This window comes from Oryza sativa, chromosome 6 (genome assembly GCF_034140825.1).
Source record: "Oryza sativa Japonica Group chromosome 6, ASM3414082v1".
NCBI lineage: Eukaryota > Viridiplantae > Streptophyta > Magnoliopsida > Poales > Poaceae > Oryza > Oryza sativa.
This window is the reverse complement of record NC_089040.1, coordinates 30,590,125-30,712,020: the sequence shown is the minus strand read 5'-3', so window position 1 is coordinate 30,712,020 and position 121,896 is coordinate 30,590,125. Positions and strand designations below refer to the sequence as shown.

The following is a 121,896-nucleotide window of genomic DNA, read 5'->3' as shown; positions in this document are numbered from 1 at the left end:
ATTTTGGAGTATCCCATAAAGGATAATCATTCAGATCAGAAGCTATTCATATGAGCTGCACTTGGTCTATATAACCCGAAAGATTTATTACTCGGGAATATGTTACATGCGTCATCCTTTAAAGGGTGTCGAAGGCATATTTTTTGGCCTAGGCCTAATATGTCTGCAGCCCATATTTTCAGGTGTAGCCTGTCACGTTTTTTAGGGACTTAGGCATCTTTTTGCTTAGGCAAAAGTGCGCGTGATTATGTGCCCAATACCTTAAAATCCTTTTATACCGCAGTTATTCAACTTTTTAGGAGTTGGTACAATGCAATTTAAAAGGTGCCAAACAGTAATGCTTTATATGGCTCCCCGCTGACTTTTTTATATAAGTCAAGGCGCTGTTTGGGTTCATAAAGCAATTGATTGGATACAATATCATTGCGTTTTGCCACGTAAGTGTGCACTTTTATTGACCAATATTATGGTTTAGGCTGATTATATATTTTGGTCATTTTCCAGGCGGTTGGTAAATCCTTTATGAGTTTATTTACTCGGATTTTATACCACATATGCCATATATTTCCAGGTGTGGTGGAACCATGTGTCTTCTAGGGACTTAAGCACATCTGTTAAAGCAATGTGCGTATGGCGTATGCCCAATACTTTGAAAATTTCTTTATTCACAACATACAAGCTTCTTTATAGTTGTTTTGCTATGTGAATTTTCAATGATATAGCCAACTTTAGGTTACACTCATCATATTTTACAAAGCGGTTGGTATATCACTCGGATCATGTTATTCAGGGATTCACACCGCATATGCTACATATTAATATCAAGTCACTTGGTTGACTATAATTATCAAAGCCACTCGGTTGGTTGGATTATTTTTTCCTTAACTATATGCTTGGTTTGTTCAATTAACCACATAGTCGGGGGCTACACCTATTAGGTGCATCTAGTCGATGCACCTGACTTTATTTTTCAGCCCTCCACAGTCTTCAGATTTGGTAAAAGTACTCGGGAGACCATGGCAAAGATGATTGAAGCACTCGGCTTTGGAGTAATCTAGTTCGAGAGAAGATTATCTTTTCGACTGTGAAGGTCTCAGGGGCTACTGTGGAGATTATGGGTACCCCATACCCACACGGCATGGTTATCCGACTAGTTATAGGGGATAACTTATATTTATGGAATATGTAACAGTTCATGACTTGGGTATTACGTTTCCTTGTATATTACAGAACGGCCTAAAGTCCTAGTTTGGTAATATTGTAAAGTAGATTTAGGAAACTGATACCGTGTTGGTTAAGGTTTTTATCTTGTAATCCTGCCTCCCATCCTATATAAGGTGGGCAGGAGGCCCTCTAGGGGGCATGAGACAACCTGATCGTCAGATAAATAAACACCCGGTGGATTCAAATCCCCAAACAGGAGTAGGGTATTACCTCTCATTGAGAGGGCCTGAACCTGTCTAAATCCCTGTATCTGCATCCATCCACTTTTAGGTCTCGTACGCTACCCCCTTTTCATATTACCGAAAATTTGTTTCGACACGTTGGGGAGGTGGTTGTGATGTTGGCGCCGCCGTCATCTGGGTCGCTGCCGCCAACTAATCGGACACCACTGCCGAGCGCCTCTTCACCGAGCTTGTCGTCCTCCCGCTGGCTCAGGCACATGCATCGGCGCACTTGCACCCTAGCCCCCCGAGGGCGCCGGTGGCATTGTAGCTCCGACCACGCCAATCGAGGCCGTCACGAACAGCGACGGCGCAGCCGCCGCCGCTCCCCGCGCGAGAAAGGGAGAGGTGAGGAACATTGTGCACATCTGCGCGTAAACCCCTTCCTGGTGGTGGCCACGACCACCAGCTCGTAGAAGGAGAGCTCGGTGCGAACCTCTCGGGGATGGCGGTGAGCGAGTGCGCGCATGCGATAGCAAAGGAGGCGGCACTGCCACGGGTTGACATAGAGGAAGAAGATAATATTAGGATGACATGTGGGTCCTAGTTGCTGATTCAGCTAGTCAATCACGGTCAATGTGCCACGTCAGCTGAAACCACCTTCCAAACCACTCGAGGAGTCTATTTGCACCGGTTTTGGGAGATTCAGGAGGCGTTTTACCCAGTTTTTTGCGGCTGAGGGATGCGATTCGACCAAGTGCAAGAGATGAGGGAGGTCGGATGGACTTATTCCCATACATAATGGCCCGTCAGAGTGCATGGGCCGGAATTTCGAGCCTACCAAACAAGCCCAGAAGTATCAACAGGCCTTCCTGGATTTGTACCTCATGGCACAGCTCGTAAACACCACAAGATTGAGGCAACCGAGCCCAGCCATCATCCAGAAGAAGCGATCAGGTGCCCCTCGTTGAGGTCGTCGGGGATCCACCCCGGCCGGCCGCCGGTCGCCGTCGCCCACGACACGGCCGTCACGACGAGCGAGCTCAGGTACTCCCCCGCCGCGACGGAGATGAACCCGAGCGCCGTGCACACCGTCTTCATGGCCGGCGGCGCCTGGCTGTAGAAGAAGTCCAGCTGCCCCACGGTGGCGAGCAGCTCGCCGACGCCCACCAGCACGTACTGCGGCGCCTGCCACAGGATGCTCGTCGGCTCCATCCCGGCGTGCGCCGCGCGGGCGCGCCTCGTCTCGACCAGCGCCGCCGCGGCCATGGCGAGCGCGGCCATGGCGAGGCCGCCGCCGATCCTGAGAAGGTCGGAGATGCCCTTCTCTCTCCCCGTCAGCCTCCTCGCCGCCGGCACGAACGCGCGGTCGTACAGCGGGATCAACACGATCGTGGTGATGATCTGGAAGGTGGCCAGGGATGCCGGCGGGACGTGGAAGGAGCCGACGCGCGTGTCCATCGCCATGCCCTGCTCGACGAACGTCGAATTGGCCTGCGCCGTCGCGGTGTAGTAGAAGGCGACGCACGCCCACAGGGGCAGCATCCTGACGAGAATCTTGAGCTCCTCCACCTGCGTCACCACGCAAAGCCTCCATGGATTGCGCGGCGCGGCGCCCTCCGCCTCCTCGTCCGACGCCGTCACGACGGCGGCCTTGTCGAAGAATCTGATCGAGCAGTTGCATCTCAAGAATTAGCCAATTACATTACACCTACAGCATCACAAACACCAGATGCAACGAGAGACATGAACTGACCGGAGATCGGCGGTGTGCTCGATCCTCTGAACTCCCTTCATGGAGGAGGCATCCTCCGATAGGTCGTAGAGAAGGGCCATGTCGGCCGGCGGCGCGACGTTGAACTTGCGGACGGCGGCGACGACGACCTGGCAGACTCTGGTGAGCGGGCTACCGCGGGTTGTCTGAAACCTGTACGCCCGAGACGCGGCGACAAGGCAGGAGAGCCCGACGGCGAGGACCATCGCCGGAATCCCCAACCCCAATGCCCACCCGTAGTGGTCTTGCACCCACACCATGGCGGTGGTGGATATCACGGACGCGCAGTTCATGGTGAAGATGTACCAGTTGAAGTAGGAGCCCTTGCTGATGCGCTCCGACGTGTCGCCGTCGTCGAACTGGTCGGCGCCGAAGGACATCAGGCACGGCCGGAGACCACCCACCCCAAATGCGATCATGTACAGGCCAAGAAACAGGATGATCACTTGAGCTGAAGCCATGGACGACGTGTCCTTGATCAGCAGCGGCAGAAGCGCCGACAGAGCCGCCATGAGCATGCCCTGCACCACAGATTAGGTACGTACAGCCATGAAGCTGATTGGATTTGCATTCATGGCAGCACACAGTGGGGAAAGTGATTTCATCCCTCCAGGAAATATCCCTCGTTTCATCCATGCCAACTAATTAGTCATAAAAAAATTAAAAAAAATGGACAACATAAATTAATATAAAATATAAAATTAAATGACAACATAAATTAACATAAATTAATATTAATATAAAATTAAATGTTCTCTCAAGGGATAAAAATCCACATCCCACACAGTGACTGATTACTTGCCATCAGCCATAAATTCACGGCAGGAAGGACACAGTGACTAATTCTAATTAAGGCTGTGTTTAGATTGGTATAAAGTTTAGATTTTGGTTGAAATTGAAGACGACGTGACTGAAAAAAATTGTGTGTATGAAAAATTTAATGTGATGGAAAGTTAGAAGTTTGAAAAAAAAAATTTGGAACTAAACACAACCCGGATCGAATGAAATGGAGGGGACTAACAGCGACGCCGATGCAGCAGCTGACGACCATGGTGCGGTACCTTCCCCAGTAGGAATCGGCGGCGACGGCTCCGGCCAGCGGCGTGAGGAAGCAGGTGGCCTGCCACGTCGACACGTTGTTGGCGGCGGCGACGTTGCTCTGGTGCAGCTCGGCGGTGAGGTAGGTGACGAGGTTGAACGTGATGCCGTAGTAGGCCAGGCAGTAGCAGAACTCGGTGCCTATCCACAATCACAAAGCAAGCAGAATAAGCATCTCTCCTCAGTGTTGTCATAGCTCAGATAACCACATCAACAAAGAAGTTCCTCATTTATTTTTTTTTTCATTTTTTTCTTTTTTGGAACAAGAACACACAAAGTGAGAGACACATTAATCATCAAAAAATTGGCAAGTAAAAAAGGTTAGGAAATAATTAATAGAGCTGCAGGGATATCTAATGAAGTTTATTACCAAGAATCGGGCGGCATGCCATCCATCCGCCTGTGCGATGCTTCAGCGCCGGGTTGCCATCGACGCCAAGAGACCCATCAGTGGTGTATGCTTCTTCAACCTGCAGCAACCAAAATCCCCAGCCTAGTTAGCACTGAACGTATCCATGAGCGGCTGCTTCAAATTAACTAGGAGTAGCTAGTTCAGGCAAGGCTCAATCAATATTTTTCTGCAGGGAAACTGATGAGAAATTAAACAAACTGCATCGTGGAAATCGGCATAAGGCTAGCAGTAAGGAGATTATGAACAGCGATTAATTAATTACCTCGGGTTGTAGCAGCGCCACTGCGTGTTCCTGCTGCTCAGTGTCCGTGGACGCCATTGCCGGAGCCGGTCGAGAGCTCGAGGACAAACTGTACAAGCTAATCAAGACCTCGAGAGGATATACAGGACAACCTTATCCCGTACCAACTCTATCAGAGACCCAAAAGGAAAATAAAGCGAATAAAGATTAGTATACAAGTTAATTTAGATACGAAGGAGTATATTATTAATTACCTCGGCATGCATAATTAATTGTGGTTTCTGCGACATTGAAGCCTCGGAAATTATTGTTGCTGGCTGTACTAGCGTCTATTTCTTGAACAAGACTGAGAAATCCCTTGTTCCTTTTGATTTCTTTAGTCAGTAGTGTCACTATCCGCACCGATTTATTCTTGGACGTTTCCTTTTGTTTCTTGTATGCGAGAAGCAGATATTTCTGACCTACACAGTGCCGTGATACTACCTCCGTTCCCTTGTCCTTAGCGTTGACCCGTGTGGTTTCATTTCTATCAACCACTAAAAACATCTAAATTTTATCGTGTAATTTGATAGATGCAAGTAGTATATAAACTTATATTAAGCATATAAGGTACTTCGATGACTTTAAATATGAAACTGTTGCTAATGAATGGTTAAAATTTGTATATGAATGGTATCTGGTGACAATGGATGGACGGCCGATGTTGCATGCAGTTGCTAAGTTGCAGTTACTACTGCAACTGCACCTGATCCGAATTACACTATGGGTTCGTCTAGTTGCCTGTTACTTTTTGTCACACTGAAATATATTCTGGTGACTAACTTAGATAGTTTGGCTCTATATGGTTATAACAAGATTATCTTCCAACAAAATAAATCTCATACATCAATAACTTGGAAATTTTTGCTAAGATTTTCTTGAACTTGCTAAGGTGTGGTGAAAGTATTTCAGGCGTGGCAATGATGTTAAGCACACAACCTTTGACAAGTTTGGTAAGGGCCTGTTTAGTTCACGAGAAATTTTTTAGCGTGTCACATCGGATACACGGTCACACATTGAAGTATTAAACGTAGACTAATAACAAAAAAAATTACATATTCTACAAATTTATTAAGCCTAATTAATTCGTCGTTAGCAAATGTTTACTGTAGCATCACATTGTCAAATCATGACGCTATTAGGCTTAAGAGATTCATCTCGCAATTTACACGTAAACTGTGTAATTTTTTTTTCATATTTAATACTCCATGCATAATTGTGACAGGTGAAAAATTTTTATTTGGAACTAAACAGGACCTAACTTTCATTGGTAAATGGTAATGATAGCAACCCATGTGCTGTGACTAAGGCCGTGTTTAGTTCCAAAATAATTCTTCAAACTTCTAACTTTTTTATCACATCAAAACTTTTCTACACACATGAACTTTCAATTTTTCCATCACATCGATCCAATTTCAACCAAACTTTCAATTTTGGTGTGAACAAAAACACAGCCTAAACTGAATATGCCTAGATGTAACACCTTATCTCTTTGACTTCTTTTCCGATGACATTGATTTGGATGTGATATTTGGCTTGGCTTTTCTTTTTCCTTTTTTTTATTGTGAACTGTTAGTTTCTTTTTGGCTGGAACTAACAGTTCAGATTATATGATTGCGTTGAGAGCTTCTTTAAAACACAATAATATAGAAAGCATAGCAATAAAATGAATATATAAGGTTGGCATATCACGGCTTATTAAACCCAACAGGAACAAAACCACATTATTTGTATAAAATAACTGTTTGGTGTCTCATAAGAAAAGTAACGAAAACTTAATTCAAAAATATATGTTACATTGATTTCCTATTGAGATAATTTAGAGAGGAAATCCATTGAAATTTTGGCTAAACCTTTTGCTAGAAACACTCCAAAATATAGAGGAAATTTTCCTGTCCTACGAATTCCTTTGAAGCAATCATATCATCCAAAGGCTCTCAAATGTTTTTTTTAACATGTAATTCCTCTATAAGATATTTCTTTGATTGGTCAAGCAAGCTAGAAGAATGGGGTGGTCATCTATTTCATATATATACGCAGGTAATTTTCAGGGCAACCCATTGGCTCCGGTCTTAGGCACAACTACAAAAGTGTGAGGAAGATAGTGAGCTTTTAAAGGCTACATGCCGTATTCTTAAGACAACCGTTATGCAACTTTTTATCAATTTTGGACGGAGGTTCACAAACAGAATTCAATAATTGTGTACTCTTAATCTTGGGTTGGCAGTCTTTAGTTTGTTTTTTCTTGATGGTTGGTTTCGTCTTTTAAGTTTCTTTGAACTTCACTCATTTTAAGTGTGAGGTTGTAATAATTGGCTGTAGCTTTTTGAGCAAAGGCCGGGATACTCTATTTCATTATCTAAAAAAAAATAAGAATGTGGTGGTAGATATGGCCACAATTGAATAGGTGGCGGCAAAGGTGGTGGTGTTTGTAACGCTCCGCTTTTCGCGAGACGTTAAAAACTAATTCGACAAAATCTTATATGCGAAAATTTAGTTCTTTGTGTGAGAGTCTAAGTTGTGCCAAGGATCTCAATTTAATCCCGTTGTTCCTCCTCATCGAAATCAAAATCCTCCACCTCAAAAATTCCTCTTCCGATTCGAGTCTCCGAAATCAAATTCCGAAAGTCAATCCCTTCCCTTGAATCCTCTCCAAATAATTGTTCCCATTCCCGAAAGTATCAAACTCCCACTTTGTTTCCTTACTCGTCTCCTTGAACCCTTGTGTACAAGTATCAAATTTAGATTCAAATCCCCTTTTTTGAATCCCGTTGGCGACTCCTCCCTCTCATCCAAATCCCAATTCCGGAAGTCAATCTCTCCCTTCCTTGAACTCGTTGCCAAATCCTTCTCTCGATTTCGAGAGGATCGATCCTCATCCGAATCATTTCCTTGACCTCACCTTATGCTCCCAAGAACAAATACCCAAGTATTCCTTTTGAATATTTTCCATGACTTCTCCTTGAGTTTCCCTTGATACATCCCTAAACCCTTGAGTTCGAATATCAAATTTGAATTTGAATCCACTCCTAATCAGTCTTCTCTACAAAAGTCTATTTTACCTCCCTCGGGTGTTGTGGGCCGTATTCCCCCTCAGCCCACCTCCCTCCCTCAACCGTTTCTCCTCCCTCAGCCTCGCACGTGCGTTGCACGTGCCAAGCCGAGCCGAGCTCTCTCTGTTTCTCCTTCTCTCTCGGCTCTCTCTCTCTCTCTCTTTCTTTCTCTCTGTTTCTCTCTCTCCCTCGTCGAACTCCCTCTCCCCGGCGTCGATTTCCCGTCGTCGCTGTTTGAATCCGGCCGCGCCCTCACGTCCGCGCGCGCGCGCTCGCGCGTGGCCGACCGCCCGGTCGCCGCCGCGTCGGCCCTGCCGCGCCTGCCGCGCCTGCGCCGCCCGGCCCCGCTGCCCTGCCGCGCTGCACCACGCAGCCGCACGGCCCCGCGCGCATGCCCGAGCCGCTCCACGCGCGTCCTGCCAAAACCCGGAGGCCGAGCTCTCCCTCTCCCTCCTACTCCTTTCCCGAATCGGCTTGGAGCGAGCCTCTCTTTTTCCCCCTTCTTTTTCCCTTTCCCCGACCACCGCCGGCGTCATCACCTGTCGCCGCCTTTGCTGCACGCGTCGATGACCGCCAGCTCGCTCTCCTTGACCGCCAATGTCGGTTCTTCCTCTCTAAATCGACATTGCCATCTATTAAACCAAGCCGCCCCATCTCCCTCTCGTTCATTCCCTCGCCACCACCGTGCCCTTGCCGCCTTGCTACCGCCGTCCTCGCCTCCCTCCTCCATTGCGCGTGCTGGTGAATCCGGCGTGTGCGCGAGGAGCTGACGCGGGACTCCAGGCGCCGTCTCCTTCCCCTTCCCCGGCCCGAGGCCGGAGAACTCGCTCCCGCGTCGGCGGCCGCTCGTCACAGCGTCCGTCTCGGCTCGGTAGTGCCTCTCCCGTTCTCCCTCCTCGCTCCCTCTCCTCTCCTTAGCTCTGGGCAGTAGTGCGAGTAGCCTTCCAGTAGTAAGCTGGCGCCGCCCCGACCGCCGCCGCTGCTCGCCGTAGGCTCGCCGCCGTCGCCGCCCAAACTCGGTAGTAGCCGCTCGTCGTCGGCCTTCCTCGGTGTAGCTCCACCCAATCCGACTCTAGAAATGAACTCAGGAGGTCGCGTAGATGCTCAAGTCCCTAGGAATCGAGCTCTCGTCGCATCGTCGTCGTTTCCCTCTTTTGCCGCCGCCGGCAAGCGTCGCCGCGATTCGTCGTCGCCGGCCTCCCTCCGGCGAATCCGATCCGGTGGCTCACTCCCTCTCGTCCGTCCTATCGTTCAAATGTACTCCCTCTCTCTCGAATCGTCGCGACGAGCTCCGGTGAACTCGGCCGCCGTCCGCCGTCCATCTCGGGCGCCTCCTCCTCCTCCTCCCCTTTCGCCCCTGCCCGCGTGGCCGACCACGTGGCAGCAACCTCAGCCCCGGGCCCGCTTGACCGGGTCAAGCACCTAGTCAGCCGCCCCCACCGCCCTTTCTTCTGTGCGCGCGGTCCACGGAGAGCCCTTAGGCTGCGCATGGGCCCTCCACCTCTTGGTCCACCCGCGTGCCGCGCCGTGAGCCGCGACCGTAAAACCCTAGCGCCCCGCGCCGCATGAACCCTTCCCCGTGTGCCGAGTCGCTGACTCGTGGGCCCGTCCCGGGACCCGGCACGATGGATCCGGTCCACCCGGACCCATCCCCCTCTCTCTTCCTGCGCGCCCCGCCCGCTTGGGCCGCGCCTTGCCCGGCCATGGGCCGCCTCCTCGCGCCCGCGCCCGGCCCATTGGCTCGACCACGCCGCGCTTATCCCTTGGGCCGTACCCGAGCCGCCAAAGGAAGTCTAAATCTCATCCCTCCTTCCTTTTCTTATCCAAAGGGATTAATAAATCCTTTTCCCTTTTTCATAAATCAATTCCTTATTCCCAAAATTCCGTAAATCATTTCCTTGGTCCCGCACGTCAGTGACGGTCAATAATATTCTTGAGAATATTATTTCTATAAATTTCATAAATCAATTTCCCCTTGTTCCACAAATATCTTCCTTTGCCCAGAAATTCCAATTAAACTTCCAAAATTCATATCTCTCAATCCGTAGCTCTGATTGACTCCGTTTTACTTCCAGTATTTCCATAAAATTGAGATCTATTTAATGGCACTACTAATTAGTCTAAATAGGATCTTTCTTTTGGTCTTTGTTTAGGTTTTCGATTGTTTGCGTATAGTTGCGGTTACCGGATTTCCGTCGATCGCGGGTTTTCTTGAAGATTCGTGAAGCTTCGTGAAGACCTTGAGCAAGGCAAGTCACCCTTTGATCAATTGCTCCTATAATTGAAAAATCAATATTATTTTGTTTGCAACTTGCATTATTAGAATCACTCCTATAACATGCTTGGCCTCGGTTTGCATGTCAAACCGACGGACCTACCTAGTAGTCGCACTAATTCCTGTAGGCTGTACTACCCTAATTCCTTGTCGCTCCACCCTTGTGGTACCTCGGTATCCGTGCTCTCTGAGCGTGTATACCAAATATCCCACATACACCGTTGATTGTCGAAAATTTGGGAAATGGGTTTGAGAAGCCTTGAAAACCCGACATGTGGCGTCGGTGGGTTTGAAAATAAAATGAGCTGCGAAAACTCGCGATGCGGGGGTTGTGCCTACGTGGCACTGTCCCGTATTCGCATATAAGGACCGATTCCTGTAGGAAACTCATCGAACATAATCAAAGTGCAACCACAAGGTGGAATGGGACACCCTGGCTAAGTAACTAGTCGGTTCAGGGAAACCTCGCATGCCAATAGTTGGGAAAGCCGGGGCGGGGTCGGTTGGAGCCAAACCGGGTTCCTGGTAAGGCAAGGAAGAGAAGCTTGCCAGATTACCGATCGAGATGGTTGGAGTTTGATTTGTGAAAACTAAAATGACCTATATTTATGTGATGATTTGATCCTTCTATGTGGCATGAGGTATCCCTGGGTCGGCTTGGGAAAGGCTTTGTTGCGAGCCTCCGATACCGACGGGTGTTCGGAATAAGTTCGTATCTTGTGGGTAAAGTGTGCCCCTCTGCAGAGGATTAACTAACTGTTCGAACAGCCGTGCCCACGGTCATGGGCGGATGTGAGGTGGTTCCCGTTTCATAGATTTGTTTGCCTGTGCTTTGTGAAAAGTTGTTGTGGTGTGGGAATCGTAACCAGAATCAGCCTACGTGGCAGATGGATGACCTGAGTGGTCAGAAACGAATCTGTGTGGTTCGGGATGTCTGCGGGCATCATAGACTAGGCTTCCCGAGTGGAAGCGGATTGCTTTGCTGCTGGGCAGCTGGACTCTGGGAGTCCGAGAAAATGAGAAAGGCTTTGGGAGCCGATTAATCAAGTGAAATGACTCTGGGAGCCGAGAGGTAATGATCTGACCCGGGAGGTCGGTACATTACCAATTGAGTTGTTGAAAAGCATCTCTTAAGTCGATTTGAGACGCGAGTCTCTTTTCAGCCCAAACTTAACAAGAAGTGAATCACTTAGTGATTTCAAAATGATTTCAAACAAAGGATTTGCAAATCAACCTTGCCTCTCTTCCAAGCTTGCATTAAACTCCTAAATTCCCATGACTTGCTGAGTACGAAAGTACTCACCCTTGCTCTATATAAATATATATAGTTCCTTCGCTCTGAAGCTGAAGATGAAGTGAAGTGAAGATTAGGGTTTCGTCCTGGTTCCCAGCCGTCACCTGTGGTGTTGGGTGTTAGTCCGTTGGCTCCGCTGCTACTGCTGTTGTTGGTGTTTCCTCGTCCGTGTCGTCGGTTGCATTCTCGGGCTGTTCTGAGCTGCAACCTAAGTTAAGGTAAATAAGTCCTCTATTTATTTTAAGGATTTGCGATGATTCATATTTGTCACCGTGGGTACCAGCACTATGTCCTGGGACTGGTACCGAGATCGCGGTTTCGTAGGAAGCGGTTCGCGCCGTTATTCCTACGACACGCTTCTATTAGGTGCCGTTGTACGGCGGTGCCGGATTGGGGTGTGACAGTTTTGGTGGGAGCAGGAGTAGAGGTGAAGAGAAGGGTGGTGGCGGGGGAGATTATGCCAAGTCAAATGGTGAATACACAATAATGAAAACAAAAGTGATGGTGTTGGGGGTACGGTTAGCAAAACCACGCGGTTATTACATACAGTAACCTTTTCCATTCTTGAAACCACAATAATCCTCGTACCGGGATAACCACTGCATGGGGCAGGATTACAACTTTAGAAGCCTCCCAAACAAGCCCTCAAAACTTAACAATCCTTCCTTGATTTGTACCTCATGGCGCAGCTCGTGAACGCCACCAGATTGAGGCAGCCGAGTCCGGCCATCATCCAGAAGAAGCGATCAAGGTGCCCCTCGTTGAGGTCGTCGGGGATCCACCCCGGCCGGCCTCCGGTCGCCGTCGCCCACGACACGGCGGTCAGGACGAGCGAGCTCAGGTATACCCCTGCCGCGACGGCGAGGAAACCAAGCGCCATGCACACCGTCTTCATGGCGGGCGGCGCCTGGCTGTAGAAGAAGTCCAGCTGCCCGGCGGAGGCGAGCATCTCGCCCACGCCCATCACCGCGTACTGCGGCACCTGCCACACGATGCTCGTCTTCTCCATTCCCATCCGCGCAGCGCGGGCGCGCTTCGTCTCGACCAGCGCCGCGGCGGCCATGGCGAGCACGGCCATGGTGAGCCCGGCGCCGATCCTCAGCAGGTCGGGAATGCCCTTCTCCCTCCCGGCGAGCCTCCTCGCCGCCGGCACGAACGCGCGGTCGTACAGCGGGATCAGTGCCATGGAGGTGAGCAACTCGAAGGTTGCCAGCGAGGCCGGCGGGACGCGGAGGGAGCCGACGCGGGCGTCCATCGCCATGCCCTGCTCGACGGACATCGAATTGACCTGCGCCGTCCCGGTGTAGAAGAAGGCAATGCTCGCCCACAGAGGCAGCATCCTGACGAGAATCTTGAGCTCTTCGACCTGCGTCAAGCTGCAAAGCCTCCACGGATCGCCCGCCGCCTCCTCATCCGACGCCGTCACGACGGCGGCCTTGTCGAAGAATCTGATCATGGCAGATGCATCTTGAGAATTAGTACTATCGGTTTATCGGTTTATAAGATGTTTTGACTTTTGTTAAAATTAAACTGTTTTAATTTTAACTAAGTTTATAGACAAATATAGTAATATTTACATTCTAAATTAGTTTTATTAAATTAATAATTAAATAAACTTTTATAATAAATTTATTTTGTGTCAAAATATTACTATTTTTTTCTATAAACTTTGTTAAATTTGAAGTAGTTTGACTTTAACCAAAATCAAAAACATTTTATAACCTGAAACTAAGGGAGTAGCTACAAATTCACCAACAGCAACTCACTGGAGATCATCGGTGTGTTTGATCCTCTTAACTCTTTCCATGGAGCAGTCGTCCTCCGGCACCTCGTAGAGAAGGGCGACGTCGGCCGGCGGCGCGACGTTGAACTTGCGGACGGCGGCGACGACGACCTGGCAGACTCTTGTGAAAGGGCTCCCACGGTTTCGCTGAAACCTGTACGCCGGCGTCGCGGCGACCAGGAAGGACAGCCCGACGGCGAGAACCATCGCCGGAATCGCTAAGCCCAGGGCCCACCCGTAGTGGTCCTGCAACCACACCATGGCGGTGGTGGATATCACGGAGGCGCAGTTCATGGTGAATAGGTACCAGTTGAAGTAGGAGCCCTTGCTATTGCGCTCCGATGGGTCGCCGGCGTCGAACTGGTCGGCGCCGAAGGACATCAGGCACGGCCGGAGCCCGCCCACCCCGAAAGCGATCATGTACAGGCCGAGAAACAAGACGAATTCTTGAGCTGAAGCCATGGCCAGAGTCGAAATGTTCTTGATCAGCAGCGGCAGAAGCGCTGAGAGAGACGCCATGAGCAAGCCCTGCACAGAGCAAAAGACCAAACTTGAGGTCCCGAGCTGAATTCATGGAGTAGGTTTTAAATTCTCAAGGGGATGTGGACTGGTTGTTTTAATGTCACTCAAATAGTTATAAAAAAAATAAATATTAAAAAAACGTATTAATATGTGATATATCATTCTACAAATATGCAAGTTAAAATTTAATTTCTACATGTCACAACTAAAAAAAAATACTGAATATACGTTAACTAGCTGTAATTCAATTTTTTTCCGTTGCAATATATAAAAGTTAAATTTGCATTTATATGTTTGTGTAATGATACATCACATATTAATACTCTTTTTAATTTTTTTTTCCATAATCATTTGATATACAACCAACAAGTGAATATCCCCTCAACAGTATACAGTTACTGATTGTAGTGGGAATTGGTTGTGACTAACAGCGACGCCGATGCAGCAGCCGACCACCATGGTGTGGTACTTTCCCCAGTAGGAATCGGCGACGATGGCTCCGGCCAACGGCGTGAGGAAGCAGGTGGCCTGCCACGTGGACACGTTCTTGGCGGCGGCGACATTGCTCTGATGCAGCTCGGTGGTGAGGTAGGTGACGAGGTTGATCGTCATCCCGAAGTAGGCCAGGCATTGGCAGAACTCGGTGCCTATATATCCAAAAGCACTCAGATAATCACATGAACAAGAAATTAAGCACCTTTTTCAAACAGAAAACATCACAAAACACACTAAATTAAATTACCAAGAATCGAGCGGCATGCTCTCCATCCACCAGTGCGATGCTTCAGCGCCGGGTTGCCATCGATGTCAAGAGACCCATCCGTTGTGTATACTTCTTCTTCTGCTACCTGCAACCCCAGCCAAGTTGAATTCAGGCAAGGCTGCAATGAAATTTCAGGCAAATTGCATAGTAAAAATAGACATGGCATCGGCATTGAGTAACAGCGAGACCTTGGGGTCAAGCAGCGCCACTGCGTGTTCTTGCTGCTCCGTGGAGGCCATGGCGAGAACCGATGGAGAGATCGCAAACTAAGCTATTAGCACCAGGTGCGCGACCTGATTGGTATACTGGTCTACTTATCCAACAACTCTACCAGAACCCACAAAATGGGAAAACAACAATAGTTTAGGTGTGGAGACTGATTACAGTGATATGATATGCAGATATGGTATATGATTGCTCTTGCGACATTGACGCCTTGGCATTTTTTTTCTGGTTGTATCGTCGATTTCTCAAACAATGACGAGATCAGCAAGATCATTATTCTTGTACTTTCGTCTTTGGAATATATTGTAGGTCGTAACAATATGCGTCTCGATCTCATTTCTTTCGATTTCTTTAATCATAAGAATCACGATCCACACCAGTGTAGTGGAGGACCTGAGTCATGTATTGAACTTTCTCATTTATTCCTGTACGCCACGTGCAGACATATGTATATTTCTGTCCTAACTACCACTGACATGACATCATCTATTGGGTTAATTTGATTAATGCTATTATAAATGTGCCAAATTAGAAAATAATATTAATATTCGCTATATCGGCTGGGTATCACTTGAATTTTTTAAAAGTGTAATCATATCATCGCAATCACGTTTTTTATCATCAGATAGACCAAAATGACCCCCCACATATGGAACCCGTGTATCAGTTTCATCCTCTTCAACCCTCCCCTTTCATTTTACTTCTTCGTCCCCCCCCCCCCCGACCCTCTCTCTCTCTCTCTCTCAAGCTGCATCCGAGCGGAGCGGAATTAGAACGTTGAAGGCCAATGGGCGGAAAGGTTGGGGAGGGTGACGCTGCGCACGGTGTCATTGGGACATGTGGACACTCTTTGGGAGCTTTTGCACTGCTTGCAGGACGGCTACAGCATGCGCCGCTCTATTTGTGAAAGGGCATGTAGCCTATTGGTTGCAGTGACCTGAGTAGCACCCAAAGTCCTGAGTTCAAATCTTCATATGAGCGAATTGGGTTATTTGAGAGCTAAGTTCCTTGTTTGATAGGCTAAGTTCCTAACTTAAAAAGACTGTATATATCCGATTGGATGTAGAGGCTGGATAAAAATACCCTTCTCTTAAAAAAATGTGCCGCTCCATGCTCGACGGGTGCCACCTCCTCATCCATCTAAGCCAACGCCCGCGAGCTCGTCACTGGCAAGCCGGCCACTTCCCATCGGCACTCGTGTGCCCTCAGTGACGTCGGCGGCCACACTGCGACCATGGCTGGTAGCGAGCCACCAACCAGTTCCTTATTGTCTGGTTCGCGCCGTGCCCGCTCGCTCGCAGCAGGCATCACCACCGCGAACGCCGCCATCGCCGCAGGGAGTGCTGCCTCCATGGAGGACCAGTCCGGCGGCTTGCTGTTGTGCTCGCATGGCTGTGCGGGCTCTTGGAGACACGGCGCTGCTTGATCTTGACCTGCGAGATAGACGCGACACTCCTTCCTTCTCGAGCCAACGGCGAGCTCGAGCAGGCTATAGGGGCGGGAGGTCTTGGGAGCCACCGCTATCGACGTTGTTGTCGACCCCCTCCTATCCGCAACATTGTCGAGCCATATCGGGATCTTGTTGGCGAGCAGAGAGAAGAAAATAGAAGAGGGAGGAGAGAAGAAAAAGGTCGTGACAGAAAACGTGACGGAGATTGCATGATTCTAATTTTATAATTAGTGGCATCCAACCAATATCATAAATAGTAATGGTATTTTTTTTGATTTAGTATATTTGCAATGGCATGGATCAAATTAACCCCATTGCACCGTGTAGCAAATGGAGAAAAAACACCAAAGCCCTAGCAGCAGGTGGACGTGGTTTTTCTGCACCTAGGGCCTCTGCCGTCCGATCGATTAAGCGATTCGTGATGTATTTCCCAGGTTTCAATATACAGCATGTAGGTATCGTGTACGTCCGAATCTTAAGGCGCATCCAGCGGTAATGAGCCTAGGTGCAGCAGCAGGTCTCCCAAACAAGCCCAGAAACATCAACAAGCCTTCCTGGTTTTGTACTTCATGGCGCAGCTCATAAACGCTGCAAGATTGAGGCAGCCAAGTCCGGCCATCATCCAGAAGAAGCGATCAAGGTGGCCCTCGTTGAGGTCGTCGGGGATCCACCCCGGCCGCCCGCCGGTCGCCGTCGCCCACGACACGGCCGTCACGATGATGGAGCTCAGGTAGTCCCCCGCCGCGATGGCGCCGAGCGCGAGCGCCGCGCACACCGTCTTCATGGCGGGCGGCGCCTGGCTGTAGAAGAAGTCCAGCTGCCCGATGGAGGTGAGCAGCTCGCCGACGCCCACCAGCACGAACTGCGGCACCTGCCACATGATGCTCGTCTTCTCCATCGCCGTCTGCCACGCGCGGACGCGCTTCGTCTCGACCAGCGCCGCGGCGGCCATGGCGAGCACGACCATGGCGAGGCCGCCGCCGATCCTCACCAGCTCGGAGATGCCCTTCTCCCTGCCAGTGAGCCTCCTGACCGCCGGCACGAACGCGCGGTCGTATAGCGGGATCAGCGTGATGGTGGTTAGCATTTGGAAGGTGAGCAGCGAGGCCGGCGGGACGCGGAGGGAGCCGACGCGGGCGTCCATCGCCATGCCCTGCTCGACGAACGTCGAGTTGACCTGCGCCGTCCCGGTGTAGAAGAAGGTAATGCACGCCCACAGGGGCAGCATCCTGACGAAGATCTTGAGCTCCTCCACCTGCGTCACCACGCAAAGCCTCCATGGATTGCGCGGCGCGGCGCCCGCCGCCTCCTCATCCGAAGCCGTCACGACGGCGGCCTTGTCGAAGAATCTGAGATCAGTGGTGTGTTCGATCCTCTCAACTACTTTCATGGAGGAGGCGTCGTCCGGTAGCTCGTAGAGAAGGGACATGTCGTCCGGCGGCGCGACGTTGAACTTGCAGACGGCGGCGACGACGACCTGGCACACTCTGGTGAGCGGGCTACCGCGGGTTGTCTGAAACCTGTACGCCCGCGACGCGGCGACCAGGCAGGAGAGCCCAACGGCGAGGACCATCGCCGGAATGGCCAAGCCCAGTGCCCACCCGTAGTGGTCTTGCACCCACACCATGCCAGAGGTGGATATCACGGAGCCGCAGTTCATGGTGAAGATGTACCAGTTGAAGTAGGAGCCCTTGCTGATAAGCTCCGACGGGTCGCCGGCGTCGAACTGGTCGGCGCCGAAGGATATCAGGCATGGCCGGAGCCCGCCCACCCCGAAAGCGATCATGTACAGGCCAAGAAACAAGATGATCTCCATGGACAGTGTTGATGAGCTCTCGATCAGCTGCGGCAGAAGCGCCGACAGAGACGCCATGAGCATCCCCTGCACGAACGAAGCAGAGAGAAACCAAACTTTGAGCTGAATTCATGGCGGGACGCAATGATTCGATTGAATTGGGGATCGAGTCATCACTAACAGCGACGGCGACGCAGCAGCCGACGACCATGGTACGATACCTTCCCCAGTAGGAATCGGCGACGACGGCGCCAGCCAGCGGCGTGAGGAAGCAGGTGGCCTGCCACGTGGACACGTTCTTGGCGGCGGCGACATTGCTCTGGTGCAGCACGGTGGTGAGGTAGGTGACGAGGTTGTACATGATGCCGTAGTAGGCCAGGCAGTAACAGAATTCAGTACCTATCAGAAACAGAATAAGCATCGCCTCAGTGGACGAATCAAAGAAATAAATTCTTCTTTGTTGAAACAAGAACATTAATCATCAACAAATCAGCAACTAATTAAGCATACCAAGAATCGAGCGGCATGCCCTCCATCCACCGGTGCGATGCTTCAGCGCCGGATTGCCATCGATGTCGAGTGACCCATCTGTGGTGTATGCTTCTTCAACCTGCAGCAACGAGAATCCCCAGCCAAAGTTAGCACTGAACTTGTTCAAGCAAGTCCCAATCCATTCAGCCATGCAGAAAACTGAAGTGCACAGTGAAAATCGACATAAGAATTGCTGAGGTGTTCAGGAAGAGCGAGACCTTGGGTTGGAGCAGCGCCACTGCGTGTTCTTGCTGCTCGCTGGAGGCCATGGCGAAAATCCGGTCGATTGAGAGCTCGTGAACTAGATGATAGCACAGCCACCGAGTCGAGATATGGGTCTACTCTATCACTCAATCAGAAACCACAAAAAGAGAGAAAAGGAAAGATTCGTTCTACTAATTTAGGTGTGGATATTAGATTACTCTGGTGTGGTATGGTACCATTCAAATTGCGCTTTTCTGACGTTGACGCTTCGGCATTTTGTTAGTCGTTGTAGCGTCAATTTCTCCAACAATGACAATTGACGGTAAGATCAAGTAGACCATTTTTTGTTCATTCTACTAGCTGTTGCTTATATAATATCCCTTATTCCTTTTGATTTATTAATCATAGTTTTTTTTTAAGGACGGATGTAGTACTACTCCCTCTAGTTCTATAATAATTGATGTTTTGGACAAAGTTGAGGTCAAACTTTTATAACTTTGACCATCAATAACTTTAAAAATATTTAGTTTAAAGAAACTAGGACAACATATATAGATTTGTCTTTCAAAGCACTATAATAAAAGTAAACATGCATTTATTTATTTTGTATATTATAATAGGAAAATAAGGTCAAAAATATATTTTGTAGACCGTGCCATTGTCCAAAACGTCAATTAAAATGAAACCGGAGGGAGTACTAGTCTACTACAGTATAGTGGAGAGCTTGTGCTGTACTGAGGCCCCTGTTTAGTTCCCACGCAAAAACTTCTCACACTGTCATATTGAATGTTTGGACACATGCATAGAGTATTAAATATAGACAAAATAAACTAATTACACAGATTGCGTGTAAATTGCGAGACGAATCTTTTAAGCCTAATTGCTTTATGATTCGACAATGTGGTGCTACAGTAAATATTTGCTACTGACGGATTAATTAGGTTTAATAAATTCGTCTCGCGATTTACGTGCGGAATCTATAATTTGTTTTGTTATTAGACTACGTTTAATACTTCAAATGTGTATCTATCCGATATTGAATATTTTCCTCTACTCTTGGATGTGACATGCAAATATTTCAGTCCCAAAGTGACCCGTGACATCATGTTCTTGACTTTTGCTCAGTGCAGCAAATTGAGAAAAAAAAAACTGCACAAATTGCCAACCATACTACTCCTATACGTGATGTAAGAGTACTAGCTAGCACCTCATCTCTTTGGGTTTTTTCCTCCTTTTTTGTGGCCGGGCCCTTTTTTACATTGTTTTTGGGATTTTTTTAGCCACTAGTTTTAAAAGTTCAGATTTTATTATTACACTAACCGTGCCAACAAAATAAAGCCAAAATCAGGTGTAAAAAGCGGTAGAAAAGCGTGTGACCGAGACGGTGAGGGCAGTACGTATGCACATTGTTGTTGGTTTATTAGGGTCTCCTCTCGGGCATGACTAATAACAATGTGCGACCTCGAATCTGATCTCGGGTAGAAGTTTAGGCCATTCCCAACCCAATAATTAGAATGGTGTTCATAGCATTAAATAAGCTGTCATATATGATGAAAAATGATGTGACAAATGAATAAATGAGGAAAGAGAAGAAAACCATGAGTCTTGCATGAGACATGGTTTCTACACAACATCCAAGACATCATGTGAAATAAGTAGCATTAAATTTAAGTATAGAATAATGGTGTTTGTATTGGAAGAATGGAGTCTAGTAGTAGTTTTTCGATGATGTGAAGTTTATGAACACTATGTGTAGTGTTTTGGGTTAGGAATGGCCTTAGGTAGGTTCTTTCCGGATCCGGCTTCTCTGACTTTGGACGGAAAAAGCATAGAAGAATAGTAAAGTGTGCCTGGTGCTACAGTTAAAAACAGTAATTTGTAGTGATTTACTGTAGCAACAAGGGAAAAGCTGTGAAATTACAGTTCACGGTTACTATTCATCGGACTACTGTAGCGATGGATCTCGTCCGTTTGCTGTGGATCCGACGACTAAAAATTCTTCCGAAGTTACAGCACTGTAGCTCTGTGACTTTACATGTGTCCAGTCAGAGGATCCAAATCCATTCTTTCCTAAAGCTAAACTGAATAAAACATCGAAGCACCTTGTTACTGGTTTTTTTTTCAAGTTTTTAGTATATTGTGTTTTGATTTTATTTATCCGTTAGTTTTAAGAGTTGAGATTTTATGATTACGCTGAGTGCGGCAGCAAAACGAGGCCCATCAGGTGTTAAAAGGCGGTACAAAGAGCGTGTGAAACAGTGAGTGGTGTCATTGGTTTGCTGTTTTGTTTTTTCAGTTTTCGGCACATGATTTCGGGATATTTTTGCTCATAGTTTAAGAATTGAGGTTTTATGATTACGTTGTGTGCGACAATAAAACAAGACCTATCAGTTGTAATAGGCAGTAGAAAATCGTGTGAGACAGTAAGTGCAGTAAATCCATTCTATACGATCAATAAAGTATAAATTCTATAATATAACACTGACAAAGCTCAAAGCTCAGTTCTTTAATATATAATCGAACAACTTGTTTTTTATTTATATACCATTGCCGCCAACCGTTAATCAAACACCGTTAAGAGGAAGAAAATATTCATTTTACCCCTACGGTATCATGCGTGCTTATAGATTTAATTGGTCATGATCCATTATATTTTTTTATTAATGAAAATTATAAGTCATTTATCTTTTTATTATCCAAAATTATTTGATGTGACATGGCATTGTGCAAAATAGTGATGATATATGGGGAAGAAAATGGTTGCTCAAGGTCGATTTCGCATCAAGTTGGGACCTGTTCTTTCAAATTTCAATCACGGTTGATCTGATCCGGAGCGGTCGGTGGTGCTGGATCCGATCGATCTTCGGTTTGCAGAATCGAGCACGTGCTTTAATTTCTTTATCTCCTTGTGTGTTTTGGTTAATTAGCCGTGTGGATCCTTTCATGTCAGTGTAGATTTTAGTTCCTTTTCAAATGATGCTGTGTGTGGCCAATAATCCATGCAAAAAGTACTACTAGACGAGGTTCATTGGATTGAGATTGTGAGAGTTGTGCTATTTCTTTTGCACATCGTAATTTCTGAAAATGAGATTAGTCAAAGAAAAGAGAGAGATAGAGAGAGAGATGATGTTGCCTGTCTTCACAAAAAAAAACACCTGGATGTTTTTGGTGGTGCATGTATGCAAATGAACACCTTGTGTATGTCAGACATGTGCGTATCTTTTTTTTTTTTGCGAGGGAAGGGAGAAATATATTACTCAGCCAGCATCGTCATTGACGAGCTGTAAAATATGGTTACAATTGTTCTCTAACCAGATTTCAGAGATATGCTCGCAACGAGCTTTATTAGCTAGCCAGTGACTAATGCGATTTTGCGAGCGCTGAGCCTTGTTAAGCTTGATCTCCCTATTCCCTTGGACCAGGTCCTTAATCTCCCTGACGATAAACGCCTCCGTCGACATCACCTTCTCCGTGCTCTGAATCAATAACATTGCCTCCAGACAATCGGTCTCCAGGACAATGGGGAGGAGGGTGTACTGAAGCCCCAGAATCAGTCCCTCTCTACACGCTTGAAGTTCAGCTTCTAGAGCGCTATTACAGCGCTCCAAGTGGCGACTAGAGGCAAAAAAGGCCCTCCCTGTGCAGTCACGCATTACCAAGCCAATACCCCCAATTCCATTCCGGCTATCATACGAACCATCAATGTTAACCTTCATCCACCCTCTTATCGGTTTCTCCCACCTACAGACCCCATCATTTTTCATCCGCGGCTGAGCTTCAGGGAGAATTGGGGACGTATTAATCACATGCTTCCCTTTCACAAGATCAATGTGGGGATGTTGCTTTATCACTAACAGCGAGTTGACATAGCTTTCCAAAAACCTTCTAGACACCTCGGTTGGTGGCGCCGGTTTATCATGAACTATTTCATTTCTTACGAACCAGTTACGCCAGAGCACCATAAGGAGCATTCGATGAAGGTGAGCCTGATTCATGTCTAAAAGATCAAACATCCTGTGTTTAAGACCCGCTGAATTACCCTTTGTCGGTTACATGGGATCAGGAGTATCATGACTAGAGGTTTGAGGCAGACACAATCGCACACGTGGCCTGGTACCCCCGAGGGACGTCGGGCCCGAGGGTGATGTGTTCGCCCTCCTCTTAGTCCCCCCGAGGGGGTCGGGCCGCACCCCCCTCGGCCCCGAGGGCCGAGGCGCCCCGACCCCTCGTGGGTTTTTGCTCCGCATGTATGGGTTAGGTGAGCACAGTGGGGCTCACCTAACCACATTTATTGCGGTTGGGCTGAGCGTGTCACGCCGTATGTAACGCAGTGCAGTGCACTCGTTTATCCGGTCTGTGACCAGTCTCAGACCGGTCAGATCGCGGGTTAGGTGGCGACAGGCGATCTGACGCACGCCTCGCCCCATCCCGTCAGGACGAGGGCTTCTAGGCGCTCGTCCCCAGCTGGAGCTAGCGTGTTACCTCCCAGAGATGGCACGTTAGTCCTGGTCAGATATATGCCAGGCTTCATCCTAACCATTACAGGCAAGATGTTGTGTGAAGAAGGGCGAGCATGTAGATTGCTAAGCTGACACGTGGTGGACAAGAATGACCGACGTGACTGGTCTGATACCGGTCATGTCGTCAGCAGACAGCCACGATTCCACGTCGCGCCTGCTTCCGGCGGAAGTGGAGGTAGGTATGGGCCGTCCCATCAGAAGGTCATTCGGACGGCAACCATACAAGTCTCCGTCTGTTTATGAAAAGGTGGGGTAAGTCCCCACAAAAAAGAGAGAAATGGTGCATGTGGTATCCCCTTAAGATATAAAAGGAGGACCTTGCCCACTGAGATGGGGACTGGACTTTTCCAGATTAGAAACCCAGAACAAGGGAGAGGCTGGCTGATACTTTGTAGCTCCTTCATACACAGATCTCCCAAAACACAGGAGTAGGGTATTACGCTTCTCAGCGGCCTGAACCTGTATACATCGCCCGTGTCTTGTGTGTTTCCTGTCTCGCGAGCCTTCCACATACAGAGAGCTTAGAATCTCTCCCTGAGTCCCCGGCCGAACCGGCAAAGGGGGGCCTGCGCGGTCTCCCGGTGAGGAGCCCCACGCTCCGTCACCCTTGCCGGGCGAAGAACAGTGTAGACCCTCCATAGACTTGAACAGTGCCCTGGAATGCGGACACCACAGCAAGGCATGTGTTGTATCTTCACTATCCACTCCACAAATAGTACAGGTATCAGAGCTCGCCATCATCCTCTTCTTCTTATTCACCATGGTAGCCAAACAGTCGGAAGCTGCTTTCCATGCGAAAACCCTGACTTTGTTGGGCACATTACACTTCCAAATGTTGTCCCAGGCCTTCTTCATACTCACACCCGAGGAACTCGAACTCTCTTCTTCCTGGGCCAACTGCTCAGCGAGCTTGTATGCACTTCTTACAGAGAATCTACCATTCTTATCCGGGTGCCATGCAACAAAATCCTCCTCCTGACGAGATGACGGCCTGATTTGTAGAATCTTTTCCACATCTATTGGTAGGAAGATACTTTCTAACCTGTTCACATCCCAGCTTCCATCCTCTCGCATAAGTTCAGACACCCATCTAAGCCTGCAATTATTCCTCAGCGTGATAGGCCTTCTTGAGAGGTCCCTCGGAACCCACGGATCTCTCCAAATACGGACCGAGCATCCATTGCCAATTCTCCAGATGATACCTTTCTTAAGCAGATCAAGTCCATGCTCGATTCCTCTCCATCTCGGGGATGCATTGCCACTGAATGGAGTATCCGTCAACGAGCCGTTAGGGAAATATTTCGCCTTTAGCACCCTTGCACACAAACTGTCTGGATTGTCCAAAAGACGCCAGGCCTGCCGGGCCAAAAGTGCTTGGTTAAAGAGTCTATAGTCTTTGAAACCAAGACCACCGTATCCTTTCGATCTTGTGATCCTATCCCAGGCCTTCCAGTTTGTTTTCCTCACTCCTTTATCAGCTCCCCACCAGAAATTGCGTGTTAGCCACGTTAAATCATCACATACAGAGTCCGGGAGTTTGAATACCCCCATCACGTATACTGGGATGGCCTGTATGACTGCTTTTATCAACACCTCCTTGCCCCCACTGGAGGGGAAACTGTCGCCCCATTGTAACAACCTTTTCCAGATTCTATCTTGCAGGGACTGAAACTTGCCTTTACACACTCTGCCCTCCGGGGTCGGGAAGCCTAAATATTTGTCCTCAAAACTATTGTTTGCAACCTGAAGAGAGGCCTTTATCGCCTCCTGGACATCCGTTGGAGTGGCCTCTCCAAACATAATGGAACATTTAGAAGGGTTGATAAGCTGTCCTGTACTTGATTCATAGCTGCTCAACACCTCTTTAATAACATCCGCTTCTTCCGTTTTTGCCTTAATAAACAGCAAGGTATCATCAGCAAATAGTAAGTGTGATATGCCTGGGGCACGGCGACACACATGCACGGGGGAAATTGCACCCTTCATCACTTTCTCCTTCAGTAACAGAGATAAGCCGTCTGCAACAAACAAGAACAGGAACGGAGACAGTGGATCGCCCTGACGGAGTCCACGAGAGGGAGCAAATGTTTCGAGCAAGGTTCAATTGAATTTGATTGCATATCTCACCGTGGTTATACACTCCATAATCCAATGAGTCCACCGATAAGCGAAACCCAGTCTATACATTGACTGCTCCAAGAACTTCCAGTCAACTCGATCATAAGCCTTCGACAAATCCAATTTATAAGCACATGCAGCTTTCTCCTGCCTTCTATTTTTCTGGATGAAGTGAAAACATTCAAAGGCAGACATGTGCGTATATAGGACCATATTGGGCCATCAAAAATTAAGTAGCGATTTCTAATCATTATATTTTTTAAATAAATAAATTCCATTTAAGGTATAACAATTTGGTAGGTGAATATACTCTAATAGGAACACCTAAAGGGGCGTCCCTGTCATTTCCTTATCTTACCGACTCTGGCAGTATTCATGGGCCTACTTGGGCCGTGGCCCTTAATTAAGCCAGTGCGTCTATTAGAACCAAACTTCAAATGACCTACCCGGATTTTGCGACCTTCACCGACATGACTTTGTTGCCGCTATGGCTTTGCCATTTACACGAGCCAATACGTTCGTGGTTTTGACATGTGTATAGCTTCGGCGTTTTGTGACTCCTTGCTGCGTTTGAGGCGCTTCTCTTTTAGTGGTCCTTTGCCACCTCACAGCTCTTCACCACTTCTATAGTTCTGTGGCTTCACCATCCTTCAACTGTCCTAATGGAAGGCCTAATACTCTGTCTCCAAATATCACATACCAAATTAGCTTATGACAATTTTATACGTATTACCGCAAGAATCCGCGGGTAGCCCGGTTTGCAGGGCTGGACCCAAGCCTCGAGTCACCTGGGCCATGCCCCGAGGCTTAATATTGCGGGTCCATTAAAATGTATTTCCTCCGTTTCCCAATATAAGTATTTCTCACATACATATTGATATTAATGAATCTAGATAGATATAAATGTCTAGATTTATTAATATCAATATAAATGTGAAAAATGCTAGAATAATTTACATTGTAAAACGGAGGGAGCGGATTTTTTTTCCACCATGTGATTACCATGCAAAGCCTAACTCTCTGTTGGCTGATCCGGGTCTTGGGCCAGTTAGCATCAAGTTCTTCGGCCCATCAATGTGCATCGGCCAGGATTTGTGCCTCCCGAAAACAAGCCCTGAAATATCAACAAGCCTTCCTTGATTTGTTGTACCTCTTGGCACAACACGTAAACGCCAGAAGATCGAGGCAACCGAGGCCGGCCATCATCCAGAAGAAGCGATCAAGGTGCCCCTCGTTGAGATCATCGGGGATCCACCCCGGCCGGCCGCCGCTCGCCGTCGCCCACGACACGGCCGTCACGATGACGGAGCTCAGGTAGTCGCCCGCCGCGACGGCGAGGAGCCCGAGCGCCGTGCACACCGTCTTCATGGCGGGCGGCGCCTGGCTGTAGAAGAAGTCCAGCTGCCCGATGGTGGCGAGCAGCTCGCCGGCGCCCACCAGCACGAACTGCGGCGCCTGCCACAGTATGCTCGCCGTCGTCCGCGCCGCGCTGGCGCGCTTCGTCTCGACCGTCGCCGCGGCGGCCATGGCGAGGCCGACCGTGGCGAGGCCGCCGCCGATCCTGAGAAGGTCGGAGATGCCCTTCTCCCTCCCGGTGTGCTTCCTGGCGGCGGGCACGAACACGCGGTCGTACAGCGGGATCAGCACGATGGTGGTGAGCATTTGGAAGGCGGCCAGCGACGCTGGCGGGACGCGGAGGGCGCCGACGTGCGCGTCCATCGGCATGCCCTGCTCGACGAACGTCGACTTGGTCTGCGCCGTCCCGGTGTAGAAGAAGGCGATGCACGCCCACACGGGCAGCATCCTGACTAGAATCTTGAGCTCCTCCACCTGCGTCACCACGCAAAGCCTCCATGGATTGCGCGGCGCCTCCTCATCCGACGCCGTCACGACGGCGGCCTTGTCGAAGAATCTGATCATGGCAGATACATCTCAAGAATTCGGGAGCTGAAAATTAACCAACACGGCACATCGACATAGAAAAGAAACTAACTCGAGATCCGTGGTGTGTTCGATCCTCTCAACTCCCTTCATGGAGGATGCGTCATCCGGTAGCTCGTAGAGAAGGGCCATGTCGCCCGGCGCCGCGACGTTGAACTTGCGGACGGCGGCGACGGCGACCTGGCAGACTCTGGTGAGCGGGCTACCGCGGGTTGTCTGAAACCTGTACGTCCGCGACGCGGCGACAAGGCAGGAGAGCCCGACGGCGAGGACCATCGCCGGAATCCCCAATCCCAATGCCCACCCGTAGTGGCCTTGCACCCACACCAAGCCGGTGGCGGATATCACGGCGGCGCAGTTCATGGTGAATACGTACCAGTTGAATAATGACGCCTTGCTCGCGCGCTCCGATGTGTCGCCGGCGTCGAACTGGTCGGCGCCAAAAGACATCAGGCACGGCTGCAGCCCGGCCGCCCACCCCGAAAGCGATCATGTACAGGCCAAGAAACAAGACGAACTCTTGAGCTGAAGGCATGGACAGTGTTGATGAGCTCTCGATCAGCTGCGGCAGCAGCGCCGAGAGAGACGCCATGAGCATCCCCTGCACGAACGAAGCAGAGAGTGACCAAACCTCAAACCTGAGCTGAATTCATGGCGGGATGCAGTGACTGATTGAAGTGGGGGGATCTTAGCAAACTGACAGCGACGCCGACGCAGCAGGCGACGACCATGGTGCGGTACCTCCCCCAGTAGGAATCCGCGACGACGGCGCCGGCCAGCGGCGTGAGGAAGCAGGTGGCCTTCCAGATCGACACGTTCTTGGCGGCGGCGACATTGCTCTGATGCAGCTGGGTTGTGAGGTAGGTGACGAGGTTGTACATGATGCCATTGTTGGCAAGGCAGTAGCAGAACTCGGCTCCTATCCACAGCAAGCACAATTAATAAGCATATATCGCCTCAGTGGAGACATTAACCAGGAACAAATTGGCAAGAAGAAAAGTTTTAATCAGTAATTAAGTGATTAATTCTATACCTAGAATCGAGCGGCATGCTCTCCATCCACCAGTGCGATGCTTCAGCGCCGGGTTGCCATCGATGTCAAGTGACCCATCCGAGGTGTATGCTTCTTCTACCTGCAGCAACCAAAATCCACAGCCATGTTAACACTGAGCACTAAACTAATTCGGGAGCAAAGCTCAGTAACTCAGTCCATGGCAGTAAACTGAAGAGGGAAACATATTGGATAGCGGAAAATTGACATGAACACAGACCTCGGGTTGGAGCAGCGGTGCTGCGTGTTCTTGCTGCTCGGTGGAGGCCATGGCGAATTGGCGAGCAAGCAGCACCAGGGAAACGAGCGAATATGTCCCACAGCTCTATCAGAATTCAGAGACCACAAAAAGGAACAGAAAAAAAAAAGGATACGATTCGTTCTGGCCGGAAACAAGATCCTAGAAGTGTGGAGATTACTGTGTCATGCATAATTGATCCTGCTTTTTGCGACGTTGACGCTTCGCCATTTGGGTGGTTTGTTTGTACCGCCTATTTCTCTACGAGGCGAAAATCAACAAGATAATTAATTGTTCATGTACTGTTTCTTTTACTACCTTAACTAGTTAAGTCCTAAAATATAAGTATTTTTTACTCTGACATAATATCCGATATGCTATTTTGATCAACAATATATTACGATAGTTTGTTTAATAATAAATATAGTAATATCAATTTTATATGATTAATCTTTTTTTACTATTAATAGTCAAAGTTGAAAATGTTTGACTTATGACTGTGTACTAAATATGTTTATATTTTAGGACGGAGGCCGTTGACCCTTTTGATTTCTTCAAAATCCACACCGCTAGTGGAGGAACTGAGCTATGAACTTATTTTTCAATATAAAACTTTAGTATCTATAAGTATTTTATGGATAATCACAAAATAATTATTTTCTTTTACTCTTGGATGCGACGTGCGGATATTTTTGTCCTGGGCTTCTTCCCTTGATGATCGGCGTAACGTAATATATTGATATTAGTATCGCCTCGATCGCTTTGGTATTTCTATTTTTTTTTGCTGGTCTCTTTTGGATGACCACATGAGTCATGAGTCATGACCATGACTTTGATGCGTCATTTGGTTTGCTTTTCCTTGTTTTCTGAATTTTTTTGAACTCTTGGTTTTAAGAATTGAGATTGCGCGAATGTGCCATAGATATGACTTACGAGACAATAGATGTGTTTGTACTCCAAAGATGCTGTTAGGAAATTATGTTTTTCACAATTCCATATGCAAGTTCTTTTTTTCGGATTTATTTGTTGTTATGACTCTATAATGCGATGGCATTGAATGTCCTCATGTGCTTCACGTTGAAACCGAGTTGCCATCTCAGCTGCGACCTTTGTCTTATCAAAAGACAGGAACTAACAGCCATCGTGCGAGCTACTCTGCGTTGGTTAGTCAGGTTCCCAATCCATATCTCTCGTTTTTCACACGCACGTTTTTCAAACTGCTAAACGGTGTGCTTTTTATAAAAAATTATATACAAAAGTTACTTAAAAAAAATCATATTGATCCATTTTTAGAAAAAAAACTAATACTTAATTAATCACGCGTTAATGTACTGCTCCGTTTTTCGTGCGTAGGGCATTAGTTCCCAGCTGAGGGAGACGAACACATCTTTAGTACTTTCTTTTTTAGTGAATTGCATATTGGGTCATCATTTCTTACCAAACTTTCACTTTAGACCGCCCCTTATCCTATGTTTTCACTTTGGGCTAGCTGGAGTATTTCCTATTGTTGCATTTTACACCACCTTCTCCATCTCTTTCACCGTGTCTTCAAACTCCGGTCTATCAATTACAGTGCATATGTATGGGGTCGTCCAAGCTTCGGTTTGCTCATGGAGCATAGTAGCAGCAGGGCTTGGCAAGCTAGCTACCCCTTTGTCTGCTCAGTGCTTGAGTAGAGGAAGCAAGGCAAGGTAAAAGGCTCTTGACTCTTGGTGGTAAACGGCGATGAAGGCACTGTAAATCAAGGTGTCAGTAAAATTCCTCTTTCGTTGCTTTCAATTATTTTCTTACTTGATTTATTTACCATGTCCATTTCGAGTTCTCTCCGCAAATTCCCACCCTGTGATTCATTGATGAGCTTGAGCACATCACGGCTGCAAGGGCATAAATCAAGCTTGCTGCACAAGCTTTACGGCTTTACCTCCACTTTCACCTGTCCTCCAGCATATACATCAAACTGATTTAAGCTTGACTTGGCCACCAGGGACGGGGAGTCTGGAGGAGGAGAGAGGAGATTGAGACAATGGCATGTGCCCCTCTAGTCCAAATTAAAATTTTTGGTAATAATACTTGGTCTTAAGTGAAAATATGTACTAATACTTGGTTCATTGTGAAACTTAGGCAAGAAAACCTAGCCCAACATGTAAGTCACTCTTGTTTTTTTTTTCCATTTAAGCTACTACACATAGAGAAATTATCTTTCTAGACCAGCCCAAGATAGGCCGACCAAATTTATTTAAGATTAAGGGTCATGTACAAATATATAAGCTTTTCAACTCCAATAAGAAACTATCGAAATAAATGTGCTTTCAGTAATGACTTACACGCTTCTTTTTCTTGGACTACATAAGTACCGGAATGATACAATACTCTTTGACTAATCAGCACCTAAAACATCCCTTAGAATCTAATAAGGCATGTCTCAACAAACTGTGGCTTTATTTTTTAAACTAGTGCCATGCCTACGCGTTACAACAAAACTAAAATTCTGTGGGTAATTTTTTTTCTATCAGGTTTTTCGGTTAATTTTTATGTCAAAACACAGGAGTACGAGGGTGGTGGAGGACGACAACAACTCTGCTCTGAAAAAGAAAAGAAAAGAAACTGCAGCTTCTTCTTTTCGTAAAACATAAAAGAAAAGAGAAAAAAGAAAAAGCAAAGGAAAGAAAGCTGCAGTGACGCCGACCACTACACCGTGCCTCATCTCGACCGTCCATCTGTACACTACAACGGTCTCCAACCGTCGGATGCTCCCCTTTCGTTGTCACCTCCCTCCCCATTGTCTCCCTCCTCACTCTATCCCATCTCTTCCCCGTTCCCACTTCGCCGGAGCACCACCGCGGCCACGGCGCGCGACGCGAGCACCCACCCCGCCGCCGCCGGCGGCTGACCAACTTCCTCCTCGCCGCCTCCCAATCATCTCGAGGTAACTGAATCCCCCGACCTGTCTCTCTCTGTTATCTGATGCCCATTTCCGCTCCAGTTGGGATCGGCTCTTCCGAATCTCAAATCACGGTTGATCTGATCCGGTGTGTCGTGGTGGATCCGTTCGTCGGTGCGTAGAATTGAGAACGTGCTTCGTTGATTTCCTGATGTGTTTTGGTTCGCCGTGTGGATCCTGTTGTCCGAATGGTGTTTTCGGCACAGATTTTAGTTCATTTCATATGCTTTGGTGCTGCCAAGTACAGTACTTAGTGTAGTTGTTTGCCTGAATATTGGATGAGGAGTTGAGGACAGGTTATGGTATACTAGTACTTGGGAGTTGGGACTTGGGAGAGGTGAATAACAGTAGTCCTTCAATAAGTTACAGATAAGAGCTCGTACAGATAAGAGTTATACTAAGGGCCCGTTTAGTTCACCAAAATTTTTTCCCAAAAACATCACATCGATTCTTTGGACATATGCATGAAGCATTAAATATAGATAAAAAGAAAAACTAATTACACAGTTATGGGGGAAATCGCGAGACGAATCTTTTAAGCCTAATTAGTCCGTGATTAGCTATAAGTGCTACAGTAACCCACATGTGCTAATGACGGCTTAATTAGTCTCGAAATATTCGTCTCGCGGTTTCCAGGCAAGTTCTGAAATTAGTTTTTTCATTCGTGTCCGAAAACCCCTTCCGACCTCCGGTCAAACGTCCGATGTGACACCCAAAAATTTCCTTTTCCCCAACTAAACACACCCTAATTCTTTGCACATCGATGTCTCTGATTATAAAATAAAACAAAAGGACAAAAACAATGATGTTGTTGCTTGTCTTCTAAAAAAACATGTGCGTGTTTGTTGTTTTGTGTGGATCCATATGACCACCAGGTGTATGCCAGCCACATCTCACATGGGACCATATTGGGCTATCTCGTAGTGATTTACTATCATAATATAGGTTGTTTTAGGTACGAATATATGATTCTTTAGTCATATTGGCATTTTATTTCATACCATTCTGATTGACAAAACTACTTGCATCTATTCACCATGTCGTAGCTCATAACTATACGGATTGTAATTTCAATTTTGCAATCATTATTGACCTATTGTGTCTAAAAATATTATGAATTGAGAAATATATCCTTCCAGAAATAAACCTTGTTATGATTTATGAATTCTAGGCTGGTATGTGAACTAAGATTGACAGTTGCTGCAAAAGACTTGAACCTTCACTAACCTAGCTGAACCACTTTTATATTGCAGTTGAGTTATAATTGTAGTTGGTCTTAGTTTGCAAGTTACTTTCTGTGATGATCATAAGTTCAAGCGACTCTTAGTTTAATGACTCTACCTTGTAAGTCAAGGAGATATATTTTGTGCTCACAATTTGTACCAAACATGATATCTTAGTTATTCATTATTCCGTCTTTTTTTTTACCTGTGGCCCTGCCTATATGTTGAAGCTGACAAGTAGAAAACAAAAGGCTGGTTTGTTTGTTCCCTTTAGCTTGTTTGTTTCTACCCTTTTGGGGTTTGTGTTTGTACTGCTTTTAATTTTCTTTTTCATTAATGAAATGATATGCAACCCTCCAGTATATTGGAGAGGAAAAAAACAAAAGTTACTTACTCTTCTTAGTTTTATAAGTTAGTATCTGCAGTTCTGCACACTAAATAGTACTCCTAATGGCAAGTATTTATTTCACCTTGTTTATCTGCCTTGTTTTGAGTAAATGATCTCTTATGTCAATGATACTTTGGCTCTCATGATCACACAGATTTTAACTGAACTCCTCTCTTGAACTTCACGAGTTTTTGTTCAACAAAGAACAATGGAAGGCCGGTCCCAGTTGAATCCAGATGCCAGTCCTTTCATACCTTCCTCACTAAGTCTTTTCACATACAATGATTCTAAGAGACAAGCAGGTGAAACTGAAACTGAAATAAATTACAAATCTCCGGGATTTTTGCATGAACTGAATTGGACTAAACATTTATGCAGAGTCATCCTCGATGAACGATCCTTCTGCTAGAGCTTGCCGTCCTTCCATGTGCGAGGAAAATGATATGGATCCACTTGCTTTGACCAAATCTGTCCTTTTAATGTTCCCGAATATCTCTGAGGAATTCATTGATGAGTTACTCCAGGCAAATGAATTTGACATATGTCTCACGGTTGATATGCTTCATGAGCTGAATTCACAAAATATGCTTCATGGTGATGCCATAATGGGCTTCCCAACATTCCCAGATGTGAAGAAATTTCACGGCAACCTAGTATGCATATTTCTCTTCTTCTTTTTTTTTTCTTTATCCTTTTTCCTTTCACAATCTGTACAATACAACTGCTTGCTATTTTCTTTCCCGTTACAATAGTTCATACATATGCCGTGCTTCACAAGGGTGAAGGCAACTTCTCTAAAAAAAAGGGTGAAGGCAAAGCTTACACTGTTTGTGCCCTCTGAACAAAGTAATTGGGCAGCATTGATTACAACTTCTCTTATATTTCGGTTTATCACTGCAGGGCCTACCTGATGGTGATTTGTCTGAAAGCAACAGCAGTCTTGATCAATCTCTTCAGAAGGGTATGTCACTGACGACTTCTGGTGCGAAATCTGCCTCGGCAATGATTCCAGATAACATTTCTCTTCATGATAAACTGGTATACAAAAAAAATCTGTATTTGTGATTTTTTTTTTGGGTATGACAACATAAAAAAGCAATATCTGCAATGCAATTAACCTCATAAAAGCCTGGAATTCTTGCTTACAAACTTTCCCTGATTGGCTTATTTACTGCAGGGTGTACAGAAAGACGATAAGCCAGCAATTGCTTCTACCACAAATTAATCTGCAATGCATCCTGCTGTAGATTCTGTATTCTTTTACTGCTAGTTTGGGTGCCTGACTGAAAGTAGTGCAAAGTGCAGACAGTGCAAAACTGCAAACAATGATTGTCTTCTTAATCCATGTTTGAAGGACTACTTGGTTTTCTGGGTTTGAGCTTTTGAAAGTGTGCATCGCAGTTTCAGTTTGCTTGTTAGTTGTTACCGAGAGTTGTATAGGTCTTTTGATGTATTCGTCAGTCACTATTATGTACTCTGAACCCAGTGGATTGTGCAGCAGCGGCAGCTCTCGTGTACCCCCTGCGAGTGCTACCTATGGTTGTCAAATTTACCACAGAATTAGCAGTCACACTTGTTAATTACATTTCTAGTATGAATGTTAGCAGCCAGCCATGCGATAGATTGTTGAATTTGCTGAACTCTTTTCTTTTATGTGTAACACAAAGCAACATAACAACAAGATTCCCATTGAAGAGATAGCAAGCATAGCAGAACTTCATTCATATAGCCCCATACATACGTGACAGTGAACTGAAACATGCACACAATGATCATGGCTGCCTAGCTAGCGGCAACCACGTTTATTTACTAGCAGTAGCAGTAGCAAAACTGCACAAGCATTAGTACTAGTAGAGTAGTAGCAGCAGTTTAATTTAGCAGTTGGCCTTGACGTTGCACGCCTTGACGGCGCGCTGCGCGCTGGGGCTCGTGACGTAGCTGCGGTAGGATGGGTCGCGCGCGTACTGGCACAGGCACGGCTGCTGCGCCCGCAGCTGCACGCAGCAGCCGGGCGACGGCGCCGCGCCCAGCATGATCGCGCTCATGCACGGCGACAGCGCCGACGGGTTGCACCCCGCCGCATCCGCCGCGCCCGCCGCAAGCAACAGCGCCACCGCGTACGCCGCCGCCGCGCCGCCCTTGCGGTTGATGCCCGCCATTGTATGATGTGTTGCTCGACTTGGCTCTTGGTTTTGCTAGCTTGTGATGGAGATCGATGGAGAGAGCGGGATGGTGTGTGACTGTGTGTCAGTGTGCGTGTGATGGGATCGGCTGCTTCGCGCGGCGCGCGGGTATTTGTAGCGTGCAGTGGATGGGCGAATCATGGGCGGCGATTGGCGCCGTGGCATGGCCATGCCGGGTACGTGCATGCACCGTATACCAGGACGGCAGGGACGCATGCGCGGTGGTCGGCAGGCGTCGTCTTAGTGAAATGTTTGACGTGACAAAACACAATAAGTATGTGTATGTCTTGTTTGACACAACTCTGATCCCAGATTCACGATAAATTTTGAAGTTTGTATGTTAAATTATAGTGGTTTAAAGTTTTAAATTTTATCTCGAAACAAAATGATTTATCCAAATATTATCAATGTAATTATAGATCTAGATCCATAGATTTGTGGAATTAGGAATACTCAATTCTAAGAAATCTTAGATCCGGAGCTATGCCAAGCAAGGCCATACGTCTGGTGGCTCGGCTTAGTTTTATTTTGTTGTTTACACATAGGCCCGAAGATGAAGATTAAGTACGAGCACGCAAATGAGAAAACTATTAACAAATTATTAATTGAGTTTTAATTATTTTAAATTTAAAAAAATATTTAATATTTTTAAAAAACTTATATATAATTTTTTTCACAAAATGTACTATTTAACAATTTTTAAAAAATGTGATAACAGAAATCGAAGTAAAAACTGTATCTTAATCAGATTCAAATGGCCCTAAAGCTGCACTGTTACACTTACACTATACTACTGTAGGATTATTAGGCCGTATGTACCTTCACCTGCAATGCTTCCTACCAAAATCGGCCTGTCACGGTGAGACGGCCCATAAAACCAACGTGGATTGAATCCTATATGGGCCGTCCAAGCGGCGTAACAGAGCGTCACAAGCGCGAGCGCACGCAGAGCCCGCGGAGTGGCCGCGACATGCCGCCGGCGCCATGGCCGACGCCGCGCACCGTCCGGCAAGCCGCCGAGCTCCACGCCCACCTCACCACCTCCGGCCGCCTCCTCCACCCGCCATCCGCCCACCACCTCCTCAACTCCCTCGTCAACTGCCTGCCCCCATCCGATCCCCTCCACCTCCGCTACGCCCTCCACCTGTTCGACCGAATGCCCGCCTCCACCTTCCTCTTCGACACCGCCCTCCGCGCCTGCTTCCGTGCCGGGACCTCGTCCGGAGACCCGGACATCCCCTTCGTCCTCTTCCGCCGGATGCGCCGCGCGGCCGTCCGACCAGACGGGTTCACGTTCCACTTCCTTTTCAAGTGCTCCTCCTCCTCCCGCCCCCGCGCCCTCCTGTGCACGATGCTGCACGCCGCCTGCCTGCGGACCATGCTACCGTCTGCCGCGCCGTTCGTCGCGAATTCTCTCATCCATATGTACACTGAGCTTGGGCTTGCTGGCGATGTTCGACGGGCTTTTGACGAGATCCCTGTGAAGGACGCGGTTTCCTGGACAATGGTGATCAGTGGGCTGGCCAAAATGGGCATGCTTTCTGATGCGCGGCTCCTTCTGGCTCAGGCTCCAGTGAGGGATGTGATCTCGTGGACAAGTTTGATTGCTGCCTATTCTCGTGCTGATCGGGCCAAAGAGGCTGTTGATTGCTTCAAGAACATGCTTTCTGAAGGCATTGCACCGGATGATGTTACTGTTATTGGCGTGCTCTCAGCATGCTCACAGCTCAAGGATTTGGAGCTGGGCTGTTCACTGCACTTGCTTGTTAAGGAGAAGGGGATGTCGATGAGTGAAAATCTTGTCGTTGCGCTCATTGACATGTATGCGAAGTGTGGTGACTTTGGTCATGCACGAGAGGTTTTTGATGCTGTGGGTAGAGGCCGAAGACCTCAGTCATGGAATGCTATAATTGATGGATACTGCAAGCATGGCCATGTTGATGTTGCACGGTCTCTGTTTGATCAAATGGAGGTCCGTGATATCATCACATTCAACTCAATGATCACTGGGTACATCCACAGCGGCCAGCTTAGAGAGGCGTTGCTATTGTTCATGAATATGAGGAGACATGATCTGCGTGTTGACAACTTTACGGTGGTGAGCCTTCTATCTGCTTGTGCAAGCTTAGGTGCATTACCACAGGGCAGGGCATTACATGCTTGCATTGAGCTGAGGCTGGTGGAAACAGACATATACATTGGTACTGCACTGCTGGACATGTACATGAAATGTGGGAGGGTCAATGAGGCAACCATTGTTTTCCAACGTATGGGCAAGAGAGATGTTCACGCTTGGACTGCTATGATCGCAGGTCTCGCATTCAATGGGATGGGTAAGGCTGGTCTGGAATATTTCTACCAGATGAGGTGTGACGGCTTCCAGCCTAATCCAGTTAGCTACATTGCTGTTTTGACTGCATGCAGCCACTCATGTCTATTGAACGAAGGCCGCCTGTACTTTGATGAGATGAGAATCTTGTACAACATACATCCTCAGATTGAGCACTATGGCTGCATGATTGATTTGCTGGGACGCAGTGGGCTTTTGGATGAAGCAATGGATCTTGTTAAGACCATGCCCATGCAACCGAATTCTGTCATATGGGCATCCATCTTGAGTGCTTGCAGAGTCCATAAACGCATAGACTTAGCTCAATGTGCCGCTGAGCATCTTCTGAAGATAGAACCTGACGAGGATGCTGTCTATGTCCAGTTATATAACATATGCATAGACTCTAGAAAATGGGAAGATGCGTCAAAGATAAGGATGTTGATGGAAGAAAGGCAAGTTAAGAAAACTGCAGGTTATAGTTCTGTTACTGTGGCTGGGCAGGTGCACAAGTTTGTAGTTAGTGACAAATCACATCCACGGATATTGGAGATCATCGCAATGCTAGAGGAGATCTCACACAGGTTAAAGTCAGCAGGCTATTCGCCGATTACATCACAGGTAACAGTGGATGTCGATGAGGAAGAGAAAGAACAGACACTGCTAGCACACAGTGAGAAGCTAGCCATTGCTTTTGGCCTCGTTAGTCTAGCACCAAACTTGCCGGTTCATATCATAAAGAATCTCAGGGTATGTGAGGACTGCCACTCTGCAATCAAGTTGATCTCCAGGCTTTGGAACCGGGAAATCATAGTCAGAGACCGGAGTAGGTTCCACCACTTCAGAGAGGGGGCATGTTCTTGCAACGATTTTTGGTAAATACCATTTTATAGTACTCCATGTTTTTGGTGAAAAAGCTGAGGTTTAGGAACATTGTAAACTGGAGTTGTTCGCATTAGTTTGGAATTGCACTTGAATTTCTGATCAACAAAGGTACTCTTTCTTCTCCTTAATTACACTCTGGTTGTCATGTTGATACTCTGTTACCAGTAATATGCGTTTTCAGGAAAAAGAGGTCAGCTGTGTGCCTGTGTCACTGAAAGCATCACAGCAGTGCTGCTCTCAGTTCAATCCCCAGGGTTGGTAGTTGATGGGCTTTGTGGGCTTTTTGGATGGGCCAGCCAACTATCTTCAGGCCTTTAGGGGCAGACGACGGAAAGCAAAAGCAGCCAGACAGAAGGGTCGTCTTCCTCCTGCCGCCCAGCCGCCGTGATGCTCCTGTGCTCGTACGCCCAATCCCGTCGTCCCCGGCTCCCTTCTCACTGAGGTAAAAATCCAATCTTGCCGGCTCACCCCCCTCCGCCTAAAAGGAGGAGCAGTTCGTTCTTCTGTTTCCCAAGTTGGATTGCGCTTTTCTTTTGTTTTATTTTTTCCCCTGATGTCTTCTGTATGTGGGATACTCAGGATGATGCAGAGATGCCAAACGAAAGAGATCCGTTCCGACGACGGTTGGTGATGGCGGCGGCAGTGATGAAGCCACCGAGTTGATAAATGATGCGGTTCTTCGTAAGGAATACTACTGCTGTTTCTCTTCACTGGGGGAACTCGCTGTTAGCTGATGGAAACTGGAAGTATGGAACAGTGTCACCTGCTCCGGAAATTCTTCTGAACTGGCCTTCTCCCCTTCGCATTCCTCTTTGTTTGACCCATCATAGTCTGTGGAAAGATCGTCTGTGACCATGGCTGTCCGAGACGTCGCGTCCTTGAACCGTATGATCACAGGCTTCATCAGGGACGGCCTTGCTGATCGGGCCCGTGCTGTCTACAGGTGGATGGTCGCTTCAGGCATCAGGGAGACCCCTCATACCTTCTCTACAATCCTGGGAGTGTGCAGCACTTACGAGGCACTGCAACTCCATGGCCGGGTGCTGGCCCTAGGCTTGTGTTGCAATCCATTTGTTGGATCTGCGCTTGTTAATCACTATATGCATGTCGAATCACCACATGCTGCCCTCTCATTGTTCCGGGAACTGCCGCTGCAGAACACAGCCATGTGCAATGTGGTACTGCGTGGCTTGGGCAACCTGAAGCTGACTGAAGAACTTATCTGCTGCTTTCTTGATATGAGACGGCAGTATTTGGAGCTGAATGGCTTATCCTATTGTTATGCCATGAAAGGGTGCTATCAAAATGGTGAATGGCTAGAACAAGGCAGGCAACTCCATGGAGTTGTTCTCAAGGCTGGGTGGATTCCATCCAACATTTTCCTGTCAAATTCTCTTGTAGATCTTTACTCTGCAATTGGAGATTCAGTGGACACAGTGAAGGCACTGAATGATATCCTGTCTGAGGATGTCATCTCATGGAACTCCATTTTATCAATGTACGCTGACAGAGGACATATGAAGGAAGCAGTTTATTACTTGAAACAGATGCTTTGGCATGGCAAGATGCCTTCAGTTCGCTCATTTGTTTCGCTCCTTGCTTTGTCTGGCAAAACGGGGGACTGGCAACTCGGAGTTCAGATACATGGCATTGTTCATAAGCTTGGATTCAGTTGTAGTAGTGTGCATGTTCAGACTACGCTCATTGATATGTATGGGAAGTGTTGCTGTTTTGATCATTCATTAGCAATATTCAATGAAATTCCAAGTATTGCACTGGAGTGCTGCAATTCGCTGATCACATCATCGCTTGGCTGCAACATGTTTGATGCTGCTTTAGAGATATTGCATTGTATGATTGTAGAGGGAGTGACACCTGATGATGTGACTTTCTCTGCAACTATGAAAGCCATATCTTTGTCAGCTTCACCAAGTTTAACCAGTTGTCAAATGCTACATTCTTGTCTTGTTAAATTGGGATTTGAAATGGACATGGCTGTGTGCTCCTCCTTGATCACTGCTTATGCCTGCGCTGGTCAACTGAGCAGTTCACACTTGATATTTGAAGGATTGTTGGATCCAAATGTGATATGCTTCACTGCTATAATATCTGCCTGTGCTCGATATGGAGATGGAGCACGAGCAATGGAGCTATTCGATCAGATGGTTTCTAGTGGCCTGAAGCCTGACAATGTTACCTTTCTGTGTGCAATTGCAGGATGTGATCAGGCAGGAATGTTTGAAGAAGGACGGCTGGTGATTGAACTCATGAGAGCTAGCCGTGAGCTGGATCCTGATGAAAGACATTTTGCTTGTATGGTCAACCTTCTCAGTCGAGATGGTTTTGTGAAGGAAGCAATGGAAATGATGGAACAGTCCCCATTGAGACACTACACCAAGGCATGGAGCTCACTTCTTCAGAGCTGCAAAGCACATGGTGAAAATGTGCTGGGAAAGAGAGCTGCCAACATGCTGATAGATGTAGGGAGAAAAGATCCAGCCACCACTTTGCAGGTATCAAATTTTTTCAATGATATTGGGGACAGAGAAACTGCTTTAAGGATTAAAGAGATGACAAATGTGAAGGAAGTGAAGAAGAGCGGTCACAGCTTAATTGAGGTCAGTCACCGAGCTTAGCACTTGGAATTAAAACCATATCGGCACCATGGATTATCTACTAGTTTGAGATAAACATTTGCACCGCATAAGAAGGTTCTCTTGCCATCCAAAAAAGGCAGCGAGGATCAGATCCTCACACCACATTGCATCGCTTGTTACTCTGTTTTTGTGGTAAAAGATGTTCGTGGCAAGGTGCCTTTTCTATTTGGTTGGGCCTGGAATCAATGGTTAAATCGTGTAACTGCCATTGCACGTTATGAGCACATCTGCCAAGTGAACCTCTGACTGTTCTGACAGGTCTGAAATTATTTTCTATGCTTATTAATACAATCCAAACAGGCTTTTATCAGATTTCCGTTGGTATTGATTCAGCTGTCTCCCTGATCATTGCAGGAGACTATTTTGCTGCATATGGTGGTGGAGGCTGACTACTGTTTTGAGCACAAGCACTAAGTCTAAAACCGCGGAGTGCAGGCCAGTGGATGAAGTGAGCACTGGCGTTGGATGGGGTTGTGTCAAATGGTGACAGGATGGCCGGTTAGCAACCTAGCTGGAAAGTGCCTCCACTTCTCACTTTCTTTCCCTTTTCTTGTGCCCCCTTGCAATTTCTTATGCATCAGTCAGTAAGTTCATATGTGTATATTTGTATATCTTTTTCTCCTATTGCTAATTGCATCCAATCATTGAGCACACTTTCAGTTAAGGCACTTTTTATGGCCTAATTGGACTGAATCGACTGCAATTTATTAATTCTGTGCAGAAAGCTTCTCCATCACTTGCAGGCAGTATAAAAAAAGGGTTCCCATAGAACTGGTGCAGAAGTGTTTCTGGTGCCCCAGATTCCAGAACGGACAGAGCCGTGGATTAGGAATCCTCTCCTCTTCCCCACTCCCACTTCAGCCCACCACCACTTCCACTTCCCCTTCCCCTTCCTTTTCCCTACTCTTCTCCCTTGCATCTCGAGCTGGTGGCTGGCTACTCCGCTCCTCTCCCCGCTCCTCCCCTTCGTGATCTCCTCACTGCCGGAGTTTTCTCTCTTCTCCGCCTCGCTGCAAGGGAGAGCTGAAATTATCTCGCGGGGAAGACCAGGGCAGGTATGATCCGTGAACTGGGCCTGAATCTTGTGTTGTTGTTGGCTGATGCTAGCACTGCTTCTTGCGGATTTTTCAGGGGAAAGGTTCAGGAGGGGATTAGGGCAGGAGGAGTGGAGAAAGCGCCGGCGACATGTCAGGAGCGGACGTCGACAAGGTCTGTCGTTAGGACATACAGCTGATCGTCAGTAGTAGTTCAGTGCCTTGTTTGGTTCATGTAGAACGCTTGTTGATTCTTGTTGGGTTTTGCTACTGAATTCGTTGGTTCTTGGCCTCTTCGCAGAGGATACAGTGCCACTCAAGTTTGATTTGCGTGCTTATAGTGACAGTGCCATTCTAGGGTTTGTGATCACCTGCCAATTAGTTAGTAGGGTAGGGATAATCTCGGATTGTGATACCTAGTAGGGTTCTAATTACTTGTTCAGCCTGCAATGCATGCAAGCACACAAGGTCCGTGTTATGGATATTCTTTGCATTCGTTTATGCTGAATCATGCTTAGAAACTACCTTTGGATAACACACAGTTTATTTTATGTGTAGCATGCTTGAACAATTAATACATATTCAATTGAGCTGATGGATAACTCTTGTTGCTAACTTTTGTTCCAGGTCCAGAATCTTATCCATTGCTGCCTTCAGCTATACATGGACAAGAAAGAAGTTGTTGATGCCCTTTCCCGTGAGGCAAAAATAGAACCTAGTGTTACACAGCATGGTAGTGCTCTTACCTTGTATGCCAAAAGTTTCATTTAGCTTACTTGCAAGTTGGTCTTAGGTTTCAGAACTGGCTAGTAACAGCGCAGGTCATGCATAGTTGGATGGGTTGCTATCTTGTTACAATTATGATTGTGGAATTGTGACATATGCTGGTTCACTCAACACAAATATGGTTTAGGTAAAAAACCATGTCATCAATTTTGCAATAAACACTGTTATATGCTGCCTAAATATTCTTTTTTCCGTCCCCTCTACGAACCTACTTTATGTTTCAGGAGGGCTCTGTCAAACAGAAAGGGAACATAACTAGGAAACTGTTTATGTTTATCTTGATTTGCGCCCTTTTATTATTGTTAGATCATTTTTGTTGTTAACATCTGGTTGATTTTCTTTTTGTAGGCTGTTGTTAACATCTGGTTGATTTTCTTTTTGCTCTTTCCAGTTTGGCAGAAACTCGAGGAGAATAATCGTGAGTTTTTCAAAGCATACTATTTGAGGTTGATGCTTAAGAACCAAATAACAGCCTTCAACAAACTTCTTGAGGACCAGTTAAGGATTATAAATAAAGAATATCATCCAGGGCCTTCTTCTATGCCTCTTCCCAATGGTTCCAACTCAAACCTATGTAAGGCATTTTTTTCAGACTTAAGCTTCTAGCAATGACTGATATGAGCATAACTGGAGTAGTAATGCAATACCCCATTGTTTAAGTGAGTGTATAATGGTGAACAAATAATTAGTTCTTTGGGAGCCTGAAGAATTTAATGTTTCTGAAAATGATCTTTTCCAAGTGTAAGCTCAGGAAGTTTGTGTTTATTAGGTGAGCACAACACGGTTGCTCAAGAGAAAGATATTTGCTTGCCTTTACTTTCCATTCTTTATTTTCTTTGTTTGCAGGGCTAGGCATTTAGTTGAGTACAGACTGTCCTCTTACGGGGTTGTTTCATTTTAATATGGCCTTCTGTTTTCCTTGTTTCAGTGAAGCAAAATCCATGCTTTTTATCAGAGTCTACTCCGATGCCTGCAATGCCAGATGATGTAATGTGCAATGGAAATTCCAGTGGCATAGTAGATCGCACACAATCCAGCGATCAATTAATTTATGCTGGTAAAGACATTCAGGGCCTTCATAGTAGCATGGATGCTTCCAATTTGCTTCCAGTGCAGAATGCTAATTCTGTGCTGTTTGGTGTGGAAAATGGGACGACTATTAAGACGGAATCAGGCTATTCGAGCAATGGTAATTTTGGTTTCTGCGGGAATGCTTTCCTGGAATCATGCCAGTCAATAGGTGATGCATCTGGTGGATCCTTTAGCAGTTCAGAGTTGAATGGGCAACCTCTGGATGATTCAATTTTGGATATTGAATCATCATCGTTTGGCTTCTTGAGTCAGCTTCCCCGAAATTTTTTTTCAGACCTACCAGAGGATTTCAGTCAAAGCACAGGTACATTCTAATGACAATATTGATTTATTTTGCTTTCTGATTTGAGTACCATTTTTCATTCCTCATACTTTTGTTTGCTCTCCACATTTACTTATCTTGCAGAAATATTAGACAATTATGGCAAGTCACCGTTCCTCCCTTCTGAGCAAAATAACTTTTCAGATTCTACAGGTGGTGAACACACAGGTAATCATTCTTCCCAACCCTCTTTTTCCTGTTCACAGTTAGCCATAACAATAGTGCATACCACCACCTTATGCTTGTGTGGTAGTACTTTATCAATCAAAGAATATGATGTTTTCTTGTATGGCTGATCTTTGCAATGGCATTCACCTTGTGTTTGCAGGTTGAGCAGCCATCGGTCATCTGTACATACATGTTTGGGCAGGGAAATTTATTAGCCTTTTCTTCGTTAGTTCCAGTATTCTAATTCGACAAGTTTGGATGAGTTGTATCTCCAGAGCATGTAAGGGGATCTGTCTTCCCATATGCTTGCTGATGGTATTGTAGGTGTGCCTTACAATGATGCGGTTTTGTAAGATAACCATTAGTAGCGGTGGTGCTGAATCCGCAGTCTATGGGTTACATATTCTTCTCTGGCATGTACTAAAATTGATATTTTTATTAAGTCAAGTGAATGCTGAAATTGGAGTTCGCTTGTCCCACTGCTGTCAGTACGCATGGGCCTTATTGTTTGTAAGGACTGCTGCTTGGGCCACAGTGGGGGGTAAATTGTGGTCTAGTGGGTTGTGGTCTGCGGCTCTTTTTTTTTTTCGGGCGTTCCATTTCTCCAAGTTATTAGAATGGTGTGAAGTGAGCGTATCTTAATTAGTTAAATTTTTTGTGATAGAACCAATCAACCTGGGTTTAAATCCTAGATTTGATACGGGTGTTAGCATTTATGGCTCTTTATTCTTTTGGTGGTAGGCGACGTACCCGTCGACAGCGAAGTGTCTGTGGTGACTTTGTTAATCTCAAGATATGCCGGTTCAGTCTTTCGGATGTGCTCATAAGGATTGTGTGTGCGCAATATGTATACGTTGTGAACGTCTACGGTACCGTGTTTCTAAAAAAAAGAAAAAGAGTTATTAGAATGGTAAGGCTCGGTTGGACTACCGATTTGGTCACGGCGCTCCCCCTGGCTTTTCAGGGAGATAGCAGTTTTTCTTTCACTTATTACAGTGGGACATCGCACAATGGGAGTGGTTTGAACGGACGAAACATCCTTTCTAAATGATAGGGATACACACTTTTATTATGAGAATTGCGACAAATTTACGATGGTCTCTACTTGTATCAATGAAAAATTGACAATACATCACCTGAGGTTAGTTTGTTATCTAAATTTCATTGATTCAGCCCTTGTTTTTGGGTTCTACATCATTGACGCATGCAGCCACCAGTGCGTTTCAATTTTAAAGTGCGTTAGAAAATCGATGATAGATCTCCCCTTCCAGCCACAGATAACTCAAAGAAGGGACAACTAGTAAATCATCCTGTATGTAGCCTGTTTCTAGCTTGCAACCAAGTGGGAAAATTATGCTACTGAATTATATGCATATTCTATGGTGATAAACACCCGGTGATGCACATTGACAAAGTTTTAAGCACATTGGTACACCCGGTGCAGCGCTTTAAGCACATTGGTTATAAACACGGCCGTTGACACGCCAGAACAAAATATATATGACTTGGCCCGTTGTCAACGCCCGCTCCAGACAATTAACAAAAGAAAGCTCCTGAAATTGTCAGACCAACTATATATGCGCAAGGAATGCAATACCATAGGCTATTGAAAGCGAGATTCAATTTTCCGGAACTCAATTTGTGTTTAATTATTATTATTTTTAATATTTTGATCGATATAATATTCAAAATAATAATAATTAAACACAAATTGTTTGAATTTAACCAATATTTGTTCAGATTATAACTTATTTGGTCCGAATGTTCGTTTATATCGGTCCCCCGATAGAAATGTGCAAACCGATATAGAATTAATAAAGAAAAATACCACTTCAAAAGGTGACGATCTTCTTCATCAATCTACATCCACTAGGGACCAACGAATCGTCCAGCTGATGCAAAACTCCACTCCATCGTTTAGTTTAGTCGCCACTTCTCACTGGCATTAATTTGATAGAAATTTTATCGTCCAGCACCGTCGCGAGGTACCGCGTGGTACCAAGGTTGTACCAAATCGCAGCCGCTGGTTTTTAAACAGATCTAACGATCAGGAATGCATGGTACCGCGCGGTACCAAATTTCTCCTTTGCGCGGTACCGCCTGAAATCGTTGGGTAGAAGGGTAGCGATGTCTTTTCACAATATCCGGATCGATGAGTGCTGTAGTGTTGCCCTAACGAATTGGTCCCAATCTGCATCGCAGAGACTTATCCGCCGGTAAACCTAGTACTGCGCCGCCGCCTGCAGCACTGACCTCCCCGCCGTCGTCGCGAGCGCCGTGGCTTCCGGCCGCCGTCGCCGCGAGCGACTGCGCCGCGCGCGCCTAGCCCGCTCACGGCTAATTAGTAATGCAGGAGCGCCGGCGAGACACGAGGATAAACTGTCGTCGCTGCCACCGCCAGCAATAACCTCCCCGCCGTCGTCGCGAGCGCCGCGGCTTCCAGTACTGGCGGCGCCGCCATCGCAGCGAGCGAAGAAATTTGGGCAGGCGACGGGTCGGGGCGATTCTGAAGGCGGCTAGGGTTTGCTTCTCGCGACTGATTTGGGGGAGAGGTAGAGCGTGTGGTGCGCCGGCGCCTCACTTCTTGCCAGTTCCAATCCTACCCCCGTAAAATCAACGGCTGGATGGGTTTTGGTACCACGCGGTACAATACGCAGGACGGGAGCACTGCTCTTAATTTGATCATTCAACAAGAACGGTCACAGTACTATCAAGTATCGACTAATCAAGCACGTGGGGAAGCAACGATGATGCAGTGGTATAATCGTAGGTACATGACTTCACATATCAAAGTTCAAATCCTGGTATCCATAAATATTAGGCATATGCATATAAGTTTTCAACAGGATTTTTGTGAGAACAGTAATGTGCCTGTTTTCTTACCTGCTCTGATTCTCCTTGGCACTGCTCCCAGACAGCTACAACTATCCTTCCTATTTTTTTTTTCAAATCTGGGCTTGTCTTCACTTGGTCAAGGGATTTACTTTGTTTTGGGTTGATGAATTCAAACCTACAACCCTTGCTTTTCTAGATCCGGATATCTCCATTTTCGTAACCAGTTTGTCTTCTATCTCCACCCTCGAATCGAATCAACTCGATATCTCCATTTTCATAACCAGTTTGTTTTCTATCTCCACCCATGAATCGAATCAACTCGATAATCCGTAGTTGGAAGTCCCTCCAAACATTTTTTGAAAAACAAATTACGAGTATGTTATGGATTGAACACGGGACCTTAGTATTTGACTATAAGTGCATCTCTCTCCTACTATATATAGAGGAGTTACGTAGCTAGTTTAGCTTAATTAGCATCCAGCAGAGCACCTACACTGCATGCAGGGCAAACTAAATTAATAATCAATCATCAACCTCCCATGGCCATGCCGCTCTTCCTCGGCCTAGCTGTGCTTACTCTGCTGCTCGCGACGGCAGCGGCGGCGCTGCCGCCGCCGGGGTGCCCGAGGACATGCGGCGGCGTCGCCGTCGAGTACCCGTTCGGCATCGGGCCAAACTGCTCGCTGTCCGACGGCTTCAGCCTCGACTGCGTCCGCGACACCCCGCAGCTCCGCCTCGGCCCCGTGAAGCAGCAGCAGACGGTGAGGGTGCTCGGCGTCGACCTGCTCCACGGCAAGATCCGGACGACGAACGCCATCGCGTCGCAGTGCCTGGACGCGCGCACGGGCAAGCTGGTCAACACCTCGTGGGAGGGGCTCAACGCGGCGGCGCTGCCGTACCGCTTCTCCGACGAGGACAACCGGTTCTTCGCCGTCGGCTGCAGCGGGGTCGTCCTCCTGCAAGGCACGGCGGCCGGAGCCGACGACCGGGTGGTGATCGGCTGCATCTCGACATGCTTCGGCAACGCGAGCATCAGGACCGGCTCCTGCTCCAACATCGGGTGCTGCGAGACGGCCATCCCCAAGGGGCTCAACTCCTACCTGCTCGCCATGGAAAGGATGCCCGGCGGCTCGCCGGTGAACCGCTGCTTCTACGCCACGCTGATGGAGGCGGCCAGCTTCAGCTTCGAGGCGGCGGACGCGGCGGCGGACGGGTTCTACCGGAAGAGCAGCAACGGCACGGTTCCCGTGGTGCTCAGCTTCGTGGTGGGCAGCGAGACGTGCAAGGAGGCTCAGACGAGCGACACCTACGCGTGCCTCAGCGATCACAGCGTCTGCGTCGACGGTGCCCCAGGCTACGTGTGCAACTGCTCGCAGGGGTACACCGGTAACCCCTACCTCCCCAACGGATGCGTAGGTACGTACTTCCTGTTTTTTAATAGATAATGCTAATAACTTACAAAAATACATAAGATATAAATCATTATGTTTAAAGTACAATTAGTGATAAAACAACTTACAACAAAATAAATTATAATTACATCCGTTGAGTAACCCCTACCTCCCCAACGGATGCATAGGTACGTACGTATATACGGAAGTGGATCTTCTCTTGAAGAACCGTATCCTATAAACACAATGTTTTTCGTGTATATATTGTATACACTACTCCCTCCGTCCCGAAAAGGAGGTCGTTTTAGCGTTGAAGCAATGTCTCACAAAGAGTGTCGCTGAGAGCCTGTCTTCGTAGTTCAGACCTACTCTACCACAACTCAACTAGTCTGAAATTCTGCCACACCACTCACCGCTCTCTCACCCCAAACCAGCATACATGAATGTATAGTACTAGTAACGATAGAAGTATAGGACAGTACATGTTATTTTTGCAATGTCTTGGTACTCTCACCAGAAGCCAGAACGTCAAGTTTAAAGGGACAGAGAGAGTAGCTAATAAATATGATTGAATATTTTAGAAAAATTATACATCTATCCTCGAATTCATCATACATATAAAAAGAAAAAATACAAAATTTTAACAAGCGTATATGGTCTTATAACTGTTATTTTTTACGACTAAAATAGAATGAATTTAAGGTTAATATTTTACATGTAGGTATAGTACTGTTGAAAATATATAGATCGCGAACATGTCTAGGACATGAATGGTCTCTCTCCGTACACCTCGGTTATCCAAACGTACTAGATCCAACAGCTCGCGCAATTGATAAAGATTATAGGTTTCAGAATTTTGCTTGTCTTAAAATATAAGGGCAAAATCCAATTTCTTCGCATGCAGATATCGATGAATGCGGTCCAGGAAAACATGGATGTCCGGATGGAATGATTTGCACAAACTTCCCCGGCGGATACAATTGCTCGTGTCCGGAAGGGGAGTACAAGAGCAACAAAAATGGAGTATTGATCTGCGAGTCAGACCAGAAACGGTCTTCCCTCCCGGTCTCCGTGATCATAGTTATCGGTATGTAATAATTTTCACACCCTTCAATATCTTATACTTTCCATAATTTTTAACGTTTTAAATAAAATTGAAGTGAAACTTCTTTAACTTTGAATATCAATAACTTTAAAAACAATATAACAACATATATATTGTTTATAATTTTCTAAAGTACTATAATAAAAATAAAAAATATTTATTTATCTATTATGTTATAATAAAAATATAGTCAAAGATATATTTTGGAGACCTTATCAATATCTAAAACGTCAAAAATTATGGAACCGGAGTAAGTATCTCCTCTAATTTACGACCAAAATGATACTATCAATGATACTCTATCCTTTTTAGCTTTGTTATAAGTCAAACTTCCTTAAATTTGATCGTATTTAATACACTTACTATTTTTTAGTTTGACGCCATTGACTTTTAGACACACATTTACCATTTGTCTTATTTAAAATTTTATATAAATATGTAAAAATATAACTCATGCTAATGATAAATAAATCACAATAAAATAAATGATAATTAAAAAATCTTTTTAATAATAGGAATGACCAAACTTATATCCTAAAGTCAATGAGAAAACGGAGAAGTATACACGCATATAGCAATATTTTAAAGACAAAACAAATATATTATAAAAATATATTTAATAGTGTATTTAGTAAAAAAAAATTGGACTTTTTAGATGCTACTAACTTTTTTTTATCACTTAGGACAAATCAAAAACGTTTTTTATCGTAAAAACCAAAAGCATATTAAATTCTAGAACGAAGGGAGGAAAATTATTTTCCAGCCATGCATTAGAGTTTTCCTTTCCCTTGATCTATCAATTAATCAACTGAACTTCCACAAGTCATGGACTAAACATGCACAATCATTTTCCTTTATACTGATAAAAGTAAACACATTGCTTCAGTTTGCAATTTTTTTTCTATTTGTTGGATTTACAGTACTTAATTTAATTATTATTGTGACGCCGATCGTAATCACATTATAAACAGGCGTTAGCGGTGGCGTCGTCATCGCCGTGATAGCCATCTTGATCACATACCTGATGCGCCAGCGGCGAGCGCTCGCCGACGTCAAGCGCAAGTACTTCGAGCGGCACGGCGGCCTGCTTCTCTACGACGAGCTGAGCACAAGGCCGGGCAACACCTTCACCATCTACATGGAGGAGCAGCTCGAGCAAGCGACCAACGGCTTCGACGACGGCAACATCCTCGGCCGCGGCGGCCACGCCACCGTCTACATGGGCATCGTGCCCGCCGGCGGCGACGGCCTCGTCGTCGCCATCAAGCGGTGCAAGGTGATGGACGAGACGAACAAGAAGGAGTTCGGCAAGGAGATGCTGATCCTCTCCCAGGTCAACCACAAGAACATCGTCAAGCTACTCGGCTGCTGCCTCGAGGTCGACGTCCCCATGCTGGTCTACGAGTTCGTCCCCAATGGCACCTTGTACCACCTCATCCATGGCGGCGGCGGCGGCGGCGGCGACGGCGGAGTCATCTCGTTCGCCACTCGCCTCCGGATCGCGCACGAGTCGGCGGAGTCGCTCGCGTACCTGCACTCGTTCGCGTCGCCGCCGATCCTCCACGGCGACGTCAAATCCTCCAACATCCTCCTCGACGAGAGCTTCATGGCGAAGGTGTCCGACTTCGGCGCCTCCATCCTGGCGCCCACCGACGAGGCCCAGATGGTGACCATGGTGCAGGGGACGTGCGGCTACCTCGACCCGGAGTACATGCGGACATGCCAGCTCACGGAGAAGAGCGACGTGTACAGCTTCGGCGTCGTGCTGCTCGAGCTCCTCACCGGCAAGAAGCCGCTCTGCCTCGACGGGCCGGAGGAGGAGCGGAGCTTGTCGGCGAGGTTCGTGGCGGCCATGGGGGAGAGGAAGGTGGGCGAGATGCTGGACGAGCAGGTGAAGCGCGAGGCGAGCGGCGAGTCGCTGGAGGAGATCACGCGGCTGGCTCTCGAGTGCCTGCAGATGTGCGGCGCCGACAGGCCGGCGATGAAGGAGGTCGCCGAGAGGCTGGGTGGACTGCGGAAGCTGCATCAGCATCCATGGACGCAGGACGCCGTCGAGCTCGAGGAGGCGAGGTGCTTGCTCCACGGCTCGCCGGAGTATCAGCTTTCAGCTAGGTACACCACTGGTAGTAGATAGTGGATACTAAACTCGATCAAACATATGGAAGTGTATGGAGGGACGAGGGCAGGGGATTCTAAACTCTTGTTGTTTGTATATCATCTAAATGATTATGAATTTTTTAAAAATATTTTATAAGATAAATTAATAAGTGATATACCACTCTACAAAACGTGCGAGCTGAAATTCAACTTTTACACCTATATTTATCCATTATATAAGATAAATATCCACTAAACTTTCAAATTATATTTCCTGCTCTTTTATATTTTTTAAAATGAAATTTCTGGAGGAGGTTGCATTAATTCCTGAAAAAAAAAACTCGATTTAATTATTTTTGCTTGAATTCCTCAAAATTTTGTTTCTCCCATGGATTATTGTGTCATTGAAAATTTCACGGTGGTCATACCTCAGTTTCTGTTTTTCTCAAAAAAAAAACTCAGTTTCTGATATGAAATTCATATTGCACTGGTGTAAATTAAGAATATGAACAGACATGTCAATTGCTTGCAAACGAAAGCTATATAGACATGAAAACAAAGAAACTTTGCTAAATTTTCTTCTGCATTGCAAAGAATCTCGTGATATACGAAATGATGCAATTTACTTCCCACGGAGAGAGAGAAAAAACAGAGCCATGGCTATTATCACATATTCTGTCTGAACTGAAGATTCAGTTACAATACCCTCTTCGAAGATTCACAGCAGCCGAATCCATATCTTCAAATTCTTTTTCTTGGACAAAACATTCTTACTGGTATTGACGCATTATATATAGACCATTGCTTCAAGGAAATGCTACTCCGATCATGTACTTGTCAGGCGATTCAGATTCAATTGGCGTCAGAAATTTAGAATCCTTTGAGCTGACCACTCAAACCGGCTGAAGCTATCCATTTCTCCAGCGTTGTGGCTGACGACACAAACGCCGACTTGGATGAATCAACATCACTCTTGTTCACTGCAACAAGATGATACATACATGCAGTGTTTCAGATTCAGATTGGCATAACAGAAAAATCACTGAGAGAATCTTCCTTTTTTAGACAGAAAAGGGTAAGTTCAGATTCTAGAGAACAGAAGAAGAACAAGAGCCAGTGTACCAGATGTAATCAAGGAGGCCAAGGAGGAATTGAAGCTATCGACCATGTTCTTCTCCTCTGGGCTAGAGCTAAACTGTTGCATGCAAACAGTGGTTCTGAATCAGATGAAATAAACTACACAACTTGACAAGGAAATATCAAATAATATTCAGAAGAAACTGAGTCCAGGATGGAGAAATGGAACCTTGGTGAAAGCTACATTGATGTTCTGAACCCACTGAGCGTCAGAGTTTGGGCCTAGGACACTGCTTGCAGCAGGGAGGTCATTCTTGTCAATGGCTTGCCCTACCTTGCTCAGCTTGTAGATGAGATCCTGCAAGTACCCTGTGGCTTGTAATTAAAACTAGAGTGCAATTAACAAGCACAAGAGAGATTAATCGATAATCATTGAAGAAATTAGCTAGATGAAATTGCTCTGATGTATGATGAGCCGACCTGTCTCGGTGCCAGAGGAGCTGATGACGCCCTGCTTCTGGAGCCGCTTCTTCCTGTCCTCCTTGACGCGCTCCAGGAGCTCGATGTCGTCGTCGGCCTCCAGGACCGCGGCCCGCGCTTCACCGGCGCCGGAGAGGGAGGCAGCGACGGCGGCGAGCAGGCAGGACGCCATGCCGCTGCGTCTCCCGACGACGACGGCGCGCCGTTCTTGGTGGCATTGGCTACTGACCGCCGCCGCCGCCACCGCTCTGAACGAAATCGGTTTCTTGGCCCTGGCTGCAGAAAGACTATGCTGCTGCAGCTGCACCGGCGCCTCCTGCGCCGCCGCGGCCGCCGACTTGGCCGCCGCGCCGCATCCGGCGAGCGCCCACGCTTCGGTAGCGATGGCCACCACCATCGGGCGATCGATTCGAGAGAATTTTTCAGCAGCAGCAGCAGATAGCAGAGGAGGAGGAGAAGGGTGTGAGCGTGGCAGTTCAGCCTGGTTAGACTGGAGCAAAGCTCTCCTTATCCTCACAATCTTGGTGCAACCGTCGCAGCCACACACGAGTTAGCCATGGACACCATCAGCGTTCGACATTTGAAAAGAACAAAAATAAAAATTACGGGAAACGAAGTTTGTAAATTTTGAAGTTAGAATTGAACTTAATTCCTGATAAATTTAAATTTCGTAGAAATAAATTTGGGTGAAATTTAAACTCAATTTAGTTTGTTTTTTGTTGGCCCTATTTAAACTTACTCTTTTATTTCTTGCCATTTATACATGGATGAAGCAATTATCCATAGGAGAACACATAATGTGATGTATTTCAAGAAGAAAGAAATTGAGAAAAAAAAAACTAAATTTCAAACTCTAGACACATGTACACGTAACACGCCATATGATGAACTCACTTTAGTGATTTGGTAGGTACATTTGCCTTCCGTTATGAACCCCCAGATGTGCACGTTTCCAAACAGTTAGGACAAGTACTTAGCCACATAAATCTCATTTATCAATTGATTAGAAAATCAATCAAAGCCTTTAGTTTCAGGTGTACAATATCTCCTCCAAAGAATCAGTTTGTACAATATAATCCTTGTCATTAGCTGTTGATGAATCATGCACATGATTACACTAGCCTTATAATATTGGCTAGGCAAATAGGCAGGCAGCACCTAAGGGAAGGCAAAACAGAACCATCACCAGAACCAGCTTGTGCGGCTATCAACAGCTTTGACTGTGGTGGCTACAAGAGGCATATGCCCATACATGGCAGAAAATGTATTGAGACATTTTGATCTCTGTAAATCATGGCCTTTCAAACTGCTAATGCCGCTTGATCCAATCTCGAATATCCTTCCTGCAGTAACATCACGAAAGGGAACTTCAGTATGGCCTCCTGACAACAATAGCAGCAGGCTAAATAGCAAATCATCTTATACTCTTATTTTATTGATCTTCGTTGTTGGTTTGTCACATGAATTTAGACAGTGCTTCCACATGGTTCTTGCTGATTCAAGGTAATACAGAAGGTATCACAAAAACTGACAAGCATATAAAAGGATAGCAAAGTTTCAGACAACTACATTGATTTGCTGCTGCTCATACTCCAAGAGGAAATTCTCCAATACTGGGAAGAAATGCAAAGTGTCGTTGCATGATGTGTGACTAATTGAACTAAATAGGGGTCTGCAAGTTTCTCGATCTGAAAATGATTTCATTGCTGCACAAGGATGATTACTGACCTTGAACCCATATTGGTGGAGATCCAGTTACATTTGCCACAAGAAAGGACATTGCAATATCCTCGCAATTCCTATCAATAATCAGTTAAAATGGTAAGACTTACTAGTATACTACACAAATGACCATCAGATTATTCAGATAGCATAATAATACCCGCAGCTGAAGAAACTTTCTGAAGAAATGTTGCGGTAGTAACTAGTAAGATATGAATCTCACCTGTTTTCATTCACATAATCACGAATAGACGGAAGCATGCGAATGGTATACAGATCCAAGTACTGCCTGTGGAAAAAACTTGCTTTGGAGAGAACCATGCTATAAGTCCCTGTCCACCAAACTGACCACCAGCTTCCATATCTGTATTCCTTTGCATTACTTCCCTGCAGAAGCAGACACTCCAATTGGCATAACTAACTTCCTCAATAAAATTCAGCAATTACACCAAGAAGTAGCCACCCATGTGTAGTCATCCTCAATTAGTATACGTATCATGTGGTCTTTCAAAAATAAATTAATGTGCAGATTACTTATGATGCACCAAAAATTCAGCGAGATATTACTCATGATGCACCAAAACATTCAGAAATGTTCGTCAGTGTGCAGTGCATTTGTGCATACCGGGTCAGCAAGCCAGTGCATCCGGGGCACGAAGCCCACCATGGCAGAGGGCGCGCTCTGCCACACGGCGAAGGCGAACCGCAGCGTGGAGCACGGCACGATGAGGTCGTCGTCGACGGAGAAGACGGCGTCGGTGGTGAGCCCCTGGATGGGCCTGAACCTGTTGTTGAGGCTGTCCTCCGCGTTGATCACGAACCGCACCCCCGCGCCGCCGCCGTCGCTGCAGTTGAGGACGCTCCCGCGGAGCTCCTCGGTTGGCTCCTCCGGCTCGCTCCAGACGACGTGGACGGCGTCGACGCCGCCGCAGCCGGAGTAGTGCGCGACGGATCTCCTGAGGAGGTCGTAGCGCTTCCACGTGTTGATCACCACCGCGTATCCCGCGCCGCCGCCGCCGCCAACGCCGCTGAGGAGGAGGAGGAGACATTGGAGCGGGTTTATCGGCGAGAGAGCAATTAGTGGAGGGAGCAAGGGGGAGCGTGCGCTCACCGTGGCGAGGCGGCGTAGGCGGCGGCGGAGGAGAGGTCGGGGCGGTGGAGGGTGAGGGCGAGGGCGAAGGTGGTGGTGACGGCGGCGACGGCGAGCAGGCAGGCGGTGAATCTGCCGGGGGCGACGTGTGGTGGGTGGCGGAGGGGGAGGTACCCGCGGCGGCCGCCGGAGCCGTACCACCTCCTGTCCGCCACCGCCGCCGCCGCCTGCAGCAGCAGCAGCTTGGGCATCATCCCCAGCACCAGCAAATCACAGCTCCAATGGCGGAAGCGGAGGCGGAGGATGGCCACGCCCACGCGCGCGCTCTGCTCTCCTCTGCTCGGAGTCAATACGCTTCCCTCTCAACACGTCATGAGCTGGGGCCGTGGTGGATGGGAGTGGGATCTCGCCAGCTTCTGGGGTTTCCTTTCAAAGCCCCGCAGAGCACGGCAGAAGAGAAGAGGAGAAGCTTCTCGCGAAGCTGGTGGCGCTGTCGGCGGCGGCGATGGAGGCGGCGGCGGCGGCGGTGGGAGATGCGGATGCGGCGGTGAACTCCACGGCTCCAAGTGCTTTATTCGCCGTCACTCTGGTTGGCAAGTCTAGTGTGAGCTCTTTGCTCCATTTTTAATTCCTCTTTTTTCTTTTTACGCACACGATTTCCATCTTTATTTTTGTTTTCTCGTTTTTTTACACGCTTGTTTTTCAAACTAATAACGATACATCATTTTTAAAAATAAATTCTATAAAATATTTTTTTTCTAAACAAGACTGTTTCTTTACATTTTTTTTAAAAAAATAAGACTTAATAAATTATATGTGATCCATGCTTCATTTTGTGTTAGATGGAAGGATGTCTAGTTCTAGAAGGAAATGAGAATTAGTAGTACCTTCCTTTTCCGTAGTGTTATTACTATTAGTGACTGAAAAAACTGTTCACGTCCTATAGTTTCTGATGACACGCTGCAATCAATTCAGTTCAGTACTTTGATGATCACTTGGCTGCAAAATTCTGCCACCGACGTTGACACGCTCTGGCTTTTCTTTTCTCCACTTAATGGCATCCTTTTCGGATTGGATGAATTTCGAAGAGATTATGCGAGAATTGAACAAAGTCCGATAAAATTACTGCACTCTAAGATGAGCCTTTTCGTAATTCATAAATGTTGAGTTCAACTTATAGATTGTGTTTAGTTCACACCAAAATTGGAAGTTTGGTTGAAATTGAAACGATTTGACGGAAAAGTTGAAAGTTTATGTATGTAGTAAAGTTTTGATGTGATGGAAAAGTTGGAAGTTTGAAGAATTATTTTGGAACTAAACACGGCAATATATATTAAGGTGGAAATACTGCGAAGTAGTATGGCCAAAAAAAGGTGGTAGCTTCAAACTCGAGACTGCTTGCAACGGCCTAATGCAAGGGACAGATTCAGGAGACCATCCTCAGTTCTCACATGGTCACATGCAAGCCCACATTGAATAGTAAGGCAGTTTGAATTACATGGACACCATCAGTCAGGGATAATCTGTTGTTATTCAGTCTTCTCTCTGCTCTGGATGCTTTCCTCCGTAATTCAGACGTGTAACACGCTTATAATCAAGTAGTAGTACAATACAAATCTACTCGTTTCCGTGCTAAGCAGATTAATCAAAGACATCAAGTACAATACGAATCTATGATCTGGGTGCCTGTAGTTGACACTTGACAGCGACGCCGAATCCACATGCCGCGACTGTGAAGTCGCATACATGTTGTAATTTGTAAGCATTATGCAGATTCCACAAGATGCAGAATAATACAAAAATATTGAAGCAGAACTAAACAAGGTCAGGCACGATGTGCATCCATAATATTGGTATTCTAGTCATCCATGCATTCATAGAAGTTCAGACATCTGGCATCCAGAAAAAGAATTCGTGCCTTTTCTAAATAAAAATAACAGGTAGTACATTTTTGGTTGATATAACAACCACATGAAGCTGAAGTTTCAGTTCATCTCTTGTGTAATCTGTGGAACAACAATGCCATACAATTTGCAAATTCCACAGGGTTGGCAGTTACAAGAACACAAACAGCGATCCAGAGTGTAGTTCAGGAGTCGAGGGATAATTTGCTGATATCTGCTCCAATGCCATGGCTGGCGACCTTTTTCATCTCCAGTGCGGTTTTGTAAGGTGGAGCAATTGGAGGCTGGACTGGATCCAAGCTCTGGTAGGATCCTCCCTCTGTGCTTGTTAGTGGGTAAGAACGATCCGAATCGTAACCACTGAGGTCACCGCAAGCCAGAAATGGGATGTAGACCTTGTTTGGTCCCTCTAACCATCCACTTCTGCAGTCTGCACATGACAAAATTGAATGAGGCATCCTGTATCATGTGTTGGGTTGGCATTTCACAAATGGCATTTTGAGTTTTGTGCCATTACCTAAATCATCAGCCCCAGAAGGAGTCCCCACTTTCTCTAGCAGGTGATATAAATCTTTTTCCTTAAATCCTTCGGGAGGCGAATAATTCTCACAAACTGCAAACGCCTCTGTTTGATATGTGGAAAGGTGATTATGGAAACTCTCAAACATTTTCCAGGAACCAGGAAATAAGAATCACGAAGATAAAAAGTAAGTGAAACATCTGTTTACTATGAATGACTCATTTGGCATGCAGTTAACTTTATATAAAACCATAGTGTAGACTTGACTGAAGAATTTACGAAAAATACGTAGTAAGCAGATGTATCAATTGAAATTCCCCTTTAAAGAGACAGACTTACCGATGCTTGAGTTCCGGCTACTTTTGGGCTTTGCAAAGGTAACTTGTGAGAAGAATAGTTTCAGCTGCATAAAGCACTGAGAGTAAGAAATACAACATTTTTCACAATATCACCTCAAGCATGCATCTATGTACCTAACTCAGCCCATAAACTAAATGCCATTCTTATTCTTCAGGCCTTCAAGTATTACTAACAGCACTGCAACAGTACCAATAAGAGGCAAGCACTGGCAGGAATAGTCCGATAATATAACCTGAATAGCCTATGGTCATCAATTAAGTACATCCTGATTGCTATACTGCTTCAGAGATCGAAAGTTGCGGAACAATGCAACGATAATACATGAACACGACAGATAAGGAACACAGACGCTGATGATGCATATATCTTTGTCAGTCAAGATTCAGAAACAGAAGTAGAAAGCTAAAACAGAAGCTATGATCACCTGGCAATACAACAGACTTGTATCTTTTCCACGGAAAATCTTCGCAACAAATTTCCCACCAACTTTAAGTACGTGAGTCACAATTGTCAATGCCTAAACACAACACAAAAGAGTACATCAGCCAGATATATAAGCTACCCAACCAACTAAAAATAAAATAAGGCAAAATATAACCAAAACAAGCACAAAAAGAAATAAGCAACAGATTCTCTAGAGGTCAGTTAAAGAAAGTCAAACCTCAACATAAACAACAGGAAAACCATCATACAAAAGTTAAAACAGGTTTAATTGAGACAGTATCTTGTGTACATTGCAAATAGTTGCTGAAAAAGAACTCTGATCTTAATTGAATATACAAAGGCAATGAATTGAACTAACCGCCAGTATAAGCTGGGACTGAACAAACTCGTCCATATCATGAAGGCCGGTAACTGTAATAACCCAAAGCACATAATAAGCATGAAACATACATGTAGTCTAATGCCATAAATAAATGGGATGCAAGTAAGGGACATCACTATCTTACCATCAGGAGCACCATCGCAGACAACCAAATCTGCTTTGCATCCATCAAAATGCCTAATAACCTAGTAACAAAATTATATCAGTTGCAGCAAGACAAACCATGGGAGAAAATACAGCAAGCCAAATCCATATGAGAAAAGTACCACTTCTGCTGTTCGAGCATTAGTGATGTCCCCTTGAACTTGTATAACGCCTTCTATCGGAGCCATTGGTTGCAAATCAATGGCAACAATAAGAGGAAGGTCACCTTCTCTAGTATAATCCCCCATAAACAACGAGGCAAAATAATCAGATGCTAAGAACATAACCCTGCTGGAACAGACAGTGCCGCGCTGAAACTAGTACTTACTTGCAATCAGGAGATTGTTTTGCTGGAACATACAGGTTCCGACTCAAAACCTGCAATTGTGAATAGAGATATCAGCAAGAACTACCAAACCAACAAACATAGCTATATGTGGGGGCAAATGGGCACAGGGAATACCTGACTCCAGCTTCCGGGAGCAGCGCACAGATCAACAACACGCTTCACTCCTGCAATTTTTTTTGCATCTCTTAGTCAGTTCGTAAATGTTCATTCATGGAAGCCAGTGGCAGAAAGGGTTAGCAATTAGTAGCAATTAAGCGGGTGAGGTGAGACCGTGGAAGATGTTGAACTCCTGGTCGATCTGCAGAAGCTTGAAGGCGCTACGAGCTCTCCACCCCTCCTCCTTCGCCTTGCGGTAGTAGATGTCCTGAACAACCGGCGGCAAGCTAGCCCAATCACACACACGGCGATGGAGAAGAAGCAGCGAAGTAAAGCGGCCGCGGCCGGGGGACGATGGGGAGCAAGAGGTAGTAGCGTACGTACCCTCTTGTCTTTGGAGGCCTTACCCATGGTGACGAGTACGAGCCGGATCCCGGTGAGAAGGACGGAAGGAGGCGGCGATGGCCGGCGGCTGCGGCGGCGGCGGCGGCGGCGAGTCGTCCTCGGTGGGTTGAGATGGCGGCGACGGAGGAGGAAGAGGAACGCGCGAGGAGGAAGAGCAGATGTTGGGTTGGGTTGGGTTGGGTCGCTGGTGATGGGCTAGTATTGGGCTCATATTTTCAGGCCCAATACCATCTCTTTTTCCAACCTTATCGCCTTTGCGATTTTTGTATTCGAAATGGTTTTTATTTTGTACAACGCACGGATATGGCCAAGTTGGTAAAGCGTAGTTATCTCTTTACTTCTTGACGAAGAATGAGATCTTGTGTAGTTGTGTGAGGTAATCAGGTAATGTCTAGCTAATAAGTTTATCGGTACACAAGCTTAAGTATTAGATTTAGTATCCATAGTTGTATTTACATCTAACTTCCTTTTAATAACATTATCAATTTCATGATATACTGAGCACAGTTTAATTTATGGGAGGTGCTGAAATAGAGCGTACGTGAGAAGAAATGACTACACCTATAATAACTTCATCAATCTTATATAGACGTGTAATCTTAAAATATACCAATATATTTTATATGAAAGTGCTTATATGAATAATAAGATGTGTGCTTGTAGACAAGTATATGTCGGTGTGAATACGGTTGTACATAGTTATATTGTGTTTTAAACAAGATTATTAAATGATTTGTTTTTTTTAAAAGACACAATTTGATCTGGTTATTTTGCACAAAAATACAAAATTTCGTCTACTGGGTTGATCAGTATCGGCCCTATTCTTTTTTCCAACTAGAGTTGGATAAAGATTAAGATTTTCGTGTCACGCTTTTCAAACTGCTAAACGGTGTGTTTCGTGTGAAAGTTTTCTATATGAAAATTACTTTAAAATATTATAATAACATATTTTTTAACTTTGTAATAATTAAAACTTAATCAATCATACGTTAATACCACATCGTTTTACGTAGAAAACTTAATTTCATATTCCGGAGAAAAAGAACACCACCATCGTATGCTTTTGCGCGTATTTCAGCTGGTGATCAATGCACTACTTATAGAGGGGGGTTACGGAAAACCCGTGCCGCCAACTCGTTGCCCTCTCTCGCGTCGCCGCTTTGCGAACCCCCCGATTCGAAAACCAACTCCTTGCGCCCCTAGACCCTAGCCCCTCCCCTCCCCGTGCTCTCGCCCTCGTCTCCTCCTCACGAGTCGCGAGTCGCCTCCGCCGATCGCCGTCCCGCGAGCACCGGTGCCGGCGTCCCGCTGATTCCGCCGCATCCGTCGTCGCCGGTGAGCGCCCGTACGCCGTAATCCTCTTTTTTTTTCTTTTTCTCATTCCTCTTTATCCACGCCTTAACCTGGATGCTAATAACGACATTTTTGTTCCCGACGATTTAGGGTTTAGCTAAACCCCCAATTTAGTGCTTAACTAAACCCCCATACCCCCATAATTTAGGGTTCGATCCTGTGTTTGGCAGCTGATGATGGTGATAAGTTGATGCGTTGATGGGTATAAGATGAAGCAGGGGCAAGGGGCTCACCTCTCTGGGCAGAGGATAGGCCATCATCCTACTGCGCAGATGAATCCGGGCGATGGCGATGGCAATGGGCGGCATCAGGTCGCTTCAGGTCATGCTAGTGCGGATCCTGAGTTAATGAACTTGCGTATACGCATGACCAACAGGTTGTAAGCTCTCTCATGTTGCCCATCTCCCCGCGCAGTAAATCATGCTTCTTAATTGTTCCAAATGCGCATCGGGCTAGCGGAAAAAACTGCTTATTAGAATGTGTGTTAAAAACGTTTTCAATTTAACAATTGTAGGATTTGGGAGTTACTTTCAAGGGAACCTAAGCTTCAAACAAGGCCTAGAAAACTGGTGTCAGACTTGGCAAAACGGTTTGAGGCAGTTATATACAAGAAGAATCCAAATAAGGTAATCCAGATTTCTTTTACTTATTTTTTTTATCAAAGGGCCTTACCCAGTTAGCCCTCAATTTCCATTAATAGAAATGAGACTAGAATACAGAGGTAGCAAAAGAGTCTTAAGAAGTCTTCAGACGCCAAAGAAACAAAAGGAAAAACAGAACTAGCTACCTAAGTCTGTCTGCAGCAAAATAAAGAAAGAAAAAGGGATAAAAGGAGAAAACAAAAAGATCCCCTCAGGGACCTCCTGTAGCCTTCATCATTTTTCCTGGTCTATCTGGGGTAGTGATCTTCAGTTGAACTCCAGCCTTCGCCACGTCAATCTCCATCCAAACTGAGACTGAAAAACTTCACTTGTGGTTTGCCTTAGGAGCTGAACTCCCCACCGCAATCTTCTTTGGCTTTCCTCCGAAGTCTGCAAGATTGCCCAGTTCAACATCCAATTGCAAGCAGTGTGTAAGATCTCAGTAGGGTCATATGGTAATACATTTTTAAAACAAGCTTTATTTCTTGTCTTCCAAATTGCCCTGAGAACTGCTGCAATCCCCACCACCAGTAAACCCCCTGTTTCCTTATCCCCTTTTTTTGTCCATTTCCCCACGGACCCCACCACTTGTTGCAAATTATTCACTGGTTTTAAGCCAAAAGCACACACTACTGCATTCCAGGTGAATATAGCCATAGGGCAATCAAAAAAGAGATGTTGTAAAGTTTCTTTCAAATCTCAAACCTAAGAAAGTAGGGAAGGCTATTTATAAGCACGGTAGTTTAGACTTGAAGTGTGTACCTCTTTTTTTTTTTCGTGTGTGTGGCCGTGGAGGGTTTGGTGAAGAAGCGTGTATCTCATTCAGCTAGAAATGCACAGGAGCATTTTACAAGTTTTTAGAAGGGTCAAGGGTTGAAGGTTGATTTCTTTTGCTTACAGTTGTTTAATCTCTTTGCTTGGTGAGTGGACATGTAGGTTTGGGGAGTTTGAGAGCAAACTCCCTCCTTTTTAATAGCTGGGATGGGTGAGAGCAAACTCCCTCCTTTTTAATACTTAGGATGGGTGCAAATTGGGAGGGAATTCCCCCCTTTAAATGTAGATAGGTGATTCCGAGCCATCCATCACAATTTGAAATCCAATCTCTAACTCTTATCACTCATACCAAAATAAGTTTGGGATTGAGAATAAAAAAAATCAAACTCCCATGATTAATTACACCACCAACTCCTTTTCTAAACCCCTGACTCTCTTCCCCCAAGCTGCAAAACAGCCCCTTAGGTCCAGAAATTTTTCAATAAATTCCAAAATCTAAGAATCTAGAGAATATTATTTTATTTCTAAGCAGGTCAATCTAGGCTTGTAGTGTGTATGTGACATGTAGAACTTTTTACCATTTAGGCTGTGTTCGGCAGCCTGGTTGGCAACCCATATCTTGCAGACGGAAAACGGAGCAGTCCATTAGCGCGTGATTAATTAAGTATTAGCTTTTTTTAAAAAATGGATTAATATGATTTTTTAAGCAACTTTCATATAGAAACTTTTGGCAAAAAACGCATCGTTTAGCACTTTGAAAAGCGTGCGCGCGGAGCACGAGGGAGTTGTGTTGGGAACCCATGGTGCCGAACTAAGCCTTAATGTGACATGGTTGATATGAACTGCAAGAAAGAATAACTATGCTGATCACAGATTTTAATACATGGTTATTTACAGCCCAATCATGTTTACAAAAGACATCCGAAGCCCTAGAAAGCTTTCAAATTTTCTGGTGCCTGGAGTAGGCTGGTGGATACCACAAGCATGAATCCTTTCCATCAGACTTATCATGGAGACATCATCCTCTAATTTTTGCTCCACGAATCTAAATTATTTAAATTCAAAAATTACTGAGTGCACTTATAGGGACATAGATTCCCGACTTACCATAAATATGATTTATAAAAATGACCCCATGCATCCAGTTATGTGGAAGTTGAATGTCTAATCAAATGTTTTGGGGTTACAAAATAAAGGTGCACTAAAATGCCTTTCACAGTTTCTTTTTTGGAAAATGGGCTATACACAATGAAAACATCACTCCTTCCTACAATTATAAAACTTCATTGCTTTTATGTCTAATTTGGTTTTGGTGTGTGCTGAAAAAAAAATTAAATTAAGCAATTATAAAGCTTCCATTTTCTTTCGTAACAGCTCTTACTCGTACTGTACCAATATTTTTGCTATTGAATTACTCTTTTCCCTTACCAACCTATCTATTTTGATCAGGCTGCCTACTATAGTATATTGAATGGAGAAATCTTTCCACATCTACAACATGCTCTTAGTACCCATATGGCTCAACATCAGCAAGGTCAACAAATGCTGCAGCAATTAACATCTTCTTCCAGTTATGGCACAACAATTCCAATACCTGATGTGGTTCAGAATGCAAGTGGAAATACTAGAGCGCTCTATGAGATGGACAACACAAGTGGTAACTCGAATATATGTACTTGGCTTATGTTTGCAGATATTATTTGCTCATCTCATCTTTGATTTTTTAAATTTTTGCCCTAAACCTTGTCTTTGAACATTTGTCTATTCTTGTACTTAACATACGCCGCTTGCAGGTCCCATGTCTAACGGACACCACCACTTCTCCGCCAATTTCCCACTACATTCCACCACTAAGGGTGCCTCATTAGAGATGAGTGCAGTGAGCATGCAAGAAGGGAAGATAACCCATATGATCCCGACACCAGGATCTAGCAATCAACAAAGTTTACCTGGCAATTTTCATTATTCAACTGGAACTGGATACTTGAATGGGAAATCAAACGTCATGGCACAAATGCAGGAGCAGCAGGCGCCATTTGCTAGTAAAATTAATTGCTGTCCAGTGCAGCGTGATCTTGGTGGCTATGCTGGTTCTGGGGTACATTCTGACATACTGAACAATTCATCCCCGTATGGTGTATCGGAAGCACATATGATTGATGGTATGGGGTTACATAGGTCAAATGTGCAGGTCATAAACAGAACTGTGGTACCAGAAACATTCATTAACCCATCTCCTTATGGAATTTCCCCCAATAAACCTTTGCAGCGACATGTCAATCCTTCTACACGGAGTACACCAAGTAAGATTTCCATATATGTGTATGCACCCCCTCTTTGGTTCCATTATTTCTTATCAGTTGTCCCACCATAAAGTGGAAAGTTAATCAGAGCAAGTAGTGACTCTCGGCAACATTATTTTCTGAGATAGTTTTCTTTAAGATGACACGCCTAATGTACAAGTCAAGAATTAATTTGGTGGAATTCATTCAAAGATGGTTGAGAAGTACTAACCATGTCACCTGAAAGGAAAATATCTTAGAAAATAATGTGTTAGCCTGCTATTCAAATCACAAATGCTTGCAGCATGTGGAGTTGCGGACATGTCTTGAGAAGGAACAAAGTGTATCAGACACAAAAGTACAAAACATGCTTTTCAAATGGAGTGTGCCCTGCATTTATCATCATCAACAAAACCACCTTGTATATGCCATCAGGGGGAAGCCAAAGATGGTTGGGGCCTGGGGGAGGGGTTGCCACTAAATATACAGCGCACGTGCGCAGTTGGTATTATAGCTTAGGTAGGGGATTATCCAATGGAGGGTGGGATGTGTGGCTGTATGTGACAAGAATTTTAATATATTTTTATTCCATAATTCCAATCCCCCAAGAGGGACAGAGGATGTGATTTCTCTCTACCCTTTGATTCCACTTTCCCTTGGAAAAGGAGGTGTAGGAGAGCACTCGTTGTTCTCTAAGGCCTGAGACCATAAGACTTTAGGCGTCTCTGATCGTCAAGCCCTATAGGGAAGTAGGTGGTAACAGCGGGGGCCTATAGGTAATGGAACAGCTTCCAACTGTTGGATACCCCCATTATATATTCTTTAGATATTTGTAGTTTAGTAATCGGAGCAGATGATAGACCAGAGCAGACCAGAGAACGAACCTTAGATGGTAGAGGACAATAGAGGATAACAAGCCAGAAAAGTTTAAGGGCCTTTTTCCAGTGCCGAGGAGAGCCCGTCCTAGTGTCTTGCAGTTTAAGCTATCTAGTTCTAAATGATTAGTGTATAAAATAATTATTTGGAATAGAGGATAAATTATGTAAGCATGAGATTATAAGAAATCTACTTTTGAGAACTCTTTATGTAGCAAAATCATATTTGAAATATTATCAAATTGTATACAATAGGCACATGACAAATATACAAATTATTCAAAAAAAAATTGCTCTTCTGTTCTAGAAAGCATTACAATTCCTGTAATCCTTATTGCTTGTTTGGTAGGCAGGGAGACTTATGGTCCCTCTGTTTCCCGTCCCCTTTCCTTTTTTTTCCTCTCTTTTTGTTGGCCGGGCCATGCATTTACCCTTTACTTCTCTTAATACAAAGATGCGCGCCTTGTGTATTCCCCAAAAAATAGGCAGGGAGACTGAATCCCTATGGAGAACTGCACATACATTTGACTTGTTAATGTTTAGTCCGGAGTTCATTTGTGCTTTGCATGATTTAACTTGAGATTTGTTACTATCTTGGTTTTTGTCTCTTTGATTAGAAAAGTAGTACTCACTGTAGGTAGGCTTTTCAAAACAGTGAATTATGTTGTTTCTTTTTACAGCTCCTGCAGATATAGCTGCCTCTACAAGTTTTAATGGCACCGGTTCTTCTGCCTTATCAACTACGAGTTATCTAGATATGACTACTGTAAATTCGCTGCCTAAATCAAGAATGGATTCTGGGTTGATTATGAGTCAGCCAACCATCCAGTCCTTTCAAACAGAGTATTATATACAAACTGAAGGATTGGATCTGCAAGAAAAGATTTCTCTTGAACAGCTGCATCAGCAGGTGAATCAGCTGCATCTTATTCAGCCTCATTCCCAGTATGCGCAGAACCAATGTAGCTTAAAGCTCCAGCAGCAAAATTCACTGCATCATCTTGTTATGTCGAGGGGAAATGTATTGACGCAATGCCATCTTGGTTCTGATCATGCTGAGAAACTATTGGACAAGAGAAATCAATTGCACAGTGAACTGGTGTCTTCACAAATAAACGAGCATGTTGGCCTGACAAATCTCCAGGGCCATTATGAGCAAACACAATATCATGATAATTACAAAAAGGGCCAAATGTCTGCCAGTTCTCAGAACCTTGGTATCCCAGCCCCTCATGATTTGTTGCCTCCACAACAGCAATTCGATGATGGTTCATACCGTCTGAGTTGTTTCTTGAAAGAAACATACACTAAACCATTGCAACCACATTGTAAATCAAAACCAATGAAAGAAGTGATCATGACTAGTTTGCTGAGTGGAAAGATCCAGGATGGTTTTTGTCAGAAAAAAATGGCACGAGATAGAGAACATCATCCTATTATATCTGGTTGGCACAGTGCTGGCTGCGCTGCGACTTCATTTGGATCTGAAGAAGTCATGGAAAACACTAAACAATACCATGCCCAGGCACGTTGGTTACTATTTTTGTTCCATGCAAAATCATGTACATCTCCTCCAGGAAGTTGTAAATCTTCATATTGTGATCGTGTACGGGAGTTAGTGGTTCATTTGACGGACTGTCAAATAAAGGACTGTTCATATCGACACTGTAGGGAGTCAAAGATGGTATCTGATCACTATAAGAATTGTATTAACGAGCATTGTCATGTTTGCTGCAAAGCAAAAGAAATGTTGCGTCGCTCTTCTGAACTGGCACATAAACAGAATCCTGCTGAACCTATACTTATTACTCAGCACAATATGAATCAAAGAAGTGCCGATAGGGTACATGGTGATAGAATGGACATTGACCAGGCAGTTGAAACCTTTGATGACCAACCACCAGCAGCAAAGCGTCCAAAGTTGCAGCTTGTGTCTCCCGATGCATCTGAGAATGTCCCTGTCTGTCAAAAAAACCCAGGGTTTATGTTGCAGGAAGCCCATCCTAGACAGCTTGATCAGAACAAAAAGATGGTCCCTGATCAAGAGGTAGACGTGGGGCTTGATATCCGACATCCACAAGTTACTTTAGTCAGCTGTCATGGTAGTGATGAGAAAATTGGTGCTGCGCAAAATACTGTTATTCCTGGTGCTTTAAACAAGATACATTGTCATGTCCAGCAAGAAACTGTTGTGGCTGATAAAGAGAGTGTGACTGTTGTTGATGTTAAGAAAAAAACAGGCTCTGTGGATGTCACGATCTCCAAAACTGGGAAACCAAAGGTAAAAGGTGTTTCACTCATGGAATTGTTTACTCCAGAACAAATACATGAACACATCAACAGTCTAAGGCAGTGGATTGGTCAGGTATGCTTCTTGACCTGGACAAAATCTCTAGTATGTTGCAGTATCTTTCTGCGAGGTTGTTTATGTTTCCATAAATTTAAGACGATGAAAAGATGCAGCTTACTGCTGATTTACATAAGTCATAACACTACATTCATACCTTACAGACTTTCTCGCAGTTTTGTGCAATCCTTTTATTCAATATTCAATGTAGGAAATTGAATTTGAATTTAAAGCTTCATCTGGTTTAAAAATTTCTGGTCTGATGTGGAAATTATTGCCTTGCACCATGACCAGTACAGCAAACCATAGTGTATGCATATCTGATGTGCCTGGTGTTTTGCTTAATTTATTGTTTGGATTCATGTTTTAATGCTAGTACAGCAAAGCATAGTGTATGCATATGCAACAAGATGGATTTATGGTGCTGTGAAGCATAAGCTTTATACCTGATTCTATAATTTGACAGAGTAAGGCTAAAAGCTGAAAAGAATCAAGTGATAGGATATTCTGAAAGTGAGAGCTTATGCCAGCTTTGCAAAGTTGAAAACCTTACGTTTGAACCTCGACCAATATATTGTTCTCCTTGTGGTGCTCGGATAAAACAAAATGCATCATATTATACTGGGTCTACTGCTATGGGTCGCCTTTTTTTCTGTATCTCGTGTTACAATGCATCTCTGGGCAACACAATTGAGGTGGAGCTTATTAAACTCTCAAAAGCAGATCTTGAGAAAAAGAGAAACAGTGACGAACCAGAGGAAGGGGTAAGCACTTTCTCCTTCTGTTAGGCTGTAGAGTATTTTATCTATACTGATTCTTGCATACTGATTTGTTCCTATTGATTGGATCTACAGTGGGTTCAGTGTGACAAATGTGAATGCTGGCAACATCAGATCTGTGCACTTTTCAATGCCAGAAGAAATGATGTTGAAGAAGCAGAATACACTTGCTTCAAATGTTATATTGAGGAGTTTAAACGTGGTTTGCGCATGCCTTTACCAGAGAGTGTTGTTCGTGGTGCCAAAGATCTGCCAAGGACCCTGCTTAGCGATCATATAGAAGAACGACTTTTTAAACGACTCAGGGAGGAGAGACAGGAACGGGCAAATAAGTTAAAGACAAGTTTGGATGAGGTTAGTGTGACTATAATTTGTTCCGGTTCCCATAGGCTTTATTGTAAGGTTTGCAAGAGGCCCAGTGATACATATTTGCTAGTAGTATTTAATTTAATTTTTTTTGCTGGGTCGGCGAAGGAGCTGACCAAATTTCATTAAGATTGAAAGGGAGTAAATATGTATTTAATTTAATTTCTATGTATGAATTATTGCTGCTGTCTTGTTTGTCCTTCAATGGCAGTCTATCCTGTAAATTTAGCATATGACACTAATATTCTCAACAAAATATTGTATTCCTTATTTTCTTATCTACAAATAGATATTCCTTATTTACTCCTAATTTTCCCACCATGTTAGGTTCCTGGAGCAGATGGACTTGTGGTCAGAGTTGTTTCATCAGTGGACAAGAAACTGGAAGTTAAACCACATTTTTTCAAGATTTTGCAAGAGGACAATTATCCAGCTGAGTTCCCTTACAAGTCTAAGGTGAGAAAGTGGTCTGATCATTTGAAATATGTGATCGCCTCTTGATGTTAGTAGTTCTAAGAAATTCTTTCCGTAATGAAAGTTTTATTAAATAAATCAAGAAAATAAAATCCTAATTCTCTTTAACATTTCCAAATATTTTGCAGGCTATTCTTTTATTTCAGAAAATAGAAGGTGTGGAAGTATGCTTATTTGGCATGTATGTCCAAGAATATGGTGCAGAATGCAAATTCCCAAACCAACGTCGGGTTTATCTGTCATATCTTGATTCTGTTAAATACTTTAGACCAGATATAGAAACAGTGTCCGGGCAGGCCTTAAGGACATATGTGTACCATGAAATTCTGGTAATTCGCTATGCCTATTGAGTTCTCTTCAATACTTTCTTGTTTAGATTTGTCAAGAAGAGGGGAATAGTTTCCTAATCAATCACTCGACTAATAATTTCTCGTTTTGATAATTTCTTTTGTCTCTAATACTAGTTTTTTTTCTGGATACAGATAGGTTATCTTGAGTACTATAAGCAGCGTGGATTCACCAGTTGTTATATATGGGCTTGCCCTCCTGTTAAAGGTGAAGATTACATTTTGTATTGCCATCCAGAGATTCAGAAGACACCAAAGTCTGATAAACTGCGTCAGTGGTAAGACCATAGATTGGCATCTATGTTGTTATCCTTGTTAATAGTGTGGCTGCATTTGTGGGGTAATGCTCTGCCCTTGGCAGCAAAAAAATGGTTTCTGATGAATGAATCAGGAACTGGGGCTTTGTCCCTGTAATTCTAAAAACAATTAATGTGCTGCATTTAATAGATTAATGAATACCATATTTTCCATCTGCAGCTCTTGCCTCATATACGATTAATATTCCTTTACACACAGGTACTTATCTATGCTTCAAAAGGCTATTAAGGAGAACATTGTTGTCGAGTTGACAAATCTCTATGATCAATTTTTTGTCACTGCAAAAGAATGCAAGATAAAAGTATCTGCAGCTCGCTTGCCATATTTTGATGGAGATTATTGGCCAGGAGCTGCAGAAGATATTATCAACCAACTTCAACTAGAGGGTGATGGTAAGCTGCTGAAGAAGGGGAGAGTAAATAAAATTATCACAAAACGAGCTTTAAAAGCTGCCGGCCACACTGATCTAAGTGGGAATGCTTCAAAAGAGGCTATGCTGATGCAAAAAGTAATATTCTTTTTCATGCAGTATATGTACTTACGCCATTGAGTTTTTTTTTTTTTTGCGAGGTTATGCCATTGAGTTTTGTTGTAGTTCTATTATATGTTATTCATAGTCATCATCTTGATTCTATGCAGCTTGGAGAAATCATTTGCCCAATTAAGGATGATCTCATCATGGTCCATTTGCAGTATTCGTGCAGTCACTGTTGTACCTTTATGGTGTCTGGAAGACGCTGGGTCTGCAATGAATGCAAAAGTTTTTATATTTGTGACAGGTACATTAAATTATTTCATTGTATGGTACTTTTGATATGATAGATTCGAAATTCAGTACTTTTTGTTTGATAAATGTGCATGATCACGGATCTATTTGTCACTATATGTAGACTTTAGCCAAATAAGTCGCAAGTGATAAGAATATTTTCATTTTCTTTTCCTTACCCTGTGATATGGAAGGAATTGTGGTATGGTGGTTTGTAAAAATGTGTTTTGTTGGTTATCTAATCAGTACACAACATTATAAGTTGGCATGTGGTGAACTGGTTTTGGGTTCTATCGTTGTTTGAATCTTGTCAGAGCCTATAGCTAGGTTAATAGTTGCTACTGTAGACACCCGAGGAGTCCTTGTGACGCATACATATAATACTGTCTCTGGATAATACGAGGTACATTCAAGCCTGCTGACTGAACATGGTGTTGTTTTGTGGAAGTGGGGGACTTATGGAAGATACTCCACTAAATCAACTTATCTAGGCTATGGATTAGTTCCCTGGGAGATCATCCAGCATGGAGATTCTGTGTGGCACTTCATTGAAAATAGTAGTACTTCACTTGGCTGGCAGTCCATCGTAGCCAACAGATCAAACAAGTCGAGACAGTATTAAATTGATCACATACTGGTCGAATGCCCACAAGTACAGAGGATGATGCCAGCCGGTGCAAGTCAGGTACCACACTGCTTCCTATCCAATCAGGAAAGGTTCCATCATTGGTGTTACAGAAGTAGGGAGAAGATAAGCTAATTCAACGTGCTGAGGCTATGCTACCATTGTGATACTGGTGGCATGGATGATTTGGAAGGAAAGGAACAATTACCCTTTTAATCAAGAGAGCAATATATCGTCTCAGTTAGCAAGGAAGCTTAGGTTATAGGCTCCTATCCTGGTAGTCTAGAAGACTAGAATAGGCGGATAGATGGTGGTCAGTGGTCAGAAACATGTGTTGTGAGACTAGAAGTTAATTTATCACCTACTGCATGGGGACATGGGGTTGTTTTTTTTAGAGAAGTGCATGGGTTGTTTGTTATATCCAAACTCTCTGCCTTTCAATTCAAGGCTTAATAATGCACATGCCTTTTGCATATTCCTTAAAAACAATTGCTACTGTTGCTTTTGAACTGATGAGTTTGTTGTTGCAGGTGTTATAATGCAGAGCAGCGGCTTGAGGAGAAGGAGAGGCACCCAAGTAATAGTAAATGTTTGCATATACTCCACCCAGTAAGTAATGGATAGCATTCAAGTTTTAATTCATAGATATCAGTAAAGCAACAGGGTAAATAATCACCAAATCTCTTTTATTTCATATCATTGCTTAGGTTGAAATTGTTGGGGTCTCTGAAGATACCAAGGACAGAGATATTATCTTAGAAAATGAGATCTTTGACACCAGACAGGCATTCCTGAGTTTTTGTCAAGGGTATCATTATCAATATGACACCCTCCGCCGTGCAAAGCATTCCACCATGATGATGCTATACCACCTTCATAATCCAACTGGACCAGCTTTTGTTGCCACATGTAATGTCTGCAATTGCGATATTGAAAATGGTCAAGGGTGGTATTGTAAAGATTGCCCAGACTTTGATATGTGTGCTTCATGTTACCAAAAACATGAGGTGCCAATCATCATCACAAGTTAACAAACCATCCATCATCTGCAGAATGTAATGTTCAAAACAAGGGAGCTTGGCAGAAGCACGTTCAGCAGGTGATTTCTATTTTCTGAGCAAATTGAATGTCAGAAAGGTTTATTTACACATTTTCGTTATCTGCATTGCAGTTCGACCATTGTAGGAATGGGTTGTTGATATTCAGTCACAGCTCTACACTTTTGTTTTGACTGTAGTCTAGATGCTATTGCCGTACTCTTTAACCGCTCCATTTTCTCTTCAAAATCGTGCTTGTACACTTTTAGTGCTATAGTGCCACACACCTAGGAAATAGTGAGGTATATGCATTTTTTTTGTTTGCTCGACAGTTGCAATATATGCCTTGCCTGTGCTTACTGCAAGTTATTGTTCTTATGGGACAGAATTGGTGCTGAGGTTTTGATTTATATTTAACTATATATGAGCTAAGGTTTACCAATAATTTTTCCAGTTAACTTTTTGTGTGGAAAAGGACTATTTATTGTTTTGGGCTAATCCATTTTCTATATTGAGTCCATGAAGGAAGTGGTCTTAAATTTATTATGTTCTTTTCTTGGTCCTGCAGGTGCGTGTATGGCTTGAACTTGCACTGCATGCATCATCATGTCATGTTCGTAATTGCCAATACCCTAACTGCCGAAAACTTAAGGGACTCTTTCATCATGGGGCGCAGTGCAAGATACGACTAACTAAAGGTTGTAAACAATGTGCGAGAATGTGGTATATAATTCGACTCCACTCCCAATCTTGCAGACAATCAGATTGTGCTGTGCCAAGATGCCGGTAGGCCTTCCCCTCCCACCCCTTCTGCATATCTGCGTGTTCAATCCGATGCCATTACAATAGCCTTGGCTAATATTGAGTCGTGTAATTTTGCGTTGCTTGGGCACAGGGATTTTAAAAGTTTCGAAAGGAAACAGAACCAGCTGTCCGAGTCTAGGAGGATGGCTTCTGTAAATGAGAGGGTAAGGCAAAGAGTTGCAGAAGTAACTCGCCATGAATGAAGGAATAAAATTACACAAGCAGAGAATCACTAACACCAAAGTGCTTTGTCATTCGGGTGAGATGACTCAATTTACCCATTTAGTCATTTTCTAGCCATGGTATTTTTGGTGCGCCTGACTGGAACTCTGGAAGTGACAATAGGTGCATGCATTGTAGCTGGTAATTGCTCGCTGAGTGTTACTGCGAGAGCCTGCTTTGGAAATGTATATATATAGGAAAGAAACAGGGATAATCAGCCATTCCATTTGTTAATTACAGCCCCTACGTACTCTAAATCCCTGTAGAGTGAATCGTTTATTATTCTTCAATTATAGTATCAATGTACAGTCAAATGTTGCCTCTTTTCTGCAGTCTGATTCCTGATGTTTCTTTTGTACTTGTCACTATACACCCAATCCCAGCAAGCTTCCATGCCTTATCTGTTAGGTAATGGAGATGCCTGAAGAATATGATAGTTACTCCCTCCGTCTCATGATATAATGGATTTTGACACTATTTAATCACTCGTCTTATTCAAAATAATTGTGTAAATATAAAAAACAAAAAGTTACGCTCAAAGTATTTTGGATAATAAAGTAAGTCACAAAAAAGTAAATAATTATTCTAATTTTTTTTAATAAGACGAGTGGTCAAACAGTACAAGAAAAACTTAAAATCCCTTATATTATTGGACAGAGGGAACAGAGGGAGTATTTCCTTGTCCGAATGCATGGAAGTGATCAAGTGAACTAGAGGCAGAGGAGCAGCATAGAATTTCCGAGGTGAGATTCATCCAGATTCCTGGACGGCCAGCTCATTTCCACGACATCCATTTCCTTTCGTCCATATGCTGATATCCAAAGTCACTCGCGCCCTATTCTTGTTGTCCAAACAAATTTGCCAACAAAAAAAGAAATCGGTAATATCCGAAACTGACAGCATTAGTTACTACCAAAATTTCATTTATGTTTGCGTGTTTAGCTTGCTGCCAAGTTTCTTACTGTCTTGGTTTCAAAATATAAACATTTCTGATTATGTATTATGACAAGTGCATAGCTAAAAATAATTATATTTTAAAACAGATAAGGTACGCATTACGCTAGCAAAAAATTTTTAGACATATCAAAATTTGATGGCAAAACAGGTAAATTCAAACGAATTTTGTTAGCGTTGCCAAAATTCCAACCAGCTGGCAGCCACGAGATTAGGAGAAGAGTAGCACACGAAAAGAAAAGAACACAGAGGCGCGCAGTGAACCCAGAATCGCCACGTCCACGCCTCGCTCGCGTTTTATCCGTTTCGAACTGCTCGTGTCGCGCCGCGCGCGGCGTGGGCGCCCCCGCGCCCCACCACTCGTGACGCCGACGTACGCTTTGCTCTCTCTCTGTGTCTCTGGCGCCGCGGGGCCCAGCGAACTCGCAACCGCAGCCACAACCGGAGCCCCATCACGGCAGCCACTCAGACGTCCTCCCCGCTTTATCACCGCGCCCGCGCGCGCCCGCGTCGTCGCCCAGTGCAATCTCGCAACCAATTTTCCACCGCCGCAGCAGCATCCATCCATGGCCGCCGCCATCGTGGCCGCGCGGGCGCCTCCGGGCGGCGGCGGCGCCGCAGCCGTCATCGCGTACCACCACTGCGCGTCCCCCTCGCGGGCGCTCCCGCTGGCGGCCGGCCCGTCCGCGGGAGGAGGGGTGGTGGTGGGGAGGAGATACCACCACCACGGCGGCGCGTGCTGCTTCGCCGCAAAGCCCACGCAGGTGGCCGCCGAGGTGGATCAGGGAGGGGCGGCCGAGCCGGGTGTCGCTTCCGCCAATGCTGCGGTGGAGGCGAAGCCGCGTAAGAAGGCGCGATCCCGGCGAGGAAGGAAGGGGAAAAGGTCGTCGTCGTCGGAGACCAGGACGACGGCGGTGCTCGAGGAGGAGGAGGAGGTGGAGGTGAAGGAGAAGAAGACGGAGGAGGATGGAGAGGAGGGGAAGAGGAAGGAGAAGGCGGCGGGGCTTGACCTGGACGAGGTGATGGCGGTGAGCCCCGTGGGGCTAGGGCGGCGGTCGCGGCAGATATTCGACGAGGTGTGGCGCAAGTTCTCGCGGCTGGGGCAGATGTCGAGCGCGTCGTCGACGGCGCTGGCGGAGGAGGAGCAGGCCGTGCTCATCCGCGGCGGACCCATGTGCGAGTTCACCGTCCCCGGCGCGCAGGACACCACCGTCCTCGTCGTCGGCGCCACCAGCCGCATCGGCCGCATCGTCGTCCGCAAGCTCATGCTCCGCGGGTACAATGTCAAGGTCAGCTATATCTAATCTATACTCCCCTGCTAATTATACTAGTTCCAGTTCAAATAATATATCTGAACTGATCTGATCTTACTGACAAATGAACATTCCAAGGGACTGGTTGAGAGTGTGATTTAAGAATTTAACATGATCTGTGATGTTTCATATCATCAATGTCTCTGTCTAGAATCCAGATTGTTTCCTTCCATGTATGCAACTTCAAAACTGTTGCTATACTGAAAAGTGATAATTGATGGCTTTGAACTATAGTTCCTGATATCTTCATCTAGTTGGTTCTAGATATGTGTGTGCATTTAGTTGTCTGCTTCATCCCCATTTGCTGAATTCTCCAGGATTTAAGGTCTGTGTTGAATATGACAAAGTATGCAACGTGTAATATGCATACGTACTCGGTACTCCCTAACAATGAACATGGAGAAACAAAGAGTGATCAATAGCAAAATTGGAAAACATTTCGATGTTGGAAATGGACAGTGAACAGTAATGTTTCTGAAAATTTGCAAATTATTTACAGATGGTGGTTATCTGATCTGTTCGTACCATGGTTTTAACATTATAACAGGCTTTAGTTAGAAGGAATGATGCTGAAGTGATAGATATGCTCCCAAGGTCGGTGGATATTGTTGTCGGTGATGTTGGTGATCCTTCAACTGTCAAATCGGCTGTATCAGGTTGCAGCAAGATAATCTATTGCGCAACTGCACGCTCAACTATTACTGGAGACCTAAATAGGGTTGATAATCAAGGAGTAAGGAATGTTAGTAAGGCTTTCCAGGTATTCCTTATGACCTCAATTTATCATCTTACCGGTAGTAATGTTATTGATTTTGAGAGTATTCTTGCCTCATTGAAAATTTCTTTAACTCAGCTCTGCATTACGCTGCAGGATTACTACAATGAATTGGCTCAGCTTAGGGCTGGTAAAAGCAGCAAGAGCAAACTCCTGATAGCAAAATTTAAATCTCCCAAGTCTCTGAATGGTTGGGAGGTGGACCAGGGATCTTATTTTCCAAACACATTTGCTTCTAGGTTTGATGAAGGTATCGATGCATCATTTGACTTTTCAGAGGCTGGTCAAGCTGTTTTCTCAGGTATCACCTTCTGCTATGTAGATTTAGGACTTTCTTCTCTGCAAATGCACTAAGTTTGAGTTGCCTACACGTGCTGATTTCATTTCCATGTCAATTCTTACGAAACAACCTTTAATCAGGATTTGTTTTCACAAGAGGTGGATATGTTGAGATATCAAAAAGGCTATCTCTTCCTTTGGGATCTACTCTAGACAGGTATGATAAGATTTGTATATTTTACTAAGAAGATTCTTTGATTTTATTTTCGTATATTATACATCAGACTGAAAACTTTGGCATGTTATTCTTTCACTGTATACAAAGGTATGATGGCTTACTTTTTTCGGTGGGAGGAAATGGAAGATCATATGTTGTTATTCTTGAGACTGGTCCGCTGGCTGACACCTCCCAGAGCAAGAAGTACTTTGCTCGGATGACTACAAAAGTAGGATTTTGTAGGGTAAGTTGTGTTCAATAACCAAGCTGTATGATCAGATGCTTGTGCTTCCATCTAAGAAATCAAAGAATTCAGGAATTGACCATTTCTTTTGCCTTCTCTGTTTTTCTGCAGGTGAGGGTACCATTTTCAGCTTTTCGGCCAGTAAACCCTCAAGATCCTCCCCTAGACCCTTTTCTTGTGCATACACTAACAATTAGGTTTGAACCCAAAAGACAGGTTAGTACAATACAATGAATTTATTTGAAATGTTACCTTAAGGTAATAAATGTAGAGATGATTAAACATGAAATTGGTGGCTCAGCTTTTAATGTATTCTGCAGAGACCTGGTGATGGATCTCAAAGTGCTACTGACCCCAGAAATTTTGAGCTTATATTGGAATACATCAAAGCTTTGCCTGTAAGTTGTTCCTAGTTTGATTGTCTGTGGCATGCTTCGCTACTTTCATTTCCTTCCCTGTTTAATTCTTGTTGTGTCCAACTCTTCTTTTAATTTAAATACCTTCAACATTCCCACTGATTATTTTGGTAGGAAACATGACCTCTTTTTTTTTGTCAGAATTGAAAAGGCAATTCAATTAGGTTATAAAAGCATCTCTTTATTTCTTTTGCAGACTGGTCAAGAATTTTTGTCAGAATTGAGAAGGCAATTCAATTAGGTTATGTTTAAAAAGCATCTCTTTATTTCTTTTGCAGACTGGTCAAGAAACAGACTTCATTCTGGTCTCATGCTCAGGTTCTGGGATTGAACCTAACAGAAGAGAACAAGTCCTCAAAGCAAAAAAGGTTTTAATTTTAATAACCATTTAAAATGCTTACACTTCTCTAATTCAAATGTTCATCAAATTATTAAGGACCTTTGAACATTTCTAGGCTGGAGAGGATGCATTGAGAAGGTCAGGCCTTGGATACACAATAGTACGCCCTGGTCCACTGCAGGTATGGTGTATTGATAGACCTCCTGACAGAAATGCTTCACTTTGAGCTCATAAGTTTACATTCTGCTTTCAGATTATTTATTAAGCTAATAGCACTCCACTTCCATTCTATGTTCAATAATCATTAGAACATAATGTGTTAGTAGAAGATATTAATTAGAGATCAGTATTTGCAGACTGCTGTATACATATCATTAAAACCAGTTGCATCATGATCACTCAACCTTTTTTTTCCAGGAAGAACCTGGTGGTCAGCGTGCATTGATCTTTGATCAAGGGAACAGAATCTCGCAGGTGAACCTTCATAAACTATAGGAGTCTGCTTTTCCCATAATATGTTGATAGCATCATACATAAATAACTGATCTTTCTTGTAATATAGGGTATCAGTTGCGCCGATGTAGCAGATATTTGTGTCAAAGCATTGCATGATTCCACTGCTAGGAACAAAAGTTTTGATGTAAGCAACTTTCTTCCACTTTCTTCTGTATAGGATGATCAGTGTTGCAATACTAACTTGTTATTCCCTACTCACTTAGGTATGCTACGAGTATGTAGCTAAGCAAGGGAATGAGCTATATGAACTTGTGAGTATTTCTGAATCCACAACTGATGGAACTCTTAAATCTTAATCTCCTTTCTCCAATTGAGAGTTGCACCCCCAATTCTAATTTATTTTGTACTGAATGTTTCTGCAGGTGGCCCATTTACCAGATAAAGCTAACAACTATCTTACACCGGCATTATCTGTTCTAGAGAAGAACACCTGACTGATATGTCTCTGAGACTCAGATATTTGCCAAAATCAAAATGTGTATACTTTTCAACTTGTAAAGCATATGTTTTTTTCCCCATAGAAGCCGTGTGGAGTTCACATGATATGCCACTTTGGCCCTTTTTGTAAAGATGATCAACAGATTGACTTCAGGAAACAATTTCGATGGCTGTAATGATATATTCTTCCGTTCCTACTTCTTTTCCTTTGAGAGGGTAAACTTGCACATATTTTAACCAATAAAATGGGACCAAGTAGGTGGAGGAAAAAAGAAAGGACAAAATTTGAAGCAAAGAAAACAGCTGTTTCTAGAAGCAGTGTTTCTTTACATATAATCTGTTTACAGGTCACCTTGATTCCTTGGAAGATCCAAATTAACCACAGTAAGTTCAGCAATCAAACCTGACCCACTCCTACTGTAAGCTAAAAAAATATTTAACCAATTCCATAATCTCATCACTCCTGCAACTGCCAGATCCTACCAACCCAACCACACACTGATTTTCTTCTCCTCATCTGTTCAGTTTCTGTTTCAGTTTGTCTGTTGTTCACTGCTTAAATGCTCTGAGTTTTCATGGGTAATGGGTAAGAAAAGAGTAGTACTAGTTGATACTGGATTTACTGGTCAGCTGTTCCATTCTTTCCCATCAGCTTATAAGCCGCTCCCAAATTTTAAATTTTAATTTTAGAGTTGATTTTGGAGTTTTTCATTATATTTTATTTTCAGCATTGGGCCTATAAATTTCTAAGATATGTACATAAAAATTTTACATATAAAATATTTTTGGATTGCTAATAACTGTTTATCTGCTGTAAAAATTGGTTATGTAGCAGGTGGAGTATGAATCTGTGACTCTGAACTGAAGAGGGGTATACAAAGACAAGAGAAGAGGGGGGGAAGATGGAGACAGAGAAACGCAAGCCTCTAGTCTGCTAAGGTGGGCGTCGCCATCGGGAGAACTCAGGCCACAAGAATTCCTCCTCTCCGAAAACTCTCCCCTCTCTCTGCTGCTGTGGCCGCATCATCTCCTCCTCATCTTCTTCTCCACAGCCTCCAGGTACGTGTGCCACGGTCGCCACCTCATCTCATCTTCTTCTTCTTCTTCTCCAAGATTTGCAAGAAAAGAACCCGTCAAGCTCAATTCAATCTCTAGTCAATCCCGAATTGGCGAACTTCAAAATTTCAAAGCCGAACTCAATCCAATCTTCCCCTTGTGCTCTTTCCAAGATCAATTTTTGCTCCAATTGTAGAGTGGAAATTGACCATGTCTGCGGAATCCGTTTTGGTTGGTGTGGACGTTGCAGCTAGGCCATGGCGTCCACCGTCTCCTTCTCCCCGGCCAACGTGCAGATGCTCCAGGGCAGGAGCTGCCACGGCCACGCGGCGTTCGGGGGCTGCTCCGCCGTGCCAAGAACCGGGCCAAGGATGCGTTCCGTGGCCGTGAGGGTCAGCAGCGAGCAGGAGGCGGCGCCGGCGGTCAGGGCGCCGTCGGGGAGGACCATCGAGGAGTGCGAGGCCGACGCCGTGGCCGGGAGATTCCCGGCTCCCCCGCCGTTGGTCAGACCCAAGGCTCCCGAAGGAACACCTCAGATCAGGCCTCTTGTAAGCCCCCCAATGGATGGATTTGCAATGTCGTTTGTGGTTTGTGGTATGATTTCAGAGGACTGAATTTTGGACCTGTTTGATGTGTGTTCAGGACTTGACAAAGCGCCCTCGTCGCAACCGCAGGTCGCCTGCTCTTAGGGCCGCATTCCAGGAGACCACCATCTCACCTGCCAATTTGGTGCTCCCGCTGTTCATCCATGAAGGTGTGTGATTAAATCCACTGACATGAATGGTGAACACACACAATTAGATTTTGATAGATTGAGCTCGTTTTGTGATGATCTGCAGGGGAAGATGATGCTCCTATTGGAGCTATGCCTGGGTGCTATAGGCTTGGTTGGAGGCATGGGCTTCTTGATGAGGTATTCAGAGTGCTGGGAATTATCTAAAAAAAAAATGTTTATCACTTGTCATGCATTTAGATTTTTAGTGATTCTGTTGAAGATAATCCATGTGCATTTTCATATTGCTTGGATCAATAGTGTTAAGCTCTTAAGTAGCTACCAGTCTTCAGGCTTGATGTAATGTGTTCCATATGATAACTTGCAGGTCTACAAGTCTCGTGATGTTGGTGTTAACAGTTTTGTGCTGTTTCCAAAAGTTCCTGATGCATTGAAGGTATTTCAACGAATATAATTCATTTTCTGTTTCATGTGTATTAATATCTTGAGTTGACTTAATACTCTTTGTTCCTTCAGTCTCAATCTGGAGATGAGGCATACAATGATAATGGTTTGGTTCCACGGACTATTCGCCTGCTCAAGGATAAATTCCCTGACATTGTAAGTAACATGTCCCTCATTGAATTTGAATGTATAAGTCTATATTGTGGCCTTTACTTTAATTGCTATCATCTTTGCTGCTAATAATATGTCTGATTTAGGTTGTCTACACGGATGTTGCTCTGGACCCTTATTCATCTGATGGTCATGATGGCATTGTCAGGGAAGATGGTAAGGAAAATGGTCACCTTTTGACCTTGCACTGCTTTTAGAGCGAGAAACATATGGCATGTTTTTATCCACTGCTTGTGTTTTGATGATAGCATGGGGAATATGTTGGTTACTCTGAAAAACGCTGATATTCAAGAATAATCAAGATATCTCCATGCATATAAATATATAATAATGACGGTTTCTACAACTGGTATTAAACTGGATATAACCAGCTAGTCTAGGTTTTGTGTAATAAACTGGTCGGTTTTGGCCACTCCACAATGAAACTAGGTGTCCCTCCTTTTTTCTACAAAATGTTGCAAACGATGCATCTCCATACCCAGTTACCCACACTAACCTTTTCTTTCAAGGCCCTATATACCTGAAGATCAGTTGCCAGCTGTAATTGGCTAGTTGATTCACAATTTCTCCTCTTCAGTAATCACTGTCATAATTATAATTTCTGAGAAGTGAGAACTACCACTGATGGCGTCAATGTGGTTTTCGGATTATGTTGGGTGGTGATGCTAGAGTCTATAATTTTATTTTTTATAATGTATTATAGCTCAAATTAGCAATTTTCATTTCTATTTTCTGATCCAAGTACTTAGCTGAGTCGTATGATTTACCATACATTTTTTTGTGGTCCCACCCTGATTGTCAATTTGTTTGCATCTCGTACCAGGAGTAATTATGAATGATGAAACAGTTTATCAACTGTGCAAGCAGGCTGTTTCACAGGTCTGTCTCTTCTCTAGTTCTCTTTATATTCTGTTTTTTATCTTGATCAAGTACCTTCACAAGTGCAATAGTTGAGTAACATAGAAACTGTCTGTCTCAATAGGCACGTGCTGGTGCTGATGTAGTTAGCCCTAGTGACATGATGGATGGCCGTGTTGGAGCAATACGTGCTGCTTTGGATGCTGAGGGTTTCCATGATGTCTCCATTATGTCCTATACTGCAAAGTACATACCTATGTCACTGATTCCATCATATTATTTCTAGTATCCCATAGCACTGAACCTTCTTGTAAGTTAAATAATGCATATGTCAACTATGCTTATGCAGGTACGCCAGTTCGTTTTATGGCCCATTCCGAGAAGCTTTGGATTCAAATCCAAGATTTGGGGACAAGAAGACGTATGGAACTTGCACTGAATCTACTATTTCCATCTAGCATACTGTTTAGTTGCTTAATATCTAAATTCATCATTTTCATTTCATTCTGAAGTTACCAGATGAACCCAGCTAACTACAGAGAAGCGCTTCTAGAAACTGCTGCAGATGAGGCAGAAGGAGCTGATATTCTTCTGGTAATTGTCTCGATTTGCATAACAGTGCCGTATTACCAAGATAGCTTATTTACATGTTGGTTCTAAAAGTACGATCCCCGTTTGACAGGTAAAACCTGGATTGCCATACTTGGATGTCATCCGTCTTCTTAGGGACAATTCAGCATTGCCAATCGCTGCATATCAGGTTCGTTTATCGGGCTAATCAGTTCTGCCTTTTCAGCCCCTTTTTCTTTATTGTTTCCAATCCCTGCCCTTTTCTTAACTGTTTCCAACTTCCCTGAAAAAAATTAGGTAGTCCTTGTCTACTGTCTAGATCCATTACCATTGATGAACTCATGTTAGCATTCGCACTAGCATGCCATAATTCAGTTCCAGACTTCCAGTTGCTCCACGCCTCACTAGTTCATCAGATAGTTCATGCGCCCACAAGAATCTTTCCTCTTATTCATATCAGAGTCCTTCATGTTTACTTTTTCTTCAGTTTGAGCCACTTCCAACTCCTGGTTCATGCATTGCTATGGTACCTCTTACAAATAAAATACTTGCATATCAATATTACAGGAGAAAGTTGAACCTTGATCTTTCATCCATCCTGTGCATTATGTGATGTCCATACTTGCATCTTATAGAGACCACCAAAACCTGCTCTAGATAGCATCATCGTTCCTTGGTTCTTAACAAGCTGACCAGATATCAACTGTTTGTATACTCAAAACACCAAATTGATTATATCTTTTTTTAAAAAAAATGATTTGTTGTTATCTTAAGAAAAGATTCTTGGTCATCAACGCCCTGTACAGTTTGATCTTTGATCTGAAATGTCATATAGGTCACACATATACCTCTGCTTGTTTTCTAATTAATCTCAAGAGTGTTGGGCTTTGATATGGGCCTCTCACAATCTCGGGCTTTGTTAAAATTAATCATCCAGGTCTCTGGAGAGTACTCCATGATCAAAGCTGGAGGAGCACTGAACATGATCGACGAAGAGAAGGTGATGATGGAGTCGCTCATGTGCCTGAGGCGAGCCGGCGCTGACATCATCCTGACGTATTTCGCGCGTCAGGCCGCCAACGTGCTGTGCGGCATGCGATCCAACTAGCAGGTCAACTCTGAATCTGAAAAAAGCTGAGCAGCTAAAACCCAGCCATCTCTGAAACTTTTGCATGTCCCCAGGTCATCATCATGTGAGGCTCGTTTTGCACTCTATAGAGAGCATTTGTGTAGTCAGTAATTAGTGCTAGCTTTGCAAATATCATTCTGGAATAATGTTTTTTGTATGACAGTGCCTCTAATTGGTGTGTAATTTGCGGTGAGGAAATAATATAATCTGCAATTCTGTGCATCTCATTCTCTATCTGGATTCTGAAACAAAGTAATCAAGCACAGGCAGGTTGTGGAACTACGGTACAACCGGAAGAATCTCAAACTGCCCACCTGAGCAATTTTGTACTACTAATGAGTGTAAGCTACTGGTATTAAGTAATCTTAGGGGCTAGTGAACAGATGATGATGATGATGATGCAAGTGCAAGAAACACAGGCACAAGCCCCAACAGTAGATCACAATGATACATGAGCAGAAAAAACGCCATTGATTCAGATCTCAAGCCACACACACACAGAGGTAAACCAAGCTCTCTGACCTCTCAAACAATCAACCCTCTAATTAATCAGCAGCGACCAGCGCGGCTCTGCGTCAGCTGTCGCGCTGGTTTGGCGAAATGGTAATGGCCGGCAGCCTGAGCAATGAGAAATATCAAAGATCAATGGCATTGCACTTTGCAGCGAACATGGAAGAGCAGAGCAGACAAACGCGAGACGCAGTTTTTACTGGACCCCCTCCTGTCACGTGAACCGTACACGGGGCCCGATAGGTAAATTAAAAACGGTAACACACCACTGCGATCTCTGGTACTCCTAGCAGTAGTAGTGGTGGTAAGAGCAAGTTTGTTTAATAGTATAAATAACTATAGGCTCCAAGTTTGTTTAATAGTATAAATATCTGTAGCTAATTTAATATGCTATTCATACCATAATTAACTATAAAAATATACTACACTATTAATACCTGATCATGCCTGTTATATACAAATAACGTTTTTAGAATTCGTGTTGCTACAAATCTATAGCCTAATTTCTTTAATTCGTGTTGCTACAAATCTATAGCCCTATTTCTTCTTTCTCTTCTCTATTTCTATATTGTACCTGCTCTAAAGATTCACTGCATTGTACCTGCTCTAAAGATTCACTGCATCGAGTAGTAAATGGTCACTGCTGCTTACGGCCACTGCAACAGCGCGAACCGAACGGAAATGCCTCATCAACGCCTTGCATTGCATTGCAGCAGCTGCTGCTTCCGCTGCAGCATGTGACCGTGTCGGTTTTGACCGCTCCATCGCCGCGTCCAAAAGCTAATCCCCATCTTTATTACCAAGTGATGTGATCGATCGAGTCGAGTTGGGAAAAAAAAAAGATGGTTAAAAAGCGAGTAAAAGGAGACGAAGAAAGAAAGAATCCACAGAGCCTTTGAATTCAATCTGACCAAACAACCTCAAAAAAAAGAGAAAAATGGAAGCTAATCAACCCCAACCAACGACTACAGTGAAAGATGTACTCATGATGATGAACAACGACGAGGAGTCCGTACGACGGCGGCGACCGGCCGAGGAGGCGGCGACCGATCCCATATCCACCGTCAGATCAGCAGCAGACAGTGACACTACCTAGTTGTACGGCTTCGATGGCGGCGGCGGCGATGAGTACGCCACCCCGTACACCGGCGGGAACGGCAGCTTGTCTCCCGATGGCGGCGGCGGCGGCGACGAGTACGCCACCCCGTGCACCGGCGGGAACGGCAGCTTCCCTCCGCCTCCTTGAGGTGGCGACCAAGAAGAGCTTGGCGGCGAGGATGGTGTTCCCGGGACCGGAGCGTGGTGTCCTGGTGGCGTCGTCGTCGGCGGCGGCGGCGTGAGCGGCGGCAACACGTATCCCGGGTGCTCTGTGGGCGGCGACGAGGATGAGGATGGCGGCGAGGCGCCGTGAGAGGATGGTGGTGAGGTTGATGGCGGCATTGAGGATTTGGGGCTCTCGCTGTAGGTTGGCGGCGGCGGCGGCAGGTGAGATGGGGTGGGCGAGCTCGGCGGCGGCGGCGTCGGCGGCGTCCGTCTCGGAGGCATGTGGTGTGGCAAAGGCGATCTATGAGGAGCCAGCGGCGTGCGGCCACCTGGGCGGCGAGTCGTCGGCGGCGTCGCCTGGCATTGCGCCTTGCTGCAGTCGAACGGGTGGGCGGCCGCGGCGGCGCACTGCGCCGGCGGCCGCTGAGCCGGAGCTCCAGGGATGCAGTTCCACCGCCCGTCGGCCGTCGCCGCCGGGCAACCCGGCCGCGAGGAGAAGAAGTTGTCCTCGTAGGTGAAGTTCTTGAGGCTCTGCAGCGAGCAGATGGTCGCCGGCACCGGGCCTTCGAAGAGGTTCCCGGCGACGTCGAGCTGCTCGACGGCGGCCAAGCCGGCGACGCTCCCGGGAAGCGGGCCCTGGAGGTGGTTGCCGCTGACGTCGAACACCGTCACCTTCCTGAGCAGCCCGACCTGCGGCGGGATGCATCCGGTGAGCTCGTCGTCGATGAGCACGATTTCGTTGAGCGTCTCGGCCATCCTCCCGATGGACGGCGGGATGCAACCCCCGAGGCGGTTGTGCGCGAGCACGACGACGGACGCCGGCGAGCTCCCGAGGTTGGGCGGGATGGGGCGCGTGAGGCGGTTGGAGTTGAGGAAGATGGCGTCGAGCGGGCGGTCGAACAGCTTGGGCGGGATGGCGCCCTCGAAGTCGTTGAACCTGAGGTCGAGGTACCTGAGCGACGGCAGCGAGAGCACCACCTCCGGGAAGCCGCCGACGAAGCGGTTGTTGCTGATGTCGAGCTCGTGGAGGAGCCTGAGGTGGGAGAAGGTGTCGGGGAGCACGCCGCAGAAGCGGTTGGAGTTGAGGTGGAGCAGCGCGAGGTCGGGGAGGCCCTCGGGGAGCGACGCCGGGATATACCCGGCGATGTCGGCGTGGTTGAGGTCGAGCCCGGCGACGACGCGGACGCGGCCGTCGGTGGGGTGCGCCGCGCAGAACACGCCGTTGTAGCCGCACACGTCGGGGCCGGACCAGTTGGCGGTGAAGTTCGCCGGGTCGGAGAAGATGGCCGTGCGCCTCCACGCCTGGAGCGCGACGTACGCCGCGCGGAGGCGGGCGTTCGGGAACGCCCACGACGGCGGCGGGTCCACGGCGGCGGGCTGCGACGCGGCCGGCGCCGGCGCCGCGAGCGCCAGGAGCAGCGCGAGGAGCGCCGCGCGCCCGGCCATTGCCTCGCGCGTGCGCGGCGGCGGGCGGCGGCGGAGGAGGAGGAGGAGAGGTTTAGGTGGGAGTGGGGGAGTGAGTGAGTGATGTGGTGGCAGTGGCAGTGTGGGGGGGTCACATGGTGGCGAGGGTTAACGCGGGGGGAGGGGGCCGGGAGGCTCGAGAGGGGCTAGCGGGCTGAGACGGGTCGGGCCGGGCTGGGCTGGGCCGGGCGGCGCAGTGGTGGGTCGCGTGGGCTGCAGGTGTAGAGATGAGAGGGAGGCAGAGGCACGGCACCGCGTGGCACGGCAATTGATGGCCATTTTTGTGTGCGTGTGTGGGGTGGTTTCGTGCTGCGGGCTCTATCGTTGGGCGTATTAGAGAGAAAAGCAAAACAGTATACTTGCAAATAAGAAAAAAAAATGCGAAATAGTAACTTAGCAAATGAAAATAATTTATAAATAAAACTATTATATACTTGTTCTTAATTATTTAAAAATAAAGGTTGCAAAATAAATTACGATGAAAACATCTTTAAATTATAAATTTAAGATTAAAAATTTAAATGATAAGCCTAAGCGAAATTGGAAAATGGAGGAGGTGACGCGATGCCACGGTCGTCTCGGCTCGGCGCCTGGAAGAAATCAGCAAGCTTTGGAAGAGCAGAGTCCCATGAGAGAGGCGGTGGCAATGCGTGTCGCGATGGCTCCCGCTTCCGCGGCGTGACATGAGGAGTTTTCTCATGTAATCGTCCAAACGTGTTGCTCGCAGCCGCAATATCTGCTCGTCAAAACCATGTGGTCGGGAAGACTTTTAAGGCTGACTACGTTTGTTCACTTTTCTAACTTATCTACTTATTATCTATTTTGTTTCTTACGTATATATTTTTCAACCTAACGGTGTGTATTTTAAAAAAATTTATATGATTGTTGCTTTAAAAATTTATATTAATATATTTTTTTAAAAAAATACTTAATTAGTCATCTGCTAATAAGTTAGTATTCTGTTTTGCATGTGTAAGATGTTAGTTTCTAATTAACCTTAACAAAGAAAACTTAGCCTAACACCTCTCGAGTGTATTAAGGGCTGTCTTTTTTTCTTTCTTTTAACGTGTACGTTTTCTGAACTATTAAAATTTTTTATATAAGTTGTTTTAAAAAATTATATACATTTATTTTTAGGGTTTTTAATAATATTTAATTTATCATACGTTAATTTTATGTCATGTTTTACGTGCAGAGGGATAGGTTTCATAACCCATAAAAAGAACACGCCGAGGGGAAGGCAAACCCATCAAAAAGAACACGGCATTACTTGTTGAATGAATAAACCTACCTGTGTTGCGTTGATGTATTATTTCGGTACTCCGCGAGACGAGAACACGTGCATTCCGTATCTGCAGAATTCGATCTCCAGTATTTACAGAATGGATCAGTCAGAGCTGGGCAACCAGAAATAATCCAACAAGGATCAATAGCAGCATTAAAGCTAATCACTACAATCCAATGCTGATTAAGAAAACTAGTACTCCGTAGTAGACTCTAGGGGGACCATCCAAACCGTTTCGAACTTACATCTGGTGCCTTTTCCTCCTCAATGCCCACACTATTACGAAAAGCCATTGCCTAAGTGTGATCAATGGATGTCATTAGGGCCAGATCCAACCTAACCTCTTCGATCAATGGACGCGTGACTATAATACTGTTTGAACTAATTAATGGGCTTTGTAGTATGAACATTGCTCGTGAATTTCAAGGCACAGCACACACCCACCTGGACCCCAAGCTAAGACTTCTTCAAATCAAACACTTGAACTGAAGCTTCCCTTGGTTAAAAATGAAAAATAAAAACCGGCGCAAGCAGTTCAAGAGCGCCAATGCATATGATGTCACTTGTAAATATCGAATGGCAGAAAAAAAAAAGTCAGAAGTATTTTTCGCATTCATTGATCCAATTCCATCATTAATTTTAACCTAGTAGTAGTAGTAGGATTAACTGTACAGAGGGACATGATGCATGATGTGTTGGAGCTTATCTTGTCATGCTGCATTTTCGGTCCATTTAATACATGAGACAGTATTACAGGTAGATCAATGGGCCAAGTTCTTTGCATGGATGTATCATTGGATATTTGGATCATGGCAATGGCAATGTGTTTTTGCATTTGAAGTAGCCAAGGGACCACGGAATGATCCGACCAGATCAGCACACAAATCCCAGACAGCATATATATATACTGCCCTACGTACGCTATTACGCTTGATCATTCAGGACAGGACAGGGCTTGGCCCATTTGCTAGTACGTCCCCTTTTTTCAACACCTTTTGGCCTTGATCATTTGCTATGTCACTGTCAGTCTAAACCCTAACCATGGCCTTGATGAGCTAAAACTAAAAAAGTGATTTTTGCATTCGTCGTCGTCAGCACAACATACTATTGGTCGGGATTGAGATCCAGTGCAGTTATTACTATCACTACAACTTTAGCAGTTGCAAGGTAGCTAATGGATCAAAAACCAGCGGCTCAGATTATCAGAAAATATTGTTCACGAATCACTGTAGCAATCTTCTACTGTAGCGATTACTGTAGCGTATACTGTGCAGGGGGTGGCAGAGCAAATCCAAGCTGTTGGCTGCATCGATCCAACGGTTATAGTATGTTATCACTACTAAAGTTGCAGTCGTTATTATAACTGCATTGGATCTCAATTCTATTGCTCGGCTGCTCGCTTGCTGGGTCACAGCTAAAATTTTAACTTTGAAACTTAATTTAAAATTAATTTTAAGGGTTTCTCAAATTTAAAATAACTAAAACTTAATTAATTATATGCTAATGATTTTCTCGTTTTACATGCCATACTTAATCTTCACTAGATTCAAACCGGCACTAATCAAATCTACATGAATGTTGGAGTTCGCGAGTTTTGCTTCCATCCCTTACGGTAGCCCAGTGATCTTTAGCCGCAGCATAGTTTGTTGGTTGCAGAAAAAACAAAGCAGCAGGAGGAGCAAAGCAAACAGAGCAAAACATAGGCGGCAAATAGCGAGAGATCCTCCAGAAACCGGAGAGCAAAAATGCTACTACGGCTGTGTTTAGATGTGTTTAGATGGTGGAAAAGTTAGAAAGTTAGAAGAAAATTAGTAGTTTGGAGAAAAAGTTATAGTTTATGTATGTAGAAAAGTTTTCGATATGGCATAAAATGATGTTAAGTTGAGAATTTGGGGTAACTAAACACGGCCTACAACACATTCCAACCTATTTAGCGCCCGGCCGATGATTAAATTCGCCGTACATAGACATAGTAATGTCGTCGTCGGCCGGCGTGTCGGTCTAACACTCCGACCATGCACGAGTGCTTCCCTTCACTTGGGTTTTCCTTTCCTTTCTCACCACAAAAAATTGCCGTCCTTGCATCGCAGCTGTAGTAGATGGGGGAGACACAGGGCCCGTGTGGTAGGTGACGAGAAATTAACGAGGTGTTTGGAATTGGACATCGTCACGTTGCGAATCTGCGTTGCTGTAGCCTGTAGCTAGCGTAATGGTGTTGGTTTTGTGAACCCATTTGGATGTACATGCCGAGTTTATCTTATTTTCTATTAAAAAAAAGGCTAGTGTACGTACCTGTACATGGTTTTTTTTTTAGAAGAAACCAATTTAATTTGCCTTTGATAAAGCATGAGAAAATAGAGCGTAAAAGAAAAGTTACTTACAGGAGGATTTGAGTCTCCTCACAGCAACAGCATCAGCAGTAGAGAATTGCTTCTTCTTTGATCTTTGATAGGATGGCAGTTGGGGGTATTTGCTAGGTGTTTGAATGAAGATCTTTCATTCCGTAGGGTTTTCTTTCGTAAACTCCACTTGAAGCGCGAGGTGCAGGGCACATCACGATCGTCCGACCTTAATCGGAGGCAGCCGATCACTTGCAAAGAAGACATGTTGAATCCAAAGAAAATATTGCCCATGATTCCGATATTGTAATAACTATTGTTTTCTTTCTTTTCAATATCTTCAAAAATGGAATTGCAATGAACAATTACAAATAAAAAAAAAGAAGAAACATACTAACACGGCAGGTGCTGACTGCTGTTAGCTGGTTGTTAGCTCTAGTTGCCCACATCAATGTTCCATGTCTCCCTTCACTCTTGTGTATTCTTCTTCTGTTTGTTGTAGAGTTCCTTTGTTGACCCTGGAGCTGCAACATAGCTTCCAGAATCAATGCCCTCTGATAAATGGCATACAAACTGAAGGAAAAAGACTGCAAAGTAAGCATATACACCTCGGGCAAGAAAAGTACGACATATGGTGGCAATCCCAACTATATTTAAGAGATCATATCTGAGTATATCATGCCCCAACAACACACAGAAAAGAAAGCCTTGAGTTCTTAAAATATATGGGTAACTTGCCGAATATAAAGAAAGCAGAATAAGCCAGTGCTTGTTCAAGCTCTAGATACATTTTTAAGAATTAGACATAATAAATGTATTGCTCTCAAAAAAGCAAGACATGAAGATGCACAGCAAGCAAACATATAGGATGTGTAGACATTTCTAAAAAGCATAATTTTGCAAATTCCATATAAATTCATAATTTAGAGATGACATACAAATTAGACCACGTACCACAGTCCGTGTATGATGTCAACTACTAGATGAATATGCATAAAACATTAGGGACGCACAGAAATAGTTACGAATTTGCCATACCAGGAATAAAAATTGTAAATGAGCAAACATTTTCAACAAACAAAACTACAGAAGTGCCCAAGAGGAAATCAGGAAAATATCACACCTCCCCAATTGCCCATTTTTCCTTCACCAGATTATTCATCTTCATTTTCATTTTTGTCGTTCCTGTCCAATATAAACAAAGAATATTAAACATGATGCAAAGCTAACTTAGCACAGGAAATGCATTCTTGTCAAGTATACGATTATAATTATTACAGAACTTACTCAGCAGATACCTCATCCATCACAATAGGAGCCATCATCCCATTAAGCAACTCGATGTCTCTGCGCTGGACAGAGGAAGCAAAAAACTGCTAATAACCTGCAGAGGACTTCAGAAAATTGTTGATGCTGGAACAGCTGGAGCCAAAACTCCCAGATGGTTTTCTTGACTGCATCAATATGCCATTAAGTCTGGCAACTACAATGACAGGCCATAAAGTCTTGCATTACATCACAGATAAGTCTAATAGATGGCCTAATTGTCTGGCGTTACATCACACACAAGTTTAATAACAGATAACTTGATCTAACATTACATCACAGTTTGTCAGATTCCCATGGAGGCATAAGCAGCAGTAGACCAGGTGTAAGCTTCTTTGGCTTGAACTTTGCTGATTCTTGAGTTGAAACATTGACAAAAGCTTGCCCAGAAGTGACCTTAATTGTTGCACTTGTAGAACCCTGAGAATGGGCATGCAATTCCACTAGTGCCTGCAAATCATAGAATTGTTAGCTCTGAGTGAAATCAAATATAAATTGAATTCAAATTGCACTAGATCTAGCTAACCTTTTGCTTTGAAGACACTGTTTTCCTTGACTGACTTGCAGAATTGGTGTTAGCAGCTGTACGTGACTTTCTTTTCCTGCTTTGTTTAGAGCTTTGTTGTGTGTTTGAGAGCATTAAATTATCAGCTGGATTTACAACTTGGAGAGAATCTGGTGTGCTAGAGCCTCCTCCATGATGCTTATTACAAGTGGATTTGTTGTGGCCAATTTGCTTGCACTTGCTGCATCTGATGATTGAGCCAATCCTTGACAGTTTGGTGGCTTTTAATGGTTCATTGGATTCTCTTCTGGTCTCTCCTGGCATCTTGATATACCCAGGAGCATTAAGTGGCTCTTTGTCATCTTCTGGCCAGCTGCTCATGCCCTCTACTGGTTCCAGGCATTGACTATAGATTTTCTTAAACTCTTTCACTGAATAACACTCAGCAATGTACTCATCCAGTGAATTAGTCTTAGTCTTGAAGAAAATGCATGATATTGCATGAGGGCATGGTAATCCTGACAGCTGCCAATATCTACAAGAACACTCCTTCTTGTCTAGGTGTACTGTGAACCTATTGTCATGGTGTTTTACTTCAAAGCTATCACCTCCATTACATGTTGCATGACAAAAAGCTGACTCGGTGATATATACATTCATTTTTTTCAGAATGTTTGGGCAAACTGATGTGGTCCATCTACCTGATATAGTTCTCTGATCATGGATCCTAACCATTACTTTCCTTCTAATTGTTTCAAGCATTGTTATTATTGGAAAGAACCTAGCCTCTAGAATCCATTTATTGAAGGACTCACACATACTGTTGTCAACTAAGTCACAGTTAGAGCCTGACCTGAACCACGCTCGGCTCCAATGCTGCGGATGGTTATTCAAGATGGTTTGTACTGCAGGAGTTGTAAGTTGTACCAGCTCTGCCATTGCCAAGTCGAACAACGTTATGCACGGAGCCTTGGCACACTTCCAAAACTTCTGGTGTTCATTGTCATAGAAGTGTCTCTTCAAGTTAGCATATATGTGCCTAGCACAGATCCTGTGTTCAGCTTGTGGAGCCCATTTATCCATAGCATTAATAATTTCCTACAGGAAAGCATACATGTTAGTAGGCACATTTGCATTTGTAATAATTCAATACTGGACAGAGTATAGATGGAATGATACCTTCTGTTGGTTTGATATGAACACCCAGCCAGATCCATCACCAACTTGCAAGTCACTGCACAACAATCCACAGAACCAGTGCCATTCTTCCTTGTTCGCCTTGTGCACCACTGCCCATGCAATTGGATACATCTGATTGTTGGCATCCTTTCCTATGGCACAAAGGAGCTCTCCATTTTTTGCTCCCTTGAAGAAGCAGCCATCAAGTCCTATCACTTTTCTGCACCCAGCTAGGAAGCCTTTCTTACATGCATCTAAGCATATGTAGATCCTTTTGAAAACAGGTGGATCCATATCTACCTCTCTATCCACCACAACAGTGCTTCCAGGGTTACTTCTAAGTAGCTCCAGCTGATAATTATACAACTTTTGATACTGCCACTTAGCTGCATTTATAGCTTTCTTCATCGTAATGGATTTGGCTCTCTTCAGCTTGGAGATGTTAACATCAGCAAACATCTCTTCTTGTACGGTTGCCTTCATGTGTGCTAATTTCCATGAGGGATTTGCAACTATAAACTTGCCATACTTCTCAGCAATCCTAGAAGAAGTCACCAGCTTGTTATCTCTTCTAGAGGGGCATAGATGAGAATTTTCTAGTGTTGCTATCTGCCAACCGTCAGTCCTTGAGTTTTTTGACAGTAGGCAAACCCAAGGGCAGCTAGGCCAGTCACATCTTGCCCTCACCCTCTTAGGATCATCTTTGACAAAGTTGATCGCCTTCCTCTCAGCTAAACCATATGCTGTAATAGCTTTCTTGAACTGCTTCTTGCAGCTAAACGTCATTCCTAATTCAAATGTTGGAACACCAGGCTTCTCCTTGAACCTTGGATACTTGATGAGTTTTCTAGCAGAAACCTCTTCATCGCTTGCAACCTCTTCTACCGACTCTTCATCATCGCTATCAAAAGATGGGGTGTCATTACCATCTTGTTCAGCACCAGCTTCAAAAACAACATCATCCAACTTATCTACTTTTCCTGTCTTTAACTTCTCCTTCAGTTCTTTAAAACGCTTGTGTATCTGTGCAGCCTCTTCATCATCATCTGATGGGCAATCATCTCCAAGAATGCAATCACTGTCACTGTCACTCCCTGAAGATACCTCACTAGCTGATTCATCGTCAGCTAATGTGGACTTGCATACCACTAATATATTGTCCATTATGTCCAATTGGATTTTGTCTTGCCACCTGTCTTGAATTTCCGTTATGAAGACGCTGCAAAAGAGATAGTAGAACAATAAATAATAAATAAACAAACACAAGAAGACAATCACTTTATCCCAGAACCACGTAACAGTGGATAGTAACGCATAGCTTTTTATTCTGAAATTAGATGGCAGGAGCTCTACCTATTCAATTGAGGACAGAAAAGTAAATTTGTTGAGACACAGCTGATGTATGTATGTCTTTGGATAAAAGATAAAAAGTATCAACTAGCCGGGACCATATAATGCTACTGATTTCCAACATGCAACAACTTTACTACTCCTAGAAATTTAATTTACCCATCCCTCATCCACAGGTTCCCATAGAAAGTGTGAACAATTGCAACTATAGACATAAATTTGCACCTGGTAAACAGTAAATACAATTGAAATCAAAATTTGAATTCTATACCAGGGCAAATATGAGAAAGTATATATAATCAATAGTAGTAGCTGGGATGGAACTACAAACCAAGGTTCTGAGTTGTGGAATTGCATTAGGGAAGAAATGTATATGAGGTTGATTGGTCCAAGTTAAGCAATTGATCATGCCAAGAGTTCTAAAAAGCCACCAGCCACTTATCCCAATTATTTCCGGAAATACATGCAATGTAGAAGGGTTCTCAACTAGTGCATTTCCAGTAACTCAAAATCACCTATGGTCCTAGTCCAACACCATGCAAATATATTCGTTGAATGAAAAATATTTGAATCTCAGAACCAGCTTGCAAAGAAAGTACTGAGACCCTGACCATTGCAACACTAAATTTATATTTGGATTCTTACCATCTGTCTATTTTGGAAAAAAGATATTCATGTTCACAGTTTGAAAATAAATTCATGGGACTCTTTATTGTCTTGCTTTGCACTTATCGTCAGCAGAGATAAAAATATGCAGCTTAGGAGAAGGCAAGAAGCAATGTTATCACCAGCAAAGATCAGCTGGGAATAATAGAAAGCTGCAACCTGGAGTTGCTCTCAGAGATAAAACATTAAGTTCATTGAGCACATGACATATTAAACAGAAGACCAGAACACTAGTACACTACTCTTTTGGAGTAGTACCTAATATATGTGTTCACGTTATTATGTCCACCTTATTTCCTTTCTTTAGTGCATATTGTTCCTAAACCTGTCAAAGATGCAACCGAACATGCCAAATCTTCTGTGTTGCGTCTATAATTATATACACAGTCTGTTACAAAGTTCTCCTTTACATTTTCACAAACTGCTTTTAAAATGTTATCTACCATTTCACAAAAAAACACAAGCGGTAGGGGTCAACTATAGAAATCATAAGCACCGTTTCAGAATTTCCACACGATCTTTTGCTATGTTCATATGGGAATTGTTGCTAATAAAGGTACAGTCAGGGTACAAAGAACTTATTTGTGTGGAAACAAGAGCACGGTTATCACTGAACTCACAAGCATGCACTGAGGCAGAGTATTATCTAGACATAAGGGTCCTGGCAGAAAATTCTGCTTAAGCAGGCCCCAAAAGAACATATCATGAACATTCGCTCACTTCACATGCTATCCAAATATTATCACAAGGCATAAAAAGCAGTAAATATGAGTGCATCGACTGCTAGGTTCATGAAATTGCATGCTTCCTTAGCTAACATCACCCAGAAAACCAACCGCAAAAGTCTAAATGTGTAGGACATGATCTGCAACACGATTTAGACCTCAACCACAAAGCCAGCTCTAACCCTCACGAAAACCTAATTTACGTGCTGTGTCGCATCAAATACACTAAAGCACTCAAGTTTAGACTACAAAAGACCCAATTCCAGTTCTCAATTGTTGTGAGTTTAGGCATTTCAATAGTAAAAGGCACGAGCATGCTACGCATTGGTGAAGAAAACATGGAACATTCTTGCACATGCCAATAACTCTTTTAAAAACGAGCGCATGACATATTAATCACTCGGAACAGTTGGGCATTGGCAGAAAATAAGATGCCATATTCAGTTGAATCTGCATTTTCTTATAGATTGGTTTTGCCTTATTTTGCGCACACCCTCTACGCACAGGGGCGGATCTAACATGGGACATGGGGGCGAACCCCCCAAACTTAACAAACAAACTGCTGTTAGTATTAAGATTACGGCAAATTTCTAGAACAGAAAGTTAGGGTTAACGAAAATTCGAGGGAAAAAAGTGTGCGGGTCGAGAGAGAGAGATGGGAAAGAGGATGCGGATGCGGTGGGTGCTCACCAGGATGCGGCGGAAGCAGCAGGACGAACGGCGGCGCCCCCCCTCCTCCGCTCCGCTCGCGGGATGGGTGGGGATCGGCGGCGTCGGCGGCGGCGAAGGCGAACGAACTCACGAGGAGTCGGAGTCGACGCCGCTCTCCTTAGCGGACGGGGAAATAACCTCGAGGCACAGGCACACACGGCGATTTGCTCTTTTTTTTTTCTTTGGCCCAATTAGGCAGGGATACGGCTGGCCCGAGGACACGCGCGAGTGCGGGCCCGATAGGCCCATTAGTGTGTACTATTTTTTTTTACTTTTCAGATTCAAGCAATTTTTTTAAATAAAAATGGCTCATTTTTTAAATTCTTTTGAAATTTGGCGCATTTTTAAAATTAAATTTCGTTAGGCACCTCACCTACCAATTTCTTCAGATGGACCGAAGTGGTAGGGCGAAGAAATTCGCATTTCGGTACAAATTTCAAAAGTCACATGAATTAAATGGTAAATTTCAAAAGCTTGCATATTCAGTGGCAAGTCGTGAAATTTCTCGAGGCCGGACCAATCTCCTGTCACCAACATCAGTACATCATCTAGAGCACCAGCCAACCAAATCCGATCAGGGCGAGCATCCATGTGCAATCCTAATTTAGCTAGGAAATGCCCCCTACCCTGTCTCAGGTTCTTGGACAATACTTATTAATTGAAGAGTAGAGTCCATCACCGGTCCCTAAACTTGTACTGTTGTGTCATCCTGGTCCCTAAACTCGCAAATCGACCGTTTAGATCCTCAAACTTGTTCGACTGTGTTATCCCGGTCTCTAAACTTGCATATCACTCGTTTAGTTCCTTCAACCTGTTCAGTTGTGTCACTCTGGTCTCTAAACTTGGATTTGAATATCATCTGGGTCAAAATGGATGGTCTAAAAACTTTATATTTAAAAATAAGTCATAACTTTTCCATGTGAACTCTAATGAAGATAAACTTTATATCAAACTTGTAGCCCTCGACGCTATCTACAACTTTGTAGTTGATTTTTTTTATTTTAAGTCATTTTTTGTCCCAAAATGTAATTTTAAAATTAAAATATCAAAATCTATAAACATGCAACAATATTTTGGGACCCTAAACAGTTTTAATTCAAAAACTTTTTAACTACAAAGTTTTAGGTCGCGTCGAGGGCTACAATTTTGATATAAAGTTTGTCTTCATTAGAATTCACATGAAAAAGTTATGAATTATTTTTAGATATAAAGTTTTTAGACCATCATGTTTAGAGACCGGGATGACACAACTGAACAAGTTAGAGAACCTAAACGAGTGATCTATAAGTTTAGGGACCGGGATGATACAGTCGAATAAGTTTGAGGACCTGAACGGTAAACGAGTGATCTATAAGTTTAGGGACTGGGATGATACAGACCTGAACGGTCAATTTGCGAGTTTAGAGACCAGGATAACACAGCAGTACAAGTTTAGAGACCGGTGATGGGCTTTACTCTTAATTGAAAATACGTCCTATGAGTTCTCAAAATAAAAAAAAAAAGTCCTATGCCCTACCATGTTGTACAGGTTCTTTGACATCACTCGATTGAGAATACGTCCATAGAAAAAGACAATACTCAATTGAAAATACGTCTAGAATTTAGGGGCCTAGACAGGATAGATCGTAGTCAACAGAGGTCAGTAATCGCTTCATAAGTCCACATTCAACTTTAAGAAATCAGTCTCCAGGATAATTTTGTTCGATCGGATGGCTCCGAGCCTCTGATGGTTTCCATGTCGGGGGAAGAGGGCGAATCGAAGGGCACATCAGGATCGTCCGATCTTAATCGGATGGGTAACAAGAGCGCGGACCTGCCACTGCTGATGCTGCAAACGAACTTGTTGTATCCCCAGGTCCTGCTGCTGCTAAGGAAGTTGGCTCACTAGAAAAAGAAAGAGGATATGTTGCACGAAAATAATCATTTGGACAAGACAATGTTACCCGGCCAATCACTCAATATTGCAATACTGTTTCTTATTCCAATAACTTCCTAACAAGTTTTGGAATAAACAATTACAGATTAAAAAAAAAGAAAAACATACTATTGGAATAAACAATTACAGATTAAAAAAAAGAGAGAAAAACATACTAACTCGACAGGCAAGACTGCAGTTAGCTGGTTGTTAGCTCTAGTTGCCCACATTCATGTTCCAGGAATAAATAAGTGGTACCAAACAATGCATTGGTTCATCAGCCTTCCTTCACTGTTCACTCTTGCAAATTCTCTTGTTTGTTGTATAATTCCTTTGTATCGTCATGAAGCTGCAACATAGCAGCCAGAATCAAGGCCCACTGATAAATGGCATACAAACTGAAGGGAAAAGGGTATAAGGTGAGCATATATACCTCGGGCAAGAAAAGTACGACATATGGTGGCAACCCAACTACAAGGAAGTCAGATCATAGCTGAGTAGTTCATGGTCTCATGCCTCAACAACACAAAAAAAAACACCTTTGAGTTCTTAAAACACATGGCTAACGTGCCTCTGAGGTGGTTCATCCAGCGGTATCTGAAAGGAAGTTTCGTATGAATTTAAATTGTAGAAACTTGCCAAATATAAAGAAAGCACAAGTTAGTAAAGCCAATGCTTGTTCAAACTCTTGATAATTTGCAAGACGGGAAGATGCACACTAAGCAAACATGTACGATATGTAGAGATCTTTCTAAGTATAATCTTGCGCATGCCACAAATTCATAATCTAGACCACAGTCTGTGCATGATGTCAACACTACTAAATGAACATGCGTACAATATTAAGGACTAAGGAGATAGAGAACTAACTACAAATGTACCATAGCAGGAACAAAAGTTGTAAATGAGCAAACATTTCTAGCAAACAGAACTTCGAAAATGACCAAGAGGAAAGTATCCCACACCTCCCCAATTGCCCATTTTTCCTTCAACCAGATGCTATCATCCTGATTTTCATTTTTGTTGTTCCTGTGGAATATAAACAAAGAAGATTAAACATGATGCGAAGCTAATTTAACACAGCAACATGTATTCCCATCAGCAGAAATACATTCTTATCAAGTATACAGTTATAATTATCACAGAACTTACCCAACAGATTCCTCAAACATCACACTAGGAGGAGTTACCATCCCATTAAGCAACTCTTGTGATTGCCTATCAATGTCTCTGTGCTGGACAGAGGAAGCAGGAGACTTCGAACTGGGAAAACGTGGGGCTTGAAAGCTCCCAAATGGTTGACCTGAACCCTGGTTTCCAAATACGCCTGCAAAATTCTAAAAGTTAAATAGCAACCCAACACAATAGTTATTAATTCCCAGAAGGGATGGAATCATGGAACAAAAGCCTGTGAACATAGATGAAAGAGAAAATAGTCAGATGTATTAGAATAGATATTTTGAAAATCTTAGTCCACAATACCTACTATCAAGCAGAACTTTTGAAAACTTCTTTTTTGAATTAGGCGCAAGCATATTCTTTCCAACTACCCCTCAATAGAATAATATTTATAATTTCACTAGGTGAAAGCTTATATGCCATCTTTCTTCCATGTAACAGTACAAATATCTAGTAAATGAAACTTTCAGCAACATACTCGAAACTCCAAACTTCATTTGAGAACTGCCAAAAGTAGGGGCAGCAAGTGGTGCAGAGCTTGGATGACCAAAAGGACTACTGGCTGGCATTCCTGGTGCGGTGGTTCTGCATGAGAGGCAGTCATTTAACACACATCAGAACCAAATGAACAGCATTAGAAAATTGATCAACTATATGTGAGCTTTGCAATTGTGTTTAAAGAACTTTTCTAAGCGCTGCTTTCTGATTAAATTGTCTTTCTTCAATACTTCCTCCGTTTCACAATGTAAGACTTTCTAGCATTGCCCACATTCATTTAAATGTTAATGAATCTAGACATATGCATGTGTTTAGATTCATTAACATCTATATGTATGTGGGCAATGCTAGACAGTCTTACATTGTGAAACGGAGGGAGTAGATTAGTAACACAATCACTGCATATTTTACAAAAGAACTAGTAGAGTAGTACCCTGGCCCAGGTCCAATATTAGTTGCTGCTCCAATTTGACTGAAACTACTGAACACAGGTGGTCCATTGGTTTGAGAAGCCCCGAATGATGAGTTGTTTTTCACTTCAGGGAAGGAACTCATAGTAGGAAAGCTTGGAGTTTGTGATGGACGTGCACTATTGAGCAGATTAGTAAACTCCATTAACTTTGCGTTTTGTAGATTTCTTTCTCCCTCAACCTGAAAGAGATCACATCAATTCAAATTTACATAGATCAGACCATGTAAGCAAAGCTAATGAAAGCAGGTATTACTTCTGCTAAAATCCACAGATAAAACTATCAATGAATTGGGAGTGCTGGAAAATGGAAAACTTACTATTGATTGCAGAGAATGCCCTTGCTTTCCTTCCTCATAGGCTTTAGCTCTTAGTTCCTCGAAGCTAATGTCTCCCTTAATATTGCAAGGGCCACTGATGCAAACAAAAGTGCATTATTAAGTGCACAAACATTTGGCATGGCCTAGAGCAACTTTTGAAGGCTTGAAGCATAGGACATGAATTATTTACTTTCTGAGATGAGCATAACAAGTAAGCTTCCAAATAGGAGCCTCGTTCTTAAAATCCTCAGAAATTTGTTGTCTGCATGACTGAGGGTCTTCACAGGAGCTGGAAAACAAACATGTCGGTGATTCGCCCATACCCAAGATTAATCAGGTGAGATCAAAAGCAAAACATATAGCATATGGACTCACGTGTGGGCAGCCTGCGCCTGCGGTGGCTGCACCGCCTCTGTTTGCTTCGTCGGGGCCGAGGGGTCCCTTACCCACTTATTTTGAAAAGGCTGATTCAACAATTTCTTTATTAGTCATACACAACACATTCCTATACATGGAAAAACACTGCAATTGAAGAATTTCCTTTGTTCTGATTAGCGCTGACAAACCTTCGCAGGACCAGGAGCATTACGTGACTGGGCATTGGCACCTTGTACCCCAAAACCAAAAGGATTGGGCTTCTGCTGCTGCTGTTGCTGCTGCTGGAACTGTGAGCCAAATGACGGCTGCTGCTGCTGCCTGCTTCCGGTGCCAAATCCAAACGGGTTGGGCTTCGCCTGCTGCTGCTGCTGTTGCTGGTGAGGGGAGGCATGCAAATACCTGCACTGCGCTCCGTACTTGCAACTGCACGCATCATTCAGAAACAAGCATTGCAAATCAAAAACTCGAATCAATGGCTGGGTAATCAATCGATGGCGTAGTTCTCACTGAGAGAGATGAGAGAGGGGGGGGATCCGGTACCTTCCGCGCTGGAAGTTGCGGCAAATCTCCTGCCGCCGACTCATCGCCGCAAAGCGGAAGGAAGGGGGGGGATTCGATTCTAGAGCTCCGCCTCTAGGGTTTAGCTCCTCCCAAGCGCTTGCTCCTCCTCCTTCCGCCGCCACGGGATTGGCGTGGGCACGCGACGCAGCAAGCGCGGCCGCACGACGTCGGTGGGTGGGTTGCCCTCGCCGGCTTGCCGCCTCCGCCGAGAACTCGAGACGCGGCCGCCGGCCGGAGTAGTCGTGCCTCCTCCCTTTTGAGAGGCGGTGACGACGGCGAGCAGCCAGTGGGCCAGGCGGGCCGCGGGTGATTCGGCCCACGAGAGGGCCCGGCCCAGATAGAACGGCCGTAGCGCGCTCCAACACCAACACCAATACATAGAGATTTTTTTATTCTTTGAACTTTTTAAATTTTTAATTTTAAAAACAAACATTTCAAAACTTATTTTTAAATCTGAACCTTTTTACTACGCCGACCGGACTAACGTGGCAACATTACACACCAATCTAACTAGCGTGACACCGTTATTTGGCCACGTCGTGTGGTAGCGTTATTTCACCACATATTCACACCATCTTAGCTGACGAGCATAATAAAACTGTCAGGTCTGCAGTATGGGACGTGTCAATATTGTTTTGCCATTCTAGGCGGGCTCATGTCATCAAAAGTTTATATTTTAAAAATAAGTTTTGAAAATGTTTATTTCTAAAATTAAAAATTAAAAAAGTTGAAAAAAAAATCCGCTACAGAGAGGCGCAGCGCCCGCCACACACGCGCCCGCGCGCGCAGATTGCGTCGTCGGAGACGGAGAGGATGAACGGCGGCGGCTTGGCCCGCGCGGCGGCGCCGGCGGTGGTGGCGCTGGCGCTGGCGGCGATCCTCTCGACGCCGCCGCCGCAGCCGGAGACCTTCTCCAACATCCCGCAGACGCTCTCCGGTAAGCGAGACCGATCTCTCGCGGTTTTTCTCACGCCTTTTGCTGGGGGATGGATCGATGACGACGACGAGGTGGGTGTGGGGATGATTTTGCAGGCGGCGACGGGAAGCAGCAGGTGAGGATAAAGCGGCCCAAGTCGGCGAAGGCGCTGCAGTGCACCTCCAAGTGCGTCGCCACCTGCATCCGCGGCGGCGAGGGCCCCCTCAACGTCAGAAAGTAGCAGTACCCTCTCTCAATCTCATGTAGCCTGATCAAATATGTTCACTGAATTCCTGCAGAAAATATGTTCATTCGCCAATAATTCGAGCTCAATTACTGTTAAACCTGCAGGCCTCTGGTAGTTTTCAAGGGACAATTCCGCAGCCGGCAGTACTGGTACCTGTTCTATCGCCATTGCACCTCTCAGAATAGCTCAATTCAATTGTGCAGTCCTAGTACTATGTGAGCTCCACTCTGATTATATATTTATGTGTTTCATATGCAATTAGCTTGGCAGAGTGCTCGGATGTCTGCAATCTCATCAAGGATGGAGAAGATGGGCAATGAGGAAAGCTTTGACAAGGAGAAGCAGCAGGTACAGTTGAAGATGGTATATCCAGGCAACAACTAAACATTGCTGCTGCTCTAACATTGTGATAGTCTGCTATTGCAGCAATTCAAACCAAGGCAAGGCATGGATTCAAGGATGGTTACTGACTGAATTTTACACAAGAAACTGAACAATCCGGTAAGATTGTTCCGTGAAGTTACAGTGAGAAGAATTAGTGCAAAAAATACGGCACCGAATCCTGTGAACTTAGTGCACAATAGGAAATAGATTGTTTTGTTAAATCATTCCACAGAGAAACACCATGGAATGAAGCATCATAATATGTTATGGATTTGTTCTTTTACTTTTACTTGATTATACATGGGACCAAATGCCATAGCAGGCAGATCCAACATATGCAATAGTCGAAGACCATGAGCAGTAGGCTGTACGCACACAACATCATCAGTGAATTCCTTTACTAACTTCATTGTTTATTTGCTACTACACATACAATGTACAACATGTTTTGCTGAGTTCGACAAGAAGTCGAGGCAAGGGAACCTATTAAGACATGCTGAAGATTTTTTTTACATCTGACATCCAAAGATGTCAATCTTAATCCAGTGCTTATACCGATTCAAAATTTTACCAAACCTGCATTTCCAAGATCACTGGATGTGCATTTGCTTGTTTAAGAAATACTGTAATCCAGATACTTGCTTGCTGCAAAAGCTTGTTTCAACTGTAACCAATAGGTTTGCTCAGGAGACTTGGTCACTGTGTTTCTCATGTTAGGCTGTTAGACACGCAAATATGTTAGTGCAGGACATGTAAAATTGTAATACATTTTATTACAATCAACCATTTAGAGTGAAAACTTAAAATAGGGTAACAATGTTGTACTTTACCTTCTATGTTATCTGGATGGGGAAACATGTCAGGGCAGTTAATTTGAAAATCCCATATCTGGCAAGAAGAGGTACCGAAATCTAGAATCAAACGGAATGATGCCAAATGTGCGGGTGCCCAGGAGACTTTGCCGCCTTTGAGACACACAGTGCTCAACAAAAGTAGCTTGCTGCTGAGGTAGAAAATGTGATATCCAGATAGGGAAGCTGTTGTCGTCAACAAAACCGCGGGCAAAACAGTGCAGCATTTTAGGGACCAGAAGTTTCCCCTTTCGACTGACTCCTACCGATGCTCTAATAAAATCACGTTGTGCATCTTGGAGTTCTTCCCTTACATTGCCTGCTGTATATATCTTCACCTGTAGTGATAATTCGTCCTTTGTTATCATTAAGCTCAGCAGAGGAAATAATCAGGATGCATGCTATACTGGTCAATGCCAATGAAGGAATCAACAAATGAGTGAGCTAGTTTACCGCAGGAGAAGAGTACAATCCACAGCTGAGAGCAAATGTCAAGAGTGGCTCAGGTGACCCAATGCAAAACTTTTTCTGCTCCTCAGGCACTTTTATCTTCTGAAGGGCAAGAAGCAGAGCCTTACTCAAAAAGAAAGAAGTAGCTGCCATCAGTTTACGTTGACAGGGCAAAATGTAAAAAAAAACAAGCAGCTTTGTCAGTTGGATGCCAGTTCACATACCATTTGTGGCCTATGATTTGGAGGTTTCATCTTCAGAATCACATACTCGATGAATGCAGCGCTGAATGAGTGACCTCCAATTGTATATGCGGCCTAAAATAAATCAAAGGCGATATTATTATTCAGACAGACGAGCAACATCATTCATCGAACAGATGTATCGATAAGTAAAATTAGTTGTGTGTTCATTACTTCAAACACCAAATGAGGGGAGAAACAACCAGTAAATAAGAATAAAGTTTTCCAAACAAACCTTTTGCATTAGGGAAAATAATTTTATGTCACTCCGTGGAACGCCATAAGCAAGATAAGCCTGTAAAAGAGATAAAGCAAGCATTATCACTCACTGTAACATAATGTTATATACAAGTGAAGTGAATTTGCAAAATACGCACATGCATCATCAGTGCATTGTATAAATTGATCCAAAATGCCAACTTTGCGTCATCACCGAGGTGAATTGGGTTTACTTCTGCCAATTGTTCAATCAGCAATCTGCGCTCAGATAAGTGCCAATAGTATGGATGAGTGGATCCAAATGTTAAGAAGGAAAAAGAAAATCAAGAAAACAAGAATGTTCCCATGTTGTAATACAAATGGAACAGAAATAAAAGTACAAAGGTGGTGTTTCCTTGAGCTAAAACAAGTGCATTGAATCATTTTTGGTACACAGATTGTCAGATATGTTACCTGAATTTCCTTAGTGATTCTGCAGCATACTCAAGTTGTTTCTTCCCAACTGACATCCACGAAACTTCAGCCGCTGCACCGTAGCTCCCAATGTCAGCCCAACTAAGCTTCTCGCGAGCTTTGTACGGATCAAAGACGGTCTCTGAAGCTAATAGATTATTGTTGTAGTTCAAATCGACCTGAGGACTCTGCACCCAGGAGGATATGGAAGTTGGTTCGGACAGCGACCAGAATGCAGAAATTGAATAGTTTCCGCTAGGAGATGGTCCAGACTGCTGCTTCTCCGTCGAGGGAGTCCTCGAGGACTCCCTGCAGGAATCTGACAAGGAAATGAAGATGTTCTTCATGCAGCGAACGATGTCCTCCGAAAGCTGATTAGGATTGCCAAAGCATTTGGATGAAAGCTGCCTCTGTAGTTTCATAGCTGAGTCGTGCAGGACAGCAAAAGGATAAACCTTGTCCACTCTACATGACTTCTCGTTTGCGGTGTCCTAGTAGCAACATGAATTCACAAAGTTAAGCATCAATAGCATATAGGTAGTGTACTCAACTCTTCATCTGAATTAGGTCCATATATGAATATGAAACCATAGGAGCCAATTCTTGGAAATTGGAGTTATGGACCATGTTGAAAGAGGATGGCTATGCTGAATTCAGTCATTGTTAATGATGATTCAGAGTCATTGTTATTCAGCAATGCATATACTGAAGAGGACAGATTATTCAGAAATTCAGTACCTATGCAAATACTATTCAGAAATACAGTACTGAAGAGGAAAGGAGAAGAGGGTCCATACATCTGATTCGGATTTGGTGGAGTGGCAGGAGCAGACGGAGCGTGGCTGCTGCAGCTGCAGCTGCGGTGGCGGCGGCGCCTGCTTGAGGCGGTACTCGACGAGCCTCCTCTCGTTCCGCTCCTGGATGAGCTGAAAATGCAGGGACACCATGTCGTCCTCCAGCTTGGAGATGGTGCCTTCCAGGATGGAGATGTTGGAGAGCAGCTCCTGTGCCTGCAAACTCATGGAGCTTCAGAAACCAAGAACACACCAATCCAATCAATCGAAATGCAGATCGACATGGGTGCGCGCGTCGTACGTTGGTGGGGAGGTAGGACATGTCGGCGAGAGTGAGCGCGGCGCGGTGGAGCGCGTTCTCGAGGATGGCGTGCAGCGTCGTCTCCTCCTGCAGCGCCTTCTGCAGCTTCTTCACCTGCAAACCATTGCTCTCTCCATCCTCTCAATCACAGTCACATCGCATCCGATTGAAAACGAGGGTAGGAAGGGAAGTGGATCACTCACGTCCTGCTCCAGCTGCGACCTGCAGGAGGACGCGGCGGCGGAGGCGGAGGACGACGACGAGGAGAAGCCCCTCCTCGCCTTGGCCGACAGCGACAGCGGCGGCATGGTGGCGCGCGAACCTGCACTCCCTGTCACCGTACTCGGAGAAGAGAAGAGAAGACGAAGCAGTGGAGGTGGAATGGAATGGAATGAAGTGCAAACACTGCGACAATGGCAGCGTGAGCAGTGTGGGTGGGAGTGGGAGCGAGGAGAGAGTAAAAACTTGCTGACCAGTACTTCAAAATTTGAAATGTACGAGTAGTGTAGTGTGGCGTGTCGGGGGAGGCGGACGCGGACGCGGAGTGGGTGGCCAAACCCAACCCGCAGCTCGAGAAAGGCGGGGGCAGACGAGCGAGCGCGACACCACGACCCACCTGGGAACACACGTAGTAGGACCTGTCTGGGAGCTTAATACCGTGAGAAACAATTGATAAAGTTGGTAGCCGGTTTTTAAGGATTTGAAAAAGCTGAGTTTTCAGCTCCTTATTTCTATTTCTAGTTTATTTTTTAAATTTTATGACCACACCTTCTCGTAATCTAAACTTAAAAAATTAGATTGTTTTGAAAAGTTTCTAATTTAGAAGCTCCCCAAAGAGGTTCAGAATCTCCCATGAAAAAACGAAGCAGATTAACGTATGATTAATTAAGTATTAATTAGAAAAACTTTTAAAACTAGATTAATATGATTTTCTAAAGCAAATTTTCTATAGAATATGTTTTTTTATAAAAGATGTAAATTTTAATAGTTTGGGAAGCACGCGCGTGAAAAACGATACAGACATACAGTGAAGGCTGGGAAGCACCACAAGCCAACTCAGCCTGTATATTATACTCCCTCTATTTCAAAATGTTTGACACCGTTGACTTTTTAGTACGTGTTTGATCATTCGTCTTATTCAAAAAATTTAAGTAATTATTTATTCTTTTCATATCATTTGATTCATTGTTAAATATACTTTCATGTATACATATAGTTTTACATATTTCACAATTTTTTTGGAATAAGACAAACGGTTAAACATATGCTAAAAAGTCAATGGTGTCATTTGAAACGGAGGGAGTAGTTGATAGTTCGTAGCGATACGTGACGAGAGGAAGGAAGAAGGGGACAGGTTGGGCGGGGGAGGCATGGCGCCGCGAACCGCGCGCCGATGCCCACGACCGCTTCGCCATCCAACCCCAAATACCCAACCCAAGAGAACGAGAGCTAAGCTAGCCGCTAGCTAAGCCAGGAGTCCGAGGCGAGTCCGTTGTCCGGCTCGCTCGTTGCGTTGCTAGAACGCTACGCTTTCCACTTTGTTTTGACGGTTTTGTTTACGGTTACCGTGGCAAAGTGGCAGCCAGCCAAAGCTTGGCCCTTCCTTCCAGCACGCGGCCCGGAGCCCAAGGATCGGATCAGAGGCAGCGACCACCCCACTGTCACGGATCCAGAACAAATTCCACCCATTTTAGCATGGTACATACTCTAGGATTAACCTGCTTTTAAACCTGAAAACCCCACAAACAACAACTAGTACTAGTAATTAAACACATCCTAAGATAACTTACTACAGTACAGGCTCTGACATATGTCGAGGGTCCAACCTCAACTACCATTCACTCCTGTGAATTCAATGGCAAGTTGGCAACACTGGGGCGGTGACCTCGCGACAGGGAGAGTGGAGAGTGGTGCCGGCAGAGCCGCACCGACCGAGAGGGGCAGCAGACACTGAGAAGAGTCAGATATGCAGTGAACAGTGAACACTCTTTCCTTCTTTCTGGTGGTCAATCGAAATGGAATGCAGATAAGCTCTACTACTGCCAAGTGCCGAAACTCGAACATGGAAATTACTGGAAAAAAGAAAAGAAAAAAAAAAAGCTCCTCCAGCTGAAACTCTGAAACATGCCAAAGCCTGTCGGCCCATTAAATATACTAATAATATCACTAACAGTTTTCGTAAGTATATAAGAAGCATATGATGAGAAAAGACAATAAAGATCATGCATACTCCCTATGTTAAAAGAAATTAATTTTGGGTTGGAATCTAGACATATGTACATATATTTGTATTAACAGAGAAAGCATGTATTAGATATAATGCCATATGTCGATATCATAAATGAGAGTAAACAAGGAGGGTAATTCAACACAGGTAATGCCACCAAAACACTATGTTCACCTGTCGTTTTCCATTTTGTAACATGGTTAAACTACAGAGGTGATTTGACTGAAACTAAACCAGGTAATCCAACAAAGAAACAGCATAGTACGAGCACTAAGAAATGCTTTGTCAGAGTCTGGAGGATAAGCATAATGCCAGAAAGACCCAAAAAAGAGCTGAAAGCACTGCTCCAGACCATAGCACTTTCTCACTTGTAATAGGAGGTGGTCTGCCCTGATGAGATCCAGTCACCCAGTTGACTAGTGAGCCTACTATGCTGTTGAGCCCCAGAAGCACCGCGTACGCATGGCTCACAATGGGCGAGGCGAAGATTGTAGTGTAGATACTCCATCGTTCTGAACCTCTCTTGCTCAGGATATGTCCTCTTCACAACATGCAGCTGCTCGGATATGCTCCGGTCAATGTTGTATATGGAAGCACCGAAGCATGTTTGGCTCAAGATCCTGATCGCAAACGTTTGCAGCTCAGGGGTGTCAGTCCCATGTGCCGACCACCAACGAACTGCAATTTAAAAGTAAGAGATGGTAAGGATGTGTTTCTTTAATATGAACAAAAGCAACAACTGCATTCGTTAGTTCCAGTTCTAAACATCGAAGAGAAGATTTTCTACTACTACAACTTAAGCAAGTCAAACAGTTCAGGCTGTGGCAGGTTGCCTATTACATGGGAAGTGTTTGCATCAGTGTAACACGGGAGGGAACCAGTTTTGGGGGGGGGGGGGGGGGTAGGAGTGAAGACAAACTAGAAAGATAACCTCACATTAATGCCCAAGTGAAATGAAAGATAAAACCACTTGTTCTAAAGGTAACCTTAGTGTCCTTACGTCAATTAGAAAAGGAGAGCCAGTATAAAAGGTGCAAAAGAGACCTCATATTTGCATCGAAGGGGATATCAAAGCACTTTGTTTAAATTCACTCTTATATATATGTTTTGTGTATCGTTCAGGCGGAGAACAGAACCTGATTTACCATGTTGACAAGTAGACTAACAGTCTAACTCTAATTGACTTAGTACAACATTCTGACTTTTTCTTAGAACTACAACAACATTCTGGCTTTAACAAAAAATATGATAATCTTTATGCCACTTTGCACATAACAAATATGCTTTTGTAGTGCATCTTAGTTAGTAATGCACATGCCAGATCCATGGAAAACCTTGTAACATTATTATATCTTGCTGTGTCTAAACACTGTACATGAGCTCGCAATAACATGTGATTGAGGGACATTTTACATGAGAATATGCTATACTTTACCTTGTGGTATTTCCATTGTTTGCTGAATTGCTGAGTCTGAATCAAAAGGAGCTGATTTGCGTCGATACCTATCCATTTGTATGGCCACTTTCTTAGGATCATAATGGTTTTTGGCCAGACGGGTTACACAGGCATTGGTCCCACTTTTGATTTCAGTATCATAACTGAATCTTTCTGTGTAAAAGATCCTTGGATTCAGAATATAACCGGCAGCATGGACTGGGGTATGCAAGTAATGATCCCATATCTCATCAACCATAGGCCAATAATCACCATGTTTGTCTCGAAGATTGCACTTTATGTCTTCTTTTGCGCAATCCATAGCATCATACAAGATACCTATTGGGCAATTATCAGCTTCCAGTTTGTACAACACAGTGATAAGTGGATCCGTAAGCTTCAAAATATCAGCAGCAGCACTCCAAAATGCATTATCAGTTTTTACTACTTCATAGACATGCCTGAATGAACTTCTAGAAGCCAAATCAGAGGAAGCCCATTCAGGCGAGCTAAACATCTCCACCAAATTTATTCTCTCAGATACTAACTTCCCTAATGTGATGAACATTGCCACAAATTTTAAATTAGAACTGCTCAGAATCTCGCCGCCCTGAATATACTTCCCTTTCAGTTCCATTGGCACTGCATGGCTATAAATGAACCTGGTAATTTCTCTTGCCTTGATTAGGACCTCATTGACATGATCAAGTGCTGCTATGTTCTCAAGCAGAAGGTTGATGCAATGGTCAGCACATAGTGTGAAGAAGAACGAGTAGCCATATCTCTTTAGCACGGCATGCTCTGCTGCTTGCATATAAGGTGACTCATCATTTGTGATAACCTGAACAATGTTGAGGACACCAACCTCTTCCACCACACGGAAAAGCATTACTGCTAGCTCATCCACGTCATCAATGATATCAGAGACATCCATTGATTTGATGAACAACATGCCTTTACTGCAATGCACCAAAACACTAATGAAGCTTTTACCACATCGACTCTCCCAGGTATCCAAAATTACACTGCAGCCATTCATTTCCCAGTGTTTCTTGAGATCCCTTGCATGGCATTGAATTTCTCTTAGTTGCTCCTCCATAATCGATTCATAAGTAGGGATTGCCACCTGGGCCCAGGCAAGCACATCAACCATGTCCTTGAAAGATGGCAAGTGGAGAATACCAGGCTCAAGTCCAGCTTCAAAGATGAGCTTGCCTATTGACTTTCTTGCCTGAGAATTCAAGTAATCATTAGTTGGCTCCTTTGAGGATTCCGAATCTTGCATCTGTGATGAAGAATTCTCCATAGAGAAACTCAATGGATCAATTCTCTGCCCTGAAGATATTTCCGGTGGCTTATTCATCATACACGGATTTTGATATGGAGGCCTAGTTACTTCTATAGTCTGGCCTCCCTTCTGAGATGAACTTGCATTGCAAGAAACATCATGGGCATTTACTTGTGTAGTTTCCCCGGGCTGCACCAAATTATTTGTGAAGTGAACAAAGCAGCGGTGCCAACTAACAGAGCCTTCTTGATCCGTACCGGATGTAATTGGCTGCAAAAGAGGTCGGCAGGCATGAGCAGATGTGAGGGATAGATTTCTTACTGGAGGAAGCTCAGAAGATTTATGTTTTCCTATTTTTCGGGCTATCCAATCTTTCTTGCGAGCCTCTAGTGAACTCTTTATGCTTTGCCTGACACTGTCAGGTACTAAGCTGCAAGGATAAACATTGCCCCTGATGCCCGCTAAGTGGTGCTCCAGACGGTTGTATGTCCTAACCACCTTCCCACAGTAATTACAGCTCACCTTCTGTGTTTCCTTATCGACAGTTTTGCCATGCTTTTCCTTTTCAAGCCTCCTTCTCTGAGTATCTTGGGTAGTGCAAACCTGAAGAATAGTTATAAAGGCATATTATGTAATGCAAAGTAACTAACATTGTCTTATTCCCAACATTATCCAGTGTGTAAAGTTTCATAAGTTATCAGATTTCATCTGCTTGCTCACCAATATGATGGTACATGATGACTACTAAGATCACAGAATGCACCATATAAAACACATGATAAACAACAGTTTTAAAGAATCCTAAGATCCAATCCACCCAAAAAATTTTAAGAAAAAATGAAAACAGAAATTGTTAGGCATCATACATTTGAAGTTCAAACATGGTATTATGTGGTGGTACAGAATGCTCATTTTTTTTATACAACTTGCCTCAAGAAAAACATAAAAAGATATGATCATATGATCTACATTCTGATGCATATTTACCAAAAGAAGAAGGGTACAACTCTGGTCACACAATGAGTTAACACTTTTTAACAGCAACCATGACAGGTCGGTTCAAGAATTTTCCACTTTCACCATACTTCCTTCTGTAAGCATGTAAATAGATCATTACATGGCCAATGTTCCTCTCTTAGTCTATACTCTACAGTAACGAAAGCTATCGGCAAACGTGGAAACCACCTTCAGCACAAAATTTATAAAATATATCTAACTCTATAGTGATAATACATCAGAGGCAACACATGGGCATGCCAAAATTACCTTATGCAGCGAAACAAGTTCGCTCGCAAAGCGTGTAAAAGATGTGCGACTGTGCGCTGATCCAAAGTTGTTAAGAACTATTATTATTTACCCCCTTCCTGGAAATCCTCGTTTGCTAAAATTCTCCATTCCGTTTCGCTCGCAAAGCGTGTAAAAGATGTGAGACTGTGCACTGATCCAAAGTTGTTAAGAACTATTATTATTTACCCCCTTCCTGGAAATCCTCGTTTGCTAAAATTCTCCATTTCGGATAACCTAGCCGTATGATCTCTCAATCTAATCGACTCAAAAGCCTACTGAAATCCAACATTATACAAACTAAGTAACTCTTAAACAATCAAAACCTAAAACCTAAAACGAGTAAAAAAAAAGGGGAGGAGGGGGGTACGGCTTCTACACGCTCCAACCCCGATTTCTCCCACAGCATAGATGGGCTCCTACTCCTACATACATCCCCGGATCACCACCAGAATCCACTCCAAAACCCCAACATCTACAAAAGAATTTTTACCATTGCCTCCTCTTCTCCCATGCGCGAACGAAGCAAAGGGGGGCGCGCAGCAGCAACCGGCAGCCCCGCCGCGCCTCCTCCCGCCGACGACGATCCCCGCGACCTCCCCCCCTCGCCGTACTCCCCCTCGTCGCCTCCTAGGGCTTGAGCAATTCGCTCTTCACGGGTGGAGATGAGAAGAGAAGCGATGAGGAGAAAGCCCGAAAGGGGTAAGCTTTGGAGCAAGATGATCGAAGCGGGTTTTTGGCATTTTGCCGTTTCAGGTGAGGTCGAGGGGCATTTTGGTAAAAACATGGAAAGAAAGGGGGCAGAAAGAAATTGACTCCCCATTGACCATGGCTTGACCAAGAAATCCCTAGCACGCGTTCACACTCAGTCTTAGCTTCAATTTATTACTTGCTGCAAAACAAATCCTATAAAATTTTGTAAGTCCATATTTTGATTTTTGATTATAATTTATCTGCTTCCAAATTCAGATTCTCATTCCCCAAAAGTCCAAATTTATATACAGTGGCTAAAATTCTCAAGAAGAGAGATGCATTTGCATGCAGCTGAGAAATCCTTGCCTTCTTCCTCTCTACACAAGCTATGAACACTGGTGCTCATCGCCGACATGAACCCTAGCTCTCTTGCTACCCACCGGCGGCGACGACTTGCATTCTGCGTCTGGTGATTTATCCTCGGATGATGGCTGAGCTGAAGTGGCGGCGCCTGCTTCGGATTCGGCCTCCTTCTTTTCTGATGTTGGTTTTGGCGATTCCGGTTGCGATTCGGCTGGGGGTTTCAGTGAGAGGGAGTTGCTGCTGATGCTGACCTTGTGCTGCTCTTCCAGTATTCTCTGCAGGTATCTTGCGTGTTCTTCGATTCGCAGCTGCAGTTGCCTTTGCACCTGGTGATTGAAAAAGGTATAAATTGTATGGATTGGGGATATCTAGTTCGGATTATTTGTGAGCCGCATGCTTTTCCTGAATATGTGTACTGATTTAACTGAAAATTTGGTCACTGAACACTTGCAGCATATTATTTGATTTTGACCAAATTCACTATAGTGATGGCAGATGAACAATGATCACAAGTGCAGATGAAGAATGATACTACAACATCAGACGGATTGCAAACCCTGCATTCTAGAGTTTCTGATACGCACCTCTAACTGTTCATGAAGCTGTTTCTGAACCTCCATTTGCATTCGTAGAGCTTCTGCCACTTGTAAGTTCCTAAGAAATGGGACAATGGAAATTTAGTAGTTGTAAGTTCTAAGATCACAGTGTTTATGTTTCTGAGTTCTGGTGTGAGCAATTAGAAGGCTTACTTCTTTTTGACTGAATCATTTCCACTGCTACCTGACTGAGATTTCTTATCCTCTGAGGATGCCTTCTTGTCTGCATATAGCATGCATCAGTAATTCAGTATTCAGAATGACAAAACAATCTAAAAAAGATATCAACTATTTTCTCAATTTACCTTCCTTAGTCTCTGGGAGATATTTTGCGAGGCGATACTTCTGCACAATAAGGACAGAGAAACTGTAAGCAAAATATGAAAACATAGAAGGGTGCTTGATTTTCCAGTAAAAATGGTAGTAAATGAATATAAAGTGATACACTGATACCTGCAAATGACTCTTTACATGGTAGATAGTCAGGCCTTCTACTTTCATAAGTTTCAGCACACCTTTAGGAGTTGCCTCTGTATGAGATAATGAAATAAACCATTTAGACAACTTCAAAATTATTCCTTTTAAGGTACTGAAAATTGCAAAGCATTTATGGCCACCCTACTTTCAGGTCCATCTAGCTTGTTCACAGCCTCTACAAAACGCTCATGGAGCTCCAGTGTCCACCTCAACCTCGCCTTGTTAGTTGTCGCGGATCCCGAAGATGACCGAGGCGAGCTAAGCTGAACTTTCACAGGAGATCCTGCTTTCTGTACACTCTGGTTGGAGCAAGATGATACTGGAAGTGATGAAAGTTGCGGCGGCGTGCCGTATATGTCCTGAAAATAAAAGAATTGTTGTGTAAGAAGATCAATGGACTACTCAATTTACAGTGAAGAAAATGTTTCAGTAAAGGCAATGAATAAACTCACATCTAACCGAGGGCTCTCCTCATTGTCAGTGATGGCAATCCCTAGCTGCTCAGACAAGAACTGGAACTCCATCTGCTCAGCAAAAGCCATGGCATTGTTTTCTCCATGGAAGCTGCCATCAGAAGCATCTCCTCCAGAGAGATTGAGGAAATCCTTCAGATCATCTGACTGTTCAGGTTCATCATGAGCATTGCCAATATCACCATCACCACCAGGTACTAGCAGGGAGGAGCTTGATGAGTGCCCTGCTGAAACCTGCTGCTCACACTTAGGAGGGTGAGGCAGGAATGGTAGAGTGCCCAATTGCCGGCACGGCTCCGTCTCCATCGACGACGACGAAAACAAACTTGTGCAGAAGGTTGAAGAATTTGAGTAAACTGGCTCTGAAACATTGGGATGTGAAACATGAGACAGTGGACTTTCAGGTTCAGGTTCAGAGCTTCTTTTCTGAAACGGCAGTATATTTGGCAAGCTTGATGATCTGATCAGCTCAATCTTGATGCTTGAGGACTGACTGGAGGATGACAAATTGTCATCTATCAACCCTTGAAAATCCGGTTTAACATCGAACAGCTTATGTGCAGAATGTTTTGTGGATGGACAGGTTTCCACTATTTTGTCCGGAGCAGTAATCTGCTTCACTGCAACAACACTCTGGGAGCTCATGCTGGTTCAGTTGATTGATGGCTTTATCATCCACTGGCCAGTGCATCACAATGGATGCTTGCTGCAAGAGTACAGTGAGATAAATTTTAATAGTCAGCGAAACATATTCGTAATCTAAATATTTCTCAGATATATGCGTTCATAAGAAGCTTGCTTATAATAAAAAAAATTGTGTAGATAACTAGCAATTTACACAAGAGGAGGTTCTAGTGTCTGAGACCCTGAGTATGTTATGTATTACGCCGAAATATTTAGATCTGAGTTATTAATCATTTCTATTAAGTTCTGGTAGTGCAGTAATTACATTAACATAAATACTCAGAAAAATCAGTTCCCTAGAAAAATCACGGATAAGATTCCACATATTTGCTCACTAGTAAAAGGAACACGAAAAATCACAAAAAAAAAAAGCTTTCCTCTCAAAAAAAAATGTAAAAGTTGCAGATAACATTACTTGTCTGTTGACTACAGTACAGTAATTTTCCAACTGTCTATCTGAGTTACAGAAATTTCTTTTCAATACATAAAAAATCACAAAGGAACGTTTTTGGAGTTTCGCAAAAAGCAAAAAAGAAAAGAAGAAAAAAAAAGGACACACGAGATTCTCACATTCGGCACTCTTTTTTGGAGAAATTTCCCGTGTACAGCTTGAGTATATGCCGTCCTGTCTGTCCGAGAGAAGCATGGACAGCATATACAAACTCTGAAGCCCAGATTCACAGCATCAGATATTCAGAGGCAGAAGAAAAAAAACAACTAAAAATCAGCATGAAATTCTTGGAACAGTTCAAGTGAATCACACATGGATATCTCTCATATCTAGTACAACAACCGAAGAAATTCCCATGAAAGCATATGAAATGAGATAGAGTGAACAGAATCAGAAATGGGAGAGGATTAAAGCAAGAAATGAGGTCTGAATCCCTGACAAATTAGTAAGACCAGCAGAAATTATGAATGAAAGCAGTTGAATCTCGCAAGAACGATGCCAAGAAATCCAAAGAACAGAGAGAACAGCAGCAGTGCAGATAAAAGGATGGATCTTTGAAATCTCAGCCTCACCTGAAAGCCCAAAGAAGATAACAGGAAGTAGGCTTGCAGGAGATTCAGAATCTGGATGCTTCCAATCCTCTCACCCCCACTGTCTCCACTCTCTTCTCCTATCCAACACCAAATCTCTCTCTCTCTCTCTCTCTCTCTCTCTCTCTCTCAGCCTCTCAGGGAGGCCTAAGACCTATATCTGTTACTACTGCAAATCATTGGTGGCCAGTGACTACTCCTTCCTTTGGTGTCATGGTGTGACTACTACTCAGAGGTTGGTTGGCTGGCTGTTTTGCTTTGGTCATTGGAGGAGTTAATATTGTCTACCCTTTCTTGAAGCATTTCTTTTTCATTTTCTGATTGTATCTTAATTTTGTCCATGTTTGCTCTCCCTGTCAGCACATTTTTTTTATTTAATTTAACCATGTTTGGGAAGCAAGGAGAGAGTTAAGGTCCCTCAAAAAAGCCCACCAAGCATTTCTGGTAATATTTTGGGGGCTCTAACCAGGCCATTTCTGGCTGTGGTTAGTGCTAGTGTGCATCAATGATTTGAATGCTACTATTATACCCTTTTTTTATATATAAAGCAAATTCACCCGGTTGCTGTCTAGGAAAGATGTTTGGCTACTTGTTAATATTAATATTGTTCTATTGCAAACCATGTACGAGAAAACAGGAGCGGTAGACACGAAGTTGTTTAGATTTGGCTTAGATCATGATGAGACGATTGGTACATGGAACTACTATGATTTCTTTGTTAATATTTCAAATACGTTTGCTTTGTTATATTTCAGAAAGAAACGTGCAGAAACCAATAAGCAGTAGAAAGTGATTTTTTTAATAAAGAAAACAGCTACTATGTAGTAGTGAAATACCTTGGTGAACATATTGAGAGGCAAACTTTTGGCCTTTGCTACAGGTACTTATCACCTGTCACTATAAAGACAAGGAAAGGATGGGAATTAATTTGCCTGATGCAACGCATGATTGTTAGAGTCTGATTATCAAGAGAAGGCTAAAAAGAGTCACTCTGTTAGCTTTGAGTGTCTAGAAATTGCCATATTGATAAAGAATAAAGTGGATATGGTCTAAATTGATCAATATGATTATATAAAAAAACACTGTGTCATTTTTAGGATTTAAACCGGCCACTGTGTCAAAGAGACAAAAAAAGGCAAAAATATTTATATTTATACAAACAGAGGCAAGAGTTATAATGAAATGCAATTCTACTTCAAATAGCTCCGTGAAAATTCACCGAAGAACATTTGTCTAGTTTGAACTGCATAAATTCAGCAAAAGATTCAAATGAAATAATATAGTAAAATATGAATGGAAACCGTTCGATCTGAGTAACCAGCATAGATCGATCGAAAGGAATTTTCTTATAGTGGTTGCATTTTTCAAGTGACCATTAGGGAACTAGTCCTTCAGTTAATTAATGTACCTTGACTCTTAACAAAAGCATGGTTAGCTAGCTGCAATAAGCTAATGAGAGATGGAATCCCAGCAACCTCTGATGTAATCGAGAGGCCGACAAGCTTGCAAAGACATGACCACTGAGGAATCGGGTTTTATTAATATATATGATCAATAATTACCTTGGAAGAATCACTCTTAGCTATACTAAAAGCTTATAGTGATAGATGCATCCACAAATTAGTGGTGGGGCTGGTCTGTCATGCAATTGATCATGAAAATTGTGACAAGGAGATGGTGGAGGTTCGTTTAGTTTAGATGATGTCAGCCAGAATTTTGGGTTCAATTAGTGTTAAGACAACCACTTGGAGAATAGCATTGGATAAGATGGGCCAATTGCTTCATGATCAATATTCAACACCACTAGCTGCTAGTTTGTGTAGGTCTAGGATGACCCCTATGTGAGGTGATTTCATAGCAAAAAAGAGTCATGGGACATCAAGTATTGCGTGTAAGAAAAAAGCTACTATATCTTAAAAAGGGAAACTCTAGCTACGAATTTAGAGATTAAATTTTTTTAGACAAAGGGGGTATTTTACAAATTGTGGCATGTGGCTATGTGAGACGGAGGTCTTCGTTAGTCTTATGCATCTATGTATTCATATTATACACTCGTACTCTCTTCATATCAAAATATAACTTCTGACTATATATGTGAACAAGTAAATAGCTACAGTATGTTTTAAAATGGAGGAAAAAGGCTAACATCAGGTAATTACATCCATAACCATGAAGAATAGGATTATAATACTATGTTATAGCTTAGATCTGGACATCTGGTCATAGGCTTATTACCATATATTTTATTAAG

General features: G+C 44.3%; 22 protein-coding genes and 2 pseudogenes across 32 annotated transcripts; 10 read left to right on the top strand and 14 right to left on the bottom strand.

The window, feature by feature from the left end:
• Positions 1 to 2,156: 2,156 nt before the first annotated feature.
• Positions 2,157 to 5,034, bottom strand: LOC9268091 (protein NRT1/ PTR FAMILY 8.5). Of its 3 annotated transcripts, none has more exons than XM_066311516.1 (5): positions 4,932 to 5,034; positions 4,628 to 4,835; positions 4,181 to 4,398; positions 3,142 to 3,680; positions 2,157 to 3,051 (listed from the first exon to the last, which is right to left on the bottom strand). In XM_066311516.1, exons 2-5 carry the CDS (start codon positions 4,647 to 4,649, stop codon positions 2,322 to 2,324), a joined length of 1,509 nt encoding a protein of 502 aa, XP_066167613.1. In that variant the 5' UTR covers positions 4,650 to 4,835; positions 4,932 to 5,034; the 3' UTR covers positions 2,157 to 2,321. The 3 variants fall into 3 exon arrangements, with proteins under 3 accessions (XP_066167613.1, XP_015644005.1, XP_066167614.1); XM_015788519.3 differs by having other exon boundaries at positions 4,628 to 4,727; XM_066311517.1 differs by having other exon boundaries at positions 4,221 to 4,398; positions 4,628 to 4,727.
• A 7,024-nt stretch (positions 5,035 to 12,058) lies between these two features.
• On the bottom strand, positions 12,059 to 14,995 carry LOC4342007 (protein NRT1/ PTR FAMILY 8.3). Its single transcript, XM_015786440.3, has 5 exons — positions 14,828 to 14,995; positions 14,619 to 14,724; positions 14,306 to 14,523; positions 13,338 to 13,882; positions 12,059 to 13,019 (listed from the first exon to the last, which is right to left on the bottom strand). Exons 1-5 carry the CDS (start codon positions 14,876 to 14,878, stop codon positions 12,224 to 12,226), a joined length of 1,716 nt encoding a protein of 571 aa, XP_015641926.1. The 5' UTR covers positions 14,879 to 14,995; the 3' UTR covers positions 12,059 to 12,223.
• A 1,564-nt stretch (positions 14,996 to 16,559) lies between these two features.
• LOC4342006 (protein NRT1/ PTR FAMILY 8.3) lies at positions 16,560 to 19,041 on the bottom strand. Its single transcript, XM_015785705.3, has 4 exons — positions 18,859 to 19,041; positions 18,620 to 18,719; positions 18,291 to 18,508; positions 16,560 to 18,196 (listed from the first exon to the last, which is right to left on the bottom strand). The coding sequence occupies exons 1-4, from the start codon at positions 18,907 to 18,909 to the stop codon at positions 16,856 to 16,858; spliced, it is 1,710 nt and encodes a 569-aa protein (XP_015641191.1). The 5' UTR covers positions 18,910 to 19,041; the 3' UTR covers positions 16,560 to 16,855.
• A 7,116-nt stretch (positions 19,042 to 26,157) lies between these two features.
• On the bottom strand, positions 26,158 to 28,869 carry LOC4342005 (protein NRT1/ PTR FAMILY 8.3-like; annotated as a pseudogene).
• Positions 28,870 to 31,505: 2,636 nt separating this feature from the next.
• On the top strand, positions 31,506 to 34,847 carry LOC4342004 (uncharacterized). Of its 2 annotated transcripts, none has more exons than XM_015785959.3 (5): positions 31,506 to 31,638; positions 33,419 to 33,566; positions 33,643 to 33,917; positions 34,165 to 34,225; positions 34,442 to 34,847. In XM_015785959.3, the coding sequence occupies exons 2-5, from the start codon at positions 33,473 to 33,475 to the stop codon at positions 34,459 to 34,461; spliced, it is 450 nt and encodes a 149-aa protein (XP_015641445.1). In that variant the 5' UTR covers positions 31,506 to 31,638; positions 33,419 to 33,472; the 3' UTR covers positions 34,462 to 34,847. The 2 variants fall into 2 exon arrangements, with proteins under 2 accessions (XP_015641445.1, XP_015641444.1); XM_015785958.3 differs by having other exon boundaries at positions 34,165 to 34,302.
• A 106-nt stretch (positions 34,848 to 34,953) lies between these two features.
• LOC4342003 (non-specific lipid-transfer protein 2P) lies at positions 34,954 to 35,533 on the bottom strand. Its single transcript, XM_015785961.3, has one exon. It carries the CDS (start codon positions 35,421 to 35,423, stop codon positions 35,139 to 35,141), a length of 285 nt encoding a protein of 94 aa, XP_015641447.1. The 5' UTR covers positions 35,424 to 35,533; the 3' UTR covers positions 34,954 to 35,138.
• An 840-nt stretch (positions 35,534 to 36,373) lies between these two features.
• On the top strand, positions 36,374 to 38,975 carry LOC136351039 (pentatricopeptide repeat-containing protein At4g21065-like). Its single transcript, XM_066311267.1, has 2 exons — positions 36,374 to 38,769; positions 38,843 to 38,975. Exon 1 carries the CDS (start codon positions 36,418 to 36,420, stop codon positions 38,653 to 38,655), a length of 2,238 nt encoding a protein of 745 aa, XP_066167364.1. The 5' UTR covers positions 36,374 to 36,417; the 3' UTR covers positions 38,656 to 38,769; positions 38,843 to 38,975.
• On the top strand, positions 38,964 to 41,431 carry LOC4342002 (pentatricopeptide repeat-containing protein At3g03580). Its single transcript, XM_066311268.1, has 2 exons — positions 38,964 to 39,103; positions 39,241 to 41,431. Exon 2 carries the CDS (start codon positions 39,516 to 39,518, stop codon positions 41,295 to 41,297), a length of 1,782 nt encoding a protein of 593 aa, XP_066167365.1. The 5' UTR covers positions 38,964 to 39,103; positions 39,241 to 39,515; the 3' UTR covers positions 41,298 to 41,431.
• A 665-nt stretch (positions 41,432 to 42,096) lies between these two features.
• Positions 42,097 to 45,199, top strand: LOC112936035 (uncharacterized). Of its 2 annotated transcripts, XM_026026307.2 has the most exons (7): positions 42,097 to 42,373; positions 42,450 to 42,527; positions 42,980 to 43,085; positions 43,530 to 43,712; positions 44,067 to 44,534; positions 44,637 to 44,720; positions 44,881 to 45,199. In XM_026026307.2, exons 2-7 carry the CDS (start codon positions 42,504 to 42,506, stop codon positions 44,883 to 44,885), a joined length of 870 nt encoding a protein of 289 aa, XP_025882092.1. In that variant the 5' UTR covers positions 42,097 to 42,373; positions 42,450 to 42,503; the 3' UTR covers positions 44,886 to 45,199. The 2 variants fall into 2 exon arrangements, with proteins under 2 accessions (XP_025882092.1, XP_066167366.1); XM_066311269.1 differs by lacking the exons at positions 42,097 to 42,373; positions 42,450 to 42,527 and having other exon boundaries at positions 43,068 to 43,085; positions 43,487 to 43,712.
• A 2,895-nt stretch (positions 45,200 to 48,094) lies between these two features.
• Positions 48,095 to 52,185, top strand: LOC107275972 (wall-associated receptor kinase 2). Its single transcript, XM_026026444.1, has 2 exons — positions 48,095 to 48,971; positions 51,023 to 52,185. The coding sequence occupies exons 1-2, from the start codon at positions 48,095 to 48,097 to the stop codon at positions 52,183 to 52,185; spliced, it is 2,040 nt and encodes a 679-aa protein (XP_025882229.1).
• Positions 52,186 to 52,713: 528 nt separating this feature from the next.
• LOC4342001 (thylakoid lumenal 16.5 kDa protein, chloroplastic) lies at positions 52,714 to 54,183 on the bottom strand. The gene is made up of 4 exons (XM_015788729.2): positions 53,706 to 54,183; positions 53,455 to 53,594; positions 53,271 to 53,343; positions 52,714 to 53,128 (listed from the first exon to the last, which is right to left on the bottom strand). Exons 1-4 carry the CDS (start codon positions 54,100 to 54,102, stop codon positions 53,019 to 53,021), a joined length of 720 nt encoding a protein of 239 aa, XP_015644215.1. The 5' UTR covers positions 54,103 to 54,183; the 3' UTR covers positions 52,714 to 53,018.
• A 495-nt stretch (positions 54,184 to 54,678) lies between these two features.
• LOC9267681 (glycosylinositol phosphorylceramide mannosyl transferase 1) lies at positions 54,679 to 57,112 on the bottom strand. The gene is made up of 5 exons (XM_015788727.3): positions 56,539 to 57,112; positions 56,053 to 56,455; positions 55,651 to 55,814; positions 55,434 to 55,504; positions 54,679 to 55,048 (listed from the first exon to the last, which is right to left on the bottom strand). Exons 1-5 carry the CDS (start codon positions 56,769 to 56,771, stop codon positions 54,888 to 54,890), a joined length of 1,032 nt encoding a protein of 343 aa, XP_015644213.1. The 5' UTR covers positions 56,772 to 57,112; the 3' UTR covers positions 54,679 to 54,887.
• A 1,304-nt stretch (positions 57,113 to 58,416) lies between these two features.
• LOC4342000 (putative tRNA (cytidine(32)/guanosine(34)-2'-O)-methyltransferase) lies at positions 58,417 to 61,281 on the bottom strand. The gene is made up of 11 exons (NM_001421882.1): positions 61,101 to 61,281; positions 60,891 to 60,984; positions 60,735 to 60,784; positions 60,600 to 60,649; positions 60,394 to 60,502; positions 60,252 to 60,312; positions 60,104 to 60,156; positions 59,726 to 59,818; positions 59,281 to 59,344; positions 58,939 to 59,046; positions 58,417 to 58,851 (listed from the first exon to the last, which is right to left on the bottom strand). The coding sequence occupies exons 1-11, from the start codon at positions 61,125 to 61,127 to the stop codon at positions 58,607 to 58,609; spliced, it is 954 nt and encodes a 317-aa protein (NP_001408811.1). The 5' UTR covers positions 61,128 to 61,281; the 3' UTR covers positions 58,417 to 58,606.
• A 965-nt stretch (positions 61,282 to 62,246) lies between these two features.
• On the top strand, positions 62,247 to 69,904 carry LOC4341999 (probable histone acetyltransferase HAC-like 2). Of its 2 annotated transcripts, none has more exons than XM_066311189.1 (7): positions 62,247 to 62,456; positions 62,645 to 62,850; positions 62,989 to 63,100; positions 65,339 to 65,546; positions 65,683 to 66,192; positions 67,727 to 69,411; positions 69,605 to 69,904. In XM_066311189.1, the coding sequence occupies exons 2-7, from the start codon at positions 62,684 to 62,686 to the stop codon at positions 69,761 to 69,763; spliced, it is 2,841 nt and encodes a 946-aa protein (XP_066167286.1). In that variant the 5' UTR covers positions 62,247 to 62,456; positions 62,645 to 62,683; the 3' UTR covers positions 69,764 to 69,904. The 2 variants fall into 2 exon arrangements, with proteins under 2 accessions (XP_066167286.1, NP_001408812.1); NM_001421883.1 differs by having other exon boundaries at positions 65,420 to 65,546; positions 65,683 to 66,051; positions 69,605 to 69,763.
• LOC107275303 (probable histone acetyltransferase HAC-like 2) lies at positions 69,881 to 75,456 on the top strand (annotated as a pseudogene).
• A 1,141-nt stretch (positions 75,457 to 76,597) lies between these two features.
• On the top strand, positions 76,598 to 80,820 carry LOC4341998 (protein HIGH CHLOROPHYLL FLUORESCENCE PHENOTYPE 173, chloroplastic). 2 transcript variants are annotated; one of them, XR_010742226.1, is made up of 13 exons: positions 76,598 to 77,374; positions 77,946 to 78,158; positions 78,270 to 78,474; positions 78,594 to 78,669; positions 78,778 to 78,913; positions 79,025 to 79,129; positions 79,234 to 79,311; positions 79,526 to 79,697; positions 79,785 to 79,850; positions 80,087 to 80,143; positions 80,232 to 80,309; positions 80,389 to 80,436; positions 80,548 to 80,820. XR_010742226.1 is itself a non-coding variant. In XM_015787517.3 (13 exons), exons 1-13 carry the CDS (start codon positions 76,652 to 76,654, stop codon positions 80,617 to 80,619), a joined length of 1,947 nt encoding a protein of 648 aa, XP_015643003.1. In that variant the 5' UTR covers positions 76,598 to 76,651; the 3' UTR covers positions 80,620 to 80,820. The 2 variants fall into 2 exon arrangements, 1 of the variants encoding a protein (XP_015643003.1); XM_015787517.3 differs by having other exon boundaries at positions 79,608 to 79,697.
• A 692-nt stretch (positions 80,821 to 81,512) lies between these two features.
• On the top strand, positions 81,513 to 85,810 carry LOC4341997 (delta-aminolevulinic acid dehydratase, chloroplastic-like). Of its 2 annotated transcripts, NM_001402943.1 has the most exons (13): positions 81,513 to 81,682; positions 81,930 to 82,227; positions 82,322 to 82,433; positions 82,519 to 82,592; positions 82,780 to 82,848; positions 82,929 to 83,012; positions 83,114 to 83,183; positions 83,851 to 83,906; positions 84,010 to 84,131; positions 84,235 to 84,306; positions 84,398 to 84,479; positions 84,568 to 84,645; positions 85,393 to 85,810. In NM_001402943.1, the coding sequence occupies exons 2-13, from the start codon at positions 81,937 to 81,939 to the stop codon at positions 85,561 to 85,563; spliced, it is 1,281 nt and encodes a 426-aa protein (NP_001389872.1). In that variant the 5' UTR covers positions 81,513 to 81,682; positions 81,930 to 81,936; the 3' UTR covers positions 85,564 to 85,810. The 2 variants fall into 2 exon arrangements, with proteins under 2 accessions (NP_001389872.1, NP_001389873.1); NM_001402944.1 differs by lacking the exon at positions 81,513 to 81,682 and having other exon boundaries at positions 81,756 to 82,227; positions 85,393 to 85,806.
• Positions 85,811 to 86,970: 1,160 nt separating this feature from the next.
• LOC4341996 (leucine-rich repeat extensin-like protein 2) lies at positions 86,971 to 88,900 on the bottom strand. Its single transcript, XM_015786945.3, has one exon. The coding sequence runs from the start codon at positions 88,801 to 88,803 to the stop codon at positions 87,187 to 87,189; it is 1,617 nt and encodes a 538-aa protein (XP_015642431.1). The 5' UTR covers positions 88,804 to 88,900; the 3' UTR covers positions 86,971 to 87,186.
• Positions 88,901 to 92,715: 3,815 nt separating this feature from the next.
• On the bottom strand, positions 92,716 to 99,048 carry LOC4341995 (uncharacterized). 2 transcript variants are annotated; one of them, NR_185348.1, is made up of 6 exons: positions 98,887 to 99,048; positions 95,456 to 96,674; positions 94,298 to 95,374; positions 93,733 to 94,221; positions 93,569 to 93,630; positions 92,716 to 92,969 (listed from the first exon to the last, which is right to left on the bottom strand). NR_185348.1 is itself a non-coding variant. In NM_001421877.1 (4 exons), exons 2-4 carry the CDS (start codon positions 96,617 to 96,619, stop codon positions 94,048 to 94,050), a joined length of 2,415 nt encoding a protein of 804 aa, NP_001408806.1. In that variant the 5' UTR covers positions 96,620 to 96,674; positions 98,887 to 99,048; the 3' UTR covers positions 93,858 to 94,047. The 2 variants fall into 2 exon arrangements, 1 of the variants encoding a protein (NP_001408806.1); NM_001421877.1 differs by lacking the exons at positions 92,716 to 92,969; positions 93,569 to 93,630 and having other exon boundaries at positions 93,858 to 94,221.
• A 1,798-nt stretch (positions 99,049 to 100,846) lies between these two features.
• LOC4341994 (zinc finger CCCH domain-containing protein 46-like) lies at positions 100,847 to 104,468 on the bottom strand. The gene is made up of 11 exons (NM_001421878.1): positions 104,207 to 104,468; positions 103,855 to 104,089; positions 103,664 to 103,752; positions 103,479 to 103,577; positions 103,289 to 103,382; positions 102,933 to 103,150; positions 102,480 to 102,586; positions 101,975 to 102,149; positions 101,788 to 101,851; positions 101,256 to 101,419; positions 100,847 to 101,171 (listed from the first exon to the last, which is right to left on the bottom strand). Exons 1-10 carry the CDS (start codon positions 104,248 to 104,250, stop codon positions 101,372 to 101,374), a joined length of 1,173 nt encoding a protein of 390 aa, NP_001408807.1. The 5' UTR covers positions 104,251 to 104,468; the 3' UTR covers positions 100,847 to 101,171; positions 101,256 to 101,371.
• A 487-nt stretch (positions 104,469 to 104,955) lies between these two features.
• On the top strand, positions 104,956 to 106,286 carry LOC9268105 (uncharacterized). Of its 2 annotated transcripts, none has more exons than NM_001421879.1 (5): positions 104,956 to 105,164; positions 105,260 to 105,380; positions 105,495 to 105,539; positions 105,653 to 105,738; positions 105,817 to 106,177. In NM_001421879.1, exons 1-4 carry the CDS (start codon positions 105,041 to 105,043, stop codon positions 105,708 to 105,710), a joined length of 348 nt encoding a protein of 115 aa, NP_001408808.1. In that variant the 5' UTR covers positions 104,956 to 105,040; the 3' UTR covers positions 105,711 to 105,738; positions 105,817 to 106,177. The 2 variants fall into 2 exon arrangements, with proteins under 2 accessions (NP_001408808.1, XP_015641917.1); XM_015786431.3 differs by having other exon boundaries at positions 105,007 to 105,164; positions 105,260 to 105,372; positions 105,817 to 106,286.
• On the bottom strand, positions 106,156 to 109,543 carry LOC4341992 (uncharacterized). Its single transcript, NM_001421880.1, has 10 exons — positions 109,288 to 109,543; positions 109,085 to 109,198; positions 108,787 to 108,999; positions 107,990 to 108,480; positions 107,695 to 107,794; positions 107,553 to 107,612; positions 107,300 to 107,392; positions 107,079 to 107,198; positions 106,605 to 106,963; positions 106,156 to 106,492 (listed from the first exon to the last, which is right to left on the bottom strand). Exons 1-9 carry the CDS (start codon positions 109,390 to 109,392, stop codon positions 106,643 to 106,645), a joined length of 1,617 nt encoding a protein of 538 aa, NP_001408809.1. The 5' UTR covers positions 109,393 to 109,543; the 3' UTR covers positions 106,156 to 106,492; positions 106,605 to 106,642.
• Positions 109,544 to 111,394: 1,851 nt separating this feature from the next.
• On the bottom strand, positions 111,395 to 116,034 carry LOC4341991 (uncharacterized). Of its 2 annotated transcripts, XM_015788664.3 has the most exons (4): positions 115,812 to 116,034; positions 114,557 to 114,637; positions 112,747 to 114,304; positions 111,395 to 111,989 (listed from the first exon to the last, which is right to left on the bottom strand). In XM_015788664.3, the coding sequence occupies exons 1-4, from the start codon at positions 115,830 to 115,832 to the stop codon at positions 111,676 to 111,678; spliced, it is 1,974 nt and encodes a 657-aa protein (XP_015644150.2). In that variant the 5' UTR covers positions 115,833 to 116,034; the 3' UTR covers positions 111,395 to 111,675. The 2 variants fall into 2 exon arrangements, with proteins under 2 accessions (XP_015644150.2, XP_015644149.2); XM_015788663.3 differs by having other exon boundaries at positions 112,747 to 114,637.
• Positions 116,035 to 116,232: 198 nt separating this feature from the next.
• LOC4341990 (protein PHOSPHATE STARVATION RESPONSE 3-like) lies at positions 116,233 to 120,073 on the bottom strand. The gene is made up of 8 exons (XM_015788665.3): positions 119,628 to 120,073; positions 117,900 to 118,626; positions 117,593 to 117,806; positions 117,424 to 117,500; positions 117,276 to 117,315; positions 117,124 to 117,193; positions 116,959 to 117,028; positions 116,233 to 116,700 (listed from the first exon to the last, which is right to left on the bottom strand). The coding sequence occupies exons 2-8, from the start codon at positions 118,563 to 118,565 to the stop codon at positions 116,398 to 116,400; spliced, it is 1,440 nt and encodes a 479-aa protein (XP_015644151.1). The 5' UTR covers positions 118,566 to 118,626; positions 119,628 to 120,073; the 3' UTR covers positions 116,233 to 116,397.
• Between the last annotated feature and the right edge of the window lie 1,823 nt (positions 120,074 to 121,896).

What these genes read in the sequence shown, in the direction of transcription:
- LOC4341999 (XM_066311189.1), top strand. Translation starts at nt 62,684, where the DNA reads ATGAAGCAGGGGCAAGGGGCTCACCTCTCTGGGCAGAGGATAGGCCAT. An exon ending in ACAAGAAGAATCCAAATAAG is followed by an intron (nt 63,101 to 65,338) that starts GTAATCCAGATT and finishes TATTTTGATCAG; the next exon opens with GCTGCCTACTATAGTATATT. An exon ending in TAAGGCAGTGGATTGGTCAG is followed by an intron (nt 69,412 to 69,604) that starts GTATGCTTCTTG and finishes TATTCAATGTAG; the next exon opens with GAAATTGAATTTGAATTTAA.
- LOC4342000 (NM_001421882.1), bottom strand. Translation starts at nt 61,127, where the DNA reads ATGGGTAAGGCCTCCAAAGACAAGAGG. An exon ending in ATGCTCGAACAGCAGAAGTG is followed by an intron (nt 60,313 to 60,393) that starts GTACTTTTCTCA and finishes TTTTGTTACTAG; the next exon opens with GTTATTAGGCATTTTGATGG. An exon ending in AGTCCCAGCTTATACTGGCG is followed by an intron (nt 59,819 to 60,103) that starts GTTAGTTCAATT and finishes TGTTGTGTTTAG; the next exon opens with GCATTGACAATTGTGACTCA.
- LOC4341991 (XM_015788663.3), bottom strand. Translation starts at nt 115,832, where the DNA reads ATGGGAGAAGAGGAGGCAATG. An exon ending in TGGGAGAAGAGGAGGCAATG is followed by an intron (nt 114,638 to 115,811) that starts GTAAAAATTCTT and finishes ACTATTCTTCAG; the next exon opens with GTTTGCACTACCCAAGATAC. An exon ending in AACAATGGAAATACCACAAG is followed by an intron (nt 111,990 to 112,746) that starts GTAAAGTATAGC and finishes TTTAAATTGCAG; the next exon opens with TTCGTTGGTGGTCGGCACAT.
- LOC4341998 (XM_015787517.3), top strand. Translation starts at nt 76,652, where the DNA reads ATGGCCGCCGCCATCGTGGCCGCGCGGGCGCCTCCGGGCGGCGGCGGC. An exon ending in TTGGGATCTACTCTAGACAG is followed by an intron (nt 78,670 to 78,777) that starts GTATGATAAGAT and finishes CTGTATACAAAG; the next exon opens with GTATGATGGCTTACTTTTTT. An exon ending in GGTTTGAACCCAAAAGACAG is followed by an intron (nt 79,130 to 79,233) that starts GTTAGTACAATA and finishes TGTATTCTGCAG; the next exon opens with AGACCTGGTGATGGATCTCA.
- LOC136351039 (XM_066311267.1), top strand. Translation starts at nt 36,418, where the DNA reads ATGCCGCCGGCGCCATGGCCGACGCCGCGCACCGTCCGGCAAGCCGCC.
- LOC4341997 (NM_001402943.1), top strand. Translation starts at nt 81,937, where the DNA reads ATGGCGTCCACCGTCTCCTTCTCCCCGGCCAACGTGCAGATGCTCCAG. An exon ending in GGCATGGGCTTCTTGATGAG is followed by an intron (nt 82,593 to 82,779) that starts GTATTCAGAGTG and finishes GATAACTTGCAG; the next exon opens with GTCTACAAGTCTCGTGATGT. An exon ending in AAGGAGCTGATATTCTTCTG is followed by an intron (nt 84,480 to 84,567) that starts GTAATTGTCTCG and finishes CCCGTTTGACAG; the next exon opens with GTAAAACCTGGATTGCCATA.
- LOC4342003 (XM_015785961.3), bottom strand. Translation starts at nt 35,423, where the DNA reads ATGGCGGGCATCAACCGCAAGGGCGGCGCGGCGGCGGCGTACGCGGTG.
- LOC4342002 (XM_066311268.1), top strand. Translation starts at nt 39,516, where the DNA reads ATGGCTGTCCGAGACGTCGCGTCCTTGAACCGTATGATCACAGGCTTC.
- LOC4342001 (XM_015788729.2), bottom strand. Translation starts at nt 54,102, where the DNA reads ATGGTGGTGGCCATCGCTACCGAAGCGTGGGCGCTCGCCGGATGCGGC. An exon ending in CTCCTCTGGCACCGAGACAG is followed by an intron (nt 53,595 to 53,705) that starts GTCGGCTCATCA and finishes TACAAGCCACAG; the next exon opens with GGTACTTGCAGGATCTCATC. An exon ending in GGCCTCCTTGATTACATCTG is followed by an intron (nt 53,129 to 53,270) that starts GTACACTGGCTC and finishes ATCTTGTTGCAG; the next exon opens with TGAACAAGAGTGATGTTGAT.
- LOC4341990 (XM_015788665.3), bottom strand. Translation starts at nt 118,565, where the DNA reads ATGAGCTCCCAGAGTGTTGTTGCAGTGAAGCAGATTACTGCTCCGGAC. An exon ending in AGGAGAGCCCTCGGTTAGAT is followed by an intron (nt 117,807 to 117,899) that starts GTGAGTTTATTC and finishes TTTTATTTTCAG; the next exon opens with GACATATACGGCACGCCGCC. An exon ending in AGCTTCATGAACAGTTAGAG is followed by an intron (nt 116,701 to 116,958) that starts GTGCGTATCAGA and finishes TTCAATCACCAG; the next exon opens with GTGCAAAGGCAACTGCAGCT.
- LOC4341994 (NM_001421878.1), bottom strand. Translation starts at nt 104,250, where the DNA reads ATGAGTCGGCGGCAGGAGATTTGCCGCAACTTCCAGCGCGGAAG. An exon ending in CAGGCGCAGGCTGCCCACAC is followed by an intron (nt 103,578 to 103,663) that starts GTGAGTCCATAT and finishes TTTGTTTTCCAG; the next exon opens with CTCCTGTGAAGACCCTCAGT. An exon ending in TGTTATGCTCATCTCAGAAA is followed by an intron (nt 103,383 to 103,478) that starts GTAAATAATTCA and finishes TGTTTGCATCAG; the next exon opens with TGGCCCTTGCAATATTAAGG.
- LOC4341992 (NM_001421880.1), bottom strand. Translation starts at nt 109,392, where the DNA reads ATGCCGCCGCTGTCGCTGTCGGCCAAGGCGAGGAGGGGCTTCTCCTCG. An exon ending in GGTCGCAGCTGGAGCAGGAC is followed by an intron (nt 109,199 to 109,287) that starts GTGAGTGATCCA and finishes AATGGTTTGCAG; the next exon opens with GTGAAGAAGCTGCAGAAGGC. An exon ending in GAATCACTAAGGAAATTCAG is followed by an intron (nt 107,795 to 107,989) that starts GTAACATATCTG and finishes ATCTGAGCGCAG; the next exon opens with ATTGCTGATTGAACAATTGG.
- LOC4342006 (XM_015785705.3), bottom strand. Translation starts at nt 18,909, where the DNA reads ATGGCCTCCAGCGAGCAGCAAGAACACGCAGTGGCGCTGCTCCAACCC. An exon ending in TGGCGCTGCTCCAACCCAAG is followed by an intron (nt 18,720 to 18,858) that starts GTCTCGCTCTTC and finishes TCGTTGCTGCAG; the next exon opens with GTTGAAGAAGCATACACCAC. An exon ending in GGCATGCCGCTCGATTCTTG is followed by an intron (nt 18,509 to 18,619) that starts GTATGCTTAATT and finishes TGTTTCTGATAG; the next exon opens with GTACTGAATTCTGTTACTGC.
- LOC4342007 (XM_015786440.3), bottom strand. Translation starts at nt 14,878, where the DNA reads ATGGCCTCCACGGAGCAGCAAGAACACGCAGTGGCGCTGCTTGACCCC. An exon ending in GCTGCTGCATCGGCGTCGCT is followed by an intron (nt 13,883 to 14,305) that starts GTTAGTCACAAC and finishes TGCTCTGTGCAG; the next exon opens with GGCTTGCTCATGGCGTCTCT. An exon ending in AAACACACCGATGATCTCCA is followed by an intron (nt 13,020 to 13,337) that starts GTGAGTTGCTGT and finishes TGCCATGATCAG; the next exon opens with ATTCTTCGACAAGGCCGCCG.
- LOC9268105 (XM_015786431.3), top strand. Translation starts at nt 105,041, where the DNA reads ATGAACGGCGGCGGCTTGGCCCGCGCGGCGGCGCCGGCGGTGGTGGCG. An exon ending in CATCCCGCAGACGCTCTCCG is followed by an intron (nt 105,165 to 105,259) that starts GTAAGCGAGACC and finishes ATGATTTTGCAG; the next exon opens with GCGGCGACGGGAAGCAGCAG. An exon ending in GCGGCGAGGGCCCCCTCAAC is followed by an intron (nt 105,373 to 105,494) that starts GTCAGAAAGTAG and finishes TTAAACCTGCAG; the next exon opens with GCCTCTGGTAGTTTTCAAGG.
- LOC4341996 (XM_015786945.3), bottom strand. Translation starts at nt 88,803, where the DNA reads ATGGCCGGGCGCGCGGCGCTCCTCGCGCTGCTCCTGGCGCTCGCGGCG.
- LOC9268091 (XM_015788519.3), bottom strand. Translation starts at nt 4,988, where the DNA reads ATGGCGTCCACGGACACTGAGCAGCAGGAACACGCAGTGGCGCTGCTA. An exon ending in TGGCGCTGCTACAACCCGAG is followed by an intron (nt 4,728 to 4,931) that starts GTAATTAATTAA and finishes TGGTTGCTGCAG; the next exon opens with GTTGAAGAAGCATACACCAC. An exon ending in GCTGCTGCATCGGCGTCGCT is followed by an intron (nt 3,681 to 4,180) that starts GTTAGTCCCCTC and finishes TCTGTGGTGCAG; the next exon opens with GGCATGCTCATGGCGGCTCT.
- LOC9267681 (XM_015788727.3), bottom strand. Translation starts at nt 56,771, where the DNA reads ATGATGCCCAAGCTGCTGCTGCTGCAGGCGGCGGCGGCGGTGGCGGAC. An exon ending in TGCACTGGCTTGCTGACCCG is followed by an intron (nt 55,815 to 56,052) that starts GTATGCACAAAT and finishes CTGCTTCTGCAG; the next exon opens with GGAAGTAATGCAAAGGAATA. An exon ending in GATTATGTGAATGAAAACAG is followed by an intron (nt 55,505 to 55,650) that starts GTGAGATTCATA and finishes GATTATTGATAG; the next exon opens with GAATTGCGAGGATATTGCAA.
- LOC4341995 (NM_001421877.1), bottom strand. Translation starts at nt 96,619, where the DNA reads ATGGACAATATATTAGTGGTATGCAAGTCCACATTAGCTGACGATGAA. An exon ending in TCATATCAAACCAACAGAAG is followed by an intron (nt 95,375 to 95,455) that starts GTATCATTCCAT and finishes GCTTTCCTGTAG; the next exon opens with GAAATTATTAATGCTATGGA. An exon ending in CAGTGTCTTCAAAGCAAAAG is followed by an intron (nt 94,222 to 94,297) that starts GTTAGCTAGATC and finishes TATGATTTGCAG; the next exon opens with GCACTAGTGGAATTGCATGC.
- LOC107275972 (XM_026026444.1), top strand. Translation starts at nt 48,095, where the DNA reads ATGGCCATGCCGCTCTTCCTCGGCCTAGCTGTGCTTACTCTGCTGCTC. An exon ending in CCTCCCCAACGGATGCGTAG is followed by an intron (nt 48,972 to 51,022) that starts GTACGTACTTCC and finishes CATTATAAACAG; the next exon opens with GCGTTAGCGGTGGCGTCGTC.
- LOC4342004 (XM_015785958.3), top strand. Translation starts at nt 33,473, where the DNA reads ATGGAAGGCCGGTCCCAGTTGAATCCAGATGCCAGTCCTTTCATACCT. An exon ending in TGATTCTAAGAGACAAGCAG is followed by an intron (nt 33,567 to 33,642) that starts GTGAAACTGAAA and finishes ACATTTATGCAG; the next exon opens with AGTCATCCTCGATGAACGAT. An exon ending in AGAAATTTCACGGCAACCTA is followed by an intron (nt 33,918 to 34,164) that starts GTATGCATATTT and finishes TTATCACTGCAG; the next exon opens with GGCCTACCTGATGGTGATTT.
- LOC112936035 (XM_026026307.2), top strand. Translation starts at nt 42,504, where the DNA reads ATGTCAGGAGCGGACGTCGACAAG. An exon ending in CAGGAGCGGACGTCGACAAG is followed by an intron (nt 42,528 to 42,979) that starts GTCTGTCGTTAG and finishes CTTTTGTTCCAG; the next exon opens with GTCCAGAATCTTATCCATTG. An exon ending in TGGTTCCAACTCAAACCTAT is followed by an intron (nt 43,713 to 44,066) that starts GTAAGGCATTTT and finishes TCCTTGTTTCAG; the next exon opens with TGAAGCAAAATCCATGCTTT.